The sequence below is a fragment of the Xiphophorus maculatus genome, chromosome 17, assembly GCF_002775205.1.
Source record: "Xiphophorus maculatus strain JP 163 A chromosome 17, X_maculatus-5.0-male, whole genome shotgun sequence".
In the NCBI taxonomy this organism is placed as follows: Eukaryota; Metazoa; Chordata; class Actinopteri; order Cyprinodontiformes; family Poeciliidae; genus Xiphophorus; species Xiphophorus maculatus.
The window spans coordinates 3,619,058-3,739,215 of NC_036459.1; the positions used below are offsets into that span (position 1 = coordinate 3,619,058).

Consider the following 120,158-nt stretch of genomic DNA (forward strand, 5'->3'; position numbering starts at 1 on the left):
AAAACGTTCACTTTCCAGGCGCATTGCCATACAAGAAAAACAGGAAAGCAGCAGGTTAGGGGCTCTGTCTGGGAATTAAGCAGACAATACATCTGTTTTGGAGGTGCAAATGTGCTGGAGTATCGAGCAGCCAGATGTTAACCCCCCTCCACCCCAGTCCACCACACACACTCACTCCCTGCTTTGTAATGCCTTGCTTCTAGATCTGTTTCACACATCTTTCTATCTAGATGCACAAACACCCCGGTCCTGGGTGCACATTTTTACTGTTCCCACCTCTGGTGCGGTCAAAGGTCAGGGTCAACACCCCTAGAGGTGGTAACTACAGACACGGTGCTTTACTTGTTGACCTTTTTGGCTGGACAGATGTGAGCTGGGACAAGCGTTCAGATAACCAATAATTTACACCTGGCTCATTTGGATACATTTAATTGAAGGCGGGTGCAGTGGTAAATCACAACATGTCTCAGGCATCTTCTCTGCAGCTCAGTGTCAGACTGTTTAATGTTTAATGATGAACTGTTTAAAAATCTTTGAGGGGAAAGTTGTAAAATCAGCTGATCCGCTATCAATGCTGTCAATTTGTTTGCAGTTTAAGCTTTTTGCCAATTGAAATGTTAAGAAATTTCATAGTTGAAACAGCTTAAATTATTAGCTGCTCAGTTTCATTTGAAGTAAAATTGTACAAAGTTGTTTAAAAAAATCGTTTCTTCCATTTTCAAAGGAAAATAACGAGCAACTTTCAGATATTTGAATTTTTTTGCCAAATATTTGACTTTTTTTGTACATTTATGACATGAATGTGAAATTAAAAATGCACTTCATGCCATCTGTAGTTTTGTTTGTTTTTTCTAATTTTAAAAACAAATCCAACATCCAACAGAATCCAAGCTTCACAATTCTTACCTGTATCCACAAAAACCACCATAACGCACACCAAAACCTGGTAAATCCACACGTTTGCACTCATGGTTGGATCCAGACTTTTAGGGATCAGAGTTAGAATCCTGATCAACAGAGCAACTGACACGGCTGCCGGTTCAAGTCCACAGAGAGACTGATGATCTGCAGGAGACTCGCCTTCCTCACACGGATGCTACTTTCCCCCTCAGAAGCCACACACGTCCTCGGTTCAACCCCTTTTCGCCAAAGTTTGTAAGCACCCCCCACCCGCACCATGCTCTCCTCTTTGCCTCACCGCTGTCAAAGTCTTCACGCTACAGCACGCTGTTTCCGGAAAATATTTTCAAAATAAAACCAAAATGTTTTTTGTTTTTTTTTCTTTCCGAACTTTTTGCAAAATCTGATGACAGTTCCGGTCTGAACTTTACATACACCCAGAAGGCTGAATGTGATTTATTTGAGTTTTATTATTTTTAAGTGGTTATTTTTTTTTCTGGGTCGAGTGAAAACACTTTTTTTTTTTTTTTAAACATTTGTGTCCAAAATGTTACATTCTAATATAGTTAAATATACACCCAGGGTCGCTTAATCACACCTTGCTGGTATCAAGGCTCTTACTGCTTTCAGTACTACCTTAACTTTTTTATGGCATAGATTTAACAAGTTCTCAGAAACATTCTGTGGTCTTGGCCTATAATATCACACAGTTGCTGCAGACTTCTTGACTGCACATCCATGAATCAGATGTAGTAAAATTTATCTTGGGAAAGTGAAAATGAGAAATTGAGGAAAATCTTGCACTTCACTCCAGAAAATAGAGTTGGGAATATTATACATTTATATATATTAATAAATTGACCCTATGTGAGTTACAAAAAAGTAATTACAATAAATGGTATGTATATCTTAATCCTGCTTTTACAATGCTTTAAAGTTGTTGCATGGTGTAGTGTCATTCCACCATATAGAAATGATCATTAATTGTCCTAAATGAATATGCCATGAATGCATTTAAACTTTTGACTGACCTGTGGCTTCACTTGTTTAGCATTCGTGTGCCGTCACATCTTTTCAAGGTATAATGTGACTTTTTAGATGGGACTCGGTGAATCTGAGAAAGTTCATTCACCTTGTTGGACTGTAGCAAAGTTGACAAGTAGTAAAGTTGTCTTGTAAGAGTTTATTGATCCAGAAACAATTGGAAGCCTGTGTTTAATTTGGCTTTGTTAAGCCAGATAAGGAATAAAGAAGTTGTGAAGATAATGATGTTGATCAGTGCTAGACCTATTATCATCAGACAGGATCTTTTTGACAAGGTTCTCTGGTGTGTCTCCTCACTGATCCTCCCTTTGGCTCAGTTGAAAAGACAGATGGGATTCTTCACATGGAGCGCCAGAAGAGCACTTGGTCTAAAGTATTGATTGCATCCTCAGAGAATTAGCTAGTTTCACAATATCTAAAGCAGAACCAGAGAGGGATCACAGACATAATGGATTGGTAAAACAAGCAAACGTAGCTCAGCGAGAGGTCCTAGAACACATTGAAAGGCTTTGCCAGAGCTCGACACGAAACTCTTGCCAACTGAAACAAACAAAGAAATCTATGAGATCCTGGTTTTGATAAAGCTTCAATCAATCAGACTGACTTGAGGCTTGAGCATTTCAACTGAAAATACATAGAAAATATGGAAAACTTTCTGACTCAGAGACATAGGGTTGATCACCATCATCCGATCCAAGCATTAACCATCCCCCTGTTAGATTTGGCCACTCGTTCATTAAACGGTGCACTGCATAGCATTTAGCGGCTTTTTTTCTTCTCTATCAGAGGTAAAGGATCTGAAGATTAACATGAAAATACATAACCAATGTCAAGTCATGTTTCTGGATGAAAAATCATGAGAACCATTAGAAGTGTAAACTTGATGCTGTTTCTTGCCTCTAGGAGAAATTTAAAGTTATGTTCAAGTTCTCCACATGTTTAAGAACAACTAAGTTTGACAGAAAGTGATGAGCGTTAAACAATACCCTGGGATAATGGCTGAGCGTGTGCAGGACCACTTGTTGCTTTTCTAAAGCAAATTATACATTTAGTTGGGTAAAAGTCAACCTACCCCGAATCTAACCATCCAGGTTAGATGGATAGTGGATGGTGCAGCGTTAAAATCAGACACCATCCAGATTAGATCACACCTATAGCTAAAGGCAGCTGGAAGAAGCTCCTATATAAGACAAATGAGGCATGGAAAATAGAGTTATGAGTTAATATTCTCAAGGTTATTGTCTTGTTAAGCTGTAAATTCTCACCCGTGGAAAATATTTTTACCCATTGATGCACATTCCCTCCCTTAGCCTCTGTCACAGGAAAAGAAATCTATCACAGAACAGTGCAGCTATCACATTCTATATTTTATTCATTAGTTTCCTCCACACCTTTTTGGTGAAATATTCTTCCATTTATAAGATCAGGCCGTGAGCCCAGGAGGGAAACTCAGACATTACTCTGCCTAGGAACAGTGTGAGCTTATTCTTGTGATCCAAGGCGTTCCAGGCCATAACTGATGTACACTTCCTTCCAGTGATTTTTGGATTTGTCTCAGGATCTCCTCCCAGAGATTCAACCCTCCAAGGAAGCTAAAACCCTAACCCTGGGGTATTCACCTGCTTCATCACACCTGAGTGAAATACTTAAGATCATTAGCAGGACTTTGGAGAATTTGACTTCACCGAGGAGGTGATTCAACTATTTTATTCAAGTCTGTTGGACCAGGGAAAACCTGTAGATCGCCGACCCTTGAGTAAATTACCTTTACCCTAACCTGTAGTTCTCCACTCTGATCAGCCCAGATAACAAAGGATCTCACCTTATTTCTACTAAACCCATCCATCCCACAGACAGCCAGTTCATTTTAGCCCAGCTAAACCCCAGACCAAAATCTAAAAGAGAATGTGGCGAGACATAAAATTGCTGGGCACAGACACAATCAATCCAAACAGCCTGAGATCAAAATCTGCCAAAGTGAAAAATATGAGACCATATTACCCAGACCTAGTTTGGCGATACACTGCTACAAAAAGAGCTGACGACTCTCATGAAAATCCAATCTTGAGAGGGATGAAAAATATCTGTCAGAGACTGGGGGAATGTTTGTCCTGGTCGAACAGTCCTCAAAGCATAAACAGATTATGAGGAAAGAAACGATGCCAAGAGTCTGTTCATGGCATATTCCAGTGGAACGTTTGAGGCTGACCTTATAAAGCCATTTTACTGGATACAGTTTAAGGATACGACTGGATAAAGTCCACTGCATCACAGAAATTTACAATACCTTTATTATAGGGATGTTACACTGATACTGGAGTTTAAAAGTACCATAAAGACTCGATATGCTCACTACAAAGACAACATTGAGCACTACAGATCTGGTATACATCCCATTTGGGACATTGTAAGACATGAAGTGTGTGTATTTAAGTGGGGCAGCTGTAAATGATCCCGTTTAGGTACTAGAGTAGGGGACTTTTGTTGGGCTCTAACCCTTATTTGACAGGAAATCCACACTTCAGCCGTTAACGGGCAGTGGACTTAAAGCCCTCCAGAGAGACCAGCGGGAAAACGAAATGGTTTGAGGTAAATGCCAGACACCCGGCCCGCTCTCATTATGACGCGTGCAGGTCATTTCTGTTTTTTCTTAGGTCTTTTTTTTATCCTCCCTTTGGTGTGTGCAGAAGTGGACAAGCAGGTGTAGAGGTACATGTGGATATAATGTGTGGGCGTGTGCGTGTGTGTGTGTGTGAGTACTCTTGGGGCAGCAAATTTAAGGTTCTAAACCCTGGCAACAGGCACGTAGCTGCATGGTCCACCATACACACATCACGCTCGCAACGTCAATCAGTGTCAGTGGAAAGAAGAAATCCAGACGCTCTGAAAAAATACGGTCTTGGAGTACGTTTTTGTAGTTTGGTACCTTTTGAATTACACCTCACCCTGTCCCAAGTGCTTAAAAAGCACTAGGTAAATAAGTTAGGTTTGACAGCTGATTATGCATCTAGGGAGACGATGTTGGAAGTAGAAGTGCTTGTTCAAACCAAAGCAAAGCAAAGGGAGTATTAACTTCCATGATTTATTGTACTCAGACCAGGACCATTGCAGAGGATTCCAAACTGTCAATCATTTCTTCATTAAATCAGGTGACGTTTGGTAGCCCTGTGATGTATGGGATCAATATGTTATTATAATTACTGGTTCAATGTATAATTGGTGCAACAAATTTACCTTTAAGTAAAAACAGGTTTAGCTTATTCAAAAATTTAATTACAAGATCCTTTTGTTATTGATCAAAAAGTGAAGTAACTCTTCCGTTCAATCAAAACAACACATCTTAGTGAGGTGCTGGAAATAACATCCAAACATGCCATTACTGTTGGCACCAAGAGTTTCCGTTGACAAAATAACATTGGCAGTATCAGTATATAGAGCAAGAAATTCAACAACAACAAGACTGGGATGCCTTCTGGGTCCTCTGGAGATTTCCCATTTAGAATGAACTCCAAGATACACATGACTATGTTCCCCTTCTAGGCTGGGAATATCTTAAGGGATCGACTGACAATGAAGTAGAATGAAACTAATTCAACTGATCCATCCTACATAGATCTGAATTGGACTATCTGCATATGTTTAGCTGCAGGGTATTCACCTTTTTAATCGGTCATGTTATATTAAAAGCACAGTCCTCACCACCAGGAATCATTCTTAGATTTACATTTAAAGACAGCTTTTAAATCCTTTGTAAAACAAAGATTTCTTTCTCTTGGAGGATCCAGCCTTTTATAAAGTTTATGTAGAGTGGTTTCAGCTGTGCTTTGCTACAGGGGACAGTTTGCATACTTGCCCTTTCTTTTTTGTTTTGTTAGATTTACATAAGGCAATATACTTGGCCATGTCACAGTTTTCATATTTTCCATTCTTTATGACCTTTTGCGTTATTTTGCTGATGTGCTTTGAGCTGTTGCCATCTTTCACAATGTATTTTGTAGTGTTGGATTGCCGAGTAAATTTCTCTGCCCAGGATTGTCACATAACTTCATCATCTAACATCACAGTGCCAGGTATAAGCAGCATTATTTAATGGCTTCTACACTGATGATGTTCCATATCCTTATAATTTCACCTCAGTAGTGCAGAGTAAGCACTAGAGCTTCCTACAGCTGTACCTGCCAGGCTTGCAGTAAACAGAATGGGTTCTTTAGGTGGTTGAAATGCCATTCAGAATTTTCAGGGGAAAAAAGACATTAGTGGTACTAATATTAAAAAACTGCCAACATACAAAATACAGTAGATTCTTTCTGCTTGGTTCAGTAGAAACCAGAGAAGGAATCCCAAGATGAAAAGTAGGTCCCAGTGACACAATATTAAGAAAAATAGTAGAATTTTCAAATTTCTCAGATCTTTCATAAAATTTTGCTTCCATAAGATATTAGTGGTCCCTACTCCATACCAAATGGTGTCAGTAATGTTCCATTAAGTTATTTGCCAACAACAACAACAACCAATCACAGTCCCTAGAAGATGGACACCTAGCGACTTGGTCAATCAGACCTTACTTAGACAGGAATTTCTACTTGTTTGATTTTTTTAGGCCTCTGAGAGGACTCTGAGAATCTTTGTATGTATAAACCCAGGTCTATATCCAAATTGTATAATCTCTGGTGTCTTTGTGTTAGTTATGCTGTTAGTTGTACTTTAGGGCTCAGATTTTCAACCAATTATATCAAGTTTTTTTTTTTTTTTAAGAGAAAGTACTACTTTCTGGGACATTGTGCATGGACTTACTCTAAAACCTGGATCCTTTGCGTTTCACATTTTTTTGCTCTCGTCATACCCACACATTTATTTCATGGCTTAGGAACCACAGAAAGAGGTGTGGACAGAAACTGTGAGAAGGCGGAGGTGGGGCAACCTGTGGAGATGTGTCATCATCAGGTGGATGGTTGGAGGGAGAAAAAGCGGTTTGTGAAAGCATCTCCTTCTGCGGCCAAAACCTGACAGAATTTCTCAAACACAGCCTTATTTTCTGACTTGTTCCTTATATTGAACTGCCAACATGTGTGGGATTTAGACTGATGGACTCTCATTACTGGCGATATGAGCGCTTTGGAGACTGTGGTTAAAGGAGTAAAATCACATATTTCAAACAACTGAGGCACCACGGAGTTCTCATATGAGCTGCTTTTGATCATGTACACTTAAAATATTTGACTAAAACCATTGTGACTTTTTTACCATTCTAACCCAAGTGTTGGTCTGCCGGTGTGTAACACCTTAACCCAATGCACAGACATTAACAGGTCTGATGATCCTAAAAGCTAAATTCAACCCATTTCCTTTTAATTGCTTTTCACCCCAGCTGCCCAACAAACACTCTCCCTGTCCATGCGTCCCTCCACTCCTGCACATGAAGGAGGCTAATCACCGGTGTGATCTCCCCTTTTTCACCTCTGACCCCTCCAACACAAGAATAACAACCTCCACACCAGCCCTCCAACCCCTCAGTGGTTTCCCCCCAATTAGGTGGGTGCTTTTCCCCTGGCAGATGACAGATGAGGGGTCGACGGGGTTGTCAGACCCCCTTGCTAGACTCTCCTTGTGCCTACTGAAGGATGAAACAGGAGGACGTCTTTGCCTTGGGGAGTGACAAGGGAAAGGGTTTCACGATGGAAGTCGTACTGACGTAGATAAATGACTGTCCAAATGCTGGGCACGAGAACACAAAGAATAAGACTTGACTTTCTGCTGACTTAGCAGATGGAAAGTAAATCCTGTTGGAAAGATTAGGGAAAATGGATTCGACAAGCGAATTCTTAGGACCGAAAGGCAAGAGATGAAAGAGATTCAGCAAACTTCCATAGACGAAATGGCTGTACCTGGAGAGAAATTACCAGAGCTGTGGAAACACTAGCAGTTTTTAGCATAAAGGGGGTCATAAAGAGATAACATATAAACTCTGGGATTAAGGAGTTAGCAAATAAAATAAAATAAAATAATGAAACTGATAGCATGGGAGAAAAAGATAGATAAGGTTGTGATTGCTGTGCTGAAACAATGCCACGAGCCCTCTTCCTCTGCTGCAATAAAAGCAGGGCAGCGGTCACATGAATCAAGGCGTTGGGGGCTTTTCCCTTTCTGTTGTGTGTTATGTCCACCGCTAATGGGCAGCAGATGTGGAGGTATTTCACAAGTGTGGCTTTGCAAAACATTCCCGCACATAAATCCAATTAGGTTGGGTCCTTAACACAAGCTAGCAGGCCAGTCGATGAGCAGAAGAGCATGGCTAGGCCTGCCCAAACAATAGGACACAACTGACTTAAATAATCAGAATTTTTCACAGCAGGCAGACAAATACGCAAAGTTAAACAAGACTACTTCCCTGAAAACCAAAATTTCTAAATCAGAATGTTTGTTATTGGGATTGGTCTGTAGTGAAAGAAAAACTGAATCCAAACATCAAATAGTCCAAACATTTACCAACCTAAAGAGCTACAAATATCCCAAAGTCATGTTAATTAACACAAACACCACAAAGAATTAAATATTTCCAGTTTGCAAAAGTTTAAAAATATTCATTTATTTTGGTGTCAATTTGACAATACTAGCTAAGGATTCCCCGATTTGACAAAGCATTAGTTAAATATTGAGAAACTTTAATTTGGTTCAAAGTAGAAGAGATAGCAACATTGCAACCTTAAAGTTTCAGTAAACCTACTAGCACTTAAGTACAAACTGAATGACATGGATTCTTCCATCGATCCTCCATTGTTGGCTCATTCAAGATTGGATCGCTTGTGTAGCAGATTCTTTTTGTTTTCCAGGATTCCGGAGTTTGACTGTCATATGGTGAATTAGAGCGACAGAGTATCACAACTTAATAAATATACCAACTGCACCTTGTGTTTCTATCAAACGTTTGTCTCTTCTTCTCCATCCTGTAAGTCATTTATCCTTTAAAGACCTGTACCTCACTCCACCAGCAGTTCTTCCCACCTGCTGGTTATGCCTCCAAAATCTGAACTCACTTTTCTCTCTACTCGCAAACCTTTTTATAACACTGTGCCTTCTGACATTTGTCTCTTGTATGAGCACCATTTATGTAGATATCGCTTGAATTTAGCAAGGGCAGCTTAAAGAGCTATTACCTCCTTAATTGATTTTTCAAACAAAAGTTACAAGAAAATACTTAAGTTTTTTATAAATATATGCATAAAAATGCCACTGGAAATTATATGATTTTCGCTCCGGATCACAGCGCTGGTATTTCACAGAGTCTAAATTTAAAAGAAAATCTACATATTCTCCTTTACCTGTATTGAATTGGGAATCAAAATCTATTATCATGTAACAAGCTGTACTCCAATGCTGATGCCAAAACAATCTGTTATAACAAGCCAATGCTGTCATCATGAATTAGACCATGCACGCAGATCAAATGCTTAAAGAGAAGGTATAAACACATCCAACAGTAAAAAAGAAAAAGTCACATTTTACATACTGCAAAGCCTAATTTTGTGGAAGCAATTAGGTAAAGTAAATGAACTGTACCAAAGTCCCTGCAGCGTTCTGTGATGGGATCATTGAGTATTGTTAGTGTGGCAGCTGCCGCACGCTTGTCTGGCACCTCATTCAGTGCTAACTGGCTGCACGTGTGTCAAAAGGACAGGTCCAGATATATTACATGCACACACACTGAGGGCTACATACTATGCAGGCGTAAATGCACACCTCGACACACAAAAAAGGGTCCGGCACGAGTGCGCACACACACACTCGCTAATCCCCCACTTTTAGAGGCACAGCAGGAGTGCGTTGGTCTTGTGGCGCTTTATTAACTCGGGTGGGGACAGGGATAAAGTGGTTTGGAGGAGGTGGGGGCAGGAGGGGATAGGATGGAGTGGAGCATGTGGGGAGTCCCACCAGGTGCTAATAGATTTCCTGCAGCTTTGAAATGTTTACTTGTATTGGTCCCCTGGAATGGAGTCGGGTTTCATCTGTGGCAAATTAAGTAGACCGAAGTTTGACCTCCGAAGACACAACCTTGTGCTGAACATTGATAAACAAACTAACCGAGTGGGACAAACCTGTGGACAACATCTACACAGGTTAGATGGAGGAATTCCTGCTGCACCCTCAGACTGTTGTTTCAGAGAATAGTTTAATCATATATCAGTACAAGGAATTTATTTCAAAATTCTTTCAAACACGTTGAGTTTGTTTCGTAGGTTTTAAAGGACTAACCTAAGTTTTAACATTTTGTCTGAAATAATCACACCGCTATGTCAGGGCAAAGACAATTTACAGCACAGGGTAAGCTTAGCTCACCATGTAGATCTGAAACACAATGAAGCAAGCTTTGTGTTTCTGAATAGTCCGATTCCTTAAGGCTGATATTAGCATTTACAGCCAACATTAAAAATGTTTGTGCACACTGCACTTATTATACACTGATTAACACTCATTTGCACTCGGTCTGCATTAAATTACCCCAGTGCAACCCACTGTTGGCAAGCTCACCACATGCCAACTCTTTGATCCCGACATTCTCTGTAGTTTCTTGTTGTTGTCCTTGTAATTTGTGTGTGGGTCCGTGCGAGGGGGGTCTGTAGGTGTACATCTGAGGATTTACAAGTTTGTTTATCTTTGTTAGATACAGGCTGTGCGAGTGTGGGCTATGTAGAAATATTAGTGTCTGCATACAGCATCACTCTTGCGATGCAGCTGTAAGTTAATTTGGCTGTAGTGGATGAAGCTTGGCGTGTCAGAGGATCTTTAAGAGCTTACATTTTGATTTTTGTCAGACTTCAGAGCTTAATCACCATGTTATTACACATGGTTAAAATGTGCTGACTGACTTCTCTGATCAGACACCTGTGGCTCACAGCACAGGAAATAACTCACAGTCCACCAGCGCTAAGCTGTCGGCCCGACTGTTATGTAACTTCAGCTGTATCTATTTGGTAGGAGTCTCTGTGTGGTACCAGCACATAAAAGTCCTACATTGGCCAGTCGAGCAAAGTGACTCATTATTTGCGACTCTCAGGACGAATTTGTCTGTTTTGTCTGTTGTTCACAAAGACAATCAGCCGGTGATTCATGGATAATCATTTTGAATGACTGATTAATGCTGCATCATGCTGTTGAGTTCGGTGTCTACGCTTATCTAAAAAGAAATCATTTCCTTTCCAGAACTGGCTCATGTAATGTAAACAAGCAGATTAGTTGTCCTATTTCTTGTGAGAGCAACACTTTGGGTTATATTTAACGGATTTCACCATTCCAAACAGTCACCTTTGTCTGATCTTAATTTTGATCTATATTCCATTCATTAAATTCCAACTATGAACCATGTACATTTCCAAAAACAAGTGCTTTAACAAGAAAACTGCAATTCAAGAAGCAGTCCTCTACAAGCTGAACATCCACACTGAACCTCCAGGCTCAGCAATTCCTAGTAATTATTTTCTCATTGATAAAAAAAATAAAAACACATACTTCTGCTGTATCTATTTGGTAGGAGTAAATGATAAAAGTGTCAAGTTACATCAGTTTTCACATTTTTTGGCAAATAAAGCTGACAAAAAATGAAGTGATGCCCAATTTTTGAGTGCAATTCCAAAGCAGGAATAAAAATACCCGTTAATTACTGGCAGCAATGCATTTGAAATAAATGTGGCTTCTCTTTAATTAATACCAGCTGATGCAATACCACAGTCAGTATGTTTCATTACAGTACTTCTAATTAATAATCCACAAGTTCCTGTTTTACTAGCATACATACAAGTGACAGAGGTCCATTTGTCTTTAACCCTTCCACAGTCCTAAGAGGCAGGATACAATTGGAAAGCTTTTTATTCCGTGCGCGATATGTGGTTTCGGGAACTGACAGGCTGATGGGAGACCCCCATCCATTCCCCATTGTCCTCCAAAGTATTGCTGTAAGAATGCTGGAGGGTTAAAGTCAAAGCAAAAATGAACAAGTCTGAAACAACTGGACATTTGACTAACAAGGCCAGATTAGGACCTGAGTGTTAAGTGGTTAAGGCTGGCTTTGGTGACCAGGATTGCAAGGGAGGTTTAAAAAAAAAAAAATCCTTCCCTCACTTTAAAGAATTACAGAAAATACTTAACTTTAGGTTGGCAAGTCTCCACAAATATCAGATTCTATTTACAAGCCAACTGGTTGTTTTGGAGACACTTCAGACCAATGACTGCAAAGACTAACGAGTCCTAAATGCTATTAAGACATTAACTAACAGCATGCTTTGTTCATATGACACAAAGGTTTTCTGCAACAATTGCTCCCGATGGGTCTAATATAAAAAGGATGGAGGTTCTGTATACAGGTTTAGGAACACACACACACACACATATGCACCGCCCACACATGCACGCACACCCGCATGACTTTCTGTGTAGCATAAGTAAATACATGTGCTGCGTTTACTCCTCTGTTTTCTCTGAGACAGCTGGGATCTCCACCTGAGCTTCACTTTCTCCTTGGCCAAAAAACATGAAAGGAACATGAAAAGCAAATGCTACCAGACTGCAGCAGTTACAACAAAGCAAGCACATTAATGACCAACAGGTGAGTCACGAAGTGACACAGTTCCCAAACGGAGTACAAAGTTAGACAGATACGATAAAGCAGGTGGAGGACATTTGGAGTCTTAGCTGGTTTGGAAATATGAGAGAGACTTTGGTAAAGAGGCTTTGGGCCACTCTGCTCCTTTTATATGGAACAAGCAGAAACTTACCTGGAACACAACCAAACTGAACTTTTGGAAATCCATATTCTAATTATTTTTAGGCCATTTGATGCACTTTTTTAATGGTCTACTAGGAAACTTCAATCATATCTTGTAAATTTTACTGTATTTTTAATTTTTTTTTAGCTCTATCACATTATGGTTAAATCTTATGTCGCTTATCAGGCAGGTCTCCTTTGGAAAATAAGGTTTTAATCTCAGTGGGATACAACCCGGTTAAGTAAGGGTGAACTGCAGTTCTACGCAGAAGAATCCACCAACGAAGGATTCTCTGCAATCTGTTCAGCACTGGCAATCTGCAACAATAAATGAACATCTTAACTGTTCAAGAGCCTCTTTTGATGCAGTGAGTTTAGCTTTGATATCGTATTGTATTTTTTTTTTAACTAGACCTTCCATGTTTCTAACCACTTAATTCAGTTTTAGTTTATTGCTCACATTTTCTGAAGCTTGCCTGTGATTGAACTACAAAATACTTAAACTTTCTCAAAATATGCATTTCAAACCATAAAGGCTATTTTTATATCTCACCACATTTAGAGAAAAACATCAAAAGGGATAGAACATTGAAACTGCCTCCGTTTGCTTTAGTTTTCCCTCTATATTAGCGTTGAATGATGGTAGAGAAAGTACATGTGTTGCACATTATGGTGACAGATTAAAACTGATAAATAAGGCCGGATATTGTTTCTTGTTTTACATAAACCAAAGTGTACTCAAAGGGATTTTCTTGTTAAGGATAAGACAACAAAACTGAACCAACAACCAGGAGCAATTTAGGCTAGATGAAAGAAAGCTGTACTCCTACTTTAATATCCACCATCATTATCTCATGTCTGAACATGTTAAGAGTTGGATACTGCTGAGCCCTGAGGATAGAGACCATCTGAATGAAAGGCGTAGAAAAGAAAAAATGCTGAACATATTCTCAGCTTCTTTAGTACCTGTTAAGCAGTTAAGAAAGAGAGCACCTTTAGGAAGAGTTAAATTAAAGTGGTTCAGTTCATTATGGTTTAGGGTGGTTGCACATTTCTCTCCGGAGCCCAAAGTCAAACCTTTAAAATTACATGGAAGAGCTGAAGAGGAGTCGACGTGGAAATGATGCAGAAACAAAAGGAAACCTCAACAATGCCTTGGTGGTCTTATTCTATCTCGAGGTTGTCTGTTTTCTTATAAACTTAACCCACAAAAAATTGTCCCTTTTTTTCTCTCTCTCTCTTTCCCAGGAAACATCCAGGAATCTTTCTTGGCTACTTCTGCGGAAAAGTAAACCGGGTTTGTTTCACTTGTGCACAAATGCAGACTCTGTGCAGACACGAAACAGGTTCCACATGGGGACAAATGAGCTCTTTGATAAACTAAAGGTAGTCGCCACTAAAAGATCGCTTTCACAGAGCAGGAAGGGAGAGCGGAGAAAGTATATCTACTTCATCTCGAGTAGCAAAGAATGAAAGGCATGGGCTAAGAAGAGGGAGGAAAATAAGGAACGCTGCACTTCAGACAGATTTCAGGTTCCTGATTTATAAAGTCCTTAATGGTTTTCCAGTGACACCATTTCTACTGGTTGAAAAGCCCATTTTGCACAAATAAATCTGCTGGTGTAATGAGAGAACTGTTAATGCTTTGAAATGTAATTACTTGCACAATAAACCACTCTTATTTACTCTGCAGGCTGCGTACTTGTGGGACTAGGGGCTCGATGCGCTGGGACGTGAGCCCACAGTCTTGGGATAACAATCAAAAACACAACACAACTGACCTCTCAGTGTAAACCAACAGGGTCATCTTGTTGCCAGACGCAAGATACAGAGCTGCTGGCAGGAAATCCTCCGTGGGCTGTTGACATCGTAGCTCATCCGTGACAGACAAGGAAAAACACTTTTGGAAGGGAAGAGTTTGAGGAGGAATCTGAGCTAGACAGGGTGCTGTCACAAAGAAATATGACTGAGCATGATGATAAATTTTATGCCCGTATTAACTCAAAGAAACAAAATGCAAAGAAATAAACAAAACAAAACAAAAAAAATAACAGATTGCAAAAAAACCCCCCAAAAAACTATTCTCGTACAGATGTTATAAAAAAGATTTGAGATTTATATTCTCTTTCAATATGTACTTTTTTTTATAGACCAGGGGTGTCCAAAGTGCAGCCAGGTGGCCATTTATGGTTCCTGGACTGATTTTGTGCGGACTCCAAGCAAAATTCAACAGTGGTATATATCTTTGCCTGCCAGCACAGGCGGTTGCTATAGGTTGAGTTAAAAATAAATAATTATAATGACAACAAGAAATCTCCCAAAATGGTAGAACTCAAATCCATCTTTTAATGACCCTGTATTTTCACTTCTTTTTACTGGTAAATAAGACCACAATCCAGCAGCTTTTACTCAAAAGGAGACCAAACTGATACCATCACATGTGGTAAAACAGGTAGAACGAGAAAAGCATTCACATGAGCAGCTAGCAAACTGTTGGTAACTCAGGAGGAGCTGCAGAGATCCACCGCTTTGAGAAATATGACCTTCGTGGAAAAGTGGTAAGAAGAGAGCTATTGTTCACAAAGTGATGAAAATTCCTATTGGCAGTTTGCCTCAAGTCATGCAGGGGATACAGCAATATGTGTATGAAGACGCTTTGGCCAGATGAGATAAAAATGCAACTCCTATGCCTATATGCAAACACCATGTCTGGTTGAAAACCAATGCTGCTCATCATCATAAAAACCCCCCTTCCCACGTGGTGGTGGCAGATTCATGCCATCCGGTGTGCTTTTCTTCACGGAAACTGGTGTGTTGAGGTGAATTTCTACAAAGTATTTACTCAGGGAGATTGAATCGAAATGCATGTCATGCTTCTTAGATTTTGAATTTTACATCTTTTCAAAACTATGAATTATTTTACAGACTACTTTGTATTGGTAACACGACACCCGAGTAAAACACAGCGCAGGAAGTCTGTACTTACGAAGTGACAAAACGTGAAAAAGTTCAAGGGGTATGAAAACTTTTACACGGTACCACAATTTTAAACTATCGGTCCCAGTGCAGTCATTTAGCTCCCGAGCTACCGGCAAGAAAGACCCTTTTCATTAAAATGAACACTAATGACATCAAAATTGGTCTCATTCAAAATGTCCCAAAGCACCTTAGGAATTTCCGGTTATCCTCATGAACCAAGGTAAGTTTAATGTGCGTAATAAAGAGCAAAATGAGTGAAAGGTTTGTCTTTTGGGGGCAGTGAAAAAAACGGCAGCTCGAGAACACTGCAGACTTAAGACACAGCTGGTTTCAGGTACAAGTGTGAAGTGAACTGTGTTAATGACTGAACCACTATTTGGTCAACATGGAAGACAGGAGTTACAGTAAATTTGCAGGTCGTTGCCAACTGATGCTGGTGCCAGCTTCTTTGTTGTGACATTCAGCTTGACTGTTGATTTTAGCAGGATGTCAGTTTCAATTGTCTGCTTGACAACGGGGAACTTGTCAAGGAACGCTTCTATCACATGCTCACATAATCGGATGGAAAAGGTGTATTCAAAATGTGATTAAAGTAAGAAAAAAACATTTTGCTGTGGAAACAATCACACACACAGGTGTAAACTTAAGAAAAAAACAGGGTAAAGGCAAAATTTTATTATGAATATACCTCATTTGACATCAACTTTTCTCTCCTGGGATGTTCAATTTGTTCATTCCCCCCCCCCCGATTTGATTTACATGTTCTTTTTCGAAACAATCAACCTCCACAACGCAAATACTGTTGGGGGAGACTCTGTCCACCAAGAGTGCCAAATCTGAGTCACACAGGGAGCGACTTGATGGCTCCATCCATCAAAAATATTCTCTAAGAATAAAATGGCACAATAGACATAGATAAAAAAAAAACCTAAACTCATAAACAAAGCAATCATCAAAATTCCAGTAGGAAAAAGGCAAACCCACATGATCTGTATAGAGAGCACCAACAGAATCAGATACATTTTATACCACACTGAGTTTATATTGTTCCTGAGGTGACAGCATCTGATTTTAGCTAAACTAATTTAATAAATACATTGTTTTTCTGCCAAAAATGACTTAACAGACCATGCCAGCATTTTTAGCCCAGTACCTACACCTTGTATGTACTTTGTTTTAAATGTACTTAATACGAGTCTTTTTTTAAAATCATTTCTACATGGAAGAATATAAATTGACAATTTTTTTTTATATAGAATTTGTTTGGATTGTATTTACTGGTAATCAAAAATGGTCTCAAATATATGGAAGAGTTTTGGAGGCAAGTTGACAAGAACCTGTGGTTTCATGGTAGTTGGGAATAAGATGAATGTCAAAAACACGTCAAGGTCAAACTTAGCGTTCTAATGATACTTTGTCATAGGAGGGTCTGATTAAGACATTAAATGATCCATAACAGAGTTTCTGTCTAAACTCCTGATACTTGTTTCAATTTTAAGTTAGTGGTGTAGCTCAACTTTGTGCAATTCTTTAAAATTCTAGCATATTTTTGTGCGTGGCTTGCTAAATGTATTGTAATTTGCACAAGCTATTTTGTGGAAGCTAAATTTTACTTTCACCATGAAATGTAAATTTTAAGCCTTTATCATAATGTTCATAGTGAAAGACTATTTTATGCAGCTTCCAGTCTGTCTGTGTCAGATGCTGCTCCTCAGAAAACGCTTTTACAGAGAGCAGTAAAAACACGAGTCATTGGTTTTTGTTTTTTTTAAATGTTCAAAGAAAGGCTCCAAGCAGGAGAGCAAGCTTTTGTAATTCTATCTGCACACGATGATTAACTACAACAGCACTTGAATGTTTTGATAGGTTAGTCATATCAAAACATTAAAAAAAAAACATGTTAACATTAATTTAACATTTCAGCAAACTACTCAGCATGCAGGAGCGATAGTTTATTGAAAACTGTAGAGATAGACTTAGAGAATTAAGAGGTTCTCCTCAGAAACATATCTCATCATGTCAAAGGAAACAGAGGAAACTGAATTGTCCAGAACGTAGGGAGTAATTTCATTTGGACACAATCACAGCACTAATCAATACATGTAGGCTAATAGGGATGACATGCAGTGTCACTTTAATGCACTAAAAATCAGGGCTTAATTAAACTGTGTGCAAGTTTAATTACATAAAGTTAAGACTCTTATCAGCAAATATCTACACTACACTTAACTTGAAAATTAAATTTTTGAGGATAAAGTAAATCCTGTCAAGAGACTTCTGTAGTCTGCAATGTTTCTTTGCCTACTCTTAGTCAATTTGTGGGATTTACACTTAACACTAGAAAGCTTGTAGTGTCATTTGGTGTATTAATGGCATGGGCAATGGGACAGATAAGAGCAGATTTACACGATAAACCGCAAAACTTTCAGTCTATATGATATTCAGGCTGATTACAAATACACTTTAAGCCAAGACTGAGTACACACTGGTACTGGCACTATGACGTCTTTGGTAGAAAGGAGGTAGTCTTTAATAGACAGCTGTATGTAAAGCCAGGATACTTAAGAAAATCAAAAAAGGGGATTTTTATCTGCAAAAACTGTGAATATGGATCATATCATTAATCTTTAATAAGAGGTATATTTATTCTAAATATAAAGCATTCCAATATCTCTAAAAAAGATTTGTTACTCATTGGGTAGAAAATGTAACTCTATACAAATAATTTACTGTGGAGTAAATAAGCATGAATAATTAAGCATGTTCTCCAGTGCAGATTAACATGTTAGATTAGCATGTTAGCTAATGGCTAACAAGCCAGAGCATGTAAACATGCTCTGGCTTGTTTACATTCAGTGGTAACTATTTCAGTTACCACTGAAATGGTGCTTCTATATATGCAATTACCAGAACTTTCAACTTCATAGTGATGCTAAAAGGTAGTCATATGGTATAATGAAGTTTTTGTCAACAAAGGAAGGAAACCCATCAGCGCCAAGTTTAAGAAATAAATCATAGGAAAACCTTTAGACAGCTACTATTTTATATCTAAAGACAGCTGAGAAACAATTGCTCAATTTCCAATCTGTAGAAAATGGGCTAAAGCACTGGTATGGTGTATAAATCATGGAAGGCATCAGTCAGTTTGATTGAACAGTGCATCTAAACATCAGTCAGGATTTTTTTGTATGCAGTAAAGCCAAATGCTGTCTCCTCAACAGGAGGGCAGTATTAGCTGATCATACCTTGTTATACAGTGGATAAATGCTCGACAACAATATAATGCTTTCCAAGGCTACACATTTTTAAAAAGCAGAAGCACACCGGATTTTATCAGCCATCTCCATGCAGCACAGGGATATAATTTCAGATACTTCAGTCGTGCCTCAGTAACATTGCATAAATGCTATATCATAATAGGTTCTCCGCAAGAGAATACAAGTTCAGCTATATGGCACTTTCTGATGGTTAAAGAGGTGAATAGATACAATTGTAACCACATTGTTGTTGTTAGAAGTCTAAAGTTACAGAAAATGCAAAACAGCCTGCAGAGTGAATGATTACACGAGTTTTGGTTTTAGGATAATGCCAAAAACTCACTCGTCTGCCACCAACAAATGTTTGTCACACAGAAATGAAATCCTTGCTTATGAAGTGATTAACTGAAAATCAAAACATGTTCATGGTTAAAAATCAAACAAAGCAAATTGTCAATTTATATATATATTTTTTGATCAGCACATAAAAATTATTACTGCACGCATGCATCTGAACATACACTTATACTTGCAGACAAATACCCTGGTTTTGTTTCAAGCGCATGACAAACTTTTTTTATTTTTCCAGAGTGGATATCTTATAATGTAAGCAGATTCAGTTTCTAACAGAATATCTGATGTAAAATGTCAACAGGAGGGATCATTTCCAAATGTAACCACACTGGCAGCGTCGGTTATTTTTTATGCATCATCAGCCACTAAAGAGTACATGATGGTGGATCATCTTACATCTGACTGGCTTGCGCTACCTTTTTAGCCAAGTATCAGTGTCGCAGCGAGATCAACAAATTCCTGATTCTCAAACTGCAAGAAAAGGATAAAGTATCAAATAAAGTTGTTTTTTTTTTAAAGAACGCTTTCATGTGAAGAATTTAGAGCTTGGTTAATATGCAAGACTTCCAGCCTGTTTGGGGTATATTCCACAAGTCCTCCTGACATTACAAATACATAAATTAGCAACCAAAATCAAATCATTTCTGACACGCTTAGACTTGTGGGAAGCCCAGATTTCCAAAGTGGCTCTCAAAGGCCGACACTTGATTTGTTTTCACTCAAGAAGCTGGCAAATTGTTTTGCTTGGAAGCAGTGTTCTGACCAATCAGTGCATTCATGAAATTAATAAATTCTTCTAAAAAATAAGATCATGCTTCTGTTTACTTTTACAGTGACCTCAATCAAACTTTTTTTTTTTTTAAATATATAGTTGTACTTTGCATATACTAAATGTCTGGAAAATATATTCATAAGCCTTGAATTTTGCCACATTTTGTCACGTGGATGTTTGTGATTTGCACTGTATCTAATTGTGAATTTATTTTGACGTGCCACTGTAAAGCAGTGTATAGATGAGGTGGAAGGAAGCAGAAACAAAACGTGTACTCATAAAACTAAATGTATCAGCATAAGTATTCAGAACATTAATGCAATATCTGTAGGTGAAAACCAAAGCAACCCCAGGCTTTCAGACCTCAGAATTAATAAATGTAATCCACCTTTGTAAAAAAGTAGCACTTCAATCTGAGCCCACCATGCTGTAAGGATATTTCTTTACTAAAGACATGGAAGTTGGTTAGACTTAGTGTGAAGTTGGATGGTGTTAAAAGAATGAGTCCAGGAAGTGAAACCTGCTAGAGACCAAAAGACTTGAGACTGGGTGGGAATTCTCTATTCGGGTGTAATTGCAGCAAAAGGAGCTTCAACAAAGCACTGACTCGCGGGCGACGAATAAACATAAATGTACAACAAACATTGACTTTTGTGGCTGTAATGTGATAATTGTTAAAAGTTTGAGGCGTACAAGTATATTAACGGGGCATATAACAAATGTAAGGACAAGGCACAAAAAACTACAATTTCCTCAACAGCAGCAGCTCGTTTTTGAAAAAAAAAAGAAAAAAAATGAAAGGAGCAGTCGAAAGAATTAAGAATGCTGATGTACTAATGAAATTTAAAGAAACAGGAACAGCATGCAACTAAAAAACTGCAACAATAAGCAAATCATTAGAATACTCAATTTAATCTATTAAATGGACCAATTGCTAAACTCCTGACAAACGTAAATGAAATCATGGTTTATTAAGCAGTAGCTATGTTTATAATCAATGTGAACTTGCTTTGCCTTTCTTAAAAAAAAAAGGGAAAACACTTTCTGGACAGTTGGAAGTGTTGCTCTATTTCTGAATGCAGAACTCTTGCTACCGCTAAGAAACATTTGCAACTTTCAAACATTAAAAAAAGAAAAACAATCTAAAACTTCTTTTTTTCTGTCCTCCTTTGAGTTTCCAGGGAGGGATCAGTTTTGGAAACAGGGCTATAAAATAATTGAAGAGACCAACATGCACTTGAATGTCAATGCAGACAGAAAAATTATACAGTGACAGCAAAAAAAATATAAATGCACCCCTTATGACCACAGAAAATATTACTTACCCCTCATTCAGATTCTTTAATGCATGAACCCTGTACAGACACTTCACTCAAATAACCAATAAATAAGTCAATATATTCAACAGTACACTCCATTTAGCAGCTACAGTCTACAGAGGGTTTGTTTAAGTCACACAGTCCACATGGCACTAGACATTTTGTCCACTGAGCCACAGAGGACACAAGCCGGACATCTCCTGATTGGTTAATGTGCGCTATGGCAACAAAGATTACCCTGGAACAATCCTAAAACAAAACAAAAATCGAGGCAGAAAATTCAAACACATAACTCCAGAGCTAATTTCAAAAATTAACTCGAACGTTAAAACTCATCACCCATAAACAAGCGCTCTGTGGCAGGAGAAGAATAAACGATTCCAGGCTTCTGTGAATAAACGTAGCTAAGGATATGGTTTCCGCTCGGGAGATTGGTTATACCAGCGAAAGAACATCAGACTGTAAGAGACATCGCAGAAATTTGGTATTCTCTTAAAGTATCTCTAGGACAATAAAAAAAAAAAGTAGGACTTTGCTTCTACTGTAGAAAGTTGAAAATCAGAAAAAAAAAAACTAAGCACTGCAAGTCATTTCTTAATGTTTATTTTGGCTAAGGGTAATATTCTTCCTGGTAGTGGTGGAAAAATTACTCCGCATCTTTAATAGTCAAGCCACTCCACTCATGATGTATGCCAACTGTTATGCCACTGAACCAATGCTTAAAACAATCTCTTTCAGAGACAAACAGATTTTGTTGAAAAGTCGGTGATCACGATGAATCTCTTCATTTCTCAGCTGAAGAAATGAGCCATAGTTGAAGTCCAATCACTTTACCCTTTGTCCTCCGACAGATATTTTCGTCCACATCACCCAAATGAAGACACTTTGAGGACACTCTGAAAACAAAAGAAATTCAGTCTCTTCTTCTTTTAACTTATTTATTTTTAGTTATTTTTTTGTTCCGAGCGGCTGTTTGCTTTGGGTGGCAGCTCCGGATGCTGGTAGCCATGTTGTTGATCTGGAGGGAGTGAACGTAAAGGGCTAGATCATGTTTTTCTGAGGTCATGATGGGATGGCATAGTGCCTGGAATCAGTCACAGCCCAGAGCAACACCACCTGAATGACCACCATCAGCCAAAGTGAGGGGGTCAGGCTGGACACCCCACCACAGTCTGGGTCCTCCTCCTGGAAGGACGAAGAAGGAAAAAAAAATACTTAAAGTTGTAAAATAACTTGAAAATGTTTAAACTTGCTGTTTTGAATCACACTTTCAATCTATTGCTGTCTGATGAAAGAGTAGTAACAATAAGTTGGAGTGGATGAACTCAAGTTCCAACATTCTAGCCGGAAACATTAAATTTGCAGTTGTAAAGCTAAACTAAATATCTAATGAATCTGGAGAATCGTCATATAGTTGTTTCAACAACTTCAAGCCAGAACTTTGGAAACAAATCAAAAATTTCCATTGTATCAATGTAACAATTGTAGTCCGTAGTTCCTCAGTTGTACATGTTTTTTAAAGAGTAAGCTATGATTGCAATCAACAGACTTAAGTAGAGGTCAGCTCAATTACAACATACTTTTAGTGGAAACTTCTAAAGATTTTTTTTAATGATATATGTTAGCTGTATAAATTAGACTGGTCTCTGAGCATGGGTAGATTTTTAAACTGAATGAATACGGAAAGTAAACATTTTAATAGGTTGTACAAATATTAAAGTAGGCACTGCCAACTGTGTAATCCTACATTGCTGTTACTTTTGAATATATTTGGTAAATGTATTAAATTTCACTACAAACAGAATAGGTCAGTTTTAATCTCTGAAATGCGAAATGGAGTTGTAAATATTTGTCTCATAAGTGAAACTTCCTGCTTCAGGAACAGCAGCTCTCTCTATGGCGAATAATGAAGATAGCAACCTTGCACAACAGTTACTTCACACAAGTACCAATAATCCAAGAACCTTTTTATTGACATTATGTTGAAGCCAGTGATTAGTGAATCACCTTATGGCTGACTACAGGATTGTAAAATTATAGCCATCATGCCATAATTTTATTCAAGAGGACTAGAAGCCATAAAAATTTTAAATAAATCAGAGGCACAAAGTTAAAGAAAAACAAAAAAGTGTTCCTGTAATGACAGTTGAGTTTTGAGTACAGAAGACGCTTCATGTACAGGGAATCATCCATGTTCTTAAAGGATGATTTCTGTCTACAGACAGAAACAACAAGTTTCTGTCTATAGAGACTTTCCTGAGTTCTTTCATGTTTGACTACTTCAACACGCTGAACATCACTCAATAAGTTAAGTTAATTAAAATGTTTTCACATGTGATGCAGCAGAAGAAAACAGAAAGAAAAGCAGCGGGACAGTAGGACTGAGGAGCTGTTGTGGATGTAGACCAGGGGTCTGCAATTCCCGTTGACTGCCGGTATTCTGCAACGTTTGGGTCCTCCATCTGTCATTAACAAAAGTGAATGCTTTGTGACAAAGACTGTGAAACTTACCAAGGTGGTAATTCAGTCTTTTGATTCAGGTGTGTTAGGACAGGAATGGATCCAAAAGTCACAGGACACCAGCCCTCGAGGACTGGAGTTGCAGAACTTTGATGTAAACAAACCAGGACGTTGGTTTGTTTGGGTTAGGGTCAGGGATAGGGTTAGGGTTAGGACGTCACACTCATTCATGAGTGTGACGTCCCACAGTTACCACTGAGCCATAGAAATCACAACGTGTATCAATGACATTAATTATGTAATGACACCTGCCTGGGTCAGAGTTACTGAGCGTTCTAAAAAGTGTTTCTCCCAAAGGTTAAATGTTTGCAGACGTCTCCTCTCCAACAGCTTCCGACATGCTCTCATTGGTTTTTTACATTTTTTTGGTAGCTTTTAACAGTATAAATGTTCATGATAAAGGGGATTTGTGAGTTAGGACAGTACTTCACTATTTTCTACTGTGTAAGCAAATATGCTTAATAAAAGCTAGCTTATGCACTATTATAAATACGGTTGAAATTAAAAATTGCACTTGAGAATGAACCTCCTTATGATCCCTTTTGACAAGCTTTCTGTCTACAGAGAACTATAAAAGTAGCAGTTTTCTAATTCTAACTAGAGAGTGCATTGAGGACGACAAGTAAAACATAAAAACATGTTGAAACTGAATATGAAAATGTGAAAAACTGTATGTAATACCTTTGAGCTCTATCAAAGGCGTGCAAGTACTTTTTTCAAACCACTATGACCAAACTTCATCTGTACGCGTACCACGGTGAAAGCAAATTTTGAAGCTTTTTAGCAAATTTAGCAAAAAACCAAGTTGAGAAACATTAAGAGAGACGCACAAATATGTGGATGCAAATGAGAGGTGAGTGATCTGTTTTTGCTGGTGTCTGGGTACGTCAAGAGTCACTAGAGGCAAAGGAGTCTCTGTATCTCGAGACAGATAATGATAGATGAGGAAAGATACAAAGAGCATGGTTCGCAGTTCAAAGTCAGGTGAGATGGGGAATATATTGAGGAGAGACAGAGAGACTGGGAGGTGAAGTCAGACAGTAGTATAATATGAGCGAGTGACAGGCGATGAGGACAAGTGTGGGAAAACAATGTAAAAAAAGCATGAAGTCATGGAGCAGAGCAGATATTTGAAAAAAGCAGGAGAGGAGAAAAGGGTAGGAAAACAAAGTGAGGAAAACAAGAGTACAAGACATGAAAGCCAAAAACGGTTAGATTCAGTGTCAGAAGGTAACGGGACGTTCATGAGAGACGGAGAACTTGCTTTACGCGACTGACCCGAGACAGCACATGAACAGTGGCAGCAGTAACATGAGCAGAGAGGAAGCCAATGGGGAGCCAGCGCTCCTTCGGCACATGGCCTCATCCTAACCATCAACAGACAATCACAAAGCAGGACAGAGAGAAAGCAGAGAACGTGAATCATGCAGCAAAAGGTCAAAGTTAGAAATCAAACATAAGCAGAAAACTCCAGAGTGAAAGAAGCATATCAAAAAAAAAAAAAAAAAAAAGTCAGATGCGTTCAATTAAGAGGCAATAAGAGTTAGTGCGTGGGTGAGTGTTTGCATTTGTGTGAGTGAGAGAGACAAAGCAGGCGTAGGAGATCATTTGTGAGAATGTCAAACTGACACTGGAAAAAGGACTATAGAATCAAAATAAACGCAGCGCTCCAGCCCTGAGGTTTCACACGCAAAAATTCTGTGCAGCTCAGAAAAATGTTTGTTTGGCCTAGATATTCATTAATTCTTAGAACATCCGACTGTTTATCTCTGCATGGGAAACCTTCACACGGACCTCTTTTTAGGGAAACAAGAAAGTGTGACGTGCATCAGGTAAAGATAGTGATGGATTGCTGCCATGGGTAGGATTCTTCCATGATATACTCAGCGAAAAGTAACCAGGGGAATTTCCTCTTTTCCAATAAACTTAAACATTATTCTGGAATTGGCTTTGTTCTCTCTAATTTGTTGCTATACCTTTCATTTTTGGGGGGTGGAAAGTCAAAAAGGTAAAAGTATTTTTTAATTTTGCCTATATTAGGGTTCCTACACATTTTCATGTCAAGGTTACACACTTTTACAGGCTTTAAAAAAAACAAACTTTGATCAATTTTAAACCAAAGCCCCTTCAGACTTATTTGTTTTCTAGTTAGCTAAAAATATTTTACTGAGTTTATTTTTGCTCATCTTAAGCATAAAAGTAAAGAGGAAGAAGACATTTTTTTCTATGTGACATATTCCTACAATGGCAAGCCTTTAAATAAGCAGCCTGTCTAAAGTGGTGGGTGGATGGATGGACGAAGCAACCAACAGATTGATAATGGTAGGATGAACAGGGGAACAAACTTGATTTTTTTAATGTTTGCTTAACTTATATAATCAATCTTGATAACTGAATAGATGGAGGACAAACTAGATGAACAAAGTTGATGTATGCATTACAGTATGGATGGAGTGATTGATAGACGGACAGATGGAGAGTCCATACCTGGATACACATATCAAGTTTATGTGATAAATTGAAAAATTTGATAGATGGACAGTCACACTGGATGTATGCATTTAGATAATTATTAAGGAAAAGTCTGAAAATACAAATATTGTTCCAAACTATAGTCTTTTTCCGTACTTATCCAGAGGTGGGAGATTCTTCAAATTTCTAACCTCTTCACACTATATTGAATATGTGCAAGAACTGTAATGTGTATCCTTTCTATTTCCATTTCCAATGTTTAAGATGTTAAATGAAAGTTTCTAACATCTATGAATCAGCTGTGGATGAAATTACAAAATGCAATTTGAAACTGGGAAACTGCAGAACTACTCACGGGGAGTTATCAACTGGACCTGCTCTTCCACTCAACTCTGTGGGAAGTTCTAGTGTCTTTCAACAGCTCACAAACTTACCATAGGTCTTGATTTACCTTAACTGCCCTCATATGTCCTATTTCCTGCAGCATCAGACAGCTATAAACCCACCGTTTACAGAATACCGCTGTTGAAGCTATTTTGAAATGTGTGCCATTAAAGGAAGGAAAAACTTCAATAAAAGAAGAGAAACAAAAACAATCACTGTATGTCGTTTCAATCTTCTAAAGATTGTCCTTCTTATGAACTTTCTTTTTGGAAATTGTGCGTGTGTCGAGGAAAAATGTACAGAAAATCAATACTTTTGAAGACAACACAAACATTTGTCAGTGATCTCAAGAAAAAGACAAGAAAAATAACTTACATGCTCAGTTTTATCAAAGCAAACTATTGGGCCTTTCCTGTAGCGAGGACTGAGAGCCATTTCACAAGGATCTGGCCCAGCAGCTAAGAGAGTCAGATAAGAAATCATAACAACTAAAGAGTGATTAGGCAAAAAAACAAACAAAAAAAAAATCCATTCCATTCATATGGAAAGCTCTGATTGCAGCAGACATAGCTACAATCCAAATGACCTGAAAGAACATTAAATATTTAAAACGTGGATTTTGAACACATTGCTCAATATCTCCATGACGTGGCAGGCATTTTCAACTCTATTGGGTTTTCCAAGAAGCTCCTTCCATAATTGAATGCAGGCTTTAGTGTTTGAAAGATCATCTTAGATTTGTTTGTAAGCTACTTGGCAGACTGATCTCTCAGCCATGTGCTATACAGACAAAGACACAAAGCAGGCCAATAGGAAGTTTGTGCTAATTTGGAAAAGTCAGTTGTGGCGGGAAATTATTGCCCTTATTACGGTTGCTTCATAACTGCATCCAAACACAACCGTCTTTGCACAAGTTTTTCTTAAACACCTATCCACTGAATTAAATACACATACTCTACTGTCTAATTTTTTTTTTATTTTTTAAAGGATACACTGCTTTTCATCCTGTACTAATGGCCCCAATCCACACGACTGGCTGTTGCCTTGTTGTCTGTCACTAATGATTAAGACCAGGTTTGTATTTGGCACCTTTTCAGCTAGGTATTGCCTAGAAAAGAGAAGACACACAGAAGAGAGATGAGAGCACTTTTTCAACTTAAGAACCTGAGTCGAGGAAAGACACAGTCTCACTAAAACATCCTCACAGGAGATGTGGGAAGTGGAATATTTAACCCAAAACGGATACAGAGGAAGATGCAGGAATGGTGCCTTACATAAAAAAAAAAAAAAATTCTACTAGAATTGATTGCAACTCAAAAAAACAACATTTTGGAAAAAAAATAAATCTAAAATATGTTGTGTGACACACTTTACCTGGTGGAGTTTGCACACTCAAATAAGCCTCCAAATGATGTCTCATCGTTCTCAAAGAAGTACTGCGTTTGCTCTGTGATGCACACCTCTTTAGACATTGCATCCGACACTTGATCGTCCGTTTCAGCTGTCGGGTGATTTGAGAGCATGTAGAAATTGACTTTATGATTAAAAATTACAACAATATTATCAGCTTAAATAACAACACACATGTGCACGCCACATTTTCAACCAGCAGACTATAGGCGGGTCTGCACGAGTGAAGGAGCAAAGAAGAAACAAATTTGTTACAGATGTCAACAAATTTGATGTGTCAAAAGCGTCGTCTCAGTAAATTTATAAAAATCCAACTCTTGAACTCAAGTATATTTATTAAGCATGTAAATAAGTCCATGTTATACCGTTCCTATGCAAATTCTGATTTCTAAGATGCTATTTTCTATGGACAAATACGTTACGTTTTTCTGAAACCAAAATAATGTTTACAACAGCCAACAAGAACATGTTTACAAAAAATAAAACAAAATAAAGAACATGTGCTTCTTGCAAATGTCTGCTTGTAAAACACAGTCGTGACACAAATTTTAAGTGGCAACAGCAAACTTGCGTCAAAACTGTGTTTTATTAGACCAAAACTGGATCCATATGGCAGGAAATAGAATTAATCCAACAAGGGAACATCTCCATCACAAAACAGACGAGCCTTTTCTTCAAGCTTTGTTCTGAAGTCGTTTGTGATCTGTCATTTCTGATACTTCATTTGTATCCGCACAAAACCCGGCACCTCATGTATCTGCTTCACATGTGCAACAATTGAATCTATCCCAAGAGGAGGATTTGATTGAGTTTACAAAGTTTATTTTCAACAACAAAAAAAGTTTAAGGCCAGTTAGTTCTTTTGCCCAAAAGCAATTTTTGACCCTTTTACAAACCAGTTACATCTGATGGGTGAATTCCGAGTCATAGTCTAATTAAAGCTTCAAAGTCATTTTCAATGAACCAAAAACCCAGATTTAAGGTTAAGAAAGTATCTTAAAAATTAAATCAACTGCGCTCACCTGCATCCAGAACATTTGGTAATGTGATGCTGACCAGCAACTGTTGCACAATTGACCTAAATCCAAAGACAAGTTCAAAAGACATAGAATATTAAACAATCAAAATATCTCAACCAATTCAAAGGTACATCTCAATCATTTAGAATACAAATTCCAGCTTATTTCAGTAATTTAGTTCAAATGGTGAAACTCAAAAATAAATTTGTTACAAATATTCCAAGTAAAAATATTTCTGTTCATTTTGATTATTATGGCAAATAGCTAATAAACCCCCATTCTCCTGCTGAAAAAAAAAAAAAAACAGTATCTTGCACTGGTCACAATGTCCAAATCAGGACTACTTGGGAGTCCTAAATCTGAGCAAACAAAAATTACATGAGAGGTTCCACAAGGCTTTACTCTTGGGCATTGTGTAACCTGCCCATTGCTTTATCAATCATTATGTTTTCCCAAGATGCCCAATGATATAATATTTAAAAAAAACTTTCATAATTGCTAGCTGATGAAACACAGCTGTATTTTTTGAGTCACTACATGAACACAGTCTCTTACAGTCAATGAGAGTACGGGTCCATGATATCAACGAGTTGATCGGTCAGAGGTTCATCTCCCTAAATACATCAAAAACAATAGCCATTTTGGTCCCAAACTACGGAACAAATGAGCCCCAAAGATATGACTAAATCTCTAAAACATGCAAAAAAAAAAAACTGGCTGCAGCTAAAGAGTCAGACCTAAATTTTGACATCCACAGAAAGTAAATTATTAATTATTATCTCAACCCGTCACCAATTTAAAAGCATCAACAGAGTTATGGGCTTCTTGTCAAAACAGGACATAGAAAGAAAACATATATTTTAGGAATAGTGTCCATACAGATCACTGAAAGAAAAATTGCTAAAATAATAAAAATAAAATAAAAATTGGGTAGTAGCTCATTCTAATTGCTGCTCCAAGAGTCCTAGCCCCACCAGGGGGAAAAATCTGATTACTAGCCCCTAAATCACTGCACTGACTATTTGTAAAATAATAAAGTTGGTTTGTAAGGCTCTGAATGCAGGCCTCAATTTCAATTGATGGTCAAGTATGAACCATATGGACCCCCCTCAGGTTATCAGAGACCTATTTTGTGTTCCCTCGGCCAAATACAAACCAGGTGAGGCAGCATTTAGTTTCCATAGTCCTGAGCTATAGGATAAATTCCCTGAAAACATGAAATGAGCAGAAACTGATGGCTTCTTTAAATCAGGACTAAAAACATTTTTCATCAGTTTATTCTTACTGACCTAGTTATTTATTCATGATGTGCATTTCATTATTCTTTTATATACTGCTTTGGTCTTACAGCTATACTTTTAATGCATTGCTTTAATATAGTTTAGTTTTGTTACTTTTCTGCATAGCACTTCGAGTTACACTCTGCAGAAATTCTGCTTGTCTTATTTTTTTACTCTATTAGTTACATACAAAAATTAATTTTTTTGAGAAGCTGAATGTGGGTTTTTATTGGCTGGAAAGCCCATATATATCAAAATTAACAGATAAAGATAATAGAACAATTTCATTCTATATCCAAGTTCCACTTCATGAAATTATACTTCTTGAGTTGGATATTTATTGCGATTTAGTTGGAAATTTCAAACTAAATTTTGTACTCAAATAAAAGTCGTCCAAACCAAACTGCAAACTAGCAACAAAGTGACTCAAAGGCTCAATTGCATCTTTTTCTAATTAAAAACATATGAATGTGAGGTTTTGGCCGTGATTATAGTCACACTGTCTGTGGCCTTCAAATTCAGCTTTACAGGACATATTGTAATACAAGCTGGTGATGACATCAAGACAGTGGGACGGAGCATAAATCAATGGAAGATTTTGTGGAATGTTAACCATCTTGGGAACAATTTATCTATGAAACAGATGCTATACTGTATGTGCATTTGGAGGAACAAATCCTTGGCTGCTTTTCATTACGAACTGGACTGAAGGATTTACAATGTTGGCTTTAAGATGTTTGAATTTGTACGAAAAAAGGGGAGGGGAATGAATCTAATTGTATCCATATTAGGGAAAAATAAACTAAAAATGACTCACCAGGCTGCAGCTGTCGCCCACCATCCCAAATTCAATATATCTGCTATTGTGGGCTAGAAGAGGCAAGGGGGAAACAAATATCAAAAAACAGACAGTGAATGAAGAGTTTAACAAATCATCGTAGGCACATCCTGTTTATTTTCACAGTTGCTGCTCAGATTTACAAGGCACAAATACCAACAAGCCCTGCCAAGGAGTTTTATTTTCTTCTCTTCTCTGAGGAAATTAGAACGCAGTTCTCCCGAACAGATGCTCAGAGTAAATATGCAAACAAAGCACCGGCAAGAAAACAAGGTAGCCAATGGGTGGAGGGAAAGAGCCAACATGCTGCTTTGATTAAGGTTAGCATGCGAGGGCCTTGTTTTGGAGAGTCGCCGCCGTTTTCCTGCACTCCAGTTGATGGCAAGTTGAGTCATCAAGGAGTTTTTAAACCTACCGTGTTAGAGGCATCACCCGCCGCTGATGGGGCCTTTGATCACTGAATATGCCTTTCATCCTATCCTGATCAATCCAGTGTTTTGTACACATTCTAGGTCATTCCGGGAAATTACACATTTTCATCTGTCCATTGATGAGGACGGTAAACACTTTATCTTTTTTTCTTTCCTGGGAATCAGCTTTTGTCTAAACCTGGAAGCACCCAGAGAAACTCATCTATCGCTGTGATCTCTGCATGCAATCTGCGCCGTTTTACTCCAATTTGTGCGTTCTGGAAGTGATGTAAAGCAGTACCTGTTTCTGCATTTCTCCATGTGTTACTCAAACACATTAGACCACCTAATCTTGTTACTGTTACAGCAACTCCCACTCAAACACTTTTCACCATGTTTCTCTACTCCCCCACCCCTTCCATCCCCTCATTTGCTATATCCAGATTTATGGCTCCCGGGTGACTGATGACCTCTGTGTGTGAGCGGGCAAATATAAGTTCAAATCGCTACACTTGCATTCATCTCTCTGCTCATGCACGCAAATTAGTAAAAAGAACATGTATGGATATGGAAAGGTGTGAACACGGCCCTGGGTGTTTTGCGTGGACGGTCTCTGGCTTGTGTAACTCACCACATAAATGGATCGCAGGCCTGCAGCCGCTTTGCTCTCTCTCTTGGGCTCACAGAGAGACTGGTAGTCGTAGGTGCTCTTGGCGGTGAACAGTGACGAGTTGACCAGAGTTCTCATGAGGTCAGGGTCGATGATACCAAAGAAACAGCCAATCTAAAGTTGGGAATAGGGAGAAAGCGTTTCCTTCAGTATTCGCTTCACTCTCGATGGAGAGTGCAGGGTTCATGGCACGGAGTTTTTAAAAAGAAATTTGATTCCAAACAAAAACAGAGTAGAAGACTGAAAATTTGCCTCAGGCCCAGAGGCAAAGTCTCCTGGTGTGTGACTGCGTGACCTCAAAACTTATAGGGGAAAACAATTTCAGAAACAAAGGCCAATTAAATTGTTTTGGAATGAGAAAAACACCTATAAAGTACACCTTGTAGAAAAACCTGACTTTACTGAGACTTCATGATCTATGAACTTCTTCACATTTTACTTTCTTTTAAGGAAGGTTTTTTGCAAGCAAGAACTCCAGATTGTGGAGTGCAGGATGGAAATATTCTGCAGAGTTACCATCAGTCTCTTGGCTACTTCCTTGATTATCACTGAATTTACCCTGCCTGTCAGATCAGCTGTTTAAAAATTTTGTAGGTCTCTCATCCTCTATCCATTTTAGGATGAAAAATATGAGAAATGTTCAAAGGTAAGGTTGTTGTCGAAAGAAATATTAATTTGTTTCTTTCTACTTTGAAACTCAGCACAACTTTGTCTTATGACGTACAATTCCAGTTCAAAAAAATTTGCAGTTCTAAGTAAATGTTAAAGCATTACAGCAATTTCCTTAATACAATGTATATACATTGCATGGTTGAACAGGGATTTCACAGACACTAAAACCAGGATGACAGACTTCATTACAATATAGTGAAAACAGTCCATCAAGCAGCTGTAATCTCAGAGGTGTGACATGACCGCGTGTTCGAAAGTGTTTAAGTACTCATGTATCCAGGTGGGAGCTCTCACATACAGTAAGTATCTTGTTGCACATGTGCTTAAATGCATGTGTGAGCACTTTAGGAAATGCAAACTATCCTTTTCCTTCCACTTTGTAGGGTCACTGTTAACAAGCGGCCCCTCCACACAAGCTTTCCAGTTTCTAGGCAAACGATATATAAATCTTCCAATCCATAAGGTAACGAGAGCCTTCTACTCTTTCTCAGCGCAGCAAGAGAAAATAATGAATTAACGATCTCAGCCTCGCCGGCTGCAGACTCCCAGAAGGTACTTAGGAGTATGAAAAGGAATGAGCTGGGGAGAGAAAGTCATAAAGAGGGAAAGACGTTTTGCTCCTCAAGGAAATATGATTGAGCACACACAGGCCTCTACAAACAAGGCTGCTGGCTTTTTAGTACGGCTGCCAAACATCAGAGGACAGCTGATTTATCCAACGGACACCCAGCCCTGATTAGGACAGAGTCAAAGCTGCAGGAAGCAAAAAAAAAAACAACAACAACAAAAAAATTTCTCAAATGACATCAGCGGTCCACTTAGCACAAGAAAACAGGGGGTGTTGTCTGTGGTTGCGTTTGCGTGTGTGTGTGTCAAATGGGTCAAATTCCATTGAAGAGGCTTCAGGAGTACAAGTGTTTGCATTTCGAAAGGCAAACTGATACTAAATGACATTTACCTTAACAACTAAAAACAGCAATTAAATTAGTACAGTTGAAGACGAAAGCTTGATCCTGAGCAAGAATTAGTGAAAACTGCCCAGAACTTGATTCTCCACCCAAAATATATTTTTTCAAAATAGGCCAGTTTGTGAAGAAATAGATAAGTCTCATTAGAACATTAACAACATAACAATATCTAAATTTTAAAAATATATGTATTTTCTTATTTGGCTATTTCAGAGACCTCTACTTCTCTCAGAAAGTTGGTTTAAGTATTAAATAATTATATATATTGCACATTTTTATAGTTCAGGTGATAAGGTGTTTAATAGAACAAAAGGTCCATGTTGAGTTTTGTGGATGTCTTGCTATAAAAATTTACCAAATTAAAAATACATTTATAACCTGATGTGGACCCGAATATCCTTGATTAACTTATTTGTGTCTATTTTAAATGGCCTATAAATAATTGATCTATCTAATAATGTAATAATAGTGATATTTATGCTGCAAAAACACAAAGTCTTATGGAGTATTTTTGGTGTAGTTTCTAGTACAAATATCTTAGCACTTTAGAAATAAAACAAAATTAACTGGCAAATAACTTTTCAGCAAGAAATAGGAGCTTGTTTTAGGCCAATAAGTCCTTAATATTGATACAAAAGTGCAAAAGTAAGTTCATTGGCAGGTTATTCCACTTATGAGATTTTTTTTTACGTTGTAAGTGAAATGGACATTTGCACTAGAACTAAATCAAAAATACTTGATAAGATTTTGTGTTTTTGCAGTGTGGATAGAGATTTAGTCAAAAGCATCTCATAAACTTATCACTGGACCAAACTTTAGTTCTGCTTTAGAAGCTTGCAACCTTTTGGAAAATTAAAGATTGAGATGTCTGAGTTAACACTGCTAAGATGTCAAGCTATTCTGAATTAAAATACAAAGGCCCACCTGATTAACATAGTCCTCTTGATTGGACATCACCATGAATCCGCCATCATCCAGAACGACACAGTCTATATACTGAAATTACAGATGATTATGCAGATGAGCCACTATGTAGTTTCAAACACCCCAAAAGAATTTATTAAAAAAAAAAAAACACAACAATAATAGCCACTCTTACCTGATCACCTTTCTTACAACCACAGATTTCATCCTTGCACTTTAAACACAGAGAAACACAGTCAAACATTGACACTGAGCTGTGCTTGAACACTTCATGCCGATAAACATCTACCGTACTTACATTCATCCTGTAAGTGATGTTGATGAAGCTCTCCATCCATGAATCGATGTCCAACTTCACACCCACAACTGAGCAAAAAAAAAAAAAAGAGAGAAACAACATAAAATCCAGACATCCTAGATCATACTGGTCCTCTGTGTCAACTTTACTCTTTGAACCTGAGTATTAAACTTGGCTAAAGATCACAGGCGATGAGATGACTTGATATGTGGTTTGTGTATGTGTGTTAGAGAGCAGGGAGAAACAGATGAATGAGGGGTGGCGGTTATGAAATAAGAGTGTGACTGTGGATGATAAAACTGTGGTTCGATGGTTGCAAATGTAGGTGTCTAACAAGAGGCGCCGCTGTAAGTAGGCAAAGAGGCTTAAAAAAAAAAAATCAGGTTTCAACATTAGAATGCTGCTTACCTGCTGGCTTGAGTGTAATGTTGTTAATTTCGAGGTTTACTGCTCGGCTCACGAGGACATCGTTATCACTTTCTGTGCAAAGGAGACAGGAAAATTTATCATTTTTTTTACAAGCATCTTTTTAGAAAGCAACCCTGATTATATAGTGCCTGATATTTGACAGGTTTACCGGTGCAGCGAGTTGGAGTAAAGATGTACACGTCATTGTCTAAACTTCGCTTGTAAAAACTTGATTCGTAGGTCTCTGCGTCTTCTTTCCAGTCCAGCCCGGCACTGTTGGGCATGCAAGCACATGATGAAATCCAAATTCTGCTTTTTTAAAAAATAATTCAAATTTTATGTTCTTGCAATCCCGTTGCAGTTAATTTACATCACATAGTACACAGTAGTACTTTCAGTTATTCATAAATTCTTTCAGACGATATTGTTTTTAATTTTATAAACTTCAGTTTAAGGAATTTTGGCAAAAAGAGAAAATTCCTTCACCTATGACTATTTTGTGAATAAGAAAACACGTTTAAAAGCTGATGAGGTCGAAGTTTTCCTGACTTATTAGTGGGAACAGAAAAATCAGCATCAAAATAAAACACTTTACACCGACATCAAAAGATTCAGATTACATCTTTTGGAAATAAGAGCCTTTCGGATTTTGCCAATCTGTCTTTTGAGCCTTGCTACAGGTACTACATTAACCTACTGCCATTCAGAAATGTTAATCAACTGAAAAAAAAAAAGTTTTTTGTGAATCTTATTTTCTATATACCTTTTGGGGAAGACGCGAGTGATTCCTCCATCAGTCGCAACAAATCTGGCAATAACACCCTGCCTGACAAGCAGGGAAAATGCAGCTATAAGAACATGGTAACAAAAACCTGAAATACGTTTTATGCATGCTTGACATTTACTGGTGATGTTGAAATATTCAAACCATCTGTATCGCCAAACAGCAAATACGACCGCTTTACTTACTGCAACTCATTCCGTTTCCAGATCTTGATCAGATCAGAGGTGATGCCGGCATCAAGGAGAAGCCGGTTTACAAGCTCCACATTACCTAAGCGGAAAAAAAGTACATTACTTAAACCTAAAATTTTATAATTTAATATGAAATGACTGAATAATTACAGATATTGAAAAAAACTAATGACATGGATTAAAAAAAGAGGAGAGTGAGCTTAAACAGAACACAAACATTTTCTGCAATTTCCAGGAAACCAAAATAATTAAACCTCAGGACTAAAAACACCCAAAAGGCTCAAAAGGGAGCAAAGTCATAGGGAACCCCCCTCCCCGTTGCAATTCAAAATTCTGTGGTGTAGGTGGTGAAGTGGTGCAGGTGTAAAGAATACTTTTGCAGACATCCAACAAGACCACATGACAAACATAAGAGGCGATAAAAGGGATTGCCCCTTTTTTGGCCGTTCCTGGCTCTTTGAACCCACCATCGACCCGCTCCAGTCCATAAACGTCAGGGTTCGCCGATACACCTCCGCCGCCACCTCCCCCAGTCTTTATGGCACGCCTCACACATCAGACAGAACAGCTGGTGTAACACTTTGGTCCCCTCCGAGCCCACCATCCAGTGGTTTTCATTAGGGATTCTTTATTGAAGGCAGCCCAGGAATTCCTAATGTACTTCTTCGCCACTGCAGTGGCTTAACCGCGTAAAGCGTGTAACGATTCCTGAGCCGCCAATCCTCCACATGGGCCGCGCTCCTCTCCCTCCCTCATGGTTCTCTGTGGACTCCATTAAACTAGCAGCTAATAACAGTGGAGGTAATAATTCAACTGGGTGAAAAGTTTTATTGGATTGATCATGTTGAGATGTTTGAAGTAAGTCCTTAAATGCAAACCATCAAATTAAACAATGGAACGCAATAAAAGAGCCCTTTTATAAATGTCCAGGGAACATTTTGCTTTGCTCAATGCGCCAACAAATGGGTAATTCATATCAATAAGAGTATGCCAGAAAGGGTAAGGATGGTAATGCGTTGGTCAGATGTCACGGAGAAGGTCCGTCGGACCTGATTTGTGTTTTATTGCTCTGCTCGCACTCTGGGCTGCATGTGTCCTGCTCTTTTTCACAAACACACAGTAATTGGATGAGGTCGAGCGGCTACAGGAGGGGTGTGGGAGGCATATAACTGGTGAATGGGCGTGTGTGTGAGCGAGAAAGCCGGCGTGTGTGTCACAGCTAAGCCGATGTGCCTCACACATGTGCAGCCAGGCATGTGATGGTCAAATCTTTGGAGTTAGCATCAAATAGGTAACATGAAGGGAGGGGGTTCCACATTACAAAGCTTTGCCAGGTCATGCACACCAAACCATCCGGCCAAAGCTCAGTGGAATGACAGATTTGGGAGCATGGTCACTTAGAGAACTCACATTATATGCATTAAATTAAAGAAAGGCAAAGATAAACTGACTGACTGCATTCCCAAGAACGGAGATAAGACTGTAGATGTTGCCAAGACAGTCTCCACTGTGTGTATTTATGCAGATTAAGCATATATTTGGTGTTTGAACTATTAAAATAGACAGTTGTAAAGGTTTTTATGGGGATTGTGGTCCCCAACAACCACAAAGACCTTAATCTTTGGGAAGGCTTGTTCATAGTATCTCTCCATCCAATCTGATTGAGCTTGAACAACTTTACAAAGAGGATTAAAAAATACCTTATTACCTAGATGCAGAACGCTAGTAGAGATGTACTGCAATAATTGCAACAAAAAGAGAGCCTACAAAAGCCCCTTATCCATGGTCCACTCTCACTCTAGCCAGTAAATGTCTGGCTCCGTTCTAACCAAGTTGGACGCATCTCCATCGGCAGTGTGTCCCTCGCTATGTGGGCAAGAATGTGGAGGGCCGTGCATGCGGGGGCTATGGTTGAAGTTTCGATGATGTCATTTACTAAATTTTGTTGGCCTATCTATATGCTTGTTGATGTTGTACAATAAAGTGTGAAAAGGGTTCCTCGTGCAAGGCACTAGCATTGCTGAAAAGAGTACGATTACACTTACACATAGGGTTGTTTGGAGTCTTTGTGTCAATATAATTGTTGAAGTCCATCAGGTACTCTGTGTTGTTCGTTTCCTTGTCAGGCGGCTTCAAGTCTTTGCAGTACATCCTGAGGAAAACAGAATCAAATGTATAGGTATACTCAGTCAAAGCAGTCATGTTGGGAGTGAAAGTAGGATTTGCATGTGTTGCATGTAAACATACCTTGGTGCAATAAATGTATACCCATACTCATCAAACTTGTCTGAAAGCAGGCTCTCAGAAACTAGAGATAAGTGAATAAATATCACTTAGGTTAGTATAAAGCGGTTGTGATGACATCACTGGGAATAACGAAAAACGTAATACATTTTTAACAATCCTTTGGCAGTGAGCAGAAATCACACCTTCTTGGTAAAGAGATATTTGAAGAGCAACTCCATTAACATTTAAACAAAAACACATATGACAGTTTGCCCATTAATCAATTCCTACCACAATGTGGTACTTGGACGATGGCATTTTATTCCAACCTGCAGATCAGTTTATTTCGCAAAGTTGAAAAGTTTTGATAAGTTACATAATTAGATTTTGTAATGTTTTTCAAAGCTTCATAAAAAGCTCCATTATTTATTAGAATAATGGAGATGGCATGAAACCAGCAACCCATTGTAATGGTTAAAACATTTTGTATTTTATTGAAATTTATTAAGTGCTCTGCCATTGATAAACCTGCATGTTTCTGTGCATAGTCAAACTTTACTTTGATATTTTCTAAATAGTTTGCCTTTTGGCATTTTGAATAAAAGTGTGTTTATATTTTGAGAAATGTTGTGCAGCTTTTCATGAAGCTATATTTCCAGTTTTGTGTAATGTTTTGACTCAAGAACTTGACTTTGACAGCCACCAATTTAAACTGATTTTCTGCTCTCTCCCTGCTGCTCAGAAATGTGATGCGGCTTTCATAAATACGATTTTCCATAGGAATGCCATTTAAAGTTATTTTGGTTTGATTAGGGGGTCATAATTTGTAATGTTTTATTAGAATCAGCGGACCCAAGCTGGGATCAAAACCAAAACAAATAAACACAGGCATTAAGATTTCAAAAAATCTAGTTAACTTGAATTATTTGTAAGATTTTAACAGAACCTTTGACAGTTTCTCTCATTCAAATGTCATTCTGTAAAAAAAAAAAACCACACAAAAAAAACAGAAAACCTTTTATTTACATGGGTACAAAATGCTTTTTTTATAAGGCAGTTATAAGGGAGAAAATGATGACACCTTTGTATGAAATGAGGTGCAAATTAGTGAGATGGTGAAAATGCCTCTTTGTAATCATGTTTTGTGTACCAATATGCCAGTCATTAAAAAATTATGGGTATAGTTTTACACACATCTGCTTAGGATTAAATCAGTAATGATGAGCAGTTAGGGAGGCTTATTAGATTTAAGAAAAAAACAACATAATAGATTTTATTTATCAGTGCACAACTTGAGCAACGTTAATTGATTAAAAAGCTAAAAATAAACATAAGATGATGAAATAATGTGACACAGCAAAGATCGGGAGAACAGACATGAAAGTAAAAAGAAAGGGTACTTGCCATCTTTCCCTGGAGTAGAAATAATCCCAGAGAAGAGAAGGTGAACAAACAGGAGGATCCCCCAGGGAGGTAATGATGAGAAGGAAAAGAAAGGGAGGGGAGAAAGACAGGGTGAAACCACAGAGGTCAAAGGTGACAATATTTTATTCACAGAGCGAGTCCTGAATAGAAATATTGCATTGCAAGCGGAAAATTTCAGGTCTTTGGATGCAGATGGTGCTGATGGGGAACACACAGAAAGGCTTAGACTGCGGTCAGAGGACGTGTTTCAGAACTCGAATTAGCATCTTTTTGATGAATTGATGAATCTCAGGAGTTACCAAACTTGTTTGAAGGATTTACTTTACTTTACTTGGATTTTATGTAATAGACTAAACCAAAGGCTCAAATAATAAGGTGGGAGGAAGAAGATACTTTTATTTTTTTAAGCATTTTGTGCAACTAAAAGTGCAAAAAGTGAGACATGAATTTGTCCTCAACCCCCCTCAGTGTCTACTTCATGTTTGACACTTATAGTTTCCTTCTCCCTTACAATTATTTTGTATTCAAAAAATTCATATAATTCAAGGAAGTGTTCGCAATGTGACAAGGGTCAGAAATTCAAGGGTGCAGAACAGGAGGGAATTGGGATGTGACATTTCTTCTGGTTCAGTTGAGTTGCGATACTAACGTTTTATTGTCAAAAAAAAATGAATAAAACGAAAATATGAGCCAGGCTTCAGTTTCAGATGAGCTTCAAAGCATTATGAACTCTGGAGGGTTTTGACTGAACGCCCACAAATACGAAAACTGATGACCCGGCATTCAGAGGGACAAACAGAACAGATCAAGCTTAGTGTGTAAAGAAGAGTCCTGCTTTTCATTAAGAGTAATTTACCAAAGTTGTAAAACATAAAATGAGTCAAAAAAGGAGAAACTGGAGAAAACTCCAATTTATACTCTGAGTACAGTCATGGCTTTCTCCTTTATGGCTTCACCTTTAAATAATGCAAACATCCTGTTCATCTGTTCTTCCTGCTACAGTGGGCCGGTGCCAAAACCACATCTGAGGGCCATTGGAACAGTCAAAGCAGGTGGGGGAGTTAATACATACATGCGCTCACACACACACACAGACACACACCCACTGTCTGCAAAAAAGGCTGGTAGGATGCCTTGCATGCAAAGAGCCGACTCTGGGTGAAATAATCTCGCTTGATTCATCGCGATGAAGTTGTCGTTAATTGGGGGGAAACAAACGGAGAACAAAATGCTTTGGTGTTTGAGTCTGCAAAGTTACATCCAAAGTGTGTGGGTGATGAGAGAGAGAGCCGAGACAAGGATGGCTGTGGGGAAAAGTACAGAAGGGGGATACTTGCCCAAAAATGCTGCGGAGGTTCCAAAACAGCAGGAAGGGTTAGGAGTTCAGAACAAGAGGTTAAAAGATTGAGAAGAGAAAGGAGGGAATTGGAAAGAGACAAGAAAACAGGGTTACACAATATTTTATTCAAATGCGCATTGAATAAGAATATTGTACGCAGAAGTTCGAAACAAAAAAAACTTTACAGTACATGTGGAAAAAGGAAGGTAGCCAAATTTCATCTCTTGAGAAAAATTAAAATTTTACAGAAGACCAATAATAGTAATAATAATAATAATAATACATAGGGTAATTTTTTAAATAAGCTAGTTTTGTGTCCAAGCATAATGATGTAGTAGTACAGGGTAAACATTAGCAGTGGGAAGCAATAAAGAAGAAGTAAAAAAGTTTAGAGATTCATAAAAAGAAAAAAAAAAGATACAAAACCTCTCAATAAATAACAAATAACAATTTGTAAAATTTATATAACATAAAAGGTTTCACTTTGTAAATTAAATCACTATGGCATGTTAACTTTTCGAAATTTTAATGTATAGAGATGTATTTTCTTAACCTTTTGAGGTCGACGCCCGCCCTGTGGCGGGCATGACGTCATGTTTCTGTGTGTGTTTTTTGCTCCAATGTGATAATAAATTTTGTCAAAATGAAACAAACACTGTAAAATCACAAAGTTTAGGATGTTCTGAAAATAATGATACCAAACAAGGTAAGGTAAATAGTTTTTATGGTGAAAATATAAGGGTAAATTCAAAATTAGACCAAAACGGCCATTTAGACCCAAGACTCCAAAGTTAAAAACATTTTCCTTTCTTCACCCAAAATATTCGCATAATATCACAACATAAAATGAGGGGAAATTCACTTGGAAAGCGTAGGGGCACATAAACTGGATACTGATTGCTTTAAGACAAACAGGAAAAGTTTCAATTTTCACAAATCGGTCAAGTTAAAACAAATTGGTGCCATTCAGAGGATGTTAAATAGACAGCTAAATTGTTTTTATACTCATTTTCTAGTTTGCACTTTAATAATGCAAAAGTGAATCTCAGATGTTTGAAGTTCTTTAAAGGTCTTCCAAGTTTTTCAGCCTGGTTGCAACTTTATTTAATAAAGCTGCCAGAAACAAAACACGATGACATGCTTTGTGGTAGATGGAGCAGCTTCAAGTGAGCTCGAAGCATCTGCCAACTGTTATTATTTTTTTTGTTGTTTTTGCACACACACTGGGCACCTAAAGTGATTTTTTTCCAAACAGTTGGAAAGATGGCAAGGTTTGAGAAATACATGCAAATTGAAATGTATCATTGTGGATGCAAATTCTAATAATCCAAAAAGAGAGAGAGAGAAAAAATAGAGCTCAACAAGGGTCAGTTGCATCTTAATCCAAAAATACAGAAATACACACCACATGGAAGAAATCAAAACAGTGAGTAATACTTTAAGCTTTTCCAGACAGAAAAATTGACCTTTAAGAGAAGTTGTACATAAAAATCAAAACTATGCACATTATTTTAGTGAAAAAGACTGAGCATAACAACATCATTATGTTCTAATTAACCTCAACTTCCAAAGAAAAGAACTGACTTGTATACTACTTACGACATACATGGCTGATGCACATTTCCTTCCAGTTTTAAAGCTTAAATGCAAAACATTACTTATGAAGAAATAGAAGATGTTCCAACAGAGGCTAGAATATCTACTAAAAGATAGTTAGGTTGATTTAGACAGCTAGAAAGGAAATAAAAGTTTGTAATAACATTTGCTCTTGCTCAATTTTCTAATTCATGTTTATCCACACTTGGCCCTCATAGATAATATCTGCAAAAACAAAATTTCATTTTTCCACATGAGGTGAGAAAACTGAGGAAATGTCTATCATCCCATTCATTCACTGGGTGGTGTCCTTCCCTGGTTGTTAGGGAAGGACACCTACAGGGAATGCTGGGAAACTGCTGATTTATAAACAACCCTACATGGCAAAGACCAATCATGAGTTGCTATTAAAGAGGCAGATAAGTGACACAGAAAAAAATGGTTTTCTTATCATTTATGCAATAATGACTGAAGATTTTTGAAAATGATGCCATGTAAAGAACATATTTTTGGCTCAGTGTCGAAGGCACAATGCTGCTGTTTTAACAGCAAGCATCTTTAGACAAATTACAAGCTGTATGTGGTCAGGTGACTTTGTTCAATGTGCCATTTGTTTATTCTAATGAACAACGTGTTAGGCAAAGACTACAAGCCTGCATGGTGCGGGATGGTTTTCTACTTAGTGTATTATTTCAAATATCTCAAAATCAGTTCCAAAGATGTGCATCAGATGGTGCCATAAAACCAGAAGTTACGGGCTTAGATTTTTCAGGAAGTTTTCTCAGTTGAGACAAAACATGTTTCTTCTCTGCTACAAGAACAGACATGGGATCACTCTCTCTTTAGATGTGATCTTGTTGGATATTTGTGATCCTACTTAAGTATTATAAAAAGATGAATACATTTTGAACCACATTACATTTTCCATTTTTAAAATATTTCAATTTGTAAGTAAAAAGTATTAGCATTAAAAAAAACGGGGTGTGCAAAGGCAAATATGTAAAATTTTTGAGTTGCAGTTGAAGGCCCACAGGAAATTCAGCCCAGGGGCAGCAAATGGCCCCCGACCCTGGCCCACATTTTGTACAACCCTGAAGAGAGTCAGATTCTGAACATAGTCTATTACAAGCTGTCCTCTCTGAGATTTTACACTCCTCTCACTCATGTAGGAGTATTAAAGTCTTTTTTTAAACACATCTAGACATTGTTTTTGCAAATACAAATAGGGGCTTTTTACAGGAGGATCCCCTCATTTGTGTCCAATTCTGTTGATTAGGATATACAAAGGAGCTGTGCTCAGGTGCATGAGAAAGTATCACGTTATACACCTGGATTTGTTTATGTGCATGCAGTTTTCTGAATTTTAGTGTACACAAGGTTTCAGGAAGGAATCCAAGCGACTCTTAGGACATGAGGCCCCTGGAAAATACTCAAGCCAAATTCCATACTTTTCCAGACAGTGTAGGAACTGCGTTATGTGTAGAAGGGGACAGGAGAGATCCCTGCCCTGATGTTTCCAGATATATATAAAAAAAAACACCAAAAAAACTTCCAACTCCACCTCAGATAAGGGCATGTTTTGTTTCAGAAATACTAGTAACAACTGTTATAGCGTGGTGTAGATGTATAGGGTAGTCATGTTTTTTTTTTTTTCAGAGCTCATTTATTGATGGACAGAATCCATGACAGCACTTAACTTCCACCAAGTACCGTTTATCTAACTTCTGTAAACATAAGTGTAATAATAGAAGAGGCAGGGTTTTAGCTGTGATGTGAACGTCAACTTACATTTTGCCTGGGTAATTGTGTCGCCTATGGTTGCACGGATGTAGTGCATGCTGTAGTTTGGCAGGACCAGGGCCAGGCTGGGACAAAAAACAAAATAAAAGCACCACTTTTAATCATTTTCAGCAAACTATCCAGTTCTCTCACCCTGTAATTACAGCATTGTTTAATGTGCTAACAGCATGTGATGTGCCTCTTTTTGCATACATTGTCATTAAGCACAGAAGCATTTCGCCATCTTTAGCCATATTTTCCAAATCCAAAACAAACAGCAGGACTCACTGAATTTCAGATAATGTTTCTCATAATATACACTTATGTAATATGGATAACTGAGATCTGTATGATTAATATCCTACAATAGGTTCTGTAGATTTTTAAGCCAATACGCAATTAACAGAACTCCTTTGCTGAACAGCCGTGATTGGGTAAAGAAATATCTGAAGAGATTTAACAGGAAATGAAGCAGGAAAATGCCCCTTGCGTATGTATTCAAGTGCAACATTTTTTGACTACAGTGAGCCTAAACAGGACTGGGGAATGATCTGGCTTTTCACCAATCCTTCTAATAGCTTTTGGAGTGGTTAGTGATTTATTGTGATGAAAAGTATGAACATCATACATGAGTCATAGGACTGCAGCTTCAATGAGGTTAAAACAAAAGAATCTTATGATGTAAGATATCAGTATATTTGAATATAAATGACAACATTATTTCAATAATTCAATTCAAAAAGAGTATCTCTTATGCAGATATATTACAGAATGTAATAAGAAGTTGAGTGGAAAGAAAAAGCATAGCAGAAAAAAGTGCAGAAGCAACAGGAGTAGCTGCAGTCTCGAGCGGCTTGTGGAGCAAAGTCCATATAAGAATTTGGGAAAGATTCAGTTGCAGTCCACAAAGCGTGGACTGCAACTGGAACTCAACAGCACACACAGACGTATCCAGGCAATGAGCTAGAACTGTGACATTATTTGTATCCTTGACGCCAGAAGCGTATCAGCTGCACAAAGGAGAAAAAGGGCCGGCGCTTAGCTCTGTGGTCCAGAGCTCTAATTTTAGATAAATGTACTTTTGTACTTCATTGTGAAAATCAAGGTCCCAGACACTGGAGAAAGACTGAAGATGCACAGATCTGATCACACTGCCAAAGGTTATCAATACACACTTTAATAACCATGGTGTTATCTGACTGGCTCTCCTGACATACATTACATAGAAAAACTAAATATTGTATAAATTGAAATACAATAAGAGTTTATCTTTTTGATTTGAATTACTGAAATAAAAACAAAACAAAAAACAACGTTTCGATTATATTCTAATGGAGAAACATAACAGTGGTTGTCCGGTTACAGAATAGAACCCAAAAATATTTTCTTTTTAATGTAGTGGTTAAAACTTCTACCCTTAAAATAGCCTAATTACTACAAAATACTTTTAAGAAACCCTCTTTTTCTTCATTGTAGAAATTACTGTTAAAGATTGGTAATGTTTTATAATGACACATTTTGGTTGATCTACTTAATCAAGTATCATACTGGAGTAGAGAGTGTGCATGCAGATAATTTGAAGTTTTACCTGTAGTCTGTTCCCTTCACAGGAGCGAAGGTGTAGGTCCTCTCACCTTCGTCAATGTAGCGCTTAAATAATGATATTACTGTCAGTTCAAGAAGATTCCAACTAAAAATGGATAGAACCTCAAACAAAATCAATAAATTACCTCATCTTGAGATTTCACCAGTGTAGATATTGTGTAGTTTCCCGTTTTCCCATCAATCATTTTATTTCTCATCTGTGTACAAAACAACAACAAAAGAAACATAACACCAAATATATAAATCATATCATCACACCATCGTATGGTTCCAGTTTGTGGAATCAAATTAGAAAACAGATCTGTGTGTCAGACCTCCACTTTGATGTCATTCTCCAACTCTGCATCCAGAAAGTCGAGTGTTACAGGTTCATCAAACTTGGCAGTCTGTGAGGAAATGCATAAAATTACTTCTGTCAGTTTGTCAAGTGTGAAAACAAAGTAGAAGGGGAAAAAATCCCTGAAAACATCAGTTACTAATCTGCTTCCAAAAGCAGGTTTTGATGCTTTGCAGCCCTAAAGAGGGAAATAATCAGCAAGAAAATCCAAGTCATATATCTGCAACAAATTTACCTAATAGCGCATTTACAAAAAGCATATTTCTCAAATGTCATGATAGAACATTTTGCCAAGCAAATAAATCTAATCCTGCAAGCAAATGATGGTTTCTCTGCAACATGTACAATTTTTTGCAAAAGTATTCATACCCGTTTTCACATTTTGTCATGTGATAATCACAAATTGCAATGCATTTTACTGAGATTTTTAAATAAAAATAAATTGGTAAAATGAGACATTTGTACACAGCCCCCTCTTACTCTGATCTATCTAAATAAAAATAAGTGTTATCAATTGCTTTCAGTAACCACCTATTTAGTAAACATAATCCATCCGAGTGTGAGTCAGTATTTGTATAAATACAGCTGCTCTGTGAAAGTCTCAGACTTCATAGAGAACATTAATGAACAAAGAGCAAAGCAAAGGCCAAGGAACACAACAGAAATGTTATGGGGAATGTTGTGGAGATGTTTATGGGCCAGGCAAGGAGATTATTATCAGGAGACTCATGGTAATGTCACTTTAAACACACAATCCCCACATAAAAACATGACTGTGGCAGTATCATGCTACGGGAATGTCATTATCAGCAGGGAAAGAGACTTTAATCATGACAAATATTAGAAAAACATCCGCATCAATGCCAATAATGGAATAGATTAACAGTTTAGCAATCTGCCTAAATGATCAGCATTTCACAAAAAACTAATCAGATCACTTTGAAGAAAATGTACTTGTCAGTTTAAAATTCTACTTTTCAAATTTCCTGTAGCAGCTAGCTGTGCCACAATGCTAATGTCGGTGTATACCTAGGCAGAAAAAGGAGAAGAGATTGACTTTTTATTGTTGTCGTCCTCTACAACAGCACTTTAGCTAACATGTATGTCAACAGTTCCCGTTGAGCTGCCACTGCTGCCATCAGAAGTGAGGCTTCACAAGATAATTTTGAGGAAACTTCTGGAATGAGCCATGTTTGACCAACAATATAAGTAACAGACTTAAACAACAGATTTGATGTATATTCTGTTATTATTAGTGTGAGCTACAATCTAGCAGAATCTTGGAAATGTTTTTTCTTTAAAGTCTTACAAAGCAGTGTGAAATAGTGAAAATATACATTTTTTTCTCGACGTCTTCAGCATTCAAGGATTTCCACCCAGATGACTTATTGCAATGACATCGTCAAAGGGATTCATACGGCAGAAGTTTCAAACAGAAATGTACAGAAACATCTTACTCTAAGTGAGAAGATTACAAATTAATCACCGTCTACTTTAATGGCCAAATAACATTTATACTGTTTTGTCAAGCTGTTTTATTTGTTCAGAACAGCAATCATTTTTTTAATAATTGTGAAATTTTGCTTACCAGCGGTTGAAGATTAGGGTGGAGCAACACATACCCATTTGGATCAATAGCAAAGTAGTAGCCATTTGGGCCAAACTAAAAAAGAATTAAAAGAGAATTAGTGGGGGAAAAAATATCTCTGCATAAAGACTAAAATGAATAGAACAAGTTTGTCTGCAATAACATGAGCTCTTACTGTGAACCGAGGCGTAAGTCTCTTGATATCTTCTAAGGAGACATCAATAGCCATAACTCCCAGGATGAGCTGGTTTTGTGACTTCTGAGAGAAAAAGCATAGGGAAAAACAGAGAGGATGTCAGCTGCAGAAAGAGAAACTGTAAGGCCCTCTTGTGAGTTCTGTTGCTTTTCCTGGATGAGTCAATTCCCTCTGTGGATTGTGAAGGATTTCAAGGAAATGGTTGCAATAGAAATCTGGACAGTTTCATTCCCAAAAGCTTCATGTGCTGCAGTGAGTCACTGACAAGGCATTTCCAGACTTGCTTGCAGTCGCACTGGAGGTAGACTCCAAGTCCTTCGAGGTAGACATGCAGACTCATCTTGAAGCATTTAAGCTACCGGATCATTTCTCACTCTGATCTGCATGATTGATCTATTTTTGAATTCTGCTGTGTGACTTCCTACATTCTCTTCTTGTGGAGAGCTTTGGGGGACCTCTGCATCAACAGAGGAAACAAGGCAAAACCACAAGAAGATAAAAAAGATCAAAGATGAAAGCATGTATTCATGTTGAAGGTTTATCTTTTGATCTTTTTAACATTTAGCATATTATTGCATCTCTGAAAGCCACAAACCTTTTAATCTATGAAATCAAAGTGTGAGACAGTCAAAAGCAGACGGAACGTGTTGATAAAGATGCCAGAACGAGATATTGTCATTAATTATTAGCACTTACAGCCCTATGCAAAAACAAAAACGTTGGGGAGGTTGAAAAGTGACTTAACTCAAAATGTATTTCGTGGGCGTACCGTGGTGGCGTAGGGGATAGCGCGACCCACGTTTGGAGGCCTTGAGTCCTCAAGGTCTCACCTTCGGCCGCCGCGGGTTCGACTCCCGGACCCGGCGACATTTGCCGCATGTCTTTCCCCCTCTCGTCCCCCCTTCCTGCCAGCCTACTTTCATATAAGAGACACTAGAGCCCACAAAAAGACCCCCTGGAGGGGTAAAAAAAAGTATTTTGTGGATACCTTTGAGCCTGTGTCAGTCTTGTTGAAGACGGGCAGTGTTCCGGTGATTACAAGACCCAGCTCCTGAAAGACAGAACATAACACACAGAGAACATGGTTGTAAAACCTGTGTAGAGTTATGCCCATTACAGGGGCTTGCAAATTTATTCAAACATCCCAAACTCTAATACTTAGTCAGACTACAACCACAAATATATGGATGGTACAGTGTTGTGTTATTTTACCATTTTAAATCTACCTAATCTATTTAAATTGCAATATGAATCCACATCCAGGTAACTTCGTTGAAATTTTGTAGAACCTTCTTTTGATGCAATAACAGTAAAAGTTCTTTTTGATCCGTTTCTACAAGTGTTGCAAACTAGGTTAATTTTAGTCAGATTGGTTAGAAAACATCTGTGACAATCCATACCTTATCTCTAATTGTCAGTTGGATTTATGACTGGAACTTTGACTGGGCAATTCTAACAAATGATTATTCTTCGATCTAACCAAAATAATTTTACTGTACTGTACCTTACATCCGTTTTCCTGACATAAAGTGAATTTCTGTCTCAATGTATACTCTACATGGATAGTGGAAAAGTCCAAATCAGACTTATTTTTTCACATCACTTTACACCATGGATGGTGCATTGTTCTCCGTGAGATGTTCAACACTTAGAAAATTGCTTTATGACCAAACTGATATTAACTTCTCCATAGTTTGATCCTTTGATGATGATGATGATGATAGTTTATTTACTGATGCGCTCAAATAAACATTGGTTACACTGGATTTGATCTCAGAGTGAAGGAGGCTGAATGCAAAAGTTCATCACACCTCAAATAACATTTCTATTTATACAACGATGTTTGAACAGCAAATGTAATTTGCTTCAATACATTTTAAGTTTGTAATTACTGTTTCTAATTAATACAAAACCATTTACAGATATAGATGTAATAAAAATTTGCAGAAGACTACTTGCAATTTTCTTCAAAAAAACTGATTAAATGGCTACTTTTTTTTTTTAAAGACATTTTTGGTCCTGAGAAAGTTTATGCAATTTCCCAAATGGACAGTCTCCGATCAAATCCAACTTCTTTTATCAGTCTAGTTTCTTATCTGAAGTCGCCTGGCAGTAAATCTTGACAGAAACATAAACAACAAAGAAAAGGCAACACTTGGGAATACAGTTCATTGTGCAAAAACAAGATAACATGACAGCAAATAACTAAACAAGACTTCAACAGCACATGAAACAATACATGAAACAAATTATTCCGGATTCACACGGTAAATAGCATATGTTTTTCACCCTTGTAAATGTGATGGTGTCACCTCTCCCCAGCAGAACATACCAGTGCATCTAGGTAGACATTTGTCCACTGGACTTGCTTACTGGCCTTTCGGCCTCTCTTGGGCCCGCTGTCAGCTTTGACCATTGGCCGACCCAAAACGTCCAAGTACTCCTGCCAAGATGATCAGAAACTTATTTTGCAACCTGTACATCGAGAGTTCTACCACCAGGGGGCAATATAAGCAGCAAATTGGAAGAGCCAGAGTTTATGGATGAGAAGTAATGAGAACACCAAGTACAATTACTAAAATGTGTTTTTATGACTGTGTTTACCTGAGTGTTCAGCCGAATGGCCCCAATAGATGGAATCTCATAGTAATAACCTGAGGGAGAGAAATGGATTTATTAGACAAGATCCTATAGAACATTGATTTCTTTTAATTCCTACTACAGAAATCAACTTATCACTCAGTTCTCCAAAATGTATTGGTAAACTTGGCAAAAATCAAAACAAAAAATTCAAAATATTCAGAGCAGCAAACACACATTATAAAATTGTGTGAAAATACCCTTAATTTCTGCACAGCATTTCAAATTGATAAAAACATCAACAATAGTGTTTTTTGGCATTAGTGTGCAAGTAAATGGCCTGTACTTGTATAGCGCTTCATCAAGACCATAAAACGTTAAAGCGCTTTACACTACATTTAGTCATTCATTCATCCCCTCACACACACACACACACACACACACACACCCACACACTGGCTACTACTGGATAGTAGCCACAGCTGCCCTGGGGCCATCTGACAGAATGTGCCCCACAGATGGAACACTGAACTTCCCCATTAAAGGAATTGCAACAGAGGCAGCTTTTAATTCATCCTTTATTTATTTTTTTAGTTGTTAAAATGTTTTTGACACCTAATAATTACAGTGTTCCCTGGATACATGGCCCATTTCGCTTAGCCATTAGGTTAAACAACAACCAGTTATTATGTCATAATACAACACACATTGATCAGGTTGGCAGAAAAGGTAAAAGAAAAACAAACTCAAAACCCACAGCTCATTTTCAGAATAAAATCTCCCCGACAACCATTAGATATTCCATTTGTGTCAACCAGCTGCTCACCTGCCATGGCAGCCAAAGACTTTTCTTGTCCGTGTTAATACAAATGCAAATATTGATTTAATTTATACTGTGATGGTTTGTTCCGATGAGACAACGATTGACCTTTTTTCAACAAACACTAAAGCTGAGTTTGACATGAAACAAAAGAATGATTATGTGGAAAAGCACCTTTTGCATTAGGTGGTGTATAATTCAAAAGCTCTGGAAAAAAATGTAAAACACACAGCACCAAATCCCATTTAAACCTCATGGTTATTCCACCAAATATTGATTTCTGAACTCATCCCGAGTTAAAACACTAGCATTGTTGTTTCTAAATTAATATGTACTTGATTTTTTGCTTTATTATTTTGACCATTTCTCATTTTCTGCAAATAAATACTAAATTTTTGCTTGGATTGTAGGAGACATGTAGACATGAATCAGTAGTTTATAGAATAAGAAAATGTTAATTTTACTCAAACATACACCTATAAAAAGTAAAATCAGAGAAACTGATAATTGTAAGTGATCTCTTAAGTTTTTCCAGAGCTGCATATAGCACAAACCGCTATGGACTTTCATGTTTGTTATTAAATGAGGGCATTCACCTAATAACTACAAATCCAATTATATTTTGTACCTTTATTATTGCAGGCCATCCACTGTATTGGGCCTTTGTCGTAGCTGTGCTGGCCTACGGAGAAAGTAAAGATGCGCACCTGTAAAGGAAAGTAAGTGCAATAAGATTAAACAAAAACTGCAGAAAGAGGAACAAATATTAACAACTATGTTGCAGCTGAATATAAAGTCCTACCTCTTGCTTTGGGTTGTATTTTTGAAAGATTTCCTCAGCCCTCTCCTCTCCTCCATCAGTGAACAGCATTATAATCTTGTTGCAGTCGGCCCTCGACACATTGGTCTGGTTTACACAGAAGCAAGGACTTTTAACTTTACTAACAACAGCTGCTGGATTAATGCTTGTGAAAAGAAACAAATGGTGCATTATGAGTGCAATATCTGAAAAAACCAGCGGAGGGTGGCATATGCTCACTCTCAGAATATTTAAGAGCTATTGGTGATTATCCAACTTTTTACAGGCAATTCTTGAAGTTGAGTGGATATGAGCTCTTACATATTACAAAGATTTACATATACAAAAAGTATAATAAGATTTACATATACAAAAAGTATAATTAGTGTACACACAAGTTTTTTTGTGATGCAAAAATAGAAACCAAGATCAATACTGACATTTATAGCATCAGTGTAACAAATAACCAATCAGACTCAACCAAAAAATAAATGTACTGTTTAGGGGTAAAGATAAAAACATACACACAAGGGGATTTTACTGTGTTTATAATTACATTTAAACTCAAGTTACACAGTCAGCACACAGCTGCTATCATTTAAAGTGCTTCTTATTAACAGAAAGTTCAGATGTTTGAATAGGCTTTGTCTGGTGTTTTCTTTGTACCACCTTTAAATAAAATCCAGGAGGTTCCACAGAATGCACACCGACCTGAATCAAACAAATGTGTCATTAGCAGGCCTCTACAGAAGTTAAAGACGTCCTGAGAAGGTTAAGTGAGCCATTTATGCAGCATAAGAGGTGTGGGACACTTACCCTTGAAGAATTAAGTTGGCCATCTATGCAGGGGAGTGCAAAGCCACATAATCATAACATTTTATTACTTTCCATTAGTTTTTCAATAGAGTTGAACGGGTTAGAGTTCACACTGAGCGCGGAAAAAAGTTCTGAGATGATTTATCCTGGTTTCATTTTATTTTCTCAAAAAAAACTTGCCATTTTAACAAAGGTGTGCAGATATTTCAGATTCACAGCATATCATCAGTTTCTTCAGGTTAATATGGGCTACATAAAATAAAAACGAGAATTGTTACCATTACCTCAATATGGAATTTAAATACAGTCCATACACTCTTTACCTGTGCAAGCTGTTCAAAGGCGAGTTCAAAGCCACTTGTGTAGTTGGTGATGCCCTCGGCTTTGAGTCTGTGCACTGCCTCCTTCAGGACCCTTTTGTTCCTCACATTGGCCTGCACCAGGTTCTGAAAGCATGCTGCAGGCCTGGCGGTTTTGTTGAACTGGGGGGATAAGGTAAGGAGGGTTGACGGGAAGAACAGGGAAGGCACTTGCACATATTTTCTAATAAATATGTGGGTTTATTTTTGCAAACTGTTGCAGTGATCCTTAAAACACGCATGTTAAACTATGAAGTAGAAGATTTAAGTGACATTTAAAAATAAAATGCAACTGTAGACAACTGTGTTAGAGAGATCAACACAAATTGTCATGTGCAAACAGAAAGACGATAAGGTTGAATGCAATCAAACTTCACACACCGAAGGAAGCTACATTAACACAAGGATGGAAACGTAGGAGAGACGAAGGGGATGAGAAAACAGTGGCACATGGAGGAAAAAAAAAAGAGCAAAAACAAAGAGAGCTTAAGTCCAGAAAGATTATTTGTCAAGTCACAACTACACATAAAGTAACTTCAGGTAGATCCTGGTGAATAGCTCTCGTGGAGGAACAGATGGAAGTGAATCAATCTACACACAAACACACACATCATCTATAAAAGGGCTGGGCCATGGCTCATTAGTACTCAGCATCTGCTTTGGGGCTCTTTTGAACACAGCTCCCAATCATCATCATGGTCCAAACATAGCATAACAAATTATAGCATCAATAACATCCACGAGTGAGTATTTCTGCACATAGGATGAAAATATTGACTCAAGAAACAGGAATAGAATATTTTTTATACTTTTGTTGAGAAATATTTTAAAACATTCCATCTCTTTCCTTCCCCCTCAGATAAAACCCCGTTAAAATATTTTTTTAAAAATCGTACAGCTTTGCAGTTAGAATGTGTCAAAATGGAAAAACTTTCAAGAATATTAACTGTTCAAGGCATCATATTTCCTTTGAGTAGTATTCTTTATTATTTGCAAATCTTGCCTTCTAATGACAACCAAACCATAATTATCAATAACAATCAATAATTATTATTACTATAATAATTACCATAATTATTGTGGCAATTATCAATTGACAATTGATAATTATGGTTCTGGTATTCAAATCTATTCAGTACTTTAAAATTATTTTACTGTAAAGGCTGACTGAAATGGGATATATAATTGATATTGCAGAACAAGATAAAAATAGGGTTTGTTTTATTAACGTACGACCCAGTGTGGGGGCATGCTCAGTCATAGAAACAGAAATCAGAGCTCAGAGCAAACCAAAGTCTATAAAGCATTATGTCAAAAACCATACTACTGAACCTCCGCACCCGCCCAAAACAAATGCACACCAGTGCATCTAATAAGGGAAGTGAAACAGAATGTTATTTATGGCTAATTTGGAAAGCAAAGTAATTTATGTTCCCAGCCATGAGGAGAGACTGCAGGGAGGACAAAGTAGAAGCAATTAGGATAAAGGAGACGCTGGACAGAGGAAAGTCAGATCCAAGTACACAACGCATTGTGAGCCAAGAAACTGGAGGGATGCATTAAGCTGAGAAGCTGCATGCTTTGACACGTGACCCAGAAAATGACTATACTCTAATGGAACATCTTAAGCTCGAAAATATCCCTTCATTTTTTCCGGATGTTTTCTGTTAAGATACAGTATGATGAAATGGCTGCATTGTCTACTCTGAATCCACTATAAATAGTTGAATGTATTTAAGCAAGTCCTTAGTAATTGAGATCTATTTTTAGAATCTTATGATTATTGATACACAATAAGTCATCATCTTCATAGGTAATGAACATTTAAGCAAGAAAGGGTCTGATAGTTACAAAAGTATCTTTGATTAGTTTGTGGTAGTTTTAGAAAGGAGACGATTATATCAATTTATCAATAATTAGAAACACAAAAAATTAACCTCAAACCACCTCTAAGTATGTTACTAAATGAATTACTTTATGAAAAGCTTTTATACTCGTGTGGAAAAGCTCTTAAAAACAAAAGCCGCAGACACATTATTACAACAGAGCAATACACTTTTTATACTAACCCACATTAGCAACAGTAATGGGAGCCCATGTTTTGGACACTCTGTGGATTTCAGTAGTAATCCCATTCAGTACGATTGCCTCTAATTCACCTCGGCAATGCCCCGTAAACATCCTGAACTGGAGGAAAACACTCACCCTCTGAACCGTTATTTTTCTTTGTGAAAGTAATAAACCTCGGGTGCAGAAATGCTTTAAACTGGCAGTCACTGGAGCTGTAAACTGTGATGGATGAAGGCTTCCTCCGCCCTAATGCCAGGAGACCTTTGGTACTCGAGATTTCTATCAAATCTCAATTTGGCAAGGAAGACATTTTCTATTCCATCCCACAGAGTTAGAAATGTGGCAAAAGAACGCAGCGAAGATTCATTTGTCGAAGGTTTCATGTTGCATCTCATGGCTCGAACTTGAGAATTCGTTTTCAAACATACTTGGGTGTCCTTGCTCTATTCTCTGATAAAATTTATAATTTATGGAAATGTGCTTGCCTTAATCAAGTTCAAAGATAACTTGACTACTCAAGTTATCTTTGAAATTTGTAAGAATGTAAATACTTTGTCATAGCACTGTATCATGATTATCCATTAAATCAGTAGGTTGAATAAAACTGCTTAAGCAATTATTTCCAATCTGGACTCCAGCACCTGTATAACAAAAGTGAATACTCACAGACACCACGTTTACGAAGTCATCATCGGAGAGGGTCTCCAGCATCCAGCTGACTGAGGTTTTGATCAGTTTCAGGGTGAGGCCTGATACGCTTCCACTCCTGAAGCACCAAAAATGGGTTTTAGAATTACTCAACCATCACAGTCAATGACTGAAACACAGACATTGTCACTGTAATTTTATTCTATGCAAATATTACTAAATCAACAAGTAACCCAAAAATGTCGACAGTCATTGTAAAGATTTGAAAAAAGTATTGGAACGTATAACTTTTGAGATCAGACTGCTGAACTCTTAACTGGACTGCACTCAAAATCTGGTCTCCACTTCATACCTTGCACATGTACAGAGCTAAGTAACTTCCATTTTACTGTCAGTCCTGCACTTTATATTCATATTTATATTCATATTTTATACTGTATACTGTATTTTATTTTATTCTGGAGTAACCTCAAAACATTGGAACCTCAAAACATTGTCCTGAGCCGTATGCAACGAAATTTCGTTCTGTATACACCCTGTGCATGCAAAATGACAGTAAAGTCAGTCTAAGTCTCTAAGTCTAAGTCTAAGTTTTAGATTGCTATGCCTTTTCTTGGTACAAAAAAAGGTTGTAAAAGAGCCTATTTTTGTACAGTAATGTAGAGTCAGAGCAATGATTAAAATTGTATCAACTGGAACAGTGAAATACAATTCTAGATAACGGCCTTTAATTTCTCATGCCCCCACATACCATGAGAAGGCTTATGAAGGATTTATTTTTTTGGCTCAGAGTACCTATTGGAGAACTAGAGCAATATGGCATTTTCGTTTCACCATATCTCCATGAGGAAAAAGTGTTTTAAGGCGTTTGAACACGTCTTTGTCCAGGGACATTAATAAATGAATTATTACATAGCAAGAAAAGATGCCTCCAAGATTAATGCTGCTAGCATAAAAGTTAGTAAGAATTCATCTTCCCAGTGCACAGTACTTGGTACTTTACATTTGGAGTTTAACATAGGGTGGGAAGCTCAGGCTTTTAGGCAATGAGAGGAGCCAGTTGAGGTGGCTCAGGTATCCTCCTGGATGTCTTCCTGGTAAGATGTCTGGCCCTGTCCCCCCAGGAAAAGACCCAGAGGAACCCAGGACACCCTGGAGAGACTATGTTTCTCTGTTGACCTGGAAACGCTTGGAGAGCTGCCTGAAGTGGCTGAAGAGAGGGAAGACTGGGCCACTGCTTCAGCTGCTGTCTCAGTGACCCAGCCTCAAACTAAGTGGAAGATAATGGATGGATGCTCCTCATACATGCTTGTCCATTGTCTTCCCATAGCAGACAGTATAGGCATTTTGTTTAGCTTAGCTAAACTGGGCTGCAGCAAAATTAACTCAGCAAAAAGAGTTAGACGCCCCTGATTTCCTACAGAGAATTAATATTCCCAATTTATTTCATTATAGAGAAATTTAAAAGCTGAATTCTCCATTTCTCATTTCTCAATCAGTGTTAAAAACAGTCTTAAATGACTAATTCAATCAGGTTTCTATACAAACAAGCACATATTTTGTTAACCAAAAAGAGGTGATGGCTAATGATTTCAATATGCGAACATAATTATCATAATATGTCAAAAATTCAATCTTAAATTTTCACTCTTTCAAAGTTAATTCTTGAAAGTGTATCTTCCTCAAACATGACAGAATTTGTGCTGGAATGTCTTGATGTGAGAGAACTATTGTCATATCTGGTAACGCTCCAGGAGTCCCTTATGGACCTCGCAGTTATTCTAAACTCAAAGTTTTCCAGTCTTAAATCATTGTAGGGAACAACTGGACTGTAAATAATAAGGTTGGCCAGTGCACTGACTGCTTTTTGTTAGTCAGTGTCACACATGAGCGCAGCCCGGCAGCGCCCAGCGGGATGAGGCCAGTCACAGAGTTAGCATCAGGGCCTCCTGGCGTGCAAAAGCAAATCCAATCTGACTGTAATGTATGAATCATAAGGATGTCACTCACGCATCCACTAGGATCAGCATGTCCTTGGGTGACGCCGCCCCCTGAATGTACCTGGTGAGTAATACCAGAAACACACAGACAGATTGTACATATGGAGCACACGTACACACAGAAAACATTGAAATACTTATTCTCAGAGAAGTAAAGCTTCACCAAAACCCACTGCTAGAATGCACACTACCAGAAAAACAGTTGCTGAATTTTAAAGTCACCTGTTTTCTTAACTAACTAATGTTTGAACATATTAACATGAGACTCAACCAACTCACCAAGGTCGCCTGCGTACGTCATACAGGTCAATTTTGTCAGGTGAACTTCTCTTGTCGTTCCAGGGGGAAGCTGCATGCCGGCAGAGCAATGTGTTTACAACAAGTTCTCCAGACCCAACCAAAGAGACTGTATTTGTCAACATGCATAAACTAAACAAAACATAAATATACACAATATGAAGTATTATTTTTCTCTCTTTGAAACGGGCACATTTTCTTCCATGTTTTTTTTCATTGGACAGAAAAATGTCTAGTATCAGAGAGATACAAAAATATATTTGCATCAAGCTTAAGCCATTTTTGAAGCAAGATGAGATAATCTTGTGTCCTGACTCAAATGTTAGAATTATCTCCTCCGGCTGTCACAAAGTCCTGCAGCAGCCTGCTAATGACACATTTATTCACATCAGGTGTGCTCAGCATTTAAAACATGCAGGACTTTGGCTCTCAAAGACTGGAAATATGCCCAAAATAGATCTCCATGTGCCAAACACAAACTGTGTAGTTGAAACATAAGCGAGGGCACAAAAAGTTTTTAATAAGGTTAAAAACACACTTTACGATTCAGTCTCATTCCCTTTTCTGGCAAGTTGTATGTAATTTTTGTTTGCTACCAGACATTGTGGGGATTACCAGTAAAAATTCCAAATTTTAAGGTTTCAAACTGACCAACTGCATTAACCAAAATGTCATATGGTTGATGTACAACATTTACAAGCAGTCTTTCATTTACTCGTCAATTAAGTTCAAAACTGCCCATTTCATACTTAGTTCTGTTTTTTGTAATTTTTGAAGCAAAGCTTAGCTGATACAGATTTCTCAAGGAACAGCATTCAAAATATTTTTGTCTCGTCTTCCTATTGTGAGTGGTTATTGATTATTTGTATTAGAAGCAGCCCATTGTTAATAAAATTCTTTTTGTGTCGAGATTCATCAACCTGGAGTAATTGGGGCTCACCTGGGTAATACCGAGCCAGTCCAGTAGCGGAGCCAAAAACCTGCCAGAGCAGTGAGGGATCATCCTCTTTGTTTTGTCGGAAAACATCCTCCAACTCGTCTGTCCAGTTCAGCTCATTCAAAATGATGGTGGCTAGAAGAAAACGGATTAAATAAATCACCTTTAGGGAAGAATTAAATGAGTGTGCTTAGATTTCTATGAAAAAAGTATCCTCTAAATAAAATCTTTAAACATAATAACTAAAAGCAGAAGGAATGATTTGATGCCCACATAAAAATAAAAAGAATATATGCAGCTTGTGCAGTATTACATTACTGATGGCGACTGCTGGGAGAATAGAGCGGTCTTGCGGCTATTCAAACTGACATAAGTCTCCTATGATGATATATTTTTTTAAACTGCTCTAAAAACATCAACTTCTGCAGCAGCAGAAAGTGGCCAAAACATGAGATTCAGAATAATTACAACTGACATTTCTGGAAGTAGATAAAATCTGCTGAGTACTCCATAGCCAGAAGCACACAGTGCTTTTCTGCTTTTCCCCAGAAACTCATAATACTTATTGCTCTAAATGCATAGCTTGTTTTTTTCAACCATTATCACTGTAAACTTAGTTTGGTAAAAACCAGCCCTGACAAATCAAGCTCAATGGGAGAAATCCCAGACGAAGCACTGAACCCAGATGAAAATCGAAAAAGGCAATGATCAGGCTAATGCAAACTACCAGGAAGAGCAGACTGAAAGTCAAAATGAGGTTTTGCACGGCTTGTTTAAGTATCTCGAGAGGGGTCTCATGTGAGTCAAAGTACAATTGGAATAAGACATAAAACTAGAAAAACAAAATTTCTGAAGAAATTTAGCCGGGGCCTGCCAAGGCGCGCCCGTCGGGCATGGGCCCGGCGTCGTCACGCCACAAATTGGCGTCGACGCTAAAGAACGCCGCGACGTAATCAGTGGCACGCGGAGAATCGCAAGAACGTTAAGCGAGGCGGACGTGCACCATTCAGTACGATTTAAAATGTTGTCAAGGCTTTTATTTTGGAAGTTTTGTTAAACTTCATTTCAAAGGGCCAAACTAATCCCATGCGTAATAGTCCTTGGGTTAAAATAGTTATATAATGCTCAAAACACAAGTAGCTGATGTAAAAATATTCAAGGCTTTTATTTTGAAATTTTCAGTATGCTCCATTTTAAAGTTCCGAACTAATCCCATGTGTAACAGTGCTTTGGATGAAAAAGTCATATACGGCCAAAAAAAGCAATTACGTCATGTAAAATATTCAAGGCTTTTATTTTGAAATTTTCAGAATGCTTAATTTTAAAGTTCCAAACTAATCCCATGTGTAACAGTGCTTTGGATGAAAAAGTCAAATAAAGCCAAAAAGAGCAATTACCTGATGTAAAAATATTCAAGGCTTTTATTTTGAAATTATTATTATGCTCCATTTTAAAGTTCCAAACTAATCCCATGTGTAACAGTGCTTTGGATGAAAAAGTCATATAAAGCCAAAAACAGCAATTACCTGATGTAAAAATATTCAAGGCTTTTATTTTGAAATTTTCAGTATGCTTCATTTCAAAGTTCCAAAGTAATCCCATGTGTAACAGTGCTTTGGATGAAAACGTCAAATAAAGCCAAAAACAGCAATTACCTGATGTAAAAATATTCAAGGCTTTTATTTTGAAATTATTATTATGCTCCATTTTAAAGTTCCGAACTAATCCCATGTGTAACATTGCTTTGGATGAAAAAGTCATATACGGCCAAAAAGAGCAATTACTTCATGTAAAATATTCAAGGCTTTTATTTTGAAATTTTCAGTATGCTTCATTTTAAAGTTCTGAACTAATACCACGTGTAAGAGTGCTTTGGATGAAAAAGTCAAATAAAGCCAAAAAGAGCAATTACGTCATGTAAAAATATTCAAGGCTTTTATTTTGAAACTTTTGTTAAGCTTCATTTCAAAGGGCCAAACTAATACCACGTGTAACAGTGCTTTGGATGAAAAAGTCAAATAAAGCCAAAAAGAGCAATTACATGATGTAAAAATATTCAAGGCTTTAATTTTGAAATTTTTGTTAATATTCATTTCAAAGGGCCAAACTAATACCATGTGTAACAGTGCTTTGGATGAAAAAGTCAAATAAAGCCAAAAAGAGCAATTACGTCATGTAAAAATATTCAAGGCTTTTATTTTGAAATTTGCAGGATGCTTCATTTCAAAGGGCCAAACTAATCCCATGCGTAATAGTCCTTCGGTTAAAATAGTTATATAATGCTCAAAACACAAGTAGCTGATGTAAAAATATTCAAGGCTTTTATTTTGAAATTTTTGTTAAGCTTCATTTTAAAGGGCCAAACTAATACCATGTGTAACAGTGCTTTGGATGAAAAAGTCAAATAAAGCCAAAAAAGAGCAATTACGTCATGTAAAAATATTCAGGGCTTTTATTGTGAAATTTTCAATATGCTTAATTTTAAAGTTCCAAACTAATCCCATGTGTAACAGTTACTGAGTTAAATCAGTTATATACAGCCCAAAGCAGCAAGTAGTTGTAAAGGCCAGTTCTCAGTCCTGATCTGTTTCAACTGAGGATAGATAGAACTACAACGATGCGTATTCGTAGTCCTAACCAGCAGCCAATAGCCTCTTGAGTTCCGTTGCTATGGCAAATAATGGTCTCAGCAGGTGTGAGCTCTGAGCTGTGAGCTCTCAAACACACAAGTGTGTTTGAGCAAACACACTTTACTGAAAAAAAGCATTGGAAACAAATCCTTCTTGTTCGGGAACCGTAATACATATTCGAAAAGCGTTTTAAGCGTATGACAGTTCAATGTGTCTTCTGCGATAGTCCCGAGATTCATATCTGTACCTCACTCAGAGCATTTACAGTGATGAGAGAAAGAAATGTTGTGCCCAGATATGAACCGAGGTCGGCTGTCACTCTAATATGAGCAAAAATGAGAAACTTTGGGTCGCTTAGAGGCAAATTGTGGACAAACCATAACTGGTATCGACGAGCCGTCTTCACTTTCGAAGAGATCACAGACGTATCTACAAAATGAAATTTGAATGGCATTTCTAGGTGAATTTGTGACGACACAGCAAATCCTCAAAAATAGGGTATTTCTAGGATTTTTCCCATTGAGTTATAATGGGGTTTTTTTCGTAGTTTTTTGCGAATTATGTCGCCATGTTAATCCCGAATCCCACCAAAAGTAATAGCTGGAATGGCGTGAATTTTCTGCACGTTTTGATACCTCTTTTGTAGGTGTGCACGCAGCGGTATGAGCCGCATTAACGGTTACGGATGAAAAATAAAGAATAACTAGAAAATTTCGGAAGAAATTTAGCCGGGGCCTGCCAAGGCGCGCCCGTCGGGCATGGGCCCGGCGTCGTCGCGCCACAAATCGGCGTCGACGCCAAAGGACGCCGCGACGTGATCAGTGGCACGCGGAGAACCGCAAGAACGTTAAGCGAGGCGGACGTGCACCGTTCGGTACGATTTAAAATGTTGTCAAGGCTTTTATTTTGGAAGTTTTGTTAACCTTCATTTCAAAGGGCCAAACTAATCCCATGCGTAATAGTCCTTGGGTTAAAATAGTTATATAATGCTCAAAACACAAGTAGCTGATGTAAAAATATTCAAGGCTTTTATTTTGAAATTTTCAGTATGCTTCATTTCAAAGGGCCAAACTAATACCACGTGTAACAGTGCTTTGGATGAAAAAGTCAAATAAAGCCAAAAAGAGCAATTACGTCATGTAAAATTATTCAAGGCTTTTATTTTGAAATTTTCAGAATGCTTCATTTCAAAGGGCCAAACTAATACCACGTGTAACAGTGCTTTGGATGAAAAAGTCAAATAAAGCCAAAAAGAGCAATTACCTGATGTAAAAATATTCAAGGCTTTTATTTTGAAATTATTATTATGCTCCATTTTAAAGTTCCAAACTAATCCCATGTGTAACAGTGCTTTGGATGAAAAAGTCATATAAAGCCAAAAACAGCAATTACCTGATGTAAAAATATTCAAGGCTTTTATTTTGAAATTTTCAGTATGCTTCATTTCAAAGTTCCAAAGTAATCCCATGTGTAACAGTGCTTTGGATGAAAACGTCAAATAAAGCCAAAAACAGCAATTACCTGATGTAAAAATATTCAAGGCTTTTATTTTGAAATTATTATTATGCTCCATTTTAAAGTTCCGAACTAATCCCATGTGTAACATTGCTTTGGATGAAAAAGTCATATACGGCCAAAAAGAGCAATTACTTCATGTAAAATATTCAAGGCTTTTATTTTGAAATTTTCAGTATGCTTCATTTTAAAGTTCTGAACTAATACCACGTGTAAGAGTGCTTTGGATGAAAAAGTCAAATAAAGCCAAAAAGAGCAATTACGTCATGTAAAAATATTCAAGGCTTTTATTTTGAAACTTTTGTTAAGCTTCATTTCAAAGGGCCAAACTAATACCACGTGTAACAGTGCTTTGGATGAAAAAGTCAAATAAAGCCAAAAAGAGCAATTACATGATGTAAAAATATTCAAGGCTTTAATTTTGAAATTTTTGTTAATATTCATTTCAAAGGGCCAAACTAATACCATGTGTAACAGTGCTTTGGATGAAAAAGTCAAATAAAGCCAAAAAGAGCAATTACGTCATGTAAAAATATTCAAGGCTTTTATTTTGAAATTTGCAGGATGCTTCATTTCAAAGGGCCAAACTAATCCCATGCGTAATAGTCCTTCGGTTAAAATAGTTATATAATGCTCAAAACACAAGTAGCTGATGTAAAAATATTCAAGGCTTTTATTTTGAAATTTTTGTTAAGCTTCATTTTAAAGGGCCAAACTAATACCATGTGTAACAGTGCTTTGGATGAAAAAGTCAAATAAAGCCAAAAAAGAGCAATTACGTCATGTAAAAATATTCAGGGCTTTTATTGTGAAATTTTCAATATGCTTAATTTTAAAGTGTAAAACTAATCCCATGTGTAACAGTTACTGAGTTAAATCAGTTATATACAGCCCAAAGCAGCAAGTAGTTGTAAAGGCCAGTTCTCAGTCCTGATCTGTTTCAACTGAGGATAGATAGAACTACAACGATGCGTATTCGTAGTCCTAACCAGCAGCCAATAGCCTCTTGAGTTCCGTTGCTATGGCAAATAATGGTCTCAGCAGGTGTGAGCTCTGAGCTGTGAGCTCTCAAACACACAAGTGTGTTTGAGCAAACACACTTTACTGAAAAAAAGCATTGGAAACAAATCCTTCTTGTTCGGGAACCGTAATACATATTCGAAAAGCGTTTTAAGCGTATGACAGTTCAATGTGTCTTCTGCGATAGTCCCGAGATTCATATCTGTACCTCACTCAGAGCATTTACAGTGATGAGAGAAAGAAATGTTGTGCCCAGATATGAACCGAGGTCGGCTGTCACTCTAATATGAGCAAAAATGAGAAACTTTGGGTCGCTTAGAGGCAAATTGTGGACAAACCATAACTGGTATCGACGAGCCGTCTTCACTTTCGAAGATATCACAGACGTATCTACAAAATGAAATTTGAATGGCATTTCTAGGTGAATTTGTGACGACACAGCAAATCCTCAAAAATAGGGTATTTCTAGGATTTTTCCCATTGAGTTATAATGGGGTTTTTTTCGTAGTTTTTTGCGAATTATGTCGCCATGTTAATCCCGAATCCCACCAAAAGTAATAGCTGGAATGGCGTGAATTTTCTGCACGTTTTGATACCTCTTTTGTAGGTGTGCACGCAGCGGTATGAGCCGCATTAACGGTTACGGATGAAAAATAAAGAATAATAATAATAAAGAAACTTTTCTTGGGAGAATAGCAATAGGTTCCTGCCATTGCTTTGCATGGCAGGCCCCAACTAGAAAATTTCGGAAGAAATTTAGCCGGGGCCTGCCAAGGCGCGCCCGTCGGGCATGGGCCCGGCGTCGTCGCGCCACAAATCGGCGTCGACGCCAAAGGACGCCGCGACGTGATCAGTGGCACGCGGAGAACCGCAAGAACGTTAAGCGAGGAGGACGTGCACCGTTCGGTACGATTTAAAATGTTGTCAAGGCTTTTATTTTGGAAGTTTTGTTAACCTTCATTTCAAAGGGCCAAACTAATCCCATGCGTAATAGTCCTTGGGTTAAAATAGTTATATAATGCTCAAAACACAAGTAGCTGATGTAAAAATATTCAAGGCTTTTATTTTGAAATTTTCAGTATGCTTCATTTCAAAGGGCCAAACTAATACCACGTGTAACAGTGCTTTGGATGAAAAAGTCAAATAAAGCCAAAAAGAGCAATTACGTCATGTAAAATTATTCAAGGCTTTTATTTTGAAATTTTCAGAATGCTTCATTTCAAAGGGCCAAACTAATACCACGTGTAACAGTGCTTTGGATGAAAAAGTCAAATAAAGCCAAAAAGAGCAATTACCTGATGTAAAAATATTCAAGGCTTTTATTTTGAAATTATTATTATGCTCCATTTTAAAGTTCCAAACTAATCCCATGTGTAACAGTGCTTTGGATGAAAAAGTCATATAAAGCCAAAAACAGCAATTACCTGATGTAAAAATATTCAAGGCTTTTATTTTGAAATTTTCAGTATGCTTCATTTCAAAGTTCCAAAGTAATCCCATGTGTAACAGTGCTTTGGATGAAAACGTCAAATAAAGCCAAAAACAGCAATTACCTGATGTAAAAATATTCAAGGCTTTTATTTTGAAATTATTATTATGCTCCATTTTAAAGTTCCGAACTAATCCCATGTGTAACATTGCTTTGGATGAAAAAGTCATATACGGCCAAAAAGAGCAATTACTTCATGTAAAATATTCAAGGCTTTTATTTTGAAATTTTCAGTATGCTTCATTTTAAAGTTCTGAACTAATACCACGTGTAAGAGTGCTTTGGATGAAAAAGTCAAATAAAGCCAAAAAGAGCAATTACGTCATGTAAAAATATTCAAGGCTTTTATTTTGAAACTTTTGTTAAGCTTCATTTCAAAGGGCCAAACTAATACCACGTGTAACAGTGCTTTGGATGAAAAAGTCAAATAAAGCCAAAAAGAGCAATTACATGATGTAAAAATATTCAAGGCTTTAATTTTGAAATTTTTGTTAATATTCATTTCAAAGGGCCAAACTAATACCATGTGTAACAGTGCTTTGGATGAAAAAGTCAAATAAAGCCAAAAAGAGCAATTACGTCATGTAAAAATATTCAAGGCTTTTATTTTGAAATTTGCAGGATGCTTCATTTCAAAGGGCCAAACTAATCCCATGCGTAATAGTCCTTCGGTTAAAATAGTTATATAATGCTCAAAACACAAGTAGCTGATGTAAAAATATTCAAGGCTTTTATTTTGAAATTTTTGTTAAGCTTCATTTTAAAGGGCCAAACTAATACCATGTGTAACAGTGCTTTGGATGAAAAAGTCAAATAAAGCCAAAAAAGAGCAATTACGTCATGTAAAAATATTCAGGGCTTTTATTGTGAAATTTTCAATATGCTTAATTTTAAAGTGTAAAACTAATCCCATGTGTAACAGTTACTGAGTTAAATCAGTTATATACAGCCCAAAGCAGCAAGTAGTTGTAAAGGCCAGTTCTCAGTCCTGATCTGTTTCAACTGAGGATAGATAGAACTACAACGATGCGTATTCGTAGTCCTAACCAGCAGCCAATAGCCTCTTGAGTTCCGTTGCTATGGCAAATAATGGTCTCAGCAGGTGTGAGCTCTGAGCTGTGAGCTCTCAAACACACAAGTGTGTTTGAGCAAACACACTTTACTGAAAAAAAGCATTGGAAACAAATCCTTCTTGTTCGGGAACCGTAATACATATTCGAAAAGCGTTTTAAGCGTATGACAGTTCAATGTGTCTTCTGCGATAGTCCCGAGATTCATATCTGTACCTCACTCAGAGCATTTACAGTGATGAGAGAAAGAAATGTTGTGCCCAGATATGAACCGAGGTCGGCTGTCACTCTAATATGAGCAAAAATGAGAAACTTTGGGTCGCTTAGAGGCAAATTGTGGACAAACCATAACTGGTATCGACGAGCCGTCTTCACTTTCGAAGAGATCACAGACGTATCTACAAAATGAAATTTGAATGGCATTTCTAGGTGAATTTGTGACGACACAGCAAATCCTCAAAAATAGGGTATTTCTAGGATTTTTCCCATTGAGTTATAATGGGGTTTTTTTCGTAGTTTTTTGCGAATTATGTCGCCATGTTAATCCCGAATCCCACCAAAAGTAATAGCTGGAATGGCGTGAATTTTCTGCACGTTTTGATACCTCTTTTGTAGGTGTGCACGCAGCGGTATGAGCCGCATTAACGGTTACGGATGAAAAATAAAGAATAACTAGAAAAACAAAATTTCTGAAGAAATTTAGCCGGGGCCTGCCAAGGCGCGCCCGTCTGGTTTGTGCCCGGCGTCGTCACGCTACAAATTGGCATCCGCAACGTAATCAAGTTCAGATTTCTTTAGCCGAAATCTCTTTGCTTCCTTGTCTTTCGTTAGGCGATGAAATACGTTCATGTTTGGTTCGGTTCAGTTCTACTCTAGTGGGCAGACTGTACCGCAGCTGCTGCGCTACAGATATTTCTCCGCTGATTTTCAGTAAAACTCTACAACGGAGAACCTGGAGGTTCTGGTTCGGATGAACAAAATAAACCCAGATATTTTATGTTTTATTATTTGAAATTATTGATAGGCCAAACATAATGAAAAAAACTCAGATCATGAAGTTATTTTATGTAATTCAAACAAAAATTATAATTTACATCATACCAAGCTAATATTATGTAGTTCTGCTGTTTTTCACTGTCGGCACAAGACGGCAGCTGAGAGTATCTGTATCCGAAGCAACTGATTCAGTGAAGTAGCTTAATATGCTAGTTCCGGTTATTTGTGACAATTTCTGCAAGTCACAATAGCTCTAGGTTGAGGTAAAACAAAATTGCCTTATTTCAGCTGATCAGATTGATGTTAACAGCGATTTTATAGCCTAACAGGTTTCACGAAAGCCAGTTAGCAAAGTGCTAACATGTGAACAAATTGCGGTTCCATCAAGCTAGCAGCTACGCTATCAGAGCCACAACAAAATATCCCACAGCAGTCAAACTTTTAAAATCGATCACATTTCTTAAAGAACACATTACATTTAACAACTGTAAGCAGTTCTAATAATATAGTAATGAAATTAAATAGTATATTTTATGGACAGAACACAAACACTTCTTACCTTAACCAAGGAGAGTCGGAAGGAGAAAGCTCTTCTTCTTCTTTTTGTTTTTAATGGCGGTTGGCAAGCAACTTAATGGTGTGCATTACCACCACCTACTGGTATGGAGTGTGGATCAGGGCGTGCATTACCGCCACCTACTGGTATGGAGTGTGGATCAGGGCGCAACTTAAAAAAAAAAAAAACACTAAATCCTTTCTATCAGTTTAGTTTTCTTAAGAAATTTTATGAAATAACATAAATATTCAGAGGAAGAGGAATATCCCAAAATATCTGGAATTTTTAACTGTAACTTATTCTTTAGAAGCCTATTATTATTATGCTTCATTTTAAAGTTCCAAACTAATTCCATGTGTAACAGTTACTCAGTTAACCGCTCCCCAATCTAAAGTCTTACATATAATCCTGTTACCTTCCAAAATGTAATAACCGCTTTATTTATTTTGTGTTTAATTAATATCTTATTAAGTTTAAATGTCTCTATATCATGTTTCCTTTGATGTTGCTCTTAATAATTCATTATATTTTTTCCAGACTTACAATACTTTATTTCCATAATTCTACTTTGTTTTAAGGACACCTTAGGTAAATGATCTTCCATTTCATTTCCTGCTATATCTTTATGAGCTGGTATCCACATAAACCTAATCTCTATTTTAGAGATGCTGGGTTAGACAATTCTCTTTTTGAGCCAGCTGGGGGAGACAATTCTCCGTTTTAGCCAGTAGGGTATTAGGGTGTAGGATTTGTACCATTGAATTATAATGGGGTTTTTTTCGTAGTTTTTTGCGAATTATGTCGCCATGTTAATCCCGAATCCCACCAAAAGTAATAGCTGGAATGGCGTGAATTTTCTGCACGTTTTGATACCTCTTTTGTAGGTGTGCACGCAGCGGTATGAGCCGCATTAACGGTTACGGATGAAAAATAAAGAATAAAAATTTCGGAAGAAATTTAGATGGGGCCTGCCAAGGCGCGCCCGTGGGGTTCGGGCCCGGCGTCGTCGCGCCACAAATCGGCGTCGACGCCAAAGAACGCCGCGACGTCACCAGTGGCACGCGGAGAACCGCAAGAACGTTAAGCGAGGCGGACGTGCACCATTCGGTACGATTTAAAATGTTGTCAAGGCTTTTATTTTGGAAGTTTCAGTATGCTTCATTTCAAAGGGCCAAACTAATCCCATGCGTAATAGTCCTTGGGTTAAAATAGTTATATAATGCTCAAAACACAAGTAGCTGATGTAAAAGTATTCAAGGCTTTTATTTTGAAATTTTCAGTATGCTTCATTTTAAAGTTCTGAACTAATACCACGTGTAAGAGTGCTTTGGATGAAAAAGTCAAATAAAGCCAAAAGAGCAATTACGTCATGTAAAAATATTCAAGGCTTTTATTTTGAAATTTTCAGTATGCTTCATTTCAAAGGGCCAAACTAATACCATGTGTAACAGTGCTTTGGATGAAAAAGTCAAATAAAGCCAAAAAGAGCAATTACGTCATGTAAAACTATTCAAGGCTTTTATTTTGAAATTTTCAGAATGCTTCATTTCAAAGGGCCAAACTAATACCACGTGTAACAGTGCTTTGGATGAAAAAGTCAAATAAAGCCAAAAAGAGCAATTACCTGATGTAAAAATATTGAAGGCTTTTATTTTGAAATTTTCAGTATGCTTCATTTTAAAGTTCTGAACTAATACCATGTGTAACAGTGCTTTGGATGAAAAAGTCAAATAAAGCCAAAAAGAGCAATTACATGATGTAAAAATATTCAAGGCTTTTATTTTGAAATTATTATTATGCTCCATTTTAAAGTTCCAAACTAATCCCATGTGTAATAGTCATTGGGTTAAATCAGTTATTTATTGCTCAAAAGAGCAATTATCTGATGTAAAATATGTCAAGGCTTTTGTTTTGGAATTTTTGTTAAACTTCAATTCAAAGGTCCAAACTAATTCCATGTATAACAGTCATTGGGTTAAATCAGTTATATAATGCTGAAAACGCAAGTAGTTAGCAAAATGCTAATGTTAGCATCATTGCTGTCACTAGCATGTGGGACATCACTAGGATGTTCTCTATAATGGACTTACTCCATTCAGTATACTAAACATGGCTAATAAGTCCAATAAATAGCTAATAGCTTATTTAAGCTAAAATGCTAATGCTAATGAACTGCCTTGCTGTGCAAGGCAGTTCCCTAACCTGAGAGAAACAGATAATGCAGAATAATATTATTGCACTGCCTGCGGCGGTGCACTAACCTCAGGGGCATGTTGAGGCTTTTATTTTGAAATTTTTGTTAAGCTTAATTTCAAAGGTCCAAACTAATCCCATGTGTAATAGTCATTGGGTTAAATCAGTTATTTATTGCTCAAAAGAGCAATTATCTGATCTAAAATATGTCAAGGCTTTTATTTTGAAATTTTCAGTATGCTTCATTTTAAAGTTCTGAACTAATACCACGTGTAAGAGTGCTTTGGATGGAAAAGTCAAATAAAGCCAAAAAGAGCAATTACGTCATGTAAAAATATTCAAGGCTTTTATTTTGAAATTTTTGTTAAGCTTCATTTTAAAGGGCCAAACTAATACCACGTGTAACAGTGCTTTGGATGATAAAGTCATACAAAGCCAAAAAGAGCAATTGCATGATGTAAAAATATTCAAGGCTTTTATTTTGTAATTATTATTATGCTCCATTTTAAAGTTCCGAACTAATACCATGTGTAACAGTGCTTTGGATGAAAAAGTCATACGGCCAAAAAGAGCAATGACGTCATGTAAAATATTCAAGGCTTTTATTTTGAAATTATTATTAAGCTCCATTTTAAAGTTCCGAACTAATCCCATGTGTAACATTGCTTCGGATGAAAAAGTCATATACGGCCAAAAAGAGCAATTACGTCATGTAAAATATTCAAGGCTTTTATTTTGAAATTTTTGTTAAGCTTCATTTTAAAGGGCCAAACTAATACCATGTGTAACAGTGCTTTGGATGAAAAAGTCAAATAAAGCCAAAAACGAGCAATTACGTCATGTAAAAATATTCAGGGCTTTTATTGTGAAATTTTCAATATGCTTAATTTTAAAGTTCCAAACTAATCCCATGTGTAACAGTTACTGAGTTAAATCAGTTATATACAGCCCAAAGCAGCAAGTAGTTGTAAAGGCCAGTTCTCAGTCCTGATCTGTTTCAACTGAGGATAGATAGAACTACAGTGATGCGTTTTTGTAGTCCAAATCACCAGCCAATAGCCTCTTGAGTTCCGTTGCTATGGCAAATAATGGTCTCAGCAGGTGTGAGCTCTGAGCTGTGAGCTCTCAAACACACAAGTGTGTTTGAGCAAACACACTTTACTGAAAAAAAGCATTGGAAACAAATCCTTCTTGTTCGGGAACCGTAATACATATTCGAAAAGCGTTTTAAGCGTATGACAGTTCAATGTGTCTTCTGCGATAGTCCCGAGATTCATATCTGTACCTCACTCAGAGCATTTACAGTGATGAGAGAAAGAAATGTTGTGCCCATATCTGATCCGAGGTCGGCTGTCACTCTAATATGACCAAAAATGAGAAACTTTGGGTCGCTTAGAGGCAAATTGTGGACAAACCGTAACTGGTATCGACGAGCCGTCTTCACTTTCGAAGAGATCACAGACGTATCTACAAAATGAAATTTGAATGGCATTTCTAGGTGAATTTGTGACGACACAGCAAATCCTCAAAAATAGGGTATTTCTAGGATTTTTCCCATTGACTTATAATGGGATTTTTTTCGTAGTTTTTTGCGAATTATGTCGCCACGTTAAGCCCAAATCCCACCAAAAGTAATAGCAATCATGGCGTGAATTTTCTGCACGTTTTGATACCTCATTTGTAGGTGTGCACCCAGCGGTATGAGCCGCATTAACGGTTACGGAAGAAAAATAAATAAAGAGACACTTCTCTCCGACAATAGTAATAGGTTCCTGCCATTTGCATGGCAGGCCCCAATAATAATAAAGAAACAACTTTTCTTGGGAGAATAGCAATAGGTTCCTGCCATTGCTTTGCATGGCAGGCCCCAATAATAATAAAGAAACTTTTCTTGGGAGAATAGCAATAGGTTCCTGCCATTGCTTTGCATGGCAGGCCCCAATTAATTTTTTCAACAGAGTACTCCAAGACAAAAAAATATGAGAGACTTTGATGTGATTCAACTAACTTCATATTGCAAGACAATTCACCAGAAAAAAGTCTCAACAAAAAATACAAATATTGAGAAAAATCTAATAAAACCCTTAGCATTTGAGCATCACTGTTTACTTTGTTCAATTATTAGCCAAATGTCCCCATATGTCCAAATACAGTAGGGTATATGGGAGCATAGTGCATTTTAATCAAATCAGTTCATCAGCTGTTTTTTCTTTAATGGCAAACAAAGCAAATGTGAAAAACAAAATAGAATAAAAAAATGTAACAATTCAATGATACTAAGTATGTAATCCTAGAAAAAGTTAAGGATTCCACCAGCTGAAAGCAGAAAGTGGTGTAGCACTCTCGTGGAGTGTTCCTGATGGTAGAAGTTTAAAAAAAACAAAAAACAACATTTTGAGTTTGTGAGGATGTTCAGCGCTCCATTCCTGCTCCCCAATTTTACAACATAATCAGGTTTCCACTGCTGCTGATACAGTGTCATGCTTCGCCTGACAACGGTATCTGCTGGGCCCCCTATCATAGTCCCAATCAGCCCATCAGAGATCTGCACTCTGGATCTTGCAAAGTTAAAGCACTGCATGTTTGCAAGCTGAGGTTGTAAATTTTAAGAGTGCTTCAGTGGAATAAGTAACATAAATTAGTCAAATTAAGCATTGTTTATTTTTAAAATCCTATACTCCACGTCTAACAGTGTTCAAATTGTTTGCCTTTACAATCCTATCACCTGACTTTGTGTTCTGCTCTCCTGCTCTCCATGGCTTTTCACCATCCCTTTAACCTTAGTTAGGGTTTTCCCCCCCACAATGCAAGACAGGGATGGACTTTAGCCAATACATGAGAGATTTTTGTGAATCAAATTGTGTCCCAATTGTAAGCGGTAAAAAAACTTTTCAGGTCTAACAACCTGATACTCCCCGAGTCTGGATTCTATTGGATTAGTTCTGCTGGTACAACTGACACCACTTACTAGACGCGTCTGTCCAAATAAAGCCCTAAAAAAAGAAGCAATAGTATGTTTTCATTTTCAGGAAAAGCTGAAACCATTGCAAAAGAAATATATGTTTTTACCGGTCTCCAACTAGAATTTAAATATAGACATCTGTCACAAACACACAAGAGTAATAGAGCAGGTTAACATGCAGAGCGGAGCCCTTAACTTCTATGTTGTGGGGATCTAATCCCAGCTGAATGACGGAACAAATCACAGTTTTGGTGTAAAAAGATCCATCTGTGAAGTGACGTGCCTGTTACTTGCTCGAGGTCACTGTGGCGAGAGGAAGAGAGGTGTCACCACAGCGATGTAAGCACTGGTCGGCTCTATTTGTCAGCCGTGGCATCATTTCCCGAGGGACTTCAGAGGGTAACACGCGCGGTTTTCAGTGTTTGCATACTCAGAGCGACAAGCGTGGATCAGTGTCTCTCAGAAAATATGGCTCAGAGTAAAAGGTTTTTTTTCCTTCTAGATGTGAAAAATATGTCAAGTCACGGCTTAATATACAATTTTTTTTTTACACATGTATTTTGGCGTGAGTGTCTTTTTGCTTGGGTGAGATGGGAGAAAAGAAAACAATAAGGCAACACTGGAAAAACAAGGAAAGGAAGCCTTATGTATGACAGACAGCTAACAAAGGAATATACAGCAGATGTAATCCAATGATTGAGCTTTTTTAGGAATAGGCATTTGTAGAAACAAACGCAAACAAATGTGTTCCTACCAACTGTTACCATGTTGCTGAGGTAGAGGGAGTGCAAAGCAACTCTTAGGGTTTTCATTAAAAGCAACGGAAGAATTGACTTAAAAAAGATTAAATTCATCAGTCAAGAAGACAGGGGAACATGTTTGGAGAAAAACATGATTCCAGCAGTAAATTAGAAGTGGGAAGTGAAACTGCGAGGGAACTCTGCTCTGTGCCATGAAGTTGACTCTGCTGTTCCCTTCCATCAGCTAACTGGTAGTTGACTCTGCTGGTGCACTTGAAAGTAATAACATGGTTGAAGAACCAGTGGGGAAAACCTGCAATCACTGAATCAGAAAGGGCCTTCTATTCAAAGATACCTTTCTACTTTGCAACTTCTGAAGCTGAGAAATTAAGCTAACATGGAAAACGACTAAGCTACTTAAGGCTGCCTCAACATCTTACTTGATGACCTATGATGCCTAATCTCAATGTAAATATTTAACATTTAAAACATTTTACAAAACGTTCTTGGTTGTAGTGATTATTCTAGTTGGACAGAATGTTTTGCTTTATTTCGGCATCTAGAAAATAAGTAAATTTGGTTTTGCAACTCACATTCACTTCATAGCCATAAATGTCCATGTATTCTTTTGGACTTTTTTGTAACAATCACCACAAGTATTAACAAAAAAAAACAAGTCTAAAAAGTGTGGCATGAACTTGTAGTCTGTCTACTCAATATGTGAACAAAAGAAGCATCCATCATGAAGACAAAAGACCACAGCAAACAGGTCAGTGAGAATGTTATGACATTTAGAGGAGAACTGGTGTATGCAACTATAATCCAAACTTTGAATGTCTCACTCAGTTCTGTTTAAGCCATATTCAAAATCGGAAAGACCGTGGCATAACTTAAAACCCACTAAAACATGGCAGCCTACCTAAACTAACAAGTAGAGTGAGAAGAGCCTCCCTAAAAGAAGAGGAGAGACCCAGGGTGACTCTTTGGGAGGCTGAAGAAATAGGAAGAGACTGTAAGAAATAAAAGGAATGGTATGTCCCGCCACTTATTTTCTCCCACATGAGATAGGGGCTTGAGGTCACAAAACAGATAAGGACAGACTTCTTCTGTCTCCCTATGTTCTTGATTTATAGAAGAGGTGAAATCAGATTAGGAGACAACTGTCTGGGAGCCTCCTCGCATCCAAATGGGACCCCCACTTAGCCGATTAGAACATCACGGGCAGGCATCCAACTCCTCGCAAGGGACACAAGTTATAGATGTAATGACAGTGAGACAAGGATGGAGAAGGAAGGATAGGAAGATGGATTTAAGTGCACCTCAGAGTTTGGCTGCAAGCTTTATAAATGAAATAGGATGTGTATAAAGTGGCACAAGGGTGCGAGTAGAAAAGAAAATCCATTTGTAAGCTGTGAGCTTTGCCAAAAGGACTTTGGCAATAACACAATCGCAGACACACACACACACACACACACACACACACACGCCCAGTCACAGTATCTCAACGCATCACAGTGTGTGCATGTCTAGGGCTGACAGGTGTCACACAGCGTAGATGCAAACGGGCATCAGACGAGTCTCGGATCTCCTGCCAAGGCCACAACATTCCCCTTTCATCTCCTCTCATCGTTTCCACACTGCTTTGCCTAATGAGCGAGAAGACATGCATATGCAGCCACGAGATCCCTATACGGCGCAATACGTGCACGTGACGTGACACACACACACGCACGCGCGCAAACTCTCACACCTCAAGTGTTTCCAGCTCTCCCTCGATCACAATCATGCATGCAGACAGGCTGATTCATCCGTGGTTTAAGTGTGCGAACACAAACACTAGATAAATCCCAGTCTGACCACCCACACTGGATCAGCACAGAGAATAGATTCCAATCATGTGGGGGAGAAAGACAGTAGCACATTTGCCACCAGGAAGCAACATTTATTATGCCTAATGAAATGGAGCTAAGGTTAAGGGAAACCAATATGAGATCAACTCTTTTGGCTCTGCAGAAAATCTTCTCTTACATAAAAGCAGTGGATTATACAGCTCTCCTACAGCATCATAAAAAGCAAAAGGGACGCCAGCCTCGTCTAGACCGAGTCCCATAATCAAGTTACAACCGACTCTCCTCACTCCAGAGAGGCGCATCTGGGCGTGTCCAAGTCTCTGCTTTTCCTTTAACCAAGATGCCCATTACCATGGCAACTCTGAATGTACTGGCCAGCCAGAGTGGCAGCAGAGTGGGAGCTGGTCATCATTTCAAGAGCTGGGAGTTGCTATACCCATAACAACTTTACAACTGGGCTAACAAGAACTTCATCCAAATCTAGGCTGTGAGCGGGCAAAGAGCAAATTACTGACACAGGTGTTCACGTTGCAGGTGGACAACTTAGGAGCAGAGGCCTTCATTGGCCGCAGAGAAATAGACCAACTTAATCCGAACTTCATTAGAGACAAAACTTGTCAAAGTAGACATTCTAAAAAAAAACCTAACAAACAAAAAAACAGCTTTAGCACTGCTAAAGTTTCTTACTCGTGGTTTTTGTTTACATGCAAACTGGCTCTAATACAGCAAAACAAGTGGACACTGGAGGAGATAGACAAGAAGCAGTTAAATTAAAAACACTTATAGGAAACATCAAAAGTTATCAGTTCTTTCACCCACAGAGTGATCCTTTTGTGGGTGTTTTGTTGTTGTGCAACCATTTTGGCAGGAAATGCCTATAATGAATTCAGTTTTTCACGACCTGCATTGCCGACATTTCTTTAAAACGCAATAGCAAAAGGGTGTATTCGCTCTCTGTCCCAACTACACTGAAGTTTGAGATTCCAGCATGTCCAAATATGCTGAAAAGATATGGCTAAATTTGCAAGCTACTTCTGTATATTTTGGGTACAACTCAGCTACTTGTTTTCCTTTTCTTGATATTCAAGTATACTTATTATGGTGGTTTAATGATTTCTTTAATCTTCTTCAAAGTGATTCCTTTTTGATTTTTGTTGCATGCATCTTCTAGATGCTAATCAAACAGAAGAGAAAAGATAAAAGTCAGAATGTCCTTGGAGGTTTAAAAACCTTTAGGAAAGAAAATGATGTAACTTGGGTGGGTATGTAAACTAAGTGGGTGTTACTTGAAATCTTGCAGCATGCAATCTATTTTTATATTTATTATGGCCAGCAAAAGGAGGATAAAAAGTGAAGGCCTCCAACTACAACCCTACAGTTTTCAGAAACATGCCAACTTTTGCGTCAAACTTGGAAATATCTTCCCATTGTTACTTAAGTTCAATACTGAAAATTTACTGACCATAAATGTATTGAGCTTTAAGTGGAATAAATAAACTGGCCTTTTCTACAGATGAGAAACTAAAAGTATACCCCAAGCCGCGCTGCCAGTAGTCCACTCACTATTAGAAAAAAATAAATAAATAAAAAAGATGACTGAATCATACTGAGCATAACGCACTATTGAATCTCCCGAACTCAACCCCAAGCCTCTTCATCATTATAACTGCAGCTTGTAAAAATAACCGAGTGCATTTGGCAATGACAAAATGTCTGCACAGTCAGAGGCCTCAGAGGCCCGTCACTGCACATTTATAGTCCGCCTTATTGGGAGTGACTCGCTGTATAAGGATATAAAAGTCATGTGATGTAGTCTGTTGCATTTAGAAGGCCTACTGTTAATATTGGTGCCAAAACTGATATTGAACACTCAGTTGATGGTAATAAACACAAACTAAAGCAATATCGTCAAGCTGTATGCCTCAATATAAATCAACCTATTTCCCTCCACTGAGATTTGCCTGTTTTTCTTTCAAATTTAATATATAAACATAAGCTGGGCTCATAGGATTACTACTGTGTTGCCTGTTATGTTGCAGCTGTGGATTTGCCTTCTTGTTGCCAAATCCATGGCAAGTGTGTGTGTATCTGCATCCAGAAGAAAGACAGAGTGTTTCAGTGTGAAGACTTGCCTCCATTTAAAGTGTTCTTAGTTTGTAAGCTGTCCTAGAATAACTGCCTAAAAACCACAAAGATAGTTGTCAATTCTATACCAGTTTGATCAGCTTAATGGGAAAATCTACTTTATTGTAATGAAATTCTGTAAAGTTGTTGCTGTCAATGATTCCATAAACATTTTCAGAAAGATGTTGCATCACCTTAAAGGTTCATTCTGGCTGACTCGCAATCGACCGATTAAACTGATTAAATGAGTTCATTCAGTATACGACTAACCACCTGAGGATGCATTTCCTTTTCCAACAAGTATGACATTTTTCTATTACCCATAATATCACATAAAAAAAACAACTAACCCTTTAGTAAATGTTTTAATTGAAACATTTAAATTAAATGTTTATTTGCAGAAGTATAGACTACATATGGTAAGAAAAATCAAATTGGCTCCTGTGATGATCTCTGAAACAAAAATGACAAATGTAAAAGGTGTAACCTATCTCACAAAGAACCTTTTAGTTGCTTTGTGAATGGAAGCTGTTGTTATGAGCCCCAATTGAGAAGTTAGGCGATTCAGCTTGACATCCTATATCTATGTTTAATACTCTCACAATTTAATTAGAAAAGTTGTGGAGTAGCTATGCTGAACTGAAAAGAGTTCATTTGTAGAAACACTGTGAGATAGTCAACAACTAAATGCACTGAAGAAGTCTGAACCCCTTTTTAAAGAATATGGTAGCACTGTATGTTTGTAGTAGAAAAAAAGAAATGGTGAGAGATGAGAATGATTTGTACACGTTGTGAAAACACAGAAATTAATTTACAATTAGCCACTAAAGATATTGATAGAACGTTTTTAAAACAGTCTAGAGAGATTTTATGAAATGTTTAAATTTTAGGATACTTAGCCTGGACAAGCCTAAGCTGAATAATTCTACAATTTAAATCTGTAAAATAGCAACCCACTTTCAATATTTTTTTAACAATTTGGGTTATCATAGATAGAGGGGTGTATGGAAATACACCCCTCTATCTAGATTTCACAACATGGACTTGTGAAATCTAGATTGGATTATTGTAGCTTATTTAACAACTTGGAATTTATAGACTTTTTAGTATTATAACAAAGAGAATTATTTTTTTCTCAAAACAACTAAAGTTGCAATCTTACCTTGTTTTTGTTGACCCATAATCTGACATATGAAATGTATATTTAATATGTACATAAAGATATTTTTATTAAACATTTAATGCTTTGAATACACTAAAATTCATCAACTGATTCTAAAATGTGGCTGTTTTGAAACATAAGGAACAAATGAAATGTTTAAAGACTGTGTAGAAACAGAAAGTGAAAAAGCGAAGCCGTTTGTGAGATGAACACAGAATAATGGCATCATATTTCTCACAAGCATTTCTTCAAAGAGGATCAGTTTTGGGTGTCCTGACATGCTGTGAGCAGATCAAGAAATGTTGGTGGAGTCAGTGATCAGCATGAGGGAAGGGAGCAGCTGGTGACCAGGGTAAAGAGGGGGCTAGTGTGCTGACCAGTGGGCGGATGGCATTTGAACTATATTTAGACTAGAATACTTCAACTGTCTACAATGCAGATGGTGCTCAAAGGCTGAGCGTTTTATTATTGAAGTATACTGTAGATGGTGACCGTAGTGATGGCGACTGAAAACAGGATGTGTGTGAATGTTCTATACCAGTTATAGAAATATACCAGGAAATATTGTATTCACGCTTAAAAAAGGATAACTAGAAATGAATAAAATGAATATTTAACAGCTGTGTTTTTATGTGAATGACCCCACTGATTGAATTGCACACTGCCATCATTGTAAACATGGCACATTCAATAATTCAATAACAGAATCAACAGAATATGTCATGTTTGTTAGGTCTGTTAGTTTTGCATTACTCTCCTACAATAACATGTAAATCATGTGTTTTGTACTAAACTAATTTCTATCACAAAAGCAGTGTTAACTGACATGTATGTTCAAATACCAAACATTTCCACCTCTAACTTAACATTAATGTTGTTGATGATGGAACATTCATAGTTTAACTACTGCAATTGTCTCTAAGCCCTTACATTTTGTGACTGGGTATCTCAGTAGCATAAAAAAAAAAAATCCATTTGCGTTTTAGATCTAGAGTTTGAATCTCCCAAATTTTTGGCCATTGTTGGTTCTGGTTGAATTCATTTAAGCAAGGCTTATCCTCAAGAATGGTCATTAGAATGCCATTTCTTAGAACAGAGTGGAAATCCTCACAAGCAGAGATATTTAACACTGGTGTGACTGCAAGTTGATCAGGTCTGAGCAGCATGAAGTCTCTCACTAAACCGAATCATACAGTACAGTACAAGTAGTTAAATACAATTCTAAACCACTACCAGATTTTCTCTGATTAATGGCCAGTAAGATATTTGCTATGGATTTAGATTTGACTCCTTTAGGTTTCTTCTGAATGACTGTGTGCTGTGGGACTAATTAAATTACCTCACAAGGAAGATAATTCATTTTCACACCAGAGTGACAAGTGGGTGAATCAACTCAGTCAAAAAAAAATAAAAAATAGAACGACAATAAAACACCACAGGATTGATGGCAGGGAAAATCTTGATGTTTTCGGGCCAAAAAAATTGGCAAAGCAAAAATAAATTTTTCTCACCACCTACTGAAAATGAGGGAGGGACTCCTCTATATAAAACAACTGCTCAGGCAGAGAGGCTTACTAGTCTGTCCTAGTACATTTTTCCATTGCTGCATCATACTTCATCTTTATCTGTTTTTCTGTTATTTTGTTTTATCAAATAAGTTTTTATGGATATTTTTTCTTACAATGAAGTTTATTCTATTCCACTTACAGCCTTCGTATATGTCAGTGGGGATGTGGACGGCAGTGGTGTTGTAAGAGACGAGACGTTTGAAGTCGGGGTCTATTTCAAAGTCCTCTGGAATGAACCTGTTGCTCTTGTCCTCTTCTTTATCTTTATCTTTTTCTTTTTCTTTCAATGCGGTCTTATTTACCTGTGCAAATGAATTCAAATGAAACAAAACCTGTTAAGCATAACATATGTTGCACGTTAAAGGATTTTTGTTTAGGGGAAAAAATGTGATCATTCAAAAACACGCATCATTTTCCTCTCAGTCACAAATATGCACAGCATTGTGAAAAAAAAATCCAATATGAAACAAGATGTAAAATAGTTCAAGAGGAATTCATATTTGTGTAAGGCATGTTTTATACATCCAAGATTATTTTTTAACAGAACCAAAAGTGAACCTTTAACAGGTGTGAACTGTTCATCAGTTGTCAGTGATATCTACTATTTTGTTGTTGCCAAAGTATACATAATGTGTTCTGCTAAAAAAGTGAATTAATATGTACTTACGCCATCTTTGGCATTGTAGTACTTGAGTTCGTTAGCCTGCAAAGTGGTCCAAAGACAAAAAGGAAGAGATCAGGAATGAGTGACACAATAACCCCATAAAGCTAAAAAAAAAAAAAAAAGCTTACATAATCCTGCCCCTTTAAACATTTTTCTCCTTTATATTGTAGGGCCCTGTACTGACAGCAGGAATCAGCAAGGGAAGTGGTGTTATTTTGCACTGTTGAGCTTCATGTCAGTACACAGGCTAGTCGGTTGCTAACAAGCTAGCCACAGTGTTGACGTTCTAATGCCCCAGAGCAATCAAGCTGGTTCACCGACTCCCACCACCTGTCTGCTTACTTTACAGCCACGTACAACAACAGGACGGCAAGTGCTGCTGCCACTGTAAAGTTAGCTCAAAGGGTTTGTAATCAAACTAAAGCCAAACACAAGCATCTGCTTAAAATTTTCAGGTCATGAATCGGGTAATTATGTTCTATTTTTATATAAAAACCTTTGTACAAATAAAAAGGAGAAAAAAAGGTAAATCGCTTTGTTCTATTGTAAAACATACAAAAGCAATGCTCCATAGTACTGTAAGTTTTGTTAAAACCATCAATTTTTCAGTTGGAATTGATTTTTATGTATTAATAAAATGCAACCATGAGCACTGGAAACACTGTTAATCCAATTACAGCTTTCCAAAAAGCCAAAATAAAGATAACGAACATTTAACTTTACCAGGAAACTATTAGCATCTTTGACTTAATGACATTTAAAGTTACCTACCTAACCATTGCCTATAATCTGCATCATGACTAGTGACAAGAATCTCTTCAAAGCTGCACCATGAAGCTTTTTAGCTTAAAAAGGTTGGTTATTTTATCTCATAATACACAGACAAATACACTGCAAGGATTTCATTGCATCAGCCATGGTTTTGAAATACTGAATATCAGAAGGAAGAAGTTCCCAAAATGATGTCCCTCTGCTTAGGAATGTTAATTTACATGATGGAAGCATTCCAGTTGAGAAAAAAAAACAAAACATGAACCACCACTGTGTGGCAACTATAGGAGGAAGCACTGTTTTAAACCACCACTGGCAAGCTATCTGTAATAAAATCATGCTCTATATGCTTTAAATATTTGTATTAATGTCAAGAATCTTTGGCATTTTTACTCAAAGTTACCACAATGAGAATTACACATCGATGCCTCATCAAATCTGGACTGAGATATTCTAGATTAAACTTGGATCCAAACACTGTTAAAATACATGACCAGCTACAGACTGACAGAACTTGTTGTCATTATGCTAGTCTGTAGCTCCTCCACAAATTTCCTTTCAGATTCAAGTCAGGACTCTGATTGGGCCACTAAAAGTGAAATCTATTAGTAAAATTAAAACACTACTTAGGCCTAAACCTGCCAGGGATATGAATAGTTTTTGGCTCAGCCGCAATGTTTTTCAATCAGTTCAGTATAATTTTTACATACGGTTTGTATTTGCATACAGAGAATACCGTTATTTTCCATTGGGCTCTGTCACACAATTTTAGTTAATTAAGCTAAAAGGTATGTACTTTGCCAGGGCAGCAAATCTGTTGAGTTATATAATGTATAAATCAGTCAGTCTACTAAAGATATATTTTTTTACTTTAGCTTCTTTCAACACTACAAAATATGCACAATATTAAACAATGCCAAATTGTTTAATGGAATAAAGTCATTAAGATTTGGAAGCACTGGGGGGGATTTTAAGCCTAAATGCTTTAATGGCTGCCTTCAATTTCTTTTTCCCTCCATCACTGAATGAACACTCAGTATTTTTCATTTGTTAATTGGCTGCAATATGATGGCATTTATAAAATTAAATAATAATTTTAGAAAACCAACACGTGAAACCCCTAAAAAACACCAACGACTGTGCGAGCAGTGAGACGTTGTGACTTAACGAGTAAAACAAGTATGACTTCACATTAGCTGTGAATTCCCTTTTAATGCACTGTTTATACTCAGAGTAATGAAAACTGGAAGAGATAAAGTAGTGTATTAGTGTTCCTTATGACCAGGTCTGCTTCTTTTCAGGTTGTTTCGAGAGATAATGAAATGCCATTTTTTACACAGTTATTAAAATACAATTGTTACTGTAATGAGATTTGCTAAATTACTACAATCGTATTAGATAACACATCGCTCTGCTCACTCTGCACATGCAGCTTACTGTACCACTTGATCTTTATGCAACACGGGGTGTGTGTTAATGAACTTATCAGATCGGGCTGTGGCCACATACTCACCTCACCGTCGACTGTCCACTCATGTTCCTTTTGAAATTTTTCGGCCTCAGTTGCAAGTCTCTAAAAAGAGTGGAAGAAAGATGGTTTTAGAAATTAATTTCAGGGAAAAAAAAGCAACAAACAATTGTCAAAGATGTGATCATGAAATTAATGAAATATAAAATTTGATGTCATGGCCCCTTAGTTGGCCACAAATTCAAGAGAGTGCACTCAATATCTTCCCTCCTAAAGGCATTTGTAAGAAGCAGTGACGACAGTGTTACTCTAAAATTAGACACCCACATATTCAATCTTTCCCCAGATCCTAATGACTAGGTTAATGGGTTTATTATGGGCCCAGTTTTTAATCTGTACCTGGTCCAGAAATGCACTGTACTATTAATTTCCCCAGGGAAATATGAAATCTATCTCTTCCTTTTGATATGCACGGCTCTAAGAGCATTAAGTCATGCAGAAAGAGAAGAAATCTGACGAGGAAACAAATTTACTCATCAAATGAGAGTGGGAGATGGGAGGTGGGAGGGATTCATTTAGTGAATTACTGATATAGTTTTTGCTTTGAAATTAAGGCAATCACAGCAATCAAAGTGTTTTTGATTGCTGTGCCTCAATGTAAAATGCACTTTGGAATATAGTTGCCACATTTGTGCTCAAGGAAAAACTAAGTATAAAAACAAAAAAAGCAATAATTAATCATCTACAGATAAGAATTGGGATATTTTTCCTTGAATAAAATCAGAACTGGTTGAACTTTGATTCAGCAGGTCAGGCAAGAAAGTGGAAATCATTACCAGCCTGGAAAAACTTGATACATCTCTGATAAAACAAAAAATATACTGTTTTACTGACATTTTAATTTTATGTATTATGACTTTAAGTTTAACTACTAAATTATATTTTAAAATACATAACTTGATCACTGCCCTACAAATATCTTTTCCCTATATGTAAACCTATCAAGATTTTCTTTTGCTAAAAATGACTTCCTCACTGAATTGTCTATTGGCTCAGAGGCAACTGCCAATGTAGATTTTCCTTCCCGTTCCCCAAAGATCTGGCTTGACATCATTTCACATCTCATGGCACATGCTGAGGGCCGATGCTATTGTCATTTGAAATCAGGTTAGCTCAAAAACAATCTCAGCTTCATTTCTCTTTACATTTGTGTTATTGGTACACATATGCCCATGCTTTCTCCTGTCCTCTAGGGGTGGGGGCTGGGGAAGAAGGGAATCCATAACTGTAACCACAGAAAAGCTTGTATAATATTTTGAGAAAGATGTGTGCTGATAGTTGGGGTCATGGTGTTTTTTTTACTGGACATATATAAGCACACAATTCCTTCCTGCAGTTTGAAATGCAAGTGGCCAAAGCCAAATGGGAATTGTGCTTTCACTTTCCTGTCAAGCTCAAGACTAATTCAAAGACAAACAATTGATTTGTATTGTTGTTGCTGTTTTTACGAGCCAAATGAGAGGAATCAGTTAAAATTGATATAGAAATAAAACAAAACAAACAATCGATTTCCACATTTAGTTTGGGAATACAAAAAAATTCATCAGAGTTTTCTTGATGGTATATCAACTCATGATCAAACAAATCAAACCATATTCAAAAAAGGGCTCACTTTGCAAACCACTTGCTTTTTGGAAAAAAAAAAAAGTGTTACTAAGCTACACATAACGTTGCCCTTTTCCCCATCCTTCATAGAATAGCTTAGTTGTAATTATGCATTTCTGTATACTCAACAAGGGTCAGAAAAACTGGACTATTTCATGCAAGAAATGATGTTTGTCCACAAACCTCAATTAACTTTTGACTATCAAGTATCATTTCATTGACACTTTTTAAAAATGAACAAGAATATGTTTTCCTCCACTCCGGTGTTCCCATTTAGTAACATAAATTTATAGTTTTTTACTCAAAGTGAGTTCTCTGCAGATGGAATATTTGCAGGACCTACTGACCTCATCGTCGACAAACCTCAGCTCACAGAGTTGTTATCTCAGATTTCAAGCATCTGTTCACTACTACACACACCTGGGCACTAATTTGTGCATCCACACAATGACAGAAACAGACGCACGTTAATGAGGAACTGAGCGGCAGATGAAAAGGTTCAGAGGTCAAAGGCCAGCAGCTGGTTTAGTTTCTGTCACTTTCTAGCTACTCCATTACGTCCATTCCAGTGTTTTACAGAGTTTCCACCCGAGAGAGCCACATGAACTAAAATGACATGTGTAATATAAATAATGACGGAAGTACTTTATAGGTAAAAATCTTAAAACTAGCAGCAAAGATCTATGCCTGGTTTATGCTGTGTAGTTTTATGCCCAAGATCCATCCATCAATTGCTCTTCTGAGATCAGGTCATGGTCAGATCTAGGTCTAAGGAAATCAGATCACGAGAGCTAAGAGGTCAGGGAGGAAAATCCTGCCCTCTCCCTCCACAGTCCACTCTGGAAAACCCCAGCATGTTCCCACCCCAGAAGGAAAATAAATGGCTCGTCTAGCAAGTTGTGGTTTCTTTTCTAATCTATCTTTAGAAGTTGACTGGAAAACCTCTAAAGGGAGGTGTTCTTTGTGATCAGAGACCCAGCCCACCTCAACTGACTCCTTTCAATCAGGAGGATCAGCTGGTCTACTTATGGCTCCCACCAGATGATACAGGATCCTTATCTCAGCTCTCGTCACCATATTTAGTACGCTCATTTCAGCCACTGGCATAGACTAATTTCATAAAGTAATTCATCGGTGTAGATGATGGTAGACACTGCTATTGGCCTTGACAGTTTTAGGGACACTGGTGGATCCTCCTGGATCCAGACCTGGGGGTTGAGATTATCAAAATCGGGTGCAATGATATAATGAAGGCCTGGGCAACAGAAAGGATGATCCTTCAGTTTGTGTGGGTAAAATCTAAAAGAGTGCCAAACTATGTGTGAACTCACTCCAAGGTAAAGAACCACAGTAAACTCTCTTGTGTATTTACTACATGTTCTTTTTCCTAATTAGTTTTACCTTAATTAGCATCTTGTTATAGGTTAACTGATTCCTTGTAATGATCAAAAGCAACTTTCGCCACGTTTTGAAGGAAGCCATTTGTCTAATTTGAGTTTTTTCTCATTTGAATAATCCCATCAGAACAGATGGAACATCTAAATGGATGAATGGGGTGAATTTTGAAGAAACATCTCAGCTAACCGAGATGATTTCAGATAAAATTACAGGGACAATATATGTTCTTCTGATGCAGAAACACTCTAGCTCCTGTGATTTTCATATTCTGTAAGCACCACACTCGGGTACTGTATAAAACACACACCCTCCCATCACCCTGATTAGAGCGTCTAGTCCTGCCAGGAGCGAACGCATACACGCAAACACGCAGACACACCTGCCACACCACTGATATGCAGGGATGCATGGGAGAGCAGAGGAAACATGAGCATCTGCTGTTGTGACTGGCACCACTTTAATCAGATCTATCCTGCTCAGCCCATGGGGAGCTGGGAGGGAAGTACTGAGAGGGGGTGGCGGGAGAAAAAGAAAGGGGGAAATACATTTGCACACATCACACAAAGGCACACACAATGGAAACAGAAGGAAAACAACTGTACCGTAAGTACATGCACGATGACAAATTATCCAGCAGCACTGCTCCTTTACACAGAGAAAGAAGCATTAACACATGCTAGCTTTGCAGAATGCCACTTGTTAGACATGGGTGTTGGTTTGGAGATCAGTCATCATGCCCTGGTTTGATAACTCATCCAGTCCTCAGCAAGCAGATCATGCTTTGCTATCTCCATACCAGCTGGCTGAAAATGAGACCCAAGAACAGCTGCACCCATCTGGAGTGTTTACGTGGCAGCTCTGTGCACCAAAATCAACACCCAGGTTGCTACTGTACAATGCGTTACATAATAATCACACCTATCCTTTGGTTTATTGTGCTAATCTCGAGATACTAAGATTCTAGATAACTTTGTGACCAACTTGACATTTGAAAAACTTCTTTTTTTATAGCAACAGGTGAGGGAATCAATTTGTGGCAGATATTCCACCATTATTGATGCACCCGTCATTGAAATCAAATATATTTTCAGTAAAGGAAATTAAGTGAGCAGCACAATGAATGAGTGTAATTTTGTTTGTTATTTGAGCACAGGTGTTCTTGTCCGCAGCTAAATGGGACTGAAAATAGCAGCGTGAGCAAGGCAGTGAGCTCTAATAAGGGAGACATCAAACACACACTCCCCTCTTAGTATGCATACTGTATGTCTGATAAGCATCATGTAGGAAAACAGAGATGACAAACAAAAAGCAGGTTCAGTGGAGCCACACACAGAGTCCAACAGCTGTACTGACAAAAGCAGCCACATACACACACACTCCAGGAAGTGGTGAATAATGAGTCACCGGTGGCCAGAAGCACACACAGTCACAAAACCAGCTCAATTCCTTAAGCACACATTAGTACCAAGATCCAGATGTATGTTTTCATAGTGTGAAAAAGATAAGCTTGGGCCATAAATGATCAAATAAAACAAGGGCCTGTTGCTAGAAAAATGCCTGGTAATTGCCTGCCAAATTTACAATGATGTTTAATTCCACACTTTTTATTTTGAGTAAAGCGCTAGCCAACTTGAATCAGCCAAACTAGATACAACCTTATTTGGCTGTTTCTCCACAATACCAATTTCAAATTTTCGTAGAGGTGTGACATGTGTTTTGGATTTTCTTTCTTTTCTGAAGACACGAGAACAAAATGTGCTGAAAGAGAGAGGTAGAAGTCGTGAACAAAAGGTCATGCAGACACCAGACACCAGAGTAAATACATGAACAATTTAACAACTATTGAATCTACCTGGAATAAAAAAAATGCTGTCCAAGCAAACCAATCTGGCACTTAGACCTGGGTGTGGCTCATTACGATGGACAAAACAACGGGACTTAATACAATTTATTCATGCTTTTAAAATAAATGAAGACACCATTTGGGAGGGGGGTGAGGGGGATCCCTTTCTGCATTTAATAATGTTATCAAAAACATGTAACAAACAACAAAAGGTTATCTCTCAAAGGAGAGAATACTTTGTTACAGCTCTGTAAATGGATCTATGAATCCATGAGTCTGTACTCGGTTATTAAGATTAACAGCAGAGGCTAATGACTCACACCATGTCATCAAGTGGCAGCCTAATAACGCACTTGCAGACACTAGAGATCAGTGTCTCCTCCATAATTACACACCACTACACAACACAACATTCAAAAAAAGCCTATTCCACTGCTTACACTGTTCTCATCCTCTTCAGACAAGTTAATGAGCACGAAAGCTGCTAAACAAGCAATTCAGAGTTTTATACATGAAAAGACTGATGAGGGTACTCGAATGAGAGTTTTCTCACTTAGTTTGCCCAGTGTTGAAAACAAAATTTGATAACAGAGAAAGTAGCAAAGCAAAAATTATTCACATTGGAAGAGGGGCATCTGTTTATGATCCCCTTTGCAGCTAAGCAACCAGGGTGTCATGGTTACCTACTGCATCCATGGTCCATGCACTCTGCAGACCAAAATCTCCCAGAGACCAGAGACATTTTATTCATCAACAATCCCAGTGTAGCACAGGCCATCTTTCTTCTCTGCAGTTATAAGTCAAACTAAACCCACTCTCAATCTTGGTGGCAGCAGCCCACTCTCAATTAAGCAAATTTGGTTTTCCTCTTGATGGAGAATCACGCCAGGAGGGATTCAAACCTATGCAAGATGAGGCTGAAAAACAGTTTGTTTTTCTGTTTCCATAAAGGGATACCAATTGTGGTTCAGTCTCTGGTGGGCAGCCAAAGCCTTTTAAATCTGCTGCCAAACTACTAATGCAATCCAAGGCCTGAAATAACTGGGCAATCGATATTCAAATTTCACAGTCTGCTCTGTGGTGCAAAGCCATCTTTAGTTGTCTGACTTTTTCTTTGGCACAGTTGAAAAGAAGCAGTCTTTGGCTTATACTTTCCAAAAAAAAGAAATGGATTTTTGTCATTTTTAGCCTCGTTTTTTTTTTCCAATCACAAGGTTCCTAGACGGTTGCATGTCAACATTTGATAACTTTTGAGACTCCGAATCAATTTTCTAGTTCTTATCACTTATTTTTAAATTTTTAAAGTAAAAAGTACAAGTTTTCCACACATTGTCATACAGACATTAGGCCTTAAAATGGCAAAAATACCAGACTGTAAAGAGAAAGAAGATGACAGACTTATACATCACAAAAAGAAGAGTAGATGAGACAAATTGGATGGCTAGATGAACCAAAGGTCAACTGGATAATTCAATGCATAGATAGACACACTGAGATTCAGTCTATTTCAAAAGGTGGTAAGAGGTGGTTAAAGTTCCTAATGATCATTTAATAGATGCATGTAATCTGCAACAAGTGCTACTTTCCTCCCAAGGAGCAAGAAGCTACAGGTGCGAACAAAGTACAAGTTGTTGCTTTCAGACACAGAAACACTTGTGCCATGTGTGTCATTCCTCTTTTTGTTCCTTTTGTCCAACCATCACTTAGAAAATAAAATAAAATCAGCTTATATATTCCATCTGCATACCTTAAAGAGACTATAAAAGAAAAATCCTAAGTGTGGGTGGCTGACCATAGGACAGTGTCATTTCTAGAAAATAAACATGTATTGGGACGTCTCTAAGCCAGAAATATAGCAACTGTAACCCTTAAAAAAAACAAAACATAACTTGCCAACATTTTTAGAGATTTCTACCGGAGTCACTGTGGAAGAAAGAATGACCTATCCACCGGGAGACATTACCGGCTCCATCAAAGGCTGTTGGTTAAGAAGAACTATTCAATAATTGATGAGCAGAGAGCCAGAGGAGCTGGGGGTGAACTGAATATCAGAAGGAGTCTATCTTTTGACGAGCCAGGTTAAAAAAAGAAGGCTGAGTAATTGTAATAAAAAAAAAGGTGTCTGTTGGTCGAGACTGTGTGATACTGGTCCATTCACTATTAATCGCACCTATGCTGCGCTGTGAATGATTTATGTAATGGCACACCATTGAAAAGAAAGAGGGTCTAGGTCACACAGAAACTAAGATATCCACCAAATACAAATATTCCTTCCCAAGCATGTGTATTTATATATATATATATATATATATATATATATATATATATATATATATATATAACATTTAATTGTATGCATAGTATTTGTTTAAGGGTTATTAAATAACAAGGGGAGATTTTAAACAAATGGGACTGAATGATGTATCCTTACTTGCAAGATACATTTACATAGCGTTACATAGAATTTGCATATGAATTACTTCATTGTCAGTTTTAGTGCCATAATTAAAAATGAAACTTAGAAGAATTTGTACCACCAAAATATAAACTCTATCTCATGGAAGCATTCTACTTCAAAGTGTTTCAAATGTAAAGCAGTTTGAAATGGAGAAAGAGAAAAAGACAACATTGACATGCATCTTCACACACCCCGAAGAAGAAACAAGAAAGGACAGAAGTGGAAGGAGGAAAAACAAGGGAGGGGAAACAAACACAGGAAAATTGGAATTAAGTGTGACAGAAAGTCAGGCTGAAGTTATGGGAGAAGCAACGCAAAGTCACAGGCAATACAGCCAACAGAACAGGATTGAGGGAAAGTTTAAAGGAAAAGACATGCAGTGTGTAAAAATTTATCACGTCACATAAAGCATGTGACGTGAAATAAGACTATTTTTAATAAGAATAAGATTAAGGAAGTTTAAGAAATGAGACAGACAGCCAAACATGTTGTATGGGTTGTAACAGTCTTGGCACAAATGTAAGGATTCAGGGACTGCAATCAAGTCCAAAAGACACTGGTGAAATAATCTGATTCATCAAAAGCGGTGAAAAATCTTAATCTGATGCCCTTTGCAGCATTTTAATCTGACTAAAAACTGACAGTTCCTAGGAGCGCTGTGCTTCATATAAGCTCGGCAGATGTGCAGTTTCACCAGGCACACCAGGTAATTCACCAACTAATTGCTTCTGCTGCTAGTCTCATGGAACTGTGTGTCTTAAAGATCTACTTGATGGGATCTCTATCTCTATAACAAACAAAATTGTTAATCCAATTTTGTTTTGAATTGTATACCAAGAGGCCAACATCCCAATGACAAATAGTTTGCAGTGAACCTTTTATCTTTAGTATACTGTCTGGAGAGACAGTATACTAAGCACTCATCTTGCTTAGATATCAATAGATTTCCTTTCAGAGAGAAAGCTGTATTACACTCATGTTGAGCCACAATCCCTTCTTCTTAAAACAAAAAGGGAGAAACTTGGCTCAAAAAGGAGAGAAATCCACATTATAACAGACAAATAAATGGCAGTGCTTGTTATTTTTCATTTGATGCTAATCAACAATTAAATTAATGAACTGTCCATCAGCAAGCTCCTACTTCATTATTTCACACTTTTCTTAATAGCTAAAATGCACAGCTGATGAGTCATATAAAATGCAATGAGCAAATCTCTAGTTTAACATCCCAGTTTTACCACCCGGGATCACAGAACGATTGTGTTTCCCTCTCTAGGTGCAACACAACACCAGCAACTAATTGTCCCTCATCCCTAGGCAGTTACTGGGATGCTTGGCGGGACTGATGTTGCAATCGATGGGACTGTGACCATGGCAACAGGCTGTCAGACTTTAATTGGATATTTCTGGCACTCTGAGCCGGATTGATCGAGACTGGGAACGTCCCAAGACTCTAATTTAGTCGGCCTGATCTGGTTAACCTCATGAGCAGTGAAAGGTTGTGCAGATCAATTTAGCCTCCTGCCATTTCTAAGTGTACATACACAGAACCAAAAGTCACAATGATGATGCCGTCATGCTGATACCTTGTAGTATCTGGCAAGTCTGCTCAGTGCATTAACTCTTTAAAAATTACTTCCTCAACTTATTGGGAGAAGTAAATCAAATGGTAGCAGCCTCCAAGATTTGATTACAGGTATATTTTGTGTAGCAGAGTTTGAATAAATTGATGAAACATTTGTTCAATTTGGGAAAGATCATCAATGAATCTGTCTATAAGTTAATTTTAGTGGTAGCATTAATTAGATGAATCATATTTGTAATGGCATATTTAAGTTAAACCTTCAGGTAAACAGTTTAACACATGCCCTTCACTTATTTAAAAAAGAAGAAAAACATCATTAGTTGGATTAACGTGTTTTGTGGAATTTATACGAGCACAAAACCTGTTGCAACCTCACAAATCATCTGCTGAGGAAACATAAAAAACTTGAAATAATTATTCCTGTTGGAAAAAGTTTTTTCTTGAGTTGTTTTCAGTGAAATATAGTCCAAAACTGCCTTGATAGGCATAAGGAAAGATGCAACAATAATAAACATTTGCTGGAATTAGAAACAAACCCTCTGTGATAACAACAAGACAAAGCAGCACAAACTGTTACATTATGCAAAGATTTTTAAGTGGCAACTTATAGTAATCTATCTGCACAATATCTGATTATGTTGGATCAGCAAATGGCTTGAAGCAGTGGAAGAGTTCCAGTGCCTGTTCTCATTGGTAATGAACAGACAACAAATTTTGTCTGCTTAGAGAGATACTTGATAGCACAAACAGTTGAAAGCACACGTCCAACAACAGATCCAAAGACTTGAGAGCTTGGCTCTCTCAATGTTATAGGTTTTGCAAAAAAGGAAATCTTACCTTTAGGGCTTCGGACCGATTAGCTAGCAGTTTATCTATGTTTCCTGCAGCCGTTGCCACCAGCTTTCTTGCGTCGTTGGATTCCACGCTGAAGTGGGTTTTGTGTTTATGATATATCTAAGACAATCACAAGAGAGAAATGCCTGGGTGAGAGATAACTTTGTATTAAGACATTTAAAAACAGAGATAAAAACAACCCAGTTTCTTCCAGCGAGAGTAAAATCAGGATCTTGGTAGTAGTTTGGATGTTTTGAGTCATGTATTTTTCCTAAACTTCACTTAATTCAAAAGCACAATTCTGATTAAGCTGACTTTTCCCTTTGATTAATGTCAATCGCCAAAGCCCAATGAATACTACCTTAATGCTGATAAAATTGTACTGTCAAGCTAAAGCAAACTGTTTACTAGAATGTAAAATATGACCCTGCAAAAAGAATAAGGCATAAAAATGCCAAACATCCAATTATTTAGCAGCCGGAAGGCATTCTACTGCATTCAAAAGCACAGAAATGAGGCATATGCGAGCATTCGTCTTCATGCTCCTTGCATGCAGTTAATTTAGTCATTCCACGAACATAATCATGTTCACTGCTGATCTTTGTGACGCTTCAAAGTTGACTGATTTTATCCTCTGAGGCATCTATCTTTGCGGATTAAAAAATAGTTGTCTGAATTCTGTCATATAGGAGTTTGGATGCAATTTTAGCCAACACTTGAAAGCTTTTGTTCTTGATCTTATCTGTGTGTATATTGTGCAAGCTGAAGGAAATGATGTCGCCCCAGATATAATGAAGAGCTACTATAAAAAGTCTGTTGATGCTTTTCCAACAGATCAGGTCAAGCAAAGAGGGTTACTTAGAGGATAAAACCCAAGTAACAAACCACACACAATAATTAACTTCAGCTGAAGAAATCTTATTTCTTGCAATCTATGCTGACATCACTTAGTTCTTTGCAAAAGTTTTCATACCCCTTTCATTTTTTTCCTCACATTGCTGTACACCTAGAATGTGAAGATTGTAATCCTCTTTGGAAAACAGCTCAAACTCAGTCGGGTAAGGCAGAGTACCTTAAGTTTTCAAAGATTTGCTACTGATGCTTTCTGGGATTTAGATTTTGGACTTTGAAAGACAAAACATTAACATGTTTTAATCTAAAAAAAAAAAAGAAAAAAAGTTATGCCCCAAGTCCAGTCCTCAGCAGCTACACTCTAAAAACTTTTAGATGTGTTCCTTCTCCAACACTTCCATCAAACAAATGGCTAGTTATGAGGCTCTGGGTAGATCTCTGAAGAGGGAATTCAGTCAATTGATTCAGGTGTGTTAGAGGAGAAATGGATCTAAAAGTTGCATGATAGCACCTGTAGAGAACTAGACTTGGGAATCCCTGATTTAAATCACTCCATCACAGCTTCTGCTTGTATGTTTAGGGTCAACACACTGCTGAATGGTGACTCTCCGTCTCAAGTCTTTAGCAGTGCCAACGGGTTTTCTTTCAGATTTGTCCTGTATTTATCGTCAGCTGTCTTCCAATCAACTCCGACCAGCTTACACATGCCTGCTAAAACACGCATGATGCTGCCACCACCAGTAGAGATGGTGTATACAAGATCATTTTTTATTGTCTGCCTCAAAGTGTTTTTGATATAGGAAACAAAGTTTAATTATTCTTTTTTAACGTCTTTCTTTTGGGCAAATCTGTGGACTGCATGTCCAACAGATGTCCTGTCAAATTCTCCTACCCAAGCTGTGGATCACTACAAGTCTTCTGACTCACAAACTTTTCAGACATTCATTTGCATCGTTATTATAAAGTACGTATCATTTTGCTTCCACGTCACAAATGATTCACTGCTTTGTGTTGGGCCGTCAGATAAAATCAAAATTAAATACATTTGAGTTTTGGGTTGTAACAAAACAAAGTGAAAAAGTTTAAGGATACCTTGCAATAAAACGTACAGTAAATTTAGCAAATAACCAAAGTTGGGTTAGAACCTGGGTCACAGATGTGATGGTGCTCATCATTCACCGTGCAATCAATTTAATGCCTCTATTTGCTATAGAATAACAAAGTCAAAGAAAATAAAGCCTCTTACCTTTATTAGGTCCTCCAGTCCACTGGCTTTGTCTGTTAATGTGATCAAGTCTTTTTGAATCTGGAACACCCAGTCTTTTATGCTGCAAGGAGAACAGAACAAAAAAATTGTTTGTCTCATTCAGCTGGAAAACCACCTACATTACCACATCATATTATCAAGTAAACCAACTCGCTAAAATATCCATACAGCCTCCGGGAAGGGAAGCGTGAAATATTAATGTCTAGTCAAGTGTGAACTGTAAGTTGCTCTAGTTCCCATGTGTATTAAAGCAAGGGCTTCATGGTTTTGAAAACTGTCATGGCCTCTGGGTTAACATGCTGGCTAATGTATTTTGCCCATGATGAAAAAAAAACACACAAAAAAACATCAAATAGGTTTGGGTTTTTCTTTTGGAGGGGTGGATGTGCGGGGTTGTATAACTTCACAATCTAGAGAATGATCAGAACATACGAGTCAAGTGTAATCCATCTTTACCCTTGCTATATTTCATAACAACTCAACCAGCAGCATTATGTGACCTTGGTGTGAAGCCAGCTTCAATTAACATGTCTAAACAGTGAAGAGAACATCTAAACAGCTGTAGATCATATTTCTCCACTGTAGCTTAACAGATGACTTTCCGCACAGCAGCTCCTTATAGAGTAATCGACATCCAGATCAGTTTTGGTTATGCATGTTTGTGTACAAGTGTGTACAGGATCAGCGCTTTCAAAACAATGACGAGTCTCTCCACTTGTTTGGAGTAGTGCTCAACTGACCACGGCACCCTTTTCCATGTCTGTGCCTGGGTCCTTGCATGAGTTGTGGTAAATTGAAAACAGGTCTTCTTATGGCTTTCAACAACAGCTTTCTTTTGGAAGCCAAGTTTGTTGTAGCTACAACTACAGGAATATATTAAAAATATATATTATGATAAGTTTAATATTTTTTTTTAACTCTCTTTAGAAAATGAAATTATGCCAGATTCATTACATAGATAATTTTTTCAAGTCTTTGTTTCTTGGGATTTTGATGATTACGGCTTGCAGATAACAAAAACCCCAAATTTAACGTGTCAAAGGTCTTGGAGGTCAACAGTGATGTCTGGGTAAGTCTGCAGTTGTGACATACTTTTAATTTTTGGATGATGAATTGAACACTGTGGAATATTCAAATCCTGTTTTGTCTGCTCTAAAAGCTGCTTTCAGATCCCCTCTCAATTCAATAAATATTTGATGCAAGTTTGTTTTCTGATGTGCAATATTTCCAGTGTGCAGCTAAACAGATTGGTATTTATATCTTCATGTAATTTGTCAGGATGGTTCCCATGTTTTTCAATGCTTCAAATAGATGAACCAGCTCCTGCTCAGTATTTTGTTTTAACAAGCACTTTCCTGGTGATTAGGATCTCATAAAAAAAACTGGCAAACATTCCTCTGCAGAAACAGTCTTGACAGGTTATCAGATGCTAATACAATGCATCCATCAATCTCCTGTTTTGTGGCTAATCTTTGCGAGTCTTCCAGTTTAAAATTTAATATCTCCAAATTGTCTTCTTCCCCAGCATTTTAAATCATTTTTTGTCAATGAAACTGTAACATTTTTTAGATCTGACAACTGTTCATGTTATCAGACCAAAGAGATAAAAGTACAGTGCAATATGATCAGCGGAAATATGTGGCATAGCAGCCACACATTATATTTAGCCTGCCAAGAGACAGCTGCAAGTGGCACAGGGCAAATATAGAATGAACCTAATGTCAGCAAATTCCCCTTTTCAAACTTCTGCACCCAACGTTTCACTGAGTGGGGCACATAGCCAGAGGTTTACACAAAAAAGTATAAGCAACTTAGCATATTTCCAATCAAATAAGATCTCTAGGTCTATATTTTGGAGTTTATTTTAGCATGAATGCTACTTCATAGTTTAGAGAGCTGTAACCCAGATGCCCTGGTGGATGACAGAGCATCTGGTGTTTAAAGGGAACGGTGTCTTAAGGGAAAGGCATTGTAATGTGTTGGTTATGGTTACAAATGATTTACCATGTTTGTTATTCACTTGACTTAATTAAAAATTCTTTTAAAATCCTTACATTCAAGTTTAAGTTTTTGCTCATACCTACTTCTTTAGGTCAATTAACTGACCTGCATTAAAAATTTCAGCTCAATGACCAGCTTCCATAGCCATTTCCCTGACAACAATGGAAGCTGCAGCCCTACTGGAAAGTGAACCTCCGCTTTCACTTGGAGTGAAGTGGAGGTTCACTTCCACTTCATATTTATTATTTAGTAATAAATATTACTAAATAAGTCACATTTATTTCTAAATATGATTATTTGGAAATAAGTCATATTTCTAAATCCATTTAGTTTCATCCATCTTTCCATAATTTTGTTCTAGTTTCCCTGTGCCAGTTGAACAAAAGTATTTCTACTGCATGGTGCTGCCATCACTACGTTGCCCTGTGTCCATCATGATGCTAACTGCTAATGTTCTCCAACAACCTCCGAGGCTTTCACTGATCAGCTGGACTTACAGAGTACACACCGATGGACTATTCAGGTGACTTCTGAAGGCAAGTGATTGCACTGGATTCTATACAGAAATATTCAGTAGAGTGGTGAAAAATAAACACATAACACCTTTTCAGATTATAATTTGTAAAACATACTGAAAACCATGCATCTTTAGGCCTTAAATATATATAAAAATGACAAAAAGTGAAAAGATTCAAGGAGTGCAAATACTTCTTTAAGACAGACATATCTGTGGAACATTCAGCTATTTGGAAAGTTATGTGAAGTACTACAAAGCACTCCAAACAAGCTCTCTTCAAAGAATTCTTCTGAGTTCTCTACAAATTTGTTAGAGTTGTTAGTTGTGTTATAAGGAATACCGAAAAATTGAAGGTAAAGTCTTGGTCTGAAGGCTTCTTAAAGTTAAGTAGTTTTCAAAGAAAGACCAAAAATACATTTCAAGAAAGAAGTAAGCAATAACAAATATTTAGAGCGGTTAGTATGTAACGTTTTCCCTATTCTAAGCCCCTTTGGGCTTTCTACCTTAATCTTTTGGAAAATAAGAGCCGGGTAAGGGATGAGTAAGGACGAGCAACAGAAGGAAACAACCGTAATGGCGGCTGAGTAATGCAGAGTGATTTGTCTGCAGCGGCTATGGACCTCAGGGCTGGAAATGAGAGAAACCATGTGAAAATCAGCCAAGTGTTAGCCCCGCTGGCACTGTACGCCTCTGTTCTCTCACACTTGTCTCACTGAGTCATTAATATCACCCACTTATAAAGCAGGCATTTTTTTCTATGACGGACAGTTTGAGCCCCTTTTTCTGCTCAACTTCTTTTGTCCGTTTTGCCAAATGTTATTTAATATTTTGATTTTTACTCACTCTACTGGAGTTTATCCCAGGAACTTCTAAAACATATCTTCCCTTGTAAATAGTTCAACCACTGAAAAGATCAGATAATATTGCACAATCATACCTGCTTAAATTGGACTAAATTTAACAGCCAACTAACCAATTGGCTAACTGGGAAAATCCCTGGTAGTCGCGTGTGCCTGTCTGCCCCCTGATGGTGACCAAGCTGCCCTGTCAAAAAGCCAAATCTACATCAGCGTTTCCCCTCCCATTATCCAAGGAAAAAGCCCTGCCAAAAGGGCCACCAGTCCCCCCAAGAAAATCACGTTTCACAAAATCCCACATAAGGTGTGTGAAAACCTGGAGAGTGATGACTGAAACTATCTCACTGCTGTGCTAGAAAAATAAGATGTTACAATTTTATCAGAGACCAAGAGGCTCATACATTTTTTGCCTGATAATGTTTAAATAAGTTTTTACCTTATAGATATAATTCTTTCAAGAATTTTGGTTGATTTCCTGTTTTTTTGTGTGAAATTATCATAAAAATTGGAGGACACTTACAAATTCATCAGTGGATGAATTAAATAATTTTATTCACAGCATTTAGAAGAAAGAAAAATCACTTTCTTGCACCTTACATTTCCCATGGCGTGAATAACAAATCCAACAACTCCTCTTTAGACATAGAGTTGTTTACTTTACTTTCCAAATTGAGTGTTAAATTCTGAGAAAAAACAAGACTCACTCAGTGTTTTAAAAAAAAAAGTGTTCACAGTGACTTCACTCAGCATAGGTCAGTAACCTATGACAACCACTTTGTTTTTGGAATCCCAAATGGCTGTAACTAAAGAAGAAAATGTATAAGTGTAGCTATGCATAAAACATTACAGGACATAATACATTTGAGACAAAAAATCTATTTATGGGGTATTTTAATAGCAAAAGCAGAAATCTATTGAGCTCAGAGCTCCATAAAAAATAATCTCATAATGATCATTGATGCAATTGTCTATTGTAGATACTACCGGAAACCTTTCAGGGTTATTTACACAACCTTCTGATCCAAAATATAGAAAAAGTAATATCTAGTATCAAATTGTACAAAAGACACTGCAAAGATTCGGGATTTTCTGTGTGGTTGCAGTTAAATGGGTCACAACTTGCCTAAAGTATTAGACCAGTGGGTTAAGCATTTGTTTGCTTAACTGCAGCTTTTCATATTAATTATTTTCTTTAAAGTTGATGGCTGTTATATTTTATTCATATCAATGTTTTTTTTCCCCACATTGTGCCCACTGCTGCTGCCATCTTTCATTGGCACCAAGTGTTCATTTTTAATTGCTTTAAACCAACTTTCTCTAAATAAGCATTTATTAGCATAAATGTCATGTTTAATTGCAAAGCCAAACTGCACAGCATTTTTGTGGGCTCACATTACTTGGAGGCCACATGCAAGTAATACTGCATCTCAGAAGTAAAGGTTTTGGAACAAAAAGAAATCCAAGGCTTTAGTTTAATCAAGTTTAAAGTTAACTAATTAAAAACAAATGTTAAGCAAAACTGTTAAACAGAATACTCACTGTTATCACCATTACATGATTTCTTGTGGTGTGTTAAAATGAGTCGCACCACTGTTGGGCTAAGATCTGATTCTGCAATAAGACATACATACACACACACCCACACAAAACTGCAATACTGCTGCTTATTGTTCACAAAAGTTACGTTTGACAGCAGATATCATCTCAAAATGATTAGCTTTAGAGAGCCAGGGACACACTTGGCTGGAGTTTGGACAAACAGGAAGAGAGATGTGAAGGCTCAAATTCAATATCAAACGCCATTATGTTCTTTCCATATTCTCAACATGTACCATAATGTGTCAATGAGTTAAATGCCATGAAATTAAATGACACGCTGGCCAAGGAAACATAATAAAACAAACAATTCAGTCTCATAGATGAGAGCTCCTTCTCACTAATCAAACTCTCCAAAATAAAAATGTTGTCTCTTACTACAGGTTTAACACTTTTACCCCCACACACAATAGCTGACAAAGATGTACATAAAATAAAAAAATAATCCTTTCAGTTCACTATAATGACTGTTACACCAGCTGTTCTATGTATGCAAGTCCACACTTGTCTGAGTCTATCAGTAACTAGAGTGTTAAGTGTTTTAAGGAATAGTAAGGGGTTGTCTATGGGCCAAAGGTAACCATGGCAGGTGGTGGAGCCAATATGAAATATATAAGTATGCATAGAAGGTCAAAAATACACAACCCAAAGCTATACAGAGATGGAGAAGCAGGAGAGAGCAGTATTCATTTTTTAAAGACTAAATGTGGTTCTAAAAATAAAACTGTACAATTTTGAGGTCGACTTGTCAATATACTGGGCTGGCTTTGGTGCTAGAAGGGATTATGAACTGCCACAAGTTAATGGTAATGTTCTTGAGTAGTTTTAGGAACAACATCTCCTTAGAACTGCTTTTGAATAGAGATGCAAAAAGTAATTGGGTAGGAATTTGATTACTTTTGGCTGTCTCAGCTAATAAAATGAAAACACAACTGCATTATACCAGTTGAAAATGGCTACTTTTGACACACACCATCATCATATCAAATTACAAAGTTACAGGAAAACAAAATTAAACAACCTTAGCTATTCCGCCTATTCCAGCTTCTTAATATTTGACTCTGAATCTAATCTACATTAGTTCTTCTAGTGAAGATGAAGTCATCACAAAATAATCCCCTGAAGTAAAACCCCTCAAGACATGCTTCACAGCTCTGGGTTTAAAATATTATAATCATTGTTATTTGGGGTCAAGTGTGTTCTTGGACAAAATAGGCTGAAATGATCTCGAGCAGAGACACACAAGGAGAAGGAAATGTTTGAGGATGTGGGCAGGAATGTAATTGAACCACTAGGGTATAGCAAATAAGAGCTCTGACTAAGAAGCAATGCAACAGATAAGTTGTGGGCTTGACAGGGTTCTGAAAAGGACAAACATCCACTTTGTTTCCTTATTTCAGTCCTTTTTAGACTAGCTAAAAAGGACTGAAAGTTATATGTATTTTATAGGAATTTGCACCTAAACCTGATAGGCCAGAAAAGAGCAGTATTATTTAGAGAAGCAACTGAAAATGCCCACAGAGTCAGCAACACAAAGATGCCTGGGAAAACTTTTAAACAGTTTAGGGAGCAACAAACTGGAACACCAAATCCTCCCTGGTTTTGGCCTTGTACAAGGAAGAGACAACAACCTTAAGATTGAAGTCTTTGGTTAAAAGCCGACACAAATAGTCAGGAGCCTGGCCTTTTCGAGCTGTGTGGGTGAGAACAGAATCTTCAAAACAAATTCTAAAATCCCCCAAGAGCCAATGTAGAGCCTACAACACAGGGGTGACACAAGAGTATTTACTAAAAATCTGTCTGCTGAATTCTGAATAGCTTACAGACATGAAATTAATAATATGTCCAGACTGGTTAAAAAAAAAATAGGATACCAGTTCTCATATTTTGGTAAATATTTCTTAAATGTAAGAAACAGGCACAAGATGTTGATCTAGTCAAAGCCTAATGAGTTGAATGCTACTCGTAGATTTTTTTCTTACATTGGATTTAGTTACCGGATAGAAAGAACCAACTGCCTGCTTTTCCAGAGACGCTTTGCTATCCATCAATTGTGGATAGAGCATCTGTGGAAGAACACGGGTCTGGTTCTTTTGCAGTTGTGATGTACACACCAATATTGCGATGGCAATTTCAATTTAGTAAATTGTGAATCTCTTTCCTTATTTATGCTTTATGAGGGGTTGTTTTCATTTCATATAATATTCTGCTTGTGTTATGAAACGCCTGCCTTCTGCCGGTAAATCTGTTGGAAAGTTTTCTTTGTTTCAATTCTGCAACATGATTACATGAACGCATTAATCATGAGTCCAAGACATTGACACATTCTTGTTCCTCCTTCTTCTGGGCACATTTATAACCACAGATCCCAAGCCTGAAACCAGGTCCTGTTGCTAAAAAAAATTAAATAACATGTTGGTGTATGTTGGACAGAAGGTTTTCCTCATCATCTTCAGAATATCTGACGTTGCTTCCAGTTACAATCAAACTTGTGCACATTTTTTTTTACAACATTAAAAGGTCCTTAATGTGTTGACAATTGATAACTTATTCAGATTGTTTTTGTTCAATCCATCATACATTACCTGTTTCCTACAAGGTTCAAACAACACTACTGATATTTTCCCATTTTCCGAGGTCAATAAAGACATGATTGCAGGCTTTGTAAGTGTCTCCTTGTCCCATTATTTTCTATGGCAAACTCTGATGTCTCTGCCTCTAATGTTCATTTTCCTCTTAGCAAACCAGCCAGAACATTTTATTGCAACTCCCCATCCTTAAGCGGAAAAGCAGTGTTTAAGTGAAGCCTTGACAACAGTAATCTCAGTGCTTGATAAAGCACTTACATTGGCTGTACAACAGCTGTAAATGAGCTGAGTTGAAATTTTATGAGACCACTGCACAATGATGAGGCGGGTTTGTAGGCAACCAAGAGCATGTGTGGTTCACAGCAAGGGCAAACACACACTAAAGGTAGCTTAAGGGAGGAAATATTTACCTATTTTTGCCATTTTCTTGTGTTGATATACCAATTTTAAGTATAACTACATATTTCAGTGTTTCATGAGTTTTCCTATTTCTGAGGCTCATTACGAAATGAAACACTTAAGTTCTAATTCATCACCATTTATACGAAACTGAAATAAACAAACAAAAAAAACCTATGTATGTTATACTCTTCCATGCAGAAAATTGAGTTCTGTGATTCACAACCAAATAGCATGAATCAACTTTGCTCTTGACTCACACCCTTTGTAGTGGAGCAGAAAAGGCTTACAATGCCTACATACAGTGCATCTGGAAACTATTCAGTGCTTCACTTTTCCCACTTTTTTACATTGCAGCCTTATTCCAAAATTTTTTATTAAAATGTATTTCTTTCCTCAAAATTCTACACACAAATATCCCATTATGACAATGTGGAAATTTGATTTAGTGTTCAGCAAATTTATTAAAAATTGAAAACCAAGAGATCACATTTACAAAAGTGTTCACAGCCTTTGCTTAATTATTTGCTGACCCACCTTTGGAAGTAACAATATTTCACTTTCATAAGTGAACCCAGCAGCAGGCTGGATTAGTTTTTTAATATCCGACAGTCAGAGTACCCAAAGGATACCAAACATCATGAGGGCAATATGTTTCTCAATAAATGTAATTGTATTCTTGTTCGCTTGTAAACATTCTTTGACACAAACAATACATTTATGGGATGGGTTTGTGACTAGAAGCAAGGCCAGATTTTCTGAAGATAATGAGAAAAACCTTCTGTCCAACATACAAAAACATGTTATTTTAAATATTTTAAATAAGATGACTTGTTTTCAAGTTTTGTGTCCAGAAGAAGGAGGAATGAGAATCTGTCCATGTCTTGGAGTCGTGATTACCATGATCATGTAATAATGTTGCAGAAATTACTGGAAAGCAGGAAACAACCCCTCGTAAACCATAAATAAGGAGCGAGATCCGCAATTTACTGAGTCAAAATTGCCACCGCAGTCTCAGTGTGCATAATAATTACAAAAGACTGCTTATGTGTGGTATACGGGAGGAATTATTTCAACTGGAAGATATTTAAGCTCTACATATTACTTATACAGTAGGCCAGTTGGACAGACTAACTGGCCTAAATCGCCTGCAATAAATGGTAGTTAAAAAAGCAGAGTTCATTCACAGAGAGTGGTAGGGAAGCCTACGGTTTAAAGGATTTGCAAAGAGAAAACAATGTTAAAATACATTAAATAGGCCTAAAAAGAAATGTTTTTACCAGTTAATTAGCCACATTACGCAGATCAAACCTTATAGAAACTGGCTCTTATTAAATAATTAACTGCTAACTGTATCCAAATAGTTTATTTTCCATTGCCCACCCCGCAGACTGTCTCTGCCTCTTCTTCATGGCCTCTGCTCTGATGACTAAACCTCATCATCCCTGTCACCTTCACACTTCCTGAACAAACTCGCTACTCATCCATCCATACATCAAAACTACCCTTCAGCTTTACAGCAGACAGACAATCTCTGACGGATGTGTAAGTATAGACAGTTCAGGCCCATCCCCAACAACCCCCTGGCCAATATGTCCAATTAACATCAGTCTACTCGCCTACTCAGGCGGACTCCTGTCAGTGTTGCACTGAGGACCAGCTACAGAGTGTCCAGTGAGGTCGCAACACTGGCCAGAACAGTTCTTACATCTCAACGCAACTCCGTTAAGTGGCTCAAAACAAGTCAAATATTATCATAGAACCACTTTTTCTATGCTTTTTCAAGAAACAGATGTTCTGTGGTTTCTCACTGGAGGTGATTTCTGCATCTAGAAATCTTGTTATTTGGTACTATGACTACTTCACTATTTACAGTTACAGACTGATTTGTTCTCTTAAACTTTCATATTGAAAGTCTAACTATCAGGTTCTACTCCAGCCTTGTACATACTCCATTTGTTGCAACATTACCTACTTTTTACAACAAGAACTGCAGTGAGTGAAGCCTGACTTGAGAACTCTGCTATGATCCTGTAAGAATTTGCTGACCATAAACAGTATGGAATATTTTTGGCATTACCATATTGAATATTAACACTAATAAAACACGCAACTAACATTTTTGTTCTTAGAAATTGATAATTATGCTTTTTTTTAAATGTAATCTATTGCAAGAATTTGGTAACCATTAGTGAGGCTAAACTGGAGAGCGAAGCTGGGCAAGTTTATTCACAAAATAAAGTTGGTGATAAAGTAGCCCTAGAGTAAAACACTGGTACAGCTAAATTAATGTGTCACACTAAGGAACAACAAATGAAGCAGTACATGAATTTTAAAGTGCTCTTTTAGCGTAATTAGCAAAACCTGTTTTCTTTCTGTTTGGGATACAAATGTCTGATAGAAATTTGAAAGATAAGAATCTATAGAGAGAGTGTGAACAAGAGACAATTCCTGACATAATTCACCACTGGATAAAACATATAACATCTGCTTTTTAGTTTGAGCTCAGTGTTTTTTGTTAAACTGCTATTCAGTGATGGCAAAAAGAAACAATGTTTTGCAGCCATTAAAAAAGTAGCATAACGTCAACAAAAAAAAGTCACAAAGTCATCCCACTTTCATTTCTTTCCTATTTTCATTTTCATTTCTTTGATGTTCATTTTGAACTTCACTGTGCCATCTTCACTGTATATAAATGGCTAAGTACATCATGTTGCTGCAATAAGATTCAGGGTCAAGCTCTGGTAGTTAAATGCTTCAAAAATAAATATTTAATATTTAGCCAATTTACCACAAGCTTTTGTAAACTCAGCAACTGGAAGGACGGGAGTGACTGGCCTCAATAGGCCATTTGTCAGTTACAGATCATATATCATGTTAATGTCTAAAAATATACAGAATATTTTCAGTCATATTTTCCAATCCAATTTCCAGACACACGCAGCCCACTCCGCTGACTCGGTGCTGCATTTAATGAAGTCAACTGCTGTATGGGTTTAGCGCTTGATTATACAGACATCTTTCTCTGTAACATAACTGTGATAAAAAGCTTACAAGTTAACTTACAAGACACTCACACTACTAGTCTCTGCAAACATCTGCTTCCTGCAACAAAATAAGCTTCCATACAAACAGCTGCTAGCTATTCCCAAGGTTGCCTGGGCAACAATGTAATGGAAAATTCTTGGGAATTTCCATGTGGCAAAAGATTGTTAATGCAATAAAGCTGCACTGGAGTTGCTCCCTGTGATTTCTTGTTTACAGACATGCCAGTCTCTTCAGAAACGTGGGACGGGAAACTTAATCTGGATTCTATGTATAGGTAGAGTTTACAAAATTTACAAGAATTTGAGCATTCACATCTCTGCAAAGCCTTCTGCCACTTTGCACTCCACAGTCAATTTTGCTTTACCCTAATATTTGAGCAAGACCTTCAGCTTCTTTCTTTCCTTATAAGAGTTGGGCCTTTCTAAATTTAGAAAGAATGGGGCAAAAGGAAGTGAAGAAAGACAGAATAAGAGTCAAATTCTAAAAGATAACGTATAAGCAAACAAGCTGAAATACAAAAGCTTACAAATCACAGTTAAAAGAACCCAAGACCAGAGTTTTTCATCTGTTACTCGTTACAGTTAATATAATCCACCCCAAACGTCATTCTGCTACCACTGCCATTTTCAAAGATGGCACGGAAAAAGAAGGAAAGTTATGTCTTACAACTTTCTTTTCTTGGGTATTTTACTAGATGAGACATTGTCTCTTGGAAGATGCAGAAATATTCAACAGCCCAAGATGTTATTTAATCAAGAAGACTTGCCTGAGGCATTTTGAGTAGAATCAAAGCAAATATGTATAAATAGCAACAAAAAAAAAAAAAAAACTACCAATGTGTTGGACCGTGTGACTGTAGCCAGCATAATTTTCCAGAGACGCAGGCACATTTTCTGGTTCAAATCTTCTTGCACAGTGGTTACATAAAGCAAATACAAAATATTGATAAGTTTTCTTTGTTGCAAGTCAATTGTAAAATGTTGACTCAATCACTCTGCGATTGCTACATGGCAGATTAAAGTCACAATTGTATGCATAATTGAAAGTTTCTGTTTGTTGCATCATTTTATAATGGGTTTAACAATGGGACTACAGACAACAGTATTAACACCAAGTGTCTGGGTGGGATCCAGAGGAAATTACTACAGGTTAACATTTGTGTCACTCAGGCAAAAGTAGGTTTAATACAAACTTAAGACAAGTGCTAACTCCAAGGAGACAAAAAAGATAAAGACAGATAAGTGAGCCAGGTAAAAAGAGGATGGACAGGAAGAGGAAACATTAACCCATGAGAAATATAGTAAGAAAAGGTCAAAAAGAGAAGTCAGACATAATTGAATCTCTCTATCCTTGTCCTTAGCATTCTATGTTCTTAGTGATTTCTTCCTTGAGCAATCAAGACAAAGGTTGTGAATCTAAACGTGACAATCCAGAGGAAAACCCAACGCACCCACTCTGAAAAAAGACAAACTGCAGCACAACTAAACTATAAATATGGTCTCGTATAACAATGCCTTTGTTTATACTTTGAGTCCTGTCTCCTGAGCTGACCTTTCCCCGTTTTAAGCAATCACTTGCATCTGGTTGTGCAGCTCCCTGTGTGAACATCATGTACACAGCCCACAGATCAATCCACTTAGTGCCCATAAAATATAGGGAGTGGGTAAGCGACTCAAAGTGTGACATCATCGCTCCCAGCCATTAGGCTAAGTCCCATCATCACTCATGGCTCGCCACCTCTCTGAGACCAGACTTGGGCTGCATTCAAGACCAATCCTGTTTTGCCCAGGCTCCCTTGAACCATCAGGATTGTTGTCAACCTGTTGATTAACGGTGAAGTGATGCATGAAGAGTAAATAAAGCTTTTATTCAGGAACTACTTTTGTAGAGGAATATATGTGCAAGACCTGACAAGGGTCTACTTTCCAACATTTGGTTAGGATTATGTCACTTAAAGAGGTATAAAAACAATAAAGCAAGGTCAAAACTGAAAGAGTTTAACAGCTGCACATTGACTCAATTTATAATTAGACAATTCTACAACAAAGTTTAGGATTTCTAAAATTAGATTCCATCAAAAGGTTATGAGGAATTAATATATATCTAGTAATAGTTGATGTTTTTGACTGAATTTCTAACAATAAATCTTGACGAATTGGTCCCAGTGACTAAAGCTAATGGCTGGTCATATTAGGGTCAATATCAAAGCAGACTTCTACACTCTTAACTTGAATGATATTGAATTAACTTTTTGTCTAAAGTTATATTATGCACTAAAGAATTATATATGTAGCAGCCAAAAATTATTTAGATTGGAAATAAAAGCAGAAGGATTGTGGGTCACCGATGATCTTCTTCCAACATGCAGTCAAGATGGAACTTGTGAAGCAATTCAAGTCAACAACAGAAGAAAAACCAAGTACAACAATTCTCAAAACCTCCATGTATCCAGCAATACTATTGTTTTTTAACTCTACAGTATTTACCTTAGCAGTTACTGTGCCCAAAACCTCTTAACTTTTTACATAAGAAGGACATTAATGATGAACAGATTCCTAGCTTCTTTTATCATGGATATAATCATTGACTTCTCTAAATAACTACCCAATGTAACTTAATTTTTAAAAGTTTCATAACAGCCTTCAAAAACAAAACAAAGAAAAACATGAACCATTTAAGCCTGGCCTGATTTGGTACTGCCTAGACTAGTCATTTAGTCTTCAGTATTAAAAAATATATAAATAAATAAAACAATAAAAGGCAGCTAGGTAGGGTCAACTAATCTGGTTTTATACTAAAGGATGCCATTCTAAAAAATAAAAATAAAAATAGAAGCAGCTAATACACCTGGAGAAGACAACTCTTTGTACCTTTAATTAGAATAAAATCAAATCAGATGTTTGTATAGGCTGAAGCTAACAGCTAGTCTGAGAGAGGCAGGGACCAAAGCAAACTAAAAATTTTAATCCCAAAAAACCTCATGCTGTTTAAGCAAACATTTTGATTTTTATAATAGTTTTCTATCAGATTACTCTGACTTGAAAAGCTTAACACGTTCTATTCTTAACCCATGTTTCAGAGCTGTAGTTTCTAAACTATTCATATTCTGGATACCAAACTGACAGCTAATGAAACTTGTGACATCAACTAACAAATGGCATGATTTGGCAATTTGTAATTATAATTAGTTGTTTTCATGATATATATATATATAGCTTATAAAACATTTGGTTGATTATTTTTAACATCCTCAAGACCCCCCATTTATTTATTTATTTGAGACCACCAGATAGCATTAGGAAACAATACCACAAGAAAGCTACATATTCCCAATAAATGATGCTAACAGTAGTTCAACTCTGTACTTGACTTCATATAACTTAAATTTAAAGCAAATGTCTCTTTAAAGGTGCAACTGGAAAACTTTAGACATTGAACATTAGTCATCTTTCCAGGATGATAGGTATGACAGCCAGCAAGACACATGTCACACCGCTGCAAGCTTGTAGTAAGGACAACAAAAACATGTTTCATGAAGTTAAATTTGACTTCATATCGGGCCACATGCGTTTTTAACAACTTTCACTTCCTTAACTCAGACTAGTGGGAAAAAAAGTGTTACGGTTTCACACAAGCAAGCGCTCTGACAAAAATAAAGCCGTCATTTCCCACGCGCGCTTTACAGTTACTACCGGAGAGTTTGGAAAGCCAACAGGCTGCTTTGAGGCTGTACTCACATCTGGGATGTTGGGAATTGTCCGGGCGAAACAGAAGAAAGAGTCGTCAATAGAACCAACATGCAAAGAGAGTAATCCATGGCTTTTGTCTTTGTTCAACCCAAGATGAGGGAGAAAGATGCGCAAAAAACCCGATCACCAATCCAAAGCAGCGTCCTCCTCATCCAAACGCCTCACACCGCCATCGGTGCGCGTTTGGAAACAAATCTAATCTGGTCGCTATCTGACTCCCCCTCCTCTTTCTCCTCATCCTCCTCCCACCGGTGGAGTTGAGGGATTTGCTTTTTTAGGTTCAGACGTGAGATAGCCTACTGTTAAGTGTCCAACACTTGTTGTGATAGGCTGTTAGAGAGCGGTTCAACAGCTTGTGTCAAAGAATAAAAAGAGAAAAAAGGGGAGGGCGCAACAGATCGGTGCCCAGTCGCACACTGCAAGAAATATTCCAGTCTGGGATGTCAGACACGGCGAAAGTGCATGTATGCTGTTTATCACCAGTTTAGTGGAAAATTAACATGCACGCATGTGCTTATTGTAACAGTTTGCGTGCGTCTGTGTGAGATGAATTTGGAGCCAACATAAAGAAAAAATAATACAACTACGGGTGACTATTGGGTCTCAGTATTTCCGGGGGGGGGGGTTGCCAGATGGGGACCACATGGCAGAATTGATTGGTGTCTGCGTCTTTTGGAAACATAAAAATGTATTTATTATTTTGCTTCTACTTCTAAACACTGAAAGGAAAATTAAACTAATCTAAATCTCGCACAACTAAGTCCAAAATTATTCACACCACTAGCATGTAAAAAAATATCATTGGGGTAAAATGTGTTTCGAACAAGGTCTTAATATTGCAGGCCAACTTTTTCCATGTTTCCATTTTGACAATTTATCTTATGAGCTCTTAGCCTTGTTTCTTTGTATCCTTGATAGCAACACTACATTGGAAGCTGGGCATTGCAGGCAAGGGCAACTTTGCTGGTCACATGACTTACTAGCTGCACTTTCTGGCCTGGACCTCCACCTATAAAGCAGTCCATTTGTCATTCAGTCAAGCGTCTCAAGAAAGTCTCAGAATTCTCACCCAATAATGGTTCACCGTTTTACTATGCGTGTCACTACAAGCCTTCATTTAATTTTTCATAGTGCAAGGCCTTTGTTTATGCTGAAATGTGATAAAACTCCACTTGCTTCAAGGATTATGGCAAACTTAATATGAAGTGACATTTCCCTTTCCTGGGAAATACACTGAGGTGAATACTAAAATGCTGTTTCTCTACAAACACTTGTTATAAGCCAATTTCCTCTATTATTCCATGAACCGCAGAGTTATTTTCTGTGTAAATATCACTTGTTTATCTATACTTTTATGTGTATGTAAGTAAATGTGTTGGCGGTGCATTTTAATGAGAGTCACAACAGGCAAACAGAGCAAAATGCTCCTCACCCGCTGTTATTTGAATCACCTAAATAGATTTACTGTGCAAATAGCTGCGCAGGCTGCCCCTCTCAGGTTTCACTGTAACTGACAAAAGCTGATCCTTAGGGATCTCTTGCTAGGCAGGAAGGGGAGGGGATTAAGGGAGGAGGAATGCATTTAAAGAGCAACAGCAGAGGGAAAGGAAGTTAAAAATACTTAAGTGTGCAAAAACAAAAGTTCACTTACATCTGTCAAGAAATAATCTCTGTATACTCAAGCATTAACCAATAAGTAATAAGTCATAATGGTTTACATTTTTCAGAAGAAATTGAATTTAGAAAAAAAAACACGTCAGGATTTTATTGAACATGTAAACACCTCTCACAGAAACACCCAATCAGGATAAAAACCCAGGTCTTTGTTGCTGTGAGGCAGTAGTGCTGGCAATTACAATGTGCAGCCTACAGCATCTGTATGGTGCAACATAGCTTGTGGGGAAAAAAAAGAGTTTTGTCTGAAATGTCTTTTGGAAAGAAAAAAGTGGTGATTGTTTTTTTCTGTCAAAATTACTTTTGGCAAAAAATGACAGTCCATTATTTTAGGAAGGTGACGATATGTCACAGAAATGGTTTACACAAAGAAAACTCAAATTTGCTTTCAACAGTTTAAATATTTTTGGTTGCAAGTTGTAATAAATCACAGTAAGACCATCTTGAAGAAGCTTTGCCTGTATGAAAATTGGTCTTGAATTTACAGTGCAAGGGTAGAATTTTGAACACAGGGTTTAGAAAAGAAAAAAAAAAACAACAGGTTGACAACTGAGCAAGTCACAGCCCAAACCTGAGAGAGATTACTGTGGTGTGGCCTTATTGCTGTCCATTAAAAAAACAGTGGCAAACTTTAATGTACCATAGTATTGCTGTAAAGAACAGTAGCTTGAATATTGTAGTAGTGAAAAATATTCAGTGGACATTTCTAAAGGTTTCATGAATGTCAGTAGCATGACTCTCCAAACTCTTAGTTTAACCTGTTGACCAGTGAAGTCCAGTTGGCCGCGGGTTATGTTCCCAGAATAAAGAAGCTGCAGCAGAAGTAAAGTCAAAGTGTGTTAGTGCGTAATGAAATGTGACACTGCTGTCTGCTTTCTTAGAGCATTAGGAACATCGGTGAAGTACGGGGTGAGGAGAGGGAAAGATTGTGGCCTTCTGTCCTCAACCACTAATCGGATCCACCTGTGAAGGGAACTGTGGCCGTTTAGAAACTCCATTGTCTCGGTACTAAACTCTTTCCAGGGGCTAAGCACACATTGCATGCATGTCATTTTGCTGGTGGAAAAAGGAACATTGGATGGTGATAAAAATCTTCAAACATTTTGGAATAAGTGATTTCTACTCCACATATACTTTAAAGTACAAATTTCAATAAAATTCTCCATGCAAAGCACAAAGAATCTATTCCGTAACTAGATTAATTGTTGAATTTTTTTTAGCAAAAGAAGTCAAGCTAAAATGTACAATACAAGGAATATTTGTTTTGCCCATTGGCTTCATTTTTGAACTTTGAGTTTGTATTGCTATTCTATTCACAACCAGAATACTCTGAAATTGGTTGTTGGCATACAGAGAGCAGTTCAAGCTGCAAGACGTGATTCAGCATGATTAAGCTGATCTGTCAAGTCTGACCTCCTTCAGGAAACTTGAAATGTTACCATTTCATTCTGTCAAATTCTCTGCAATACCATAAAATTGGTATTTCCATCTTGCTGAGCCTTCTAAAAAACAAAAAAGGGGGCATTCACACAGAATCTTGTATTCAATTTTACCGAATACACCACATGTACTATCTGCACTACCAATCTTCTCCACCCATAGCTTCCCCACAGGCTGTCAAGCTTAATTGATTCATTAAATTCTACTGGGCCACTGTGTTACCATGGCAACAAATGACTTCCAAGTTTAAACTTTAATCACCATCACCCCCGCACAGGGTCTTCTTGGCAAGATGATAGGACATGTGTTCTATCGCTACGTGAGTTGACGTGGATGGATATCTTCCTCAATAGATATTCTAAAAGTGAAGGAGGAAAGTTGCTCTTCTGAAAGAAGAGCATAACGATTTGTACAGCTATGCCTTCAATAGAAGGCGCAATCTGTCAACCTAATGAAGTCATATCATTAGATAAGGTAAGTTGGAAGGTATCAGGAAATTGGCTGCATTTCAAACATGAGAAAGATTGACATTATATATATATATATATATATATATATATATATATATATATATATATATATATATATATATATATATATATATATATTTAAATGAAAGGCTAATTTAAATGAGACAGATAAACAACTTTTTTCTTTGTTTCCAGAATGACTGCAAATATTTGTTTACATTTGTTTCTTCATTAGTATCATGTCTGCTTCAAATGACAATCTATGAACGGATCTAAAATGTGTTGCATCTGCTTCAAGTTTCTTCTTGGCCATATTTGCAATGGTTACACCTTGTTGCCTCAGAACAAGTTGAAATGATGGCAGGCATGTATGATATGATGTCTCACTTGGGACAGGGCAGTCTCTGTACACTCTGTGCACTGACTGATCACATTACTATTAGTGAAAGCCTTTCTGTCAGGAGGATAGGTTAAGGCCCAGAGAAGAAGCAGCACAGGGTGAAACACGCACCAAGTGATGGGAGTTGCCCTCAGGGGGGATCTGAAGAGATTTGATGTTATAGGCCATAGCTGTACTGTATCCTTTCAAGCTCTGGTCTGTGAGGTTGAGGGCTCTGTGCATCCTTAGCTGTTCTTTGGGTTGGAGACTGCAGATTTTAAAATCCTGTTACGCTTCCAATTTTGGGGGTGACGGCTCTTGAACTAGAGGGAGGCAATAAACACTGAAGTAGAGAATGTGATTTGAACTTTCCACAATTAGTGGACTTTTTATTTCTTATGTACTGATACTATCAGTAGGTATTACAATGTTCAGTAAACTGTTTCAGCTGCTCATTTTGTTTTTCTTGAATGATTTGACATCATCCACACTCATTAAGAACTGGGAAACATTTAAAACCATACCTCCAGGGCCCCAATATTTGACTCCTCATTACCTGTTCTGGTATTACCAAATCAGACCAGCCTACTTCAGTTGATGGTTTTATAACCCCAGCCAATTGGTGTTAAGTGTGCAGAAAGTAATCCCTTGATTATGGTTCTTCCTCAAGATTCTGCTGCCTGGAATATTCATTGAGGTTGCCACTCAAAATGTCCACTCTTGAACTAAAAAAAAACTTGTTCCATTCACAGTAAAAAGCTGTATAAGTGACTGTCATGATGCCAATTGATTATCAAAATGTCCATCAAAGACCGGTGGAGACTAGACACCCACCATTATAAGAATATGGTCACTTTGCTTTAATGTGTTACTTATTGTTCATCTCTATAAAGGAATTAAAATGAAGTACTATGAAAAGATGTAATTTGCTATGCCTTGGAAAAGTATTAATTCTCTGTAAACTTATTAAATATTTTGGCATGTTTTACTTCAAATATTTCTTTTGTTTTTATACAAATAATCAATAAAGGTTTACACACTGACCTAATACTTTGTAGGTCAGTGTTTTGAAGAAGTTACAACTCCAAAGTCTTTCAGGCACATGTTCCTACCGTCTTTGTGCATTTTTGACTTAATTTGGTCATTTTGCTTGCCCATTAGTATGCTTTAATCTAGACTATTCAATTGCCATGACTCCACCTGTCAATCATTCTAGGGGGTTTGGAATAAATATTTATAAAAATCATTCTTTGGGGTCTGTCAGCAACTGATGAATCGGCCATAGTACAGCCAACACATTGAGATCATGTGGAGTTTCAAGGAAAATAATAGGAAATCATGGTCCAACGTTATCCGTGGGTGACATGCAATCCCGACAGCAATTACCGAGAGCGTTTAGAGAGTGGAATACAATTTATTGCATTTCCAAAATCCAAAAAGAGTCTGGAATAATGCACAAAATGGGCCAAGGCTTGCAGTTAACCTTATGTCCTGTTAAATGGAACCGTGATGGACGGCAACCACCACGTGTTCGTCTCCACAAAGTAACTATCCCATTTTTTGTCATATTCAAATCAAAGATCAATAAGTGAAGGTAGTTATGTTTGATTTTATATGTGTAAATTCAAATCGTAGCTCTACATCAGCATGAAACCATATGTTGCAGTAGCTGTGATATTTATATTTAAGCACCTTTTTTGCTAATGTTTATTTTTAAGCATTTTTCTGCTTGTGAAAAAGTAAAAAGTATTACTTAAGTCTTTACTCACCTGTTTTGTACATGCAAAATGTGTCCGACACAGCTTTCACACTCACCTCCAATGAGAATTGTTGCTTTCATTCTGCGGCTTTAACATTGCTTTCTCAGTCGTTTCCCACAAATAGCCTTACAGGCCTGATACGATACAGGCCTAACCTGTGTTATACTGAGAATTTTCTTTCCTGTAGTTTTTACCTTAGTGTTTGCTGACAAGGCAAAAAATAGCTCAAAAAATGTTTTGGGCAATGCATTGAGTCTACTACCTCTGCTATCGTTACACAGCTCATGTGTCGGAGGTGCTCCACTTCCGCATGGGGGCAGAGCCGGCGACCTTTTTTTCTTTTTTTATGGCGGTTGGCAAGCAACATTTAGATGCGCATTACCGCCATCTGCTGGAATGGAGTGTGGATTGGGATGCTAAACATATCGGCGTCATGGCAATTATAGCCTCGTTTATGTACGTAGATCTGCTGTTTTGCAGAAGAATGAAACTCAATCACAATTTCAAAGCTTTTGCTGCAGGTTTCTTTTTTTTTTCAGGATTTTGAGCAGTTTATCTGTCCATGCTGAAGAACAAACATGCCCACGTAATGATGCTGCCTGTTTTAGTGAGGACAGGGTGCTCAGGGCAGTGTTCATTGTTAGTTTCCGTCCATACATAGTATCTTTATGATGACACTTAATCACTAAAATTTTCTAAATAAAAAAAAAACAAACATTTAAGATATTCACAGATCAACTGGATTATATTGGACACAAGTAAACCACAAGTATACCACATTTTTCTGAAATTGTAAAATAAAAGTTCAGTATTTTGGGGATATATGATGGCAACAATTTGGCCTTTCTCAAGAGAGACACTTTAAGATGAAGTTAAGGAAGCCTATGTCATCTTCAGTTTGAATATTGTTACAAATAAAAATACAAACGTAAAAAATTGTCCTGGCATTAACATTTAACTTCAATTATTCCTAAGATAGAAAATAAGGCCAGTGTGTTGGCATCTTTCATTTGACCTGGGCCAAAAGTACAAATTAACATCTATCCTGTAAATTGTGGCATGTAGGAAATAATTGTGTCAAAGTAAGCTCTCAAAGGAAAAATGAATAAAAAAGGACAAAACAAACCTCCTCTTTGGCCGCTACAGAGAGATCTAACCTCTGTTCAACCTGAGATGAGATGATGCAGCCGGCGACATCGTCTGATGTGGCCCCTCCAGATTTCTGTCGTTTTGATCATCCTCTTCTCTCAGTGAGTTGCTGAAGCAGAATGACAGCCAGACATTTTAATGCCTCTGCCTGACATAAACTACATCTTTGAAGGCAGAAGAGCACATACACATCTTTATAGCTTAAGAATCTAAGATCTTTCACAAACAAAAGGGGAGGGCACAGATGAGGAATTATGAAGAGCAAGATAATGTGATGATAAATATGATGGACAACAGGGAGGGCAGATAAAAAAGAGAAATAAATTTAACAGAGAGGGACAGCTGGGCTTTGATAAAGTCCTCACCAGTGACAAAAAGACGCATTCAAGAGGTTAATCCAAAACACGTGAAAGCAGTTACAGATTGGATAATCTGACCATAAATTTACTTGATATTGTACTCAGATTCTAACAGCTATAAAATCTTGGAATCTAGTTGCTCCTCTTGCTATCTTTATATGGACTGTCAATGTAACCAAGTTGATATTTTTTTCATTTGACCAGTTTACTCCGTTTTCCCATCTTGTTGAAGATGGGAAAATGGAAGATGAAGATCAAGATTCTTCTTGATCTGTGGTATAAAGACTTATGTTCTCTAAGGATCACATAAATGCTTACTTCCATAAACTATAAAAAAGCCATGAAATAAATAAACTGTTTAATTGCATGCTTCTCAGTCTGTGGTGATCGGGGTGCTATTAGTTTGCTCAATGGAAATGGTGGTGCTCTTTTTGTCATAACTGCATACAAATAATATACGAAGTTGTGCAAAAAAAAAAACAAATCAAACAACCAAAATAAGATGCTAGCTTCAAAAAGAAGCTGCACAGACTGTCCGAAATTCTAATATTCTTAAAAGGAAAAGTTAGGAAAATGTCCAACTCTGACATTTGAAATTTTTAGAATTAAGTTTATATTCCAGTACCAATGAATATAATAAACTGCATCCAAAGAAAACTGCAGCATGCCGATTTTTTTTTATACATATACAATAATAAAAATAATTTCCACAGTAATGTGTGGAAAGAAATTATTGAGAGATATCCAGGGCCAGTCCTATGATGCTGAATATATATATATATCCCTGTTCCAACCCAACTGAATCAAAGGTAATGGCTTTTTAACAGGCCTCTGCAGAAATACCACAGTACTACACGTGGTGATTTATATGAATTACACAAGAGAAAATGAACATCTTAAGCTTTTCATTTGTGCTCAATTAATATATTGGGACATACATTATTTTTGCTGTAAAACCTGGCAAACGAAAAAATTAAAAGAACTGGGGGGAAAACAACACAAACCACTAAAACAACTAAAAACAAATGAAAAATGAAAAAAAAAATCCATTCATACTTCCCAATGATATTTCAATATACACATACCTGATGCTGAAACAACATCTGAAGCTTGAATAAGTGATGCTACAGCAGGAGCTGGTGACAAACCCCATCTGTTGACGCCCACGCGTTCCTGAGCAGATGACTGATCAGCCACAATCAGCCAAACACCTGCGCTTCAGGGTGCCTGGGAGGAGCTTCTCAACAATAAAAAGCAGCATGATGCCACCTTCTGGACACATGTTGTCACTGCATTAAAACTGTAACGTAATGTGATGATATTTTAAATATACTTGTTACACAGTGCACATAGAAGTGAGAAGAATTAGGACACCCTATGTGTTTTTGTAACACACTTGTAACACACTGAGTCCTTGTATATTTTTTAAAAGTACAGAGAAATTCA

The 120,158-nt window shown here is 37.4% G+C and overlaps 2 protein-coding genes across 6 annotated transcripts in view; both read right to left on the minus strand.

The window, feature by feature from the left end:
* LOC102232629 (hepatocyte growth factor-like) overlaps positions 1-1,150 on the minus strand; it is a 22,780-nt gene extending 21,630 nt beyond the window's left edge. For all 3 annotated transcript variants that reach the window (XM_023350659.1, XM_014471345.2, XM_023350660.1), the window contains exon 1: positions 907-1,150. In XM_023350659.1, coding sequence (XP_023206427.1) covers positions 907-970 — 64 coding nt within the window. In that variant the 5' untranslated portion in view covers positions 971-1,150. The remainder of the gene's footprint in view (positions 1-906) is intronic.
* A 15,182-nt stretch (positions 1,151-16,332) lies between these two features.
* On the minus strand, positions 16,333-111,825 carry LOC102232366 (voltage-dependent calcium channel subunit alpha-2/delta-1-like). Of its 3 annotated transcripts, XM_023350015.1 has the most exons (40): positions 111,470-111,825; positions 96,706-96,787; positions 94,611-94,727; positions 84,870-84,929; positions 82,589-82,624; positions 82,061-82,223; positions 60,050-60,181; positions 59,092-59,161; positions 58,823-58,873; positions 56,831-56,930; positions 54,059-54,217; positions 52,923-53,027; positions 52,749-52,827; positions 51,325-51,374; positions 51,053-51,163; positions 49,709-49,771; positions 48,700-48,783; positions 48,525-48,599; positions 46,914-46,985; positions 46,725-46,796; positions 46,583-46,644; positions 45,004-45,080; positions 41,618-41,626; positions 40,260-40,268; positions 38,877-38,937; positions 38,675-38,781; positions 36,624-36,708; positions 36,418-36,480; positions 35,824-35,927; positions 35,655-35,726; positions 35,247-35,314; positions 35,124-35,162; positions 34,949-35,020; positions 32,346-32,498; positions 31,284-31,336; positions 29,190-29,245; positions 28,132-28,258; positions 27,750-27,865; positions 27,133-27,215; positions 16,333-22,566 (listed from the first exon to the last, which is right to left on the minus strand). In XM_023350015.1, exons 1-40 carry the CDS (start codon positions 111,547-111,549, stop codon positions 22,444-22,446), a joined length of 3,300 nt encoding a protein of 1,099 aa, XP_023205783.1. In that variant the 5' UTR covers positions 111,550-111,825; the 3' UTR covers positions 16,333-22,443. The 3 variants fall into 3 exon arrangements, with proteins under 3 accessions (XP_023205783.1, XP_023205784.1, XP_014326828.1); XM_023350016.1 differs by lacking the exon at positions 41,618-41,626; XM_014471342.2 differs by lacking the exons at positions 40,260-40,268; positions 41,618-41,626.
* Positions 111,826-120,158: the final 8,333 nt, after the last annotated feature.

Coding starts and splice junctions, on each gene's coding strand:
- LOC102232366 (XM_023350015.1), bottom strand. CDS start 111,549: ATGGATTACTCTCTTTGCATGTTGGTTCTATTGACGACTCTTTCTTCT. Junction 35,928..36,417: donor ACTCGCGTCTTCCCCAAAAG/GTATATAGAAAA, acceptor CATGCCCAACAG/TGCCGGGCTGGACTGGAAAG. Junction 22,567..27,132: donor GCTTTGATAAAACTGAGCAT/GTAAGTTATTTT, acceptor TCGTCCTTCCAG/GAGGAGGACCCAGACTGTGG.